Source organism: Anabrus simplex, chromosome 10 (assembly GCF_040414725.1).
Source record: "Anabrus simplex isolate iqAnaSimp1 chromosome 10, ASM4041472v1, whole genome shotgun sequence".
Lineage (NCBI taxonomy): Eukaryota > Metazoa > Arthropoda > Insecta > Orthoptera > Tettigoniidae > Anabrus > Anabrus simplex.
Window position 1 is genome coordinate 30850969 of NC_090274.1, and position 144179 is coordinate 30995147.

Here is a 144179-nt window from a genome sequence, read left to right on the forward strand (position 1 = left end):
TAAAATGGGCTGAACCAAAAATTATAGAAGATCTACAAATAATCTTTGAAGAAATTTGGGAAACAGAAAAGATCCCAGAGGATTGGAAAGTGGCGAAAGTGGCTCTAATACACCCATTACACAAGAAGGGTAACAAGCAGGATGTCAACAACTACAGAGGTATATCTCTCTTGCCAGTTGCTTACAAGATATTCTCAACAATACTACTAAATAGAGTAAAATCGACACTGGACAGTCAATTGGGTGAATATCAAGGTGGATTTAGAGAAGGAAGATCTTGCTCCGAACAGATTTTCAACCTGAAATCTATAATTCGACACAGATTAATAAACTCCAAAGACATAGTTGTAACATTTATTGACTTTAAAAAAGCCTTTGACTCTGTTGATAGGGAAACCCTAGATAAAGTAATCCGTGAATTTGGAGTTAAAACTAAATTGGCAAACCTAATTCGTGAAACACTTACAGACACTATCTCGAAAGTAAAATTTATGGGTGAAGTATCTCGACCTTTCAAAATAAATACAGGTGTCAGGCAGGGCGATGGTCTATCTCCACTCCTTTTCAATTGTGTCATGGAGAAAATTGTAAGAATTTGGAATGAAAAACTGAAAGAATCTAAAATATTGCCACTCATGCTGGGGAAGAAGAACAAAGGTGTTGCAATAAATTGCCTAGCATTTGCAGATGACTTTGCCATACTTTCAGAAAGCCTTACAGATGCAGCAATGCAAGTCAATCTCCTTGAAAAGACAGCCAACATGACAGGCTTGAGAATCTCTGCCGAGAAAACAAAATTTTTGACGAATATAAAAAGTGCCCCAAAGTTTTTAGCAACGGATATTGGTCGAATAGAAAAGGTAAAGAAATTCAAATATTTGGGTGAGACAATTCAAGAAAATGGTTTAGATAAATCTGCTATAGAGGAGAGGATACAAAAGATGGAAAGAGCATACGGTATAACTAAGAATACTTACAACAAAAAGTGCTTATCAAGGAAACTTAAAATAAAGCACTACAACACAGTAGTGAAACCAGAATGCCTTTATGCCAGCGAATGTCTAGCACTGAACTACAAGCTTGATAAATTAGAAATATTAGAAAGAAAAATTATAAGGAAAATATTAGGTCCTCCAAGAATTGCAGAGTTTTGGAAATTAAGAAGTAACAATGAAATTTACCAGAACGTAGAAAACATATCAGAAACCATAAGAAAAAGGAGATTGCTATTTCTTGGACACATTTACAGAATGGATGAAAATAGACTAACTAAACGAATCTTCAAGTACCTTCGGGAAAAGAAATCAACTACCATCTGGATTCAAGAAGTCAAGAAAGACCTGGAAAGGAACAACATACGAGAAGAAGAATTATTGGAAAGATAGATTTTTAGGAAGAAAGTCTTACAAATGGAAGGATTCCAAGGGAGGAAGGAAAAGAAAACAGGCACAAAGTGGACTGAAGATAGGAAAAAGAAACACAGTGAAACAATGAAAGAATACTGGAAGAAAAGGAAAGAACAACTAAGGAGGAACAATTGAAATTGTAACGTGGTTCTTAGAAGGCCGGAACGCAAGAATAATAATAATAATAATGGTGGATGGCCTCCAGAGAGGCCTCATGCAGGTCTTCCAAATTGACGCCTATAGCAAACCTGTGTGTGTGGGAGGATGGGGCCCTACCTATGATGAATTCTAATGTTGAAGAACACACACATACCCAGTCCCCAAGCCAGAGGAATTAACAAATTAAGGTTAAAATCCCTGTCCTGGCCAGAAGTCGAACCTGGGACCCTTTGGAATAAAGATCAGCTGCTAACCATTTAGCCATGGAGCCAGATAAGTAATTTAACCCATTTATACCCAGGTGGTTCGTTTTCGACCCATCAAATTATGCTATTTTTCTTTAATCTATCACATTCTTGACACTTGTAAGATCGATTCAGTTTAGCATTGTATATTTCGTCATACGTTAAGGTGGGAATTTGATTCATTGTTGACGTTATTCTTGATCTGGAGTCAATAGAAGAAAGATTGATTGTCAGCCCTCTGCACGCGGGTAAAGAATGTAAGTAGAATTGACAACTATTCTCAGTGGCAGGTTATTCATTGCATTATTTACTATTTCAATAATATACTGTACATACATAATTTGTTATCCGCATAAGTTGCTTAGAATTTCCGGTATTTTCAATAGAACCTAGTGTGGGTCGCTAACGACCCGCTGGGCAGTTACCCGAGAACTATCACTGACTTCCACATTCGCTCAATAACGACCACATATTTAGCTTAAACCTTACATAATTAGTCTAATTGCTCTCTGCTATATTGCAGAGTATAGCAAGTGACAGTTGCAGAAATTCAGGATGAGATCGATGCGGCCGATCCTTCAGATATCCCAAACTCAGGTGTTGATATCTTTACTGGGCTGCACGAAGACAGAGGAGAAGAAACAGATGCTGACTCCGGTGATGAAGATTGTTCAGATCCTGACAGACTAAATCGTGCTCAGCTTCAAGCTCCAGCAGAGTTAGTGATGCAGGTACCAATAAACAGTAACTTCAATTCATAACTTGCTCCCGAATTCAGTGATGAAACTGAACCGCTTCCGGAAAATGAACAAGTTGACGGTAGTGACTTAGACACAAATTGTACTAATGGGACATCTAAATCTTACTCTTTCAATTGGGAAATAGTTGATACGATGTTCCCACTCTCTTCTTTGTCCAATGTTCGTCATCCAGGTTCCCACTCTCTTCTTTGTCCAATGTTCGTCATCCAGGTAAAAACAAAAAAATTACGATCCTATCATACCCCATAGAGTTTTTGGGTGCATTTCTCGAAGCAGATACAGTTCTTCAAAAATTGAAATAGACCTTTGTTATGCCTCTTTCCTCGGCATACTTTTTCGGAGTGGATATGTACCCCTACCACGAAGAAGGTCTCACTCAATTCCACTGTCAGTTATGGAATCTGAAGTTACGTGTTTTGGGTACTAAATATGTTAATTAAACATTATGAAACTCATTTCTACAGGTACATAAACTGTAAGTCTGTAGAAATAAATTGCTGCTAAGGTTGTTGTTCAGAATGTCATCTCTCCCTGTTTCCCGAGCAAGTGCTTAGCGGGTTGTTAACGACCCATGTGTTTATATGGGTTCTAAACAAGTAAATACAGTTTTGATCATTTCTACATGAATAATGGGTCATACTAAGTGTTTATATATACAAGTTATCAATATCGCAAGAAAAAAATAATTTGGGCATAAATGGGTTAATACAAAGTTAGGAACATAAATAGGATAAAAGAATTTGTATTTGTCCCTTGTTCCTAGTCTTTTACCACTTATTATCCTCTTTCTCTTCCCTTTTCTTCTTATCACTCACTTCCCATATCAAGATACCCCCTTAGTGAGGGTTGATGCCCATCCTCTTGATGAAGCTGGGAAACAGAGATCAAGGACCGAGATGAAATGAATGAAGAAGTATTAATTGGGTTTGATTAGGAGAGAACAGCAATGTGTGAAGATGCGGAGATTGTCCTTAAATTTTTGTGTTTCTATGTTTGAACTTGTTTCCCCCTTCTACTGTTCCCCCATCTGACGCTGACCTGACGTGTTTATGCTATATAACTTTAGCTTTAATTTTCACTTTGACTCTATTCACAACCAATAGAAGATTCTAAAATAAAAGCATGGGAGAAGGCGTTGACATTTGCTTTAAAGGGAAGCATGCTATGTAAAATTCATGGGAAACTAATATAATCAAAGTGACTTTCAGGTCCAACCCTTTGTAAGGGTGTGGTGGCATCATGTTGGAAGCCTGACAACAGCTAGCCTCTCAGATCTGGTGGACTGCGTCTTGCAGGCTTGAATTAGTCTGCCTGTCATAAAGGTACATGTCCCCCTGTTCTTTGGCCATCAACTTTCACCTCAGTGACGAGTTCCTCTATTGCCTCTAGTATCCAAATAATATGATCAAAGTACTTGAGGTATTGTCGGCTGATGTAAGTTAGAATTCTCGTACCAATGCCTATCTGTCTCAGATCAACTCAATGGCATGGTATGCCATCCAAAGCTCCCGGAGCTTTCAGAGCGTTGATCATGCACTCCAAGTTTCTGCATCATATATGGGAAAGATAAGAGTGTGCACAAGTTGAATTTCTCCTTAGTGATGGGAGGTGTCTTTCCAGATGCAAATGAGCTTTGTTGTCAAGTTCTTCACATACTGCAATACAGTATACAGAAAGATTTCAGGTTCGCAGTCTGCAGTGTTGATGAATTCTAGGAATTAAAAGAGATTAACAGTCCTATTGCAGCAACTTTTGTGACACCATTCTTGTTGTCGTTGAGACACTCGTATCATAATCAGCTAATAAAACTATAAAGAAAAACTTACCTGTAATATATTTTTCTCCTTGGATGTGGAAATGAATGGAGAGGAAAATCTATATACCAGGGCAAGAATGAAAACACCCTGAAGGCAATATTATTTTTTTAAGTGCTGGATCATCTCAGATGTATTTTACTTCTTTTGAATAAACAACACAGCGGGCTGTGCTATGTGGCATCTCTTCAAAATAACCTACTTCCACGACTTACGGTGCGTTTTGGACATCATCTTAAAGTTGATGCGTACAACTGGACACAATTACATACTGCACCATCATATACTGAAGTACCTAATTATGATGCAAATACTCTCTAACATTGTAAGGAATTATTTCCTTCGTCACCAAAATATTTGTCAACACAAGCAGTGGTCATCTGATATTGAATGTGGGGTCTGATAACGATGTACACCTACCTGTCGAAAGAAATGGAACAAACTGAGGCATTTTAGATTACACGTTCCACTTATGCGTAATGGTGGTTGCATATGCAGCAAGGTGCATCTTGCCCTGTCCCCAGTTTGAAAGTCTTCACAAAACAATTTAGATAAACGTCTCTAGTATCCAGCTAGGTGTACCTACAGTTGCCGTCAGTTTCTCTACTTAGCCTACTCATTTGTGTACTTACCGCTGTATACCATGCCAGAAGGTGTATGCTTTATAATTGTTATACTGCATCAAAAGGGACCTCGGTAGAAATGAACACCCTAGTCGCTTGATGACATGTATTTATGAAATGGAGAAGACCCGTGGTTGGATATTTGCATACTCAGCACAAACAATATTTTGCTGCATCTACCTGTAGGCCTACGACATGCTGCTCGCCACACAATGTGGGGACAGCACTCTCGAGATCTCTCAAAATTTCTCATGGGAAACAGTGCCTGCGCTAGTTTAGAGAAATCTCAAGACCCCATCTCAGATTGCCCATCGCTACTGATAAGGTAAGTCGCCCTTTTCTTTGCTATACTTAGGAAGCTAGATTTGTCACTGGCTTTTAGCATATGAGATATGAAATGGGTGTAAATAGTTGGAATTTTTCCAAATATTAATTTCTCAATTCTTCTGCAAAGCATCAGTATGGTACTGTACTGTACATGTCGCAACCTTTCGATTCTTTGTTATTTTGTTAAGCACAAAGTCGGGTGGGGTTTCCCTTCAGTACATTGTAAATACTGGGTGAGTTGGCCATGCGGTTAGGGTCACGCAGCTCTGAACTTGCATCCAGAAGATAGTAGGTTCAAATTCCACTGTCAGCAGCCCTGAAGATGGTTTTCCGAGGTTTCCCATTTTCACACCAGGCAAATGCAGGAGCTGTATCTTAATTAAGGCCACGGCCGATTCCTTCTCACTCTTAGGCCTTCCCTACCCCATCGTCGCCATAAGACTTATCTGTGTCGGTGTGATATAAAGCAAATGGCAATTAAGTTTATTAACATAAAGTACAAAGTAATTTAAAAAAGAGTAGGCCTAATTAAAAAGAAAAGATCAAGCCATGTTTAAAAAAAAAAACAGGGTAATATAAAGGAATACATAATAGGTCAATGTGAGCCAAGCAAGTTCGCTTTGCAGTTTGGCCCACTTAGCGGTGAGCTTTGAGCTTTAATTTGGGAGATGATGGGTTTGAACCCCACAATTGGCATCCAGAAGATGGTTTCCCATTTAGGCTGAGACTGTACCATAATGAAGGCCATGGTTGCTTCCTTCCTATTCCTATCCCACTGTTGCCGTAAGGCCTGTCTGAGTCCGTGCAGTGTAAGACCAATAGAAAAAAGAAAAGAAAAATCAGTGTGGGAAGAGGGAGTAATATAATTATAATAATAATAATAATAATAATAATAATAATAATAATAATAATAATAATAATAATGTTTTTGGTTTGACTTCCCCATAATTACTTTTATAGTTATCAGAAACTGGTGTGCCAGAATTTTGTCCCACAGGAATTCTATTATATGCCAGTAAATCTACCGCCACGAGGCTCGCATATTCAAGCCCCTCCAAAACGGACTGAGCCGAGGTTGAACCAGGGGAGCAAGGAGACTGACAAACAAGAAAACACAAAAAGACGAAGACAATCTCCACATCTTCAGACTGCAGACTTCACATAGACCAGCACTCTCATCATCGATTTTGGTTCTTCTACATCCATTTGTTTCAGTCCTCTATGAGCTCATTCCCACTTCCCAGCTTCATCCGTAAGGCATGCATCAACCCACCAAGATCGTCCCTCAATGAATGTTTATGCAAATTTTATTTAAATGTAGAATAATATTTTGTCTGTTTTTGGAAAGTTACTAAACTGTGCTTTTGGATCAATTGTAGAGAGAGGGAGGAACTGTAAAAGGAACACACAATAAGATGAATACAATAACAGTTCAATGTGAGAAGAGGGAAAAATAGAAAGAGCAGGCAAGGACAAATATGTAAACAAAAAAAAGGATGACGACAATATCCACATCTTCAAATAGAAATGCTATCTTATCAATCCTAACTCTTCTACGCTGAACTCTTCTCAGTCCCGAATGAGCTCAATTTTGCTTTCCAGCTTCCTTTTTTTGCTAGTTGCTTTACGTCGCACTGACACAGATAGGTCTTATGGCGATGATAGGACAGAAAAGGCCTAGGAATGGGAAGGAAGAAGCCGTGGCCTTAATTAAAATACAGCCCAAGCATTTGCATGGTGTGAAAATGGGAAACCACGGAAAACCATCTTCAGGGCTGCTGACAGTGGGGTTCAAACCCACTATCTCCTGGATGCAAGCTCATAGCCTTTAAGTTTCAACAAGAATGCAGGCATAAAAACACTCACTGGGGGACCATCTTGACAGATTTTCAGTCTTGATGTAGACTGCTGGATGAATACAGATGATGATTGTTGTTTAAAGGGGCCTAAAGTCTAGGTCATTGGCCCCTAATAGTGACATATAATGACAAATTAAAAGTTCAAAATCCTCCACTGACCAGAATTCAAAACATGAGGACGAAGAATGAATGGATGGATATGAATTTAAAACAATCAGTGGATCCAACCCGCAATGGCTCACATTCACAGAAATTGACGTAAAACAATAGTATTACTGACCAAGGGACTGTTTCTATAGCATAATACTGAATCGATGATGCTTGTAGTCTAAAGGAGTCCAAAATCCAAGTCATCGGGCCTGCATAATGGCACTTATTGCTAGGAAAGTAGAAGCATGGTATTTGACATGTTGCGGTATTAATCAAAATTAGTGTACTCGCTGTATTCTACACATTATGATACTACTCACAGGTAATGAAATTCACACATGTAATACAGACCTATGGTGTTTCGCACATTGCGGCTCCATTTACAGGCAACCCAAACCTATGGTGTTCATCACATACATGCACTAAACACAGGGACTCGTACTATCCCGTGGTGTTCCTCATATAGTGGTACTAATCACAGGTGCTGTAAAAGCCGGCAATGCACACTGTTGCTACTAATCACAAACCTATTTTGTACGTTCTACACGCAAGTAAAAGCGACCCATGGTGTTCCCTGCATGGTGGTACTAATCACAAGTAGTTTCATGGTTCTAATACAATCGTCCCTTGGCCGCCCCTTACGACAGGCAAGGGATATCGTGGGTGTATTCTTCGTCTGAGTCCCTCACCCATAGGTGGTTGTGTGTTTGGTCCGCAAGAGGTATTTTATTTCCCTCCAGTCCACCGGCAAGCCGATTAGGGCGTCCCTATCCACCTCCCGAGACGCGCCACGTGGGAGTATCAACTCTCACCCTGCTACGCCAGGTTCGTGGGGATAAATACCGGAAACGCAAAGAAACATAAGATAAAGATGGATACATGTGATTAAAGATTCAAAAAAATCATGCTGCTTTCCTTGGGACCTTTTCTAGTTCACATATCAAGTAGTCCTGGTGTAGGTACCATATGCTGGAAACTTACTCTAATTGGGGTCTTACCACGGACTTATACGCTCTCCCCTTTACATCTTTACTAAAACTCCTGTCTGGCTCCATGGATAAATGGTTAGTATACTGGCCTTTGGTTCAAGGGGTCCTGGGTTCGACAATGGCGTATGCTGGTATCAAGACGTGGGCTACCACTAACTTAGGCTACCCCTTTACGATAGTTGGTTTAATGAACATCAAGCCTTAAGCATTTTGAGCTGCAGCCAACAGCGTTGCCCGCTGTGTTGTCAAGGCTGCTTCACAAGCTACTGCCGTGGCCTCTGCCACCGTCAATACTCAACACCTGATTGAGTTGGTAGCCTAAGGTTTAGCAAATTGAAGTCCAGCTTTGAGGCTAAATGGATAGAATGCTTGTCTTTGGTCCGACGGACCCTCAATGTCAGATAGTTTTTTCCCTTGCCAGTGTAGTTAAGGTTTTCCGACTCATCGGGTACTCCTTGGAAACAGATAAGTAAAAGAGCATAGTTTTCACCCTGGGACTCTCCACTATTCCCCCACCCCCCCAAACAAAGAGTATTCTCGGCTGTCTGCAGCCAGGTCATTCCAGCTCTGGAACTTTGAACTCTTAAATCGGCAGCGTAGTATTGTTCTTTACAAGTGAAAAAATGTGTGGTTTTTTGATTTGATTGAGTATTTCATATGATAGTACTTTTAATCATGACATTCCTACTGACGTCATTGTAATAACCTGTGATGACTTCAGTTGGGAAAACCACGGAGACTGTCTCTGAGGATGTAAAAAGGCAGCTAGAGAGTGAGCGTCTGCCATTATAATGAAAATTCTCTCAGTCTTCACATGCAAAAAGACGTTTGGTGACTTTCCCGTCGCGTTTCTTGGGTAATGTTAAAATCCATGCAATTTAATACAATCTTACAACATGTACACTAGCTAACCTAGAATTCTGTATACAATGTGGAATTCCGTAGCGAAGTACGGGTACATCAGGTAGTATATATATGATGAGGTCTGTTGTTTAAAGGTGCCTAACAGCTAGGTCATCGTCCGTAATGGTAAGAGGTGAACTAAACGAAAATTAAAACTTCAAAATTTATTAATTGACTAGAATCTAAAACGAATGATGAAAAAATGATAGCGAAACAAGAACAATCAGTGGATACAATTCACAAAGCCTGAATTACTGGGATGATGCACTATCATCTAAAGGGGTCCAAAATCCAGGTCACCGGCCCCTCATAATGGTACTAATTACTGGGAGGTAGAACCATGGTGTTTCTCTAATGGTGGTACTAATCACAGGTAACAGACTCATGGTGTTTCTCTAATGGTGGTACTAATCACAGGAAATGTAAACCTATTGTATGTCGCACACAATGGCATCACTCACAGGTAATACACACCCATGGTGTTTCGCACGTAAGGGTAAGGGTATTACTCACAAGCAACGTAGACCCATGGTGCTCCGGGCTTAGTGGGACTAATCATGGGTGCCGGTATTCCAGTGGTGTCCCTCACTAAGTGGAACTAATCACAGGAAACATATACTCATGGTGTTGCTCACATAGTGCTACTAATCATAGGCAACATAGATCCATGGTGTATGACACATTATGGTAACAACCACAGGAGATACAAACCCATGATGTTCATCACAGTGGTACTAATCACAGGCAACGTACATCCATGGTGTTTCTCGTAATGTGGTACTACTCATAGGTAGCGCAGATCTATTCTGAACCCAGGGGAACCGACATATTCCAGCGCAGTGTTACGGCGCATGAACATTAGTTCGTGCAGCCAAATGCCCGCTGCCCCGCTTCGGTGGAATACACACGATCGTAGGCCCTACTAACCACAGAACCGTGGTGTTCCTCACGTAAAGGCACTACTCATTGGTAAAGTAGATCCAGGGTGGTACTAATAGCAAGTAACGTCGACCCATGGTGTTCCTCACGTAATGGTACTAAGCACAAATAGTTTCATGGTTCTAATGTAGTAATCCCTTGATCGCCCCTTACGGCAGGCAGGGGATACCGTGGATGTATTCTTCGTCTGCGTCCCCCACTCACAGGGGGTAGCTAGTATATATGTATAGTTTAACCACCTAATCAATACATATAATTTTTTAAAAAAATATATGGAACAAAAGTAGGCATGTTTTGGCTCTTGGCGCCATCATCAGCACACAAACACTTAAGATTAAAAGCACATTAGCATATAGATGTATGAAATAATTTTAACACAAATACATTTGAAAAAAAGATCATGAATGCAGTATTGGTACTTGACACAATTCAAAACAAATACGATATATTTCATAGCAGTGATAATGTATTTTTATCATCTCAGACAAAGACCACATGGACCTCGCAGAGTGAAACGAAATGCTTGTTTATGCCTGCGTTACTCTTTCGATGGAAGGAATTTTAGTTCATTTCAATTTTTTTTCTTTTTCAAAATGAGCCTTCCTAAAATGAGGGTGCGGGCATTATTCTACGGCAGGGATTATTCGGGTAAATACGGTATTATAAAGAGAAAAAGATTTGTATGTTTGTATATTTGTTTGTAATGGATAAACTCAAAAACTATTGAACCAATTTTAAAAATTCTTTCACCTAAAGAAAGCTACATTACCAGTGAGTAACATGGGCTGTATTTTATTTTCAAAACCATTAAATATCCCTACGAAAACTTAAACAATGTAACCAAAGGTATAAAAAATTTGCCTATAAAAGTCATTGGCCAATATAGACAAAATATGAATTTTTGTCGCACAAGGACTAGACATGGTTCATTTTAAGCCTCACGGAGCGAAGAACAAAACTCAATAAGGCCCTGTGAGCAACAAAAATGTTTTAAGGGCCTAAAACCAACCGATATGGAGATATTGCCATCACACTACCCCGCTCTAGGAATTGGATGAAGAAATGACCAGCTGTAACCATGGCAGAATCAGCTCAAGGATTCTACAGTAGAATACAGGTCTGCGGTTCGAAGTAGTCACGTGTGAATGTAGGCTGTCAAGGAAGAGATTCTGTTACAAATACGACTGTCTGCAAAAAAAAAGCATTGTGGGAGTAAGTCACTCCTATGGGTGGACTATGGGAGAGGGTGGCATATAAAAATAATTGCAAATATTGCCGAAACCATATGTTTCGGTGGTTCGCTGAGATGAACAGTGACACTCCACATGTCGTTTAATCCAAGTTCAGCCCCCATTGGCATGGGGTGGGGTGAGAAGGGGTGAAAAATGTCCATAATAGCCCAGATCATGGATTTGTGTGTGTGCACCCCTGTGGGCAGATGTGGAAACGGGGTGAAGTGTCGGTCAACATCACGATAATGAAATCTACAAAAATTAGCTTCACACATAATTGACAGGTAATAAAATACCTAAAAGTAAATAATCAAAGAAACAGAATGGAATATGAAAATTAAAGAATTTGGTTGGATATATATGACACAATACAGTCAACTGTAACTAACGATATTCTCGAAGGATGATGTATCATTTATTACATTAATTATTATGACTGAATTCCATTTAAATTTAGTGCTTATCATCTAGTATTGAAAAGACCAATATATCCCTTAAAAAGTGTATTCTCAATATCAGATTCCTTCGTCGCAAATTTTTCCTGGCATAAAAGTTTTTGTTATAAAAATTGGAGAGCCATCTAAAAAATGGACCTGCTGTGTGAATGAATATAGTATTATTCTCCTAACATGATTAATCACAAATAGCCATTTAAAACCACAATATCTTGTATCAAACTGAGAAGGTCAGGAAGAGATACACACTTAGAACAGTATAATTCACATAGATTTTTATTTTATTTATCTGTACACAAGACAGCATTAAAATCAGACACGAGTGAACATCTGTCACAAGAAGACACACACGTCGTCTTGCGAACTTAACCAGTATCTTTACAAAGTGTGCCCTACCTACAGCTGTACTACAGTTTATGGCACCAACCATATCACACAATGCTCGGCATATAAAACAGAAATAAAACCATAACTTTCCTCGTTTGTTTAATGTTACTAAACCTGTTATGTTTTTCTTTAAAACAAAATATTCCACTAAATTTAGGTATTCCTGTAAATTTGCCCATTTTCTTGACATCAGATCTCAACCAACCCCCACATACACTAGTTTTGCCCAAAAGTCACCATTGGAAATTTTCATTGTCCACTTATACCAAGATGAGTCTCTATGGAACTAAAAATTAATGTCTGATCAATTTTTAAAATGTACAGGAGACTAGAAGTGACAATTCAATGAATAAAAAAAGAAAATCACTTGCATTTATAACAACTAACAATGAATATTTTACAATATTAAGCCTTTCAGGAAAGGAACAAATGTGAATGATGAAGCACTCCCTACTGGGATGGGTTGGTCATGCTGGATCACGAGCAAGTGTCTAATGTCGCTGAGAAATTCTTCTGTCCTTTATCGCTGAACTGGTGGTGGCATACTCATCCCTCCGGCCATTGCCGAGTTAGGGCCAAGGAGTACCTGCACAGAAGAAAGTATTACAAGATTAAGACAACTTCTGAACAGAACGTAATACACAAACATTACAGTCATTTTCCACCCTAAAATTCAGCAGTGAGAAAATTAGGTACAGATTTTATGTGCACCAATGTTGCCATAATTGGGTGCTGCTGACCTTAAAGTTAAAGACCCATAAGGTCCATCAGTGGTAGTATGCTGTTGGCCTTCAGACCTCAAGATTGCAAGTTAAAACCCTGGCAGGAGAAGTCAGATTTTTCATAGGAGAAAAAAATGTCCATTCGACACTCCATGGTGTACACTGTCTGTATGTACATTATCTCTAGCGATACATATGAATGATTAATTCATTATTTATCGTGGCAGGATAAAGGCCAGGTGGCCTTTTCTTACATCTAACCAGTTTAATGCATTTGGTGTTTACCCAACAAGAAACTCCGCCACATATCGGCCAAGGGAGATTCGCTTCTCTGCCACCTGCTCGAGTAACAACTAACAATGAATATTTTACAATATTAAGGAACAAATGTGAATGATAAAGCACTCCCTTCTAGGATGGGTTGGTCACGCTGGATCAAGAGCAAGTGTCTAATGTCGCTGAGAAATTCTTCTGTCCTTTATTGCTGAAGTGGTGTTGAAATTGACATGCAGGCAGCCTAAATCGCATCAAATTAAAATGTCTAAAAACACCACATTTTTTACAATAAGGCAGGTGGAAAAGAAGATGCTAGCAAAGATGTGCCTTATCCAATTTCATTATGCCCTCCAATCGCCCTTTGTTGCATTAGTATCACTAGAGGTGCTGTAAGAGCCTGGTAGATCTCCAAGCCTGGCTAAGACCATCTGACATATTCCCATCTTTTGCAGATAAAGTTTTTTGATCTAGTTTAATGCAATGATGCAGGATATATTATTATCTGACTATAAGAAGAAAGTACGTTAAATGGTAATTACAAAGCTTTTAAGTCATAAGACAACAGTAGCAGAGTCAAAGGAAAATACATAGGATTGTGGTGAAAAAGAAGACAGTTTAGATTACAGAGCAGAAGTGGTAGATCAGCTTAAAGTCTAAGCAAAAGCAAAAGAACTGAGTAGTAATACAGATTTTAAGGTTAATCTCGTACATGCTTTACATGTATCCTTCTAAACTTATTTCAGATATTTTAGGGGGGGAAAAACACACACACATCGCACAACTTCCAGCAAATTAGGTAGAAAATGAGACAAATATAGCTAACACAAGATATGAAAAGGCACACTATGATTGCTCAATATACACAAAGCATAGTGATGATGACATTGCAAGGATTTTCCTGTCACCAGGTCAATCGTGCACAAACTTCGGGAGGCGTTGGTTGCCTCCAGAAGAGAGATTTCATTATGTTGCCAACCGCAAAAAGTACTGACAGCATTCAGAAAGAACCAGGAAACCAGTTCATACAGTAGATGCAGAACATCATCGATGAGAACCCCAAAATGTCGATAAGGACCATCGCCACAGACCTCTAGGTGCCTTGAGGGAATAATTCACACTGTGACACAGGACATTCGATGTAAGTTTTAGGATTTAAGAGGAACAAGCAGTGAAGTATGACAAAACAGATTTTGGAACTGCAGCAGTAGTTGAGGCAGAACAAGAACAGGAGGGATGGATTTAGTGAAGAACTTTTTATTATTTTCATTTTCATTATTATTATTATTTGATTTACGTTGCACCGACACAGATGGGTCTTATGGCAACGATCGGATAGGAAAGACCTAGGAATGGGAAGGAAGCAGCCGTGGCCTTAATTAAGGTACAGCCCCAGCATTTACTTGGTGTGAAAATGGGAAACCACAGAAAACAGTCTTTAAGGCTCCCGACTATGGGGTTGGAACCCACTATCTCCTGGATGCAAGCTCACAGCTTCATGCCCCTAACGCACGGCCAACTCGCCCGGTTTAATGAAGAACAGCCTAAGAATACTCAACATAGACTGGAGTGCAGCTTTGGATCAGAAGTAGTGGAATGCCCAAGAAAAGTGGAAAGGAACCTCATCAGGCACAATCCAGAATGAACTGGATTAGGGGAAATTATTATCATTATTATATGAAGAAAGTTCCATGCATGTTAGTGTAACGCATTAGGTTGGGTATTAGTAAAGTGGTATCAAACTTTAGTGGAAATTTGGAGTCATTATTCATATTAGTGTATTTAGGTTTCTTTCTTTAAACTGGTATTATCTTCTCTCTCTTCTCTGTACTATTCTTTGTTGAGCATAGAGCTTTTTGTGTTACTGTGCGAGAAAGTTTAGAAAGGGAGGATTTCAGAAGAAAATTTGCTTCTTGCCTTCACTGCTTGGTAAGCTGATTAATCAACTATTATTGTTTATTAAGCTAGTTATCGTTCCCAAATCAAATTACAGAATATAAAGTGACGTCCTTGTGTGTTGGATGAGGGTTAGGGTGTGTGTTTACATTTCCCCCTATGAAATATTGGGAAACAGGTAACTGGAAACAGAAATTGAGGGAAAATGTAACATGCAAAATAATGAATAATATATTATTATATTACTGCAGGTGTTGGAAAATGCCAATGTCCGGTTTGTCAGTCCTAGTACAATTTACGAACTTTATCATATAGATCCATATTGATACAGTTTAAAGTATAAACAAAGTTAGGTTCAATGGTCCACCCAAAGAATACACCTCACTTTACAAGTGAAAACTATTTAATATAAACACATATTAAACATACCCTGGAACATGTTTCGTCTCATTTAAGACTTCATCAGCCACAACGTCTCGCAGCAGAATACGAAGTTCGTTGTTGCTGTCTAGTATTTGAAAAAAAATTTGAAGAACCCATGTCCTTTAAAAGCTATTTGGGTATACATTACAGATAAAATATATACATTTACACAAAATTGTCCTCATTTCTTGCAAAAACATTTATCTTCAAAGTTAATATTTGAAACATTTCTTGAAACATGATATGCCAGCCATAACGTCTCGTATCAGAATACTAAGCTCATTGTTGCTGTCTAGTAATTTAAAAACGGAAGAACTTATGTCCTTTATGTACTGTTGAGAATAACGAAAGACAAAATATACACATTATTTACAGTAAAATAGTTCGACACTTCTTGCACAAGAAAAAAAATCATTCTTCAGTGTTAATTCTGAATGACCTTTCTTGAAATGATTACATGCAGTGTTGGTAGCTGGTAGTTTCAGTGTGCTGACTGAGGGAGATTGAAATTCTGGCCTCAAAATAGGAATGGGACCAAATCCACATCGGATTATTTAAAAGCTTTCCGTATGAGTTAAAGCCACATCAGAGCTTTTAAATATTCTGATGTGGATTTGGTCCCATTCCTATTCCAAAATTTCAATTCCCTCCATCAGCACACCGAAACTACCAGCTACCAACACTGCACGTAATAGTTCCAAGAAAGGTCATTCAAAATTTAACATTGAAGAAAGATTTTTTTTTGAAGAAGTGTTGAACTATTTTACTGTAAATAATGTGTATATTTTGTCTTTAGTTATTCCATTTTTTTCGATTACTAGATAGCAACAATGAACTTGGTATTCTACTACGAGACATTATGGCTGATGAAGTCTTAAAAGAGACGAAACATGTTCCAGGGTTTGTTTAATGTGTGTTTATATTAAACAGTTTTCACTTGTAATGTGAGGTGTATTGATTGGGAGGACCATCGAACCTAACATTGTTTCTATTTTAGTCAGTCCTAGGCAATATACTGGTTCCTTCCACACTAATGTCGCTAACCTCAGAACGAACAACATATTCCATTCTGAATTCATCCTATTGCTTTTGGATTTGCACCACTCTCGAATTCTTCTCTAAAATTCAGCGTGACTAGTCTGTTATGAGAGACTTGTGAGATGACTACTTCATCCACTGACATATCTGCTGTCACCTACCAACTACACAAGTGCAATTGTAATTTGAATATGTAATGCTAGCACTATTTACCTTCAGGAAGATTATGATTCCTCTTGAAGAATTAAAATATATCCAGCACAAAGCTGAACATCAAGCATAAAATACCTGTTTCTGTTGACTTCGTTGCATGTCTTCCATCTGAGCACGTTCTATTTCGAATATGAGTGGAGCAAAGAGTAGGACTGAGGAACTGAAGAAGAGCCAAGTAGCAACACGGGCAAAGCTGTACAAACCTACAAAAACCAAGAAATATAGTCACTGTTAATTCATTCTTCATCAGCAGCATCTGCACAAACAAATAGCAAGGAGTGATAACAAAAATGTTAGTAATCAAATGAATCACTTTATAAAATAATAAACAAGTCAACCAGGCCCACAGCATTTTTCCCCATTACAGAACCAAAATTAGTACATTACTTCTTTACTGTATAATTTAACACTTGCCTTACTCTCATTGTCAATACAAGTGTTTTATTTCTAGGCACCTGGTTGGGTTCCGTGTATCTAATACCATGTACCTAGATTATTTTAATTATCACATTTACTGATTCAGACAGCAATGGCTCCCAATAAATTAAAATTAATGATGTTATGCTGTATTTGAGGTGGGGTCCCCTCACACCCAACCTAACGGGATCACTATATTGATATCGCTCAAATTTACTGAGCAAGTGGCTGAGCAGTTTGGGTCACAAAGCTATCAGCTTGCATTCAGGAGATAGTGGGTTTGAACCCCACAGCTCTGAAGATGGTTTTCCATATTTCCAATTTACATACTAAGCAAATGCTGGGGCCGTACCTTATGGCCATGGTCGCTTCCTTCCCACCCCTAGCCCTTTCCTATCCCATAATAGTCGTAGGACCTATCTGTGTCGGTGCAACGTAAAGCAGACTGTAAACAAAATGAACACGTGTGGAGAGATGCTGATCCTGTTGTCTGGATAGCTACTCATAGCCCTGTGCGGATAAAAAAAAATATTATCCGCATCCGCGAATCATTATCCATGGATATTCCATATATTTAACTACAATATATTACATCTAACGTATTGAAATGGATATGTTAACATAAAACAGGCCTGATACCTGGTACCAGAACCCCCCCCCACAACAAACAGAAGTTTAGGAGGGATTTTCTCTTGCTACAACTACCGACGTATTGACCTTTGTTCCTTCCTTCCATTCATTGCGGGCAGGAGCCAGTTAGGCTACGTTCAGAATTACAGCTTTATGGACTCCAGGTTCTTTATACATCATTCTTTCATACCACTGTCAAGGGGTGCCTAACCACAAGCAAAATTAAGAGTATACCTGAGTGAAAATTAATAAACTTAAGTATTTAGAAATTATTAGCAAATTATCTGAACTGCCACTCAGTTTGTATCTGCCAAGACCCTAACTTCGCTGATGTCCTGCTAGTATACCTCATCGTTGTGGAGTTTTGTGAAGTCCACGAAGGGTTGTAAGTTTGATGTAGTGGTCGCCAGCCAACAACCTGTTCAGGTGGACCAGTGAAACCAGCTTATGCCACATGAACACACTACACCATTACAGAGCTACCAACCAGCCTGTACAGTACCTCTTTGACAACCAGGGTCCGTGGCTTCACGAGGCCCGACTTCGTTTTGTTCCATCTTGTAAAGTTCTTTTTTTTTTTTTTTGGCTAGTTGCTTTTACGTTGCACCGACACAGACAGGTCTTATGGCGACGATGGGACAGGAAAGGGCTAGGAGTGGGAAGGAAGCAGCCGTGGCCTTTATTAAGGTACAGCCCCAGCATTTGCCTGGTGAGAAAATGGGAAACCATGGAAAACCATCTTCAGGGCTGCCGACAGTGGGGTTTGAACCTACTATCTCCCGAATACTGGATACTGGTCGCACTTAAGCGACTGCAGCTATCGAGCTCGGTTTGTAAAGTTTTAATGCAGTCAGGACGGGAATGGTATCTCTTTAAAGCCGAAGAACTATTCTTCCTTTCTGTGCACAGATCACTGGAAATAAGAGTTTATTTTTAAATAGATTGGGTACAGTAAGTCTATGCGAGAGTATGTGCCGTAACGAACACTGAAATGAGTTAGTTTGCCTGTGTTCAAAATACATAAATCCAGCTGTTACTAATGCTTCCAACTCCCTTCCCCTGAAGCAAGGTGCATGGGCGTTAAAATCGCCCAACAAGAGGAAGGGACGAGGAAGTTTATAAGATCAATGACATCATTTATGCTAAGGGGCTACAGCCTCCAGCGGCATTCTTAGTGGGATCTCTTCGCTGTAGGTATCAGAACGGACAAAACTGCCAACGCCACTGGAAGCCCGGTGAGCATGATGTGTTCTGTCAAGTATAGTTGAAAATTTCTCACGACCGTATGATGACCTGGTCTGAAATTTGCTTCCCGAATACAGACTATACTCATCGAATACCCGCTAATGAGCTGGCGCAGCTCAGCAAGATGCCTATCATAACCGTTACAGTTCCATTGTAACAGTGCCATAGTGTGGGTGTGGACTTCTGGTGATTAGGTTAAAAGCAGCGTAACGCTACCTAAACTACACTCACACTCCCATCCAAAGATGGAGATAAATGCTTCATGTGCATCACCTCACCGGGTGACAAGGTGAAGCATGCTTTGAATTTCTTCGACGTAGTCCGGGGGCGGGGTTTCTTCCTACGAGGGAAGCGCGCAGGTTTTCCAGGAGGAAATCCCGCTGGTACAGAGTCAGACCCTCCGGGTGGAGGGCGTGGGGCCCCATCTGTAGGAGATGTGGAAGAACGCCTGGTAAGAGCGCTCTTCTTCTCCGCCGTCGTTTCTTGTTTAGACGGGCTGGGAGGTGATTTCCCAGCCCTAGTTGACGATGCCGCCTCCGCCAGCTTAAGCGCAGCTTTCGCCGAATTTGTGGGGGAAGGAGACGTTGTCTTCTTCCCCTTCTGTGCCGGCGTAGGTTTCTTAGCCGGCACAGGCTTTTTGGTGGTCGAAGGCCGGGGTTGACCTGCTTCCGAGCTCGTTCCCTTTGCGGTGTTGCTCACAAGAGCAACTGCCACCTTGGGTGCAGCGATCTTCATGGAAGGTGTTTCAAGGAAAAATGACAAACCTGGGAGAGACTGTGCTATCATGCTGAAGTCTAATGTCTTGGTCGGGGCATTCAGATAATTAAACTTATGGCGCGCTTCCTGGTAGGAAAGACCATCCAGGGTCTTGATCTCCTGGATCTTCTTCTCACTCAGGTAGGTTGGACAGTTCCGATCTCGAGGACCAGAGCAGTTAGTGCAGTTGTACGGAGTTGTGCACTCCTCCGCGCCGTGAGCTACTCTTCCACATGTACCACACACAGACCGATTCGAACAACGATATACCACGAGTCCGAATCTCTGGCATTGATAGCATCGCATAGGAGGCGGGATGTATGGCCTCACATCGCAACGATAGGTTGTTACCTTGACTTTCTCTGGCAACACTGACAATTTGAAGGAGACTATGAACGCACCCATGGCAAAGTCTTCACCATTGACTTTGCGTGCGATATGCCGGACGTGGGTCATGCCACGGTGCTTCATGTCTTCCATCAATTCATCGCCAGTGTTCAGAACGAGATCACGGTGGAAAATAACTCCACGAACCGGATTCCAGGTTTTTGTGCTCTTCCACTTTGACGGGGATGTCGCCAAAGTGGTTACACTTAAGGAACCGATCTGCTGGGAGCGCAGTGCTCGTCTTCAAAAGCAAACCACCATTGCGCATTTTCTTCAGATCCTCAAGTTCACCGTATACACCTTCGATGTGTTGACTGAAAAGAATCGATTTAACCAGCTTGAAATCGTGCCCATTGGTTCAGGAAGCAACCAGGAACCTATGGAAGCTGGAACTCAAACTAATACGCTGCGCTTGTTCCCAAGGGGTTGTTCCCCTTAGGGAATCAAAAGTTAAAGACTTGAGTAGCGAACTACCCGAGGAGGCAGGCGGAAGTTGTTTCGACGCCAGGCCCGAAATCATCCTCCACGAATGCCACCCACTCCGATCAGGGGTCTCTGTAGCCGAACGAAGCAGCCAAGCAATACCCACCTGGTCATAGCCGGTACTGCTCGGGGTCCGTTGTTGGACGATGCCTAATACAGAATGACTGAGGCAATGAGTACTAGGACTCCCTTCCTCCAGTCACCCGCAATAGCATGTACCCCATAGCGTGTACAGAGCACTAAATATAGGTAAAAATAAATAAAAAATAACAAATAAGAATATGAGGAGCATCATTTCAAATCGTATTCAGTGCACAGATTATAATCTTACAGGAAGTTAAAAAAACGTTTTACTTTCTAACCAAATAAGACATGTCAAAATTCTAAACAGCAAAATCTAGGTATTGAGGTTATGTTCCAGAATCAGTCATGATTCAAATCATTTCCCAATATATGAAGGCGTCATTCTAATTATAAAATTTCACTCAATACGTTTAGAACCAATTCACTGAACAAAATACGTTTTGACACAACCTTTTATTCACATAATACAATTTGAAACATTCATTTGATTCCAAAGATTTTTATTGACTTTATTGTTAGCTACAGCGCATCATGTACAGCAAATTAAGTTGTTATTAACACATTGTTAATGTTAATATGGATGTTTACAGTCTTGCAAGTAATCCTTCTTCCTCGTGCAAACAGTCACAGTCGTCATCGTCAGTCGGCCTACCAGTATCTCTTTAGTACTGAAACATAAAATTGAAAACTGTCGAACGCCTTCCAGTTGTCTCCAAATCAGGTTCTCGACATCCAGTTTTTAGCGTCAGATAAATGCTCTCGGTTTGTCGATTATGGGAGGTTCATGTACTTGGCTCAGCTCTATGCCACTGTAACGTGGTTCTGACCACTTTTCTCGCTTTACTTCAGAATCACCCTCTTCATTTCTTTTATACCGTCCAATTTCTTAAAATGCTTGGCGAGGATCTTGTAGTCCGTTATAACCCATTTTTTTCCCTAGATGTTTTACAGTCCCCACAGACTGATAGATCTCTCGGTATTCCTTGGGAGTAACGATGTCAGAGCACTTACGAAGAAACTTTTCTACAACACCAAAAACCCTGTCTGCGGGTAAAAAGGAATGTCCCGACAGGAAGGATGACAACAATCATGGAAATGTTAGCGGGTGCTTTGGTTTGTAGCAAGTAAACTAGAGCTAGAACATGCATGTTCTTGTTTTGGCCTCCACATCCGTCTGCGAACAGCCTGATACAGGTGATCGATTTATCGAAATGTACCTCATCTGAAAACGAAGTCACTCCGGATGACAACTCGTTTGGCCCTCTTCCAGAAAAAGTCTCATCCCATACATAAAATTTTGGATTCTGAATACAGACATCGGTAACACACAGAGCGTAAAATGATATTTGGGGCAAATAGAACGCTTCGCCAATTGACAATTTAGGTAATGGTTCTACCCGTTGCAAATCAAAGCAGTAGGACATTGCGTCAGGAGGTAGTTCCCTCGTAAGTTTGTGAAAAGCCAGTGAGCGAATTTTATGTGCTCCCAAATCAGCTAGTAAACGGTTCTTTTTAGCACTACCTTTTCCAGATTTAATCTGAAAGAACACTCGAGCGTAGTAACTACAAGGATCTGTGGAAGGTGTCCCAAACCCAATGTTGAACTGTGTACGTAAAATATCCTGGAAGAACCACCTTTTCACTTTCAGGTCCGCGGAAACATTCGCATTATACATTTTGTGGAGTTTGTTTATGTTTAACTCTGCTGGTAGATAAGTCCTCTGACTTTTATTCCTGTTGTAATGTCATTCCATTCCTAATAACTGAGAATTAAACGCAATCACCTTTTCTTTCTTTGCAGCGAACAGAACACACTTCCTACTCCCGCCTCTCTTCACTCGAAAACCTTCACCATTCTTAACAGCTTTGGATATATTATTAATCCTGGTTTGGCTTATCCCAAACAATTTCTGAAAGAATTTTGAGAAGACCACTTTTGCTTGATCACAAGTATTCATATAGAAAAGAAGAATAAACGACTAGTATAGCTACACCCATAAGCTGTATTACATTCTTGTAATTATATCAACTTTTTCCTTGCAACAGAACTGCAACCCTTATTTGCTTTCTACCTCCTTTCAAACTCTCTCCTACGGGTTAGTACCCCTCCATGGTAATCGAAAGTGAACGGGCATGCAAGCAACACCGCACTGTCAAGTAAGATATAAAAATAGCGGGAACAGCCAACAAAAGAGCGGGTTAAATGCAGGATGGGAAATATTATTGTGAACATAATACGTTTTGAACCGTTCTCCGTGGTGCACTTATTACGATTTGTTCCGCCATGTTTTTCAGCACTGAATTTCTATGGGAAAGAATACTAAATGACCCGATCTAACTCAACAGCGCTAAAGAGCATATCCTAATTAGGGGGAAACCACATCAAAAACTATTCTGACCTCGACTGCATTTAACAGGTTTTGAAATGATGTCCCTCATATGTCCTTCTGGCATTCGGCTGTGTGGGGACCTGTGTTGTCAGGCGGATACTACTGCCCGGGTATATGACACTCCCACTGCTGTTTCCTGAGTGGTTGTTGACACGGGCTTTCGAGCATAGTCGCACACGTAGGAGGTTCATCTCCGAGCAGCACGCACATCAAAAATTTGGAATAGGTCTACAATTAACCCTCAAAAAAATAAAAAATAAATAGGGGACCATGGCCACATGACCCTTTTAGTCACCTTCTACGACAGGCAGGGATTATCTGTGAATGTATTCAGCCCCTCCCACCCACAGGAGGTCCAACACATCGTACCAAACCGCAATCCATGTCCGCGCCTAGGTCGCCCCTTTTAGTCGCCTCTTACGACAGGCAGGGGGTACAGCGGGCGTATTCTACATGTGCATTCCCTACCCGCAGGGGGTAAAAAGGTGAGAGTATTTAGACGATGCCACAGAAGATGACTACCGCAGCAGTAGTCTAAATGTCTGACAGGAACAAGAGGTGTGGACCACAGCAGAATAGCCCGGAAGATTTTGATTATATTGACTCCGGCTGTGAAAGTCTTCATACTTTGACGAGTAAAACTATCATTATACAAATATATCAAAGTATTTCAGAAGCTCCTCTTCTACTTGCAAAAACTTGCCAGTTCTCTAGCTGTGCAATGCTTTGCGACATTAAATGGTAGTTTCGAGTGTATTTTTCCGTTTCTGCAAGAATGGCACATAGTAAACTGAAAATTAATGGTGCGCTGACCTATTCCTGTGAATCTTGGCATGACTGATTACCATACCATAGATTTATATAATGCGGAATTGCTTGCGTACTTGATCATTGTGAATTAACACATTGCTGACCAGATGCTCCTTGTACTGTTCATCCCCCGTCCCAGTCCATTTCCCGAGCAACTTAGTGCAAAAGGGCAAGCATAGAATCAAATGAGCCTGGCTTCACTGTGATAATTAGGGCAGGGATTCTAAGGTGGAAATTATGGTCAGAAAGGGGGGGTCTGAAAATGCATACAGAAAGGTGCAAAAAAAAAAAGTGTAGATGAAATCACATATATAGGTAACTTATACTGAGTTACGTAAAATTTCTTTATCCCATTTATTGGGTTCTAAAAGTTAATAAACTTATTACATTGGATTACATACAACATTTCAATGTTTCTTACATTCAATTGTAATATTTACTTCACAGACGACATACAGAAATAGCACCATCAGTTTCAATAAACTGCATCTTGAATTCTTCTGAAAGTGCATACAACTTCTCCTTCTTACCCTTTGGCATGATTTTGTGTTGTGAAAAACTAATTGTCGTTCGGACTGGTAAACACTAACATGGCCAACAAGAGTACACAGTCTATAGGTGGATCCGTTAAATTCATGCCAGTACTATCTGAACTTAGTTTAATTTATTGCAGCATTATTGTTTAAATATGAATTTGATTTCTCAGCTGCAGGTTGGTCATTCTTGCTGGGATATGAATTGCTGGTGGTTTCCAAGTATTGTATTTCAATATTTGTCTACTGCTGACTTCTGATTACACAAAATTTTTAAAATCTGTTCAAGAAGAGACAAAATATGCTGTGTAATATTTCAAAATATCAGAAAAATATGTGGGAAGGGAAGGTGCTGAAGCATGAAATAGAAGGGGAAAGGTGGAAAAATGTATTAATCTCACAAAAAGGTGCCAAAGCTACAAACAATTCAGTTTACTTAGCTTCATTTCACGTCCTCGTGTGTATATATAAATATAATGAGCTATCTGTATGAAAATAACTATATTTTGAAAAGGCGCTGCACTTTAAAATCCTTTCACCAGTGATAATATTTCCTGGAAACCTTCTGAAGTAGCCGTAACAATATTTCCTCGTGTGATAAGTTGTGTAGCAAAGACCTTGATGAAGGGGCATACAGCAACTTATACAGATTTCACGTTGTTTTGAAGAGTGTATACTTCATCATCACTACTCACACTTTCATCAGAAGAGCTTACATCAAACTCACGTTACTTGGACATTTCAAATAATTACCTGCATGCAGTTTGTTAAAGATTTTGTCCTAATTTAAACATGCGGTCAGTCTGGAAAGCGCCATCTTACCCACCACAACGGCTCTTTGAATGACTAAAACTAAGAAAGTGAAGCATAAAACAGAACAAAAATTAAAGGTAGCATGGAATAAACAAAACGTTCAACAAAAAGATTCTATCAACCAAAACCATTAGCAAGTTTCAGAAGTTCCTACAGATATCACCGAATGTAAAAGTCTTGTGAATACAAGTTAACTCGAGACCGGTCAGCAACGTTTGGCCAGCCAAACACAAGAAGACGCGGGTCTCATCCACAATGTGTTAAATAACAAACAGACTACAAAGAGTGTTAGGTCAGTGCTGACTCGCACTTAACTATTTAGCACTGCAATTTGGAAGTAATAAATTTTAAAATAGAAAGGGTACTAGTTGCCATCAACATTTTGCAACCTCCACAGTATAGCACAGTAAATGCTTGAGAAAACAAATGCATCAAATATGTAAAAAAAAAGGGTGCATAATACATGTGATGGCAAGAATAATATGAGTAAACATGGTATGAACCTGTTAAGACATGCACACACAGGTGTCTGAATGTTGGTGGACAGCTTTCCTGGCATTTATTATGAAGGTAAGTACAAGAAAACTCAAAACTTCAAGCTCCAAAAAATGAAGTTCCTATGCACCATGATACAGAAAACCAGGAAGGACATGAAGTTCCTATGCACCATGATACAGAAAACCAGGAAGGACAAGTTCAGGAATGAAAAATTCTGAGAGGGGGTGGGAATAGGAGACTCCGTACTACAGACGATCCAGAAAACAAGACTGAAGTGGTTTGGCCATGTAAGAAAGATGAGAGATGAGTGCAAGCAGGACTGGAAGAAGAGAATCTGAAAGAGAAGTAAAAGGAAAAAAGACCAGTTAGCAGACCCAGAGGAAACTGGACCGATCTGGTGAAGAAAGATGTCGAGGACAAGATTGGAATAAGATTACGAGAGAACAGTGGTTCATGGACAAAGATGGAGGGGGCTTGTACACCACACCTGGGCAACTGGAAATGGTCAACAATGATGATAATGATGGTAAGTACAGACACTTTCATTCCACTCATCACATTACTTTTGGAGAAGGTTTTATTTCAAATCAAGTTATTTGTGTCCAACCCTGTACCTTTAGCTTTGACTAACACTTAAAATAACATGCAAGTGCAAAAGACCTCCCATAGTATAATTCTCAAATGGATACGATATTCAAATATCAAATAACACAATTTACATTTTGCATAATGATTTTCATTATTCAGAATAATTTTTGGGTACTGACTGAGTTTTAAGCTTGTAAATGAAGTGCAATTTAGAAATAAAATGTAATTCAATTATTACTGTTATTATATTACGGCATTTCACCTCAATTCACTTTATTTTGTTTGGATCAGCAGTTTCCATCCTCTTAAGTCTCTCGGGATAGAAGTTCTGATGTTTAGGGACCAGTAAAAGCACAGAAAAGTGACTTGAAATAATACCTGAAGCAGCAATGAGGAAAGGCCTTCCCTTTGTTCTTGCCAGGAATCAATCAATTCACCCCTAGAAGAATTAAAACAGAGACATGCAAAATGAGACTATTCTGTGTGTTGCTATTGGGCAGATGTGGAGAAGGCAAATTCATCTAATCTCTGCAAGTGTTCTGCACAGGCAAAAAGTTAATTCAAGTTTTGTCCACTCTTGAACATAGAACGCACTGCTCTGTTGCACAGGTTAATGCACTGGCAAGCCCTGTTTATTGTATTCTGAGTTCGTCCCAGCCGTGCCAAGATGGATCTCTAACCTATCTTCAGCAACCCATGCAGTGGGCTCTTTACATCTCACGGCCCCTTTGAAATCCTATTGTTTTGACAGATCCCCAAAAATATTTACATAATTTAGGCTATTAAATTTGTCCAACACAACATGTTTGCAATATTACGTTAATGTTTTATAATGCACCCCTAGAAAACAAACTTGCAACAAGATGCTGAGTTTCTAAATATATAACTGAAGTTTATCAGTCTGTCTTAACTCCATAATTATAGATTTAATTCAAAACTAAAAAGAAATGGCTTCAACTATAGCAAAGTGATTTCAAATGTCGTCTCAATTTCTAAGGTTTCATTACTTCATTTGATGACACCTCACCACAAATAATGCACCGTGTACTGGAGTACCATGAATCCCAAGACTAAATAACTTTCATGTTATTTTTGAACTTTGTGCATTTTTTCTCTCCACCATACGTTGAAGTTTTAAGCTCTTCACTATTCTATCTCTTTAGCAAACCCAATTTTTATCATCAACCCAAATTTACACTAACTTGGAAAATCACAAACACAAAAGCATACAAGAATTTAATAGCAGTACACGGCAAAACAAGTTATTATGACACAAGGAATATGAAATCAAATACACCAAATATCTTTCTTTTATTGTTAAAATCGAAAGTGGGATATAGTTGGGCTTGAAATGAAAGCATATTTGTCGTTTGAAAAGGATTCAAAGCATCACTGTTTTATACCTGTGACCAACTAACAATAATTCATTCCTGGTACAATCCAAGATAAAATTTATGAACATCTTTGAGAAACACAGAATATAAGTTAAGAATATACGTTAACTAAGCATTGATCGTGGACCGCTTTCATCATTCCCACAGACCGCTGTTGAGAATTGCTGGTTTAGATTAACAGGATGTTGAAAATTTTAATGTGTGTCCTTGTCCCAAGGTGGTGGCAGCATTTTTCAGGAACACCCCCAACAGAGGTGAGCAAGAGTAAATTAATTTTCTTACTGTCTTTGCTACCTCACAAAGATTTCAATATCAACCAGAAAATTCACTTACAAATGCATGCTAGTAAAAAAATTAAATTCTTAATCTACATTTATAAATGCAGGCCCCTGGAACTAAAGAGTACAGCTTTTCATTTTTGTTATCGTTGTGAAAAATGCCTGCTACAAAATAAATTAAATGAAAATTCAAGGCAAACACCTCTAGATTTTATAACAGTTCGCCAGGATGATGCACTCACCCTTAATTCCTTGGCAAGTTCCTGTGACAGCCGTGTGAGTCGCATTCCGTACACCTTCTGGGAACATCTCGGTCAGCCCCCACAGTCGCTCGGAAAGAGTCTCGTCCAGATCCTACAATACAAACACCACATCCAGCACAATTACAAGACTGCGGAGTATAAGGAAACACATACAGCCGAGGACTGCAAGCTATAAAAAAGACACTGTACAGGCAACAGTTGATTTGCATAATAGCTACAGATTACATCTGACTTACTTAGTTGTCTTAATTCCTGTTTTCTCTCATGGAACCAATAGCATCAATAAAGCCTCACCATATCGTCCTATTCATAGCCAATCTCTAATTCATTTCTTTCCCTCATCCAGTGCCTCAACATGGAGAAGATTTTCCTTACTGCATGAATGGCATTCGGCTTCGTAAGACCATGCAGCCAGTATTCACAAAATGACAAGAGCGTATAATTATATTCATAGTTGAAATAGATTCATACTGTAATACTACAGACTTACAAATAATGACATTATAGCACATAATTGTGTAGTTACACCTGATATGAGTATGACAACTAAGGTTGGCAGTGAGGTATTTAACTTCACTAGAGAAGAGTACAGATGGTTTTGCTGTTGAGAGTACCTTTTACATGACAGTAGGATGTAGTTCAAGTCAGCTATTTCTCCAGGGTATTCTGGGCAATGAGGGTGTCCAATACCTTGATCCTGTGGAGACAACTCAGATAGCACCCATGACCAAGACTTATTCAAGATTTAAGGTGTCTTTGTGTTAATTCTTGAACCAGATTTGCTTTGGGATGGTGGGTTGGATTCTAGCGTTTTCCTCTCGTAAGCTGAGTCGTGTTCCAGTAATCAGACAATTCCCTATTCTCTCATCATTATACCAGTGTGGCCCTTAAACCATAGGAGATTAACTTCCCGAGCTGCTTTCTGGGCGTAATACATTAAATTCAGAATGTCTGAAGACAAACCGATATGTTGATTGGTCGCAACATGTATGCTGTAGCTTCTGAAGAGGGCATTGCGAGTCAGTCAGAATCTTACAGAAATGACGAATTCCATAGCGAATGGATGAAAGGAAACCTAACATTTCTAGACTTCTCTTGAGGTAAGGAGTATTTTCTTGATACCTGAGTTTCAGGACAGAAGAATGCATAACCTACGCCTGTTGAGGTCCTGGATCCGTCAGTATAGGTATGAACAAAATTGGACTAACTGGTATTGAAAAAGGCTGGTAAACTTTCATTGATGGAAGCACTGTTTGTAATGAAGCATGGTAAAAAGAATATGGGAAGTTCGTACTTCTGTTGAAATACAGTTAGACTGAAGTGTTGGAATTTCTTGAAGCTTTCATACAGTAATGAAGTCCGGTGTGTTTGACTAGTGTTACTTCTGTCGATTGCCATTTAAAGTTTTATTGATTTGCTTATCAGTTTATTGTTCCAGAGTGCTGACCGGCGAATAAAGAAGGTATTCACCAGATATCTTGTTGGTAGAACCCTGCACGGATGCAGGTATCCGCGAAGTTAGTGTCTTGGCAGATACGAACTGTATGGCAGTGCGGATAATTTTGCTCATTTCTAAACAATGACGTTTATTGATTTTAACTCAGGTATACACTTACTTTGTTATGGTTAGGCGCCCCTTGACATTGGTATGGGAGAAGAGTGATACATAAAAAGCCTCGAGACCAAAAAGCCGTAAATCTGACAAACATAACTGGCTCTTGCCCGCAATTAATGGAAGCAAGGAACAAAGGCCAACATGTCAGTAGTTGTCGCAAGAGAAAATCCCTCAAACTTGTGACTGTAGGGTTTCTGTTGCCAGGTATCAGAGCTACTGTGTTATGTTAACAGATCTATCCGTTTCAATACCTTGGGTGTAATATACTGTAGTTAAATATTTAAACTATCTGCGGATAACTATTTCACGAATGCGGATATTATTCCGCGCAGGGCTCTACTTATTGGGAGAGGCAATTTCTTGGTTTCCGAGGCATTTCCTTGGCTTCCACTAAAAGTGCGTTTGTAGGAGTAGAATTCATTGACTCTAGACATCTTCAGATAGCACGATAATGCACTATATCACCGGGCGTAGTGGCTCAAGAGGCGCTAGCCTTCTGTCCCCAACTTGGCAGGTTTGATCCTAGCTCAATGATGATGCTTGTTGTTTAAAGGGGCCTACAACTAGGTCATCGGCCCCTAATGGTACAAATGCGACGAAATGGAATGACAAATTATAAGTCCGAAGTCCTCCACTGACCAGAATTCAAAATGTGAGGACGAAGAATGAATGGATATGAATTTAAAACAATCAGTGGATCCAACCCGCAATGCCTCACATTCACAGAAACTGACATAAAACAGTAGTATTACTGACCAAGGGACTGCATCTATAGCATAATACTGAATCGACGATACTTTTAGTCTAAAGGAGTCCAAAATCCAAGTCATCAGCTAAATGGGACTTATCGCTACGAAAGTAGAACCATGGTATTTGTCAGGTTGCGGTACTAATCAAAAGTAGCGTAGACTCGCAGCATTCCACACAGTATGGTACTACTCACAGGTAATGAAATTTGCACATGGAATACAGACCTATGGGGTTTCGCACATTGCAGCGCCATTTACAGGCAACGCAAACCTATGGTGTTCATCACATACATGCACTAACCACAGGGACCTGCACTATCCCGTGGTGTCCCTCATATAGTGGGTACTAATTACAGGCAAGCCAGAACCATGGTGTCGCTCTTATGGCCAGTTTCTGGAATGACAGTTATCTGTAGATGCGTAGTTATCAGTGACTTAACAGGGTGGTACGTTTAAAATGAGTTTCCTAAACAACAGTTATCGGCTTCTTCACAGTTATCTCCGCGACAACTCGCAACTGCAGCTAGTGCTGTAGTTACCTCTATGTTAGAACTGATTCCAACAAATACCGCTACAAGGCACCACTGCATACCGTTTTGTACAAGGTCTTATATTAGTTTCGTAAACATTAGAAAGTGTTAATGAACTGGTTATAGTATATTTACAGCCATTCATTGTAGTTTTAACGCGCTTGAGTGTGCTGGACTCTACAACATTTTGGTTAGTACATTTACTTTCATGTTACCACTGGCTTTAGTCACTAATTCCACTTGTATGATGTCATCTGTCCCAGCTGTTTAGGTTATAATCTCCTCGGAGCACGATGCCTCTACTGTAGATGTATCTTCCAATACGGGAAACGAATCATCAAATAAAACAGAACTTGAATCAAACACATTTTAATCAGGCTCTAATTGATCTTTCAGTGTAGCTATAATGTTCTCTTTCGTCAGGCTTTCAATCATGAGTCCCACCAACGGTTAGTGAAAACAGTCTGAAATTATGGAGTATTTACCATTAATATTTACATTTGTACTAAATAATAAGGGCCGATTGCAGAAACGATGACTAGTTTTAAGCCTTAGACATCGTCTACCTAATCAACGTCTAAATCATTCACGATCTTCCATTGCATAAACAATGTTCAGTCGATGTTTAACTAGATATCCCTTAAACTTTCTATTTTGGTTTGAAAGTGGAGACAGAAGTATCTTTGATGTAACTCTTTGCTTGTCGCAACCAATGAAATTCGTCGGTGCGCGCGCCGAACGCCAGTCAGCTGTTTGTCTTCCTACACATTACTCAAATATGGCTGAGCATGACTTGCCCACAGATAAGAGTATCGCTTTCGGTGGAAATTAAATCTCATAATATTATCGACAATAAAGTGACAAGCCACCGTATGGGGAAGTGTAGCTTTGCTTATAGCGTTGTTACAGTGAGTGTAATCTACTCATAAATTACGGTAGCTTCAACGAAGGGAAGATGAAGCAATAGTAATATGTAACCGAAAATGTGTTGTACGGGCCGTATAGATGTAGCTTGCATTCTGGAGATCGTAGGTTCGAAACGCATCATCGGCAGCCGTGAAGACTGTTTTCCGTAGTTTCCCTATTTTTACACCAGGCAAATACTAGGGCTGTTATTATGGCCACGGCTTTTCTTCCCCAGTCCTCTTTAAACGAAAATCACCACCACTTGTCTTTTCCTATCTGATAGTTGCCGAAAACTTATACGATTATGTATATATAAGTCCCATACAATCTACTTTTTAGTTTTCACTACTATGTGTGTTTACTTGGCCGTAAATATAAGGGAATCCCTCCCGGTTGATGTATGTGACAGCCCTCAGACGATCGGGACACATAATTCTGATATGTCTGTAGTCGAAGTGACCTATAATTCCATGGAAATTACCCCATGTATATAATAAAATATATCGGTTGCCAAGAATTGTATTCAAGTCGACAGTTACCGGACTGTCACTTTGTCAGTCTCAAGAAACAAGTCTCTCGTAAAGTGAAACCTTATTTTATGATTATCTCCCCGTGCATGTCAAACGAATTGCTGCGATTTAGCAGCGGGCGACCCACAGAGAGGCCGTCGGACTAACCTTTCTTCCCGGAATCGTCTCAACATGATAATACAAATTACATATTTCATGGTACATAACCTCCGATTGTGATTCACTCCTCTCATTTGAGGTTAAACAGTGCTCTCGGCAGTGTTTAAACATGACCGGTTGAACATCGGTTTTAGACAGTATCTAAGTGATAAATAACGTCTCTGCAATGCGGCAGCCATACTTAGGCATTGTTTAGCCGTAGACATCGTCTAAATACCGTTTTTGCAATCGGCCCTAAATATCTTATGTACCAGTATGCATTTAATATAAACCTGCTGAATAATAAATATTGATCCTTTAACCGGTGACGTGAGGTCTCACAGACTCCCATTAAACATAAAACATCTAGACTTCTTTCATTAAAAATCTTTCAGGGAGCTGTTTATGTTACCTTCTTATCTGTTTCAACACACTTCACACCCTGAATCAGGGTTAGCTCGCTACATTCGATTGAAATTCTCAAGTGGACTTCACGTCAGCAGTTACGAGAGTATTTTTGTCAATGCATGTTGTGTGGTCATTGTAAAAAAAATCTGCAACAGTTGCAGCGAGAACAGATGGATATCGCACCATCAGTGCAGAACTTCAGTGCCGGAATGATAGGTTCCAAAGTGTGCGGTACGTTTTCATTTGTGATTATTTTCGTTTACGCTTGTTGTGTTCTGGATTAGTGAAAAGTGATCTGTTTGGTAATTGCGGTGTATTTTAATAATTTTACTGACAACAACGATAAAAGTGAAATTTAAGACTATTTCTGCATACTGCGAATAAGATAGAAGGGGAAATTATGTATACCTAATTTTTGCATCATTAGATCATATAAATTTTCATATTATGAGAGATTATTACATGCTGAATCAGATTGTTTGAGATGACTGTGTACATATTTGCCAATCATTTTTCAATGTAGAAAACTTCTGCTAGTAAAAGTAACTAGATATTACCAAAATAACCCTAAAAACATTTGCGCAGAGACGTCTATTGGAGGATGAGAGATAATAAACACGACGATAACTGTACTGTTTATTACCAGAGCTTATAAATCTGGATTTAAGTTTCCGGAAACCCACTGAAGTTAACAGCACTGTTAAAGTAACAAGCAGTTTTAGGTAACGGACAGGTAACTGTGGTGTACCAGAAACTGGCCACTAAAGTGGTACTAATCACAGGTAGTGTAGAAGCTGGCAAAGCACTCTGTTGCTACTGATCACAAACCTATTTGGTACCTAACATAGTGGTACCACGCGCAAGTAAAAGCGACCCATGGTGTTCCCCGCGTGGTGGTACTAATCACAAGTAGTTTCATGGTTCTAATACAATAATCCCTTGGTCTCCCCTTACGACAGGCAGGAGATACTGTGGGTGTATTCTTCGTCTGCGTTCCCCACCCACGGGGGGGGGGGGGGTGTTTGGTCTGCGAGAGGTATTTTATTTCCCTCAAGTCCACCGGCAAGCTGGTTAGGACGCCCCTATCCGCCACGTGGGAGTACCACCTCTCCCCCTGCTAAACCAGCGTACTAGGTTCGTGGCCTGGCTCAGTCAGGTGGTATTTGAAGGTGCTCAAATACGTCAGGCTCGTGTTGGTAGATTCAATGGCACTCTAAAGAACTCCTGAAGGACTAAATTCTGGCATCTCAGCTTCTCTGAAAACCTAAAAGTAGTTAATGGGATATAAAAAAAGGATTAACATTAATGTACTACATTAATTTTCCAGAAAATGTAATGATTCTAGAAACACGCAAGACATTCAAAACTATCAACTCTTGTTATTAGGGGTTCGTCACTAGTGCCTGTGTCCCCCTCGCATTGCATTGCATTGTTGCTTTCCAGTACTACTGTAGGTATTACTACAGTTTTTCTACAGAGCTCATCAGGTTTAATCAGTACTACATCTAGAATATTCTTAGACATAATACAGACTTTTGGGCTTATCCTGTGTCACGAAAATAAGGTGAAATTCTTTACGTTTCGCAGAGAACTTTGCTCTGCGTCTTCAGAAGAAAATTTTGACTGTTCACGAGGAAGAATTCTCCAAGAATGAGGTTTGAATTTAGATGTTAATAATAGAAGTGGAAGTGGTACCTTCATTCTTCACCAGATGGCTCACCGTACGCGGTACAGAGCTAGCATTCAAAGCTGAAGCTGACGGAACCATCAGAATTACTCTGACAGGGAGTCACATAACATAACAGGTGTCCACACATTATGAAAGTACGACACTCAAGCCTGGAATGAAACATCTGGTGATGAGGAACGTACAAATTTGGAAAACACTGCTACAAAATAACATTAGTGAAGGAACAGGGAAGAGAACTATCTACATAAATCCTTAATAGCTGGCAACCATATATTAACTGATAGCCAGTGTCTGTTGAAATTGTTAGGATTTCTATGTACTTCCACAGCTTCCCGTATAATCCTGGACCTGTAGTGTGTAGTGTGCGTAAGAGCTTGAGCATCTTGGAACACAACATCATGACCCGACGATAAGGTGTGCTCAGCCATCGCTGATTTGTGACAAATATTTTATTCATGTTCCTTGATACGAGTATCAATTCACGGCATGTTTGGCTAATGTATACCTTGCCGCAAGGACAGGGAATTCTGTATACCCCAGGATGTAAAAGTGGGGAAAATCTGTCCTTTGTTTTACCTAGACTGTAAGCAATTTTAGTGACAGTGCCAAGCACAGTTTTTATATTGTGTTTGCGGACGACCTTGGCAATTTGATCTGTGCTGTTGTCAATGTAAGGCAGGTAAAATATTCTTCCCTCTACAATCTGTCTCACTATGTTTGGAAGTCTGAGTATGCAATCTATGCGAGGTTTGGTTTTAGGTACACACTCCCTACATGAACGTCTACACAAAAATCAACGTTTCTTAACTTAACATAGTTTGGAAGAAATGTAACAAGCCTAACATACGATGCTTTTGCTCATTATTAGCAAATATAATTTGAGTACTCTATTTTACTCATATGTACATACAAATAAGTTACATCTCCCAGACACAGGGAGGCAAGTCACTTGACGGAAGAGTTTGCGGGAAACGAAGATCCATTTCACATTGTTCTTTGAGCCCAGTAGCTCAATGTTGTGTGTGTGTGTGAGAGAGAGAGAGAGAGAGAGAGAAACATGATGTAATTGTAGCCCTAAATCATCTGTGAACCAGACCAGCATGTGATTAAACATAAAAAAGGAAAACCACTAACAAGTGGCGAGAAGACTTGTGTTAAATGTGTTTTCCAAATTTCGACAAGAAAATCCTGGAAGTACTCTGGATGATGTAACACGTGCAGTGGCCAAAGTAACAGGTGTTTCTAAGACAAGCATTTACCGCGCTAGGAAAGAACTTAAGGTTCATAGGAAACCGATTACTCCTAAGAAAATATGTGAAGCGACGAAGCTAAGTGAAAAATATGACAGTTTTTCAAAAGACGTTATCCGTATATAAAGAATTTTTTAAAAAAACTTCGTAAGAAATGAAATACCAACTCTTAATAAAATTATAGCTTCAGTTAATAGTGACGATATATTGCCTACATTTTGCCGTGCAACTCTTCAGACTTTTGAAAATTATGAACTTCACTTGCGTCTCGAAACTGCTAGTGGGCGCTTATTGAAAAGAATGAAATAGAGTTGTTGGGAAGAAGGAGAGTAGATCTATTTATCTGCTTGATGAAATGTGGGTAGGGCACACTATTACAAAAATTTGGAAATATAAAACTATAAAATCTAGTAAAGATGGATTTCTTAGGGGATTATCGAGTGGATTGAAATCTCCCTCTGGCAAGGGAAAACACCTCATTGTTCTCCATATAGAAAATGAAAACAGTTTGCTTAGGCAACACAGTTTAATGAACGAAAGAGAAATGTTTTGGAACAAGTAGTACTTCAGAATACACGTGCTCGCGATTGCTTTCTTCGACTCTAAAACTGCTGAGATAGCCTCTGTTCTCTTTAGAAAGATGTTCGGGTGGAGATTTTCTGAATGACTGTTGATACCGACTATAAGATTCTGTGGCACAGTGGCTGTCAACAGTTGGTCCAGGTGGCCCGAATGATAGCACTTTTTAAGGACCCGTTACCTGGATTATGGTGAAGTTCTTCAATGGCAGAGAAGGAGATCATATCGATAAACATACATCATAACAAAACAACTGTGTGTTTTATTTCATTCTTTGAATTAGCTTAGGTTTGTCTCCTCAATCGTAATATAATTTAAGGTAATTTATGCAGCAAAGATTCAAAGAATTTTAGTAATCCTGACATAATAATAATATGGCCTCAGCTACCATATACAGACATTTCAATTTGACGCCATCTGGCCGTTTCCTCGTCAATTTCGACATTCCATTTTACTCTAGGTTCACTAGATGGCAGACAGAGTAAACTGAAACTCTCTTGGGCGTCTATAGCTGCGATTTAATGAATTTTGTCAGGTAAACATTAAATGTGTCACCAGACATTGTACAACATGGAGTTTAGAATGGACATTTTTTCCAACCTTCAAAAATCTGACTACCGCTGCCAGGTTTGAACCCCTATCTTGGGATCTGGAGGCCGACACACTACCACTGATCCACGGAGGCTGACAATCCTGAAATGTAAATTTTTAGTTTACCTCTTTCATGATAAAAAGATTACTTCTTTAAAATAACTGATTATTCTGTTCTGCGATCTCCACATATGATTTCCGATAGTTTGCCATATCAGTCAACAGATGCCGCTAATTATCTTTAACTGTCAAACTGAACTGTTATGAAATTGAAACTACTGCAAATATTTTAAAGTTAAAATGGGTTAAAGGAAACAAAATTGTTACTTTTGAAAAAAAAAAAAAAAAGAACTAAGCAAGAAAAGATATTTTTGGTGCATTCTGAGAGTCTAAAAAACAAGACAAAATAAGTGGTTGGATGCAAATCAAGATTATGATGGAACTAGTGGGGAGAAAGATTCTGAGAAAGATATCAGGACCTCAGACTGGAAAGGATGGATTAAACAGAAAGAAAAGCAACCATCAATTGGACGTAGTTATGCATTCGTAGACTAAGTGACAATTTGCTCATTTCAGGCTTTTCCTGCATTCTGGTGGCCAAGACTTCTAACTTCAATATAAAAATAAGAAATGCCAAATTTCTTCAGTAAAATTTCCTGTAAAATGAACCAACCTAAGAGCCACACGATTTAAATCCATTACTATGTTTTGCATTTGAAGACCATGTATCATTTTATAAGGCAATAGTACACCAACTGACCAAACATTCTGCAATTGTAGACCAAAGCTGTCACTTGGTCTATAAATGCTTTAGTTGTTAATGTTGATGCTTAGTTCTGTCCGGATTTTGGTTTAAGAATGAAGTTTCTTTTACTTAATACTGCATTTGTTACTAGCTGCAGTATATTTTGGCAGGTTTGTGAGTCTCAGAATGTGTATTTGCAGATCTTCTAGTAAGCTATAAACATGCATCCTTCAAGAGAAAAGAAGATGTTTAGAAGCATTAGGAATAACTGTTATGAAACCAGTAAGATAGATTTTTCGTAATCCTATTATAACGGATGGAATGATAAGGATATCCAACATCTTTCAATATCTTTCTTGAGCATCTCTACAAGATCTGCCTTCTGACAAAGAGCATGTTGAATACTCATTCAAGAATTAACTATTCCCGCACATCACTTGCAAACCAATTTTCTTATACCTACTGAACGCGGTAGAGGTGTTTCTGATAAACATTATCAATTTGATTTCCCTAAAACGGACATGATTCCCTGTGAATGACATTTTTCACCTTCAGTCAACCAGCCTTGTGATATTTCACCTCCAGTTGGAAAACAATGTGAAATGGTTCACCTGTAGTCACATTTGATGATTTAATATAAAATTTGAGTGCTGGTAATAGTTCCAACAGAACAGCTCAGGAATCTGTTGACATCGAAGTGTCCAACCCTAAGTTGCGTGAATTAATAGAAACAAAGTTAGGGAATGTCGGAAAAATAAGCCACTCTGGCAAAGACGTACATGTTTTAAAAGAAGTGTTTTCTACTGAAAAGCCTCAGAAAGACTGTGGTGATATTCCACACTTGTACCACAAATGATCAGATAATAGTATTCTGTCAAACAACATTTCTATCATAAATTAAATATTTCCTAGCACATCAGGAAATATTTTATGCCAAAATTGTCACGAAATGCTGGAAACTGGCACCTGCAATAATTTCGCCTCACAAGGAGACACTGGGAAATCAGATGTGGAGATTGAATTGGACACTAGCGGTGATATTTCAGATTGCCAACCAAGAAAAGGAAGAAAGCGAAAATTTGATCAAACGCTAAAAATTAAGAAAAGGAAGGTGAATATCATCCAAGACTACATTAATACTAGGGGGATAGTCACATTCATAAAGAATTTCGGGATTACAAATGTAACTACAGGCTCAAATGTCATGAATTGGTTACAGTGGTGGAGAGATGAGCGATATTTACTGCCAAATAACAGCAGGAATCAATATTAAGCGGAAGAGAGTAGTAGGATCTGAGAAGCGGAATGCGTCTAGAGAGTATTTTCTATGCAATAGGAAAGTGTGTAAAGCAATACTTTTACAAACATTACGAGTGTTGAATTGTGTTGTTGAAAACGCTTTAAGAAATGAAGCGATATGAAATCGTGGATGGGAAAGGGAGTGCTGGAGGACATAATAAACTACCCAAAGCTAGAGTCTGAAGTGTGTGAACACATTTCAAAATTGCTGAAGTATAAATCACATTATGTCGTTCGCAGGTCCAGGTACTACTCTCAATGTAATGTACAGTCTCTACTGTGAGAACTATGCGAATCCCATTTCTTTAGAATTATATAAAAAATATTTCTAACCAAGTTGAACCTCAAATGTAAAACGCTAATGAAAGACACTTGAAATGCATGCGATAATCTTACCATGACGATAAGAAAATTCATCAGGACTGTATTCTTCAGTAGCAAAAGAACACTAGTCATTCAGTGTAAGTAAACATTTCAGGGAATCTCTTGAAGCAGAATTTCATGCAGGGTAAAAACGACACGTTGAGAGAAACTGAATGCATTTCATTCAATTTGGAAAAGTCACTGCCACTCCCAAGAATACGAGCAAATATAGTGTTTTCTACACGCCTGCTTTGGTTGTACAACTGCGGTATTCATGTTTCTAAGGACAAAGCGTTTTGTTACGTATGGGTGGAAGGAGACGCTGGAAGAGGTGCCCAAGAAAGTATATTGTGTTTAAGAAAACAAGTACTGGCTCATATAGGCCTATAACCAGACACAACTCATTTGATTCTCTGGTAGATCTATTCCAGAAGATCATCTTAGCCTACCGACTATCACACAAGGCTTTTTAGTTCCTGGACACAGTTTCCAGAGAGACCGACTGACTTTGATGATATTGGGCCGATTGCAGAAATGATGACTAATTTTAAGCCTTAGACAACGTCTACCTAAACAACATCTAAATCGAGCACGATCTTCCATTGCATAAACAATGTTCAGCCGATGTTTAACTAGACATCGCTTAAAGTTTCAATATTGGTTTGAAAATGGAGATAGAAGTATCTTTCAAGCAACTCTTTGCCTGTCGCAACCAATGAAATTTGTCGGTGCGCGCGCCGAACGCCACTCAGCTGTTTGTCTTCCTACACATTACTCAAATATGGCTATGCATGAGCATGACTTCCCCACAGATAACAGTATCGCTTTCGGTGGAAATTAAATCTCATAATATTATAGACACTAAAGCGCCACCGTACGGGAAAGTGTAGCTGTGATTATAGTGTTGTTACAGTGAGTGTAATCTACTCATAAATACAGTAGCTTCGGCAAAGGGAAGATGAAGTAATAGTAATGTGTGACCGAGTGTGTTGTACGGGCCATATAGATGTAGCTTGCATTCTGGAGATAATAATAATAATTTCGTGTGGCTATTTCTAGCCGAGTGCAGCCCTTGTAAGGCAGACCCTGCGATGAGGGTGGGCGGCATCTGCCATTTGTAGTTAACTGCATGTTATTGTGGTGGAGGATAGTGTTTTGTGTGGTGTGCGAGTTGCAGGGATGTTGGGGACAGCACAAACACCCAGCCCCCTGGCCATTGGAATAAACCAAGTAAGATTAAAATCCCCGACCCGGCCGGGAATCGAACCCGGGACCCTCTGAACCGAAGGCCAGTACGCTGACCATTCAGCCAACGAGTCGGACATTCTGGAGATCATAGGTTTGAAACGCATCATTGGCAGCCCCAAGATTGTTTTCCGTAGTTTCCCTATTTTTTTACACCAGGCAAGTACTAGGGCTGTTATTATTGCCACGGGTCTTCTTCCCCAGTCCTCGTCTTCACACAATAATCACCATCTGCCTTTCCTATCTGACAGTTGGCGAAAACTTATATGATTATATATAAGCCTATATAAAAACCACATACAACCTACTTTTTAGTTTTCACTATTATGTGTGTTTACTTGGCAGTAAATGTAAGTGAACCCCTCCCGGTTAATGAATGCAACAGCCCTCTGGTGATTGGGACACGTAGTTGTAATATGTACGTAGTCGAAGTTACCTATAATTCCATGGAGATTATCCCATATATATAATGAAATATATCGGTTGGCAAGAATTGTATTCAAGCTGACAGTTACCGGACTGTCCCTTTGTCAGTCTAAAGGAACAAGTCTCTTGAAAAGCAAAACTTTAAGACCTAGCCTATCTCACCGCACATGTCAAATGAATTGCTGCGATTTAGCAGCCGGAGACCCACAGAGAGGCCGTCGGACTTCTTTGAGAAATTGTCTCAACATAATACAATTTACATGTTTCACGTACCTACATAACCTCTGATTGTGATTCACTCCTCTCATTTGAGATTAAACAGTGCTCTCGGCAGTGTTTAAACATGACCAGTTGAACATCGGTTTTAGACAGTGTCTAAGTGATAAATAATGTCTCTGCAATGCGGCAGCCATACTTAGGCATTGTTTTACCGTAGACGTCGTCTAAACACCGTTTCTGCAACCGGCCCATTGAGTCTGCATTAAAGTTCCAGCATCTCTATGTGCCAGAAGATCACATTAAAATAATGAAGTCTTGCAGAAAGAAAAATCCTTTGCAAGTCTTCCAAATGGTAAAGGAAGATTTTTGTAAGTACATCAGCAATAGAAGGCGCAATCACCAATAGGAAGAAAATTGGCGGGGGTGAAAAAGTAAATTGGTTACTGCTCAAGGAAATCCAGCACAGAGGCTCTGTGAAGAGTGATCTGAAGCAGGAAACCTACACAGAAATAAACACTGGAAAAAGGACTGGTCAAAAATATGTCAGTGACAGCCTACATTTCTGAAGAAAACTGCTTAAACTGTGGACTGAAGGAAAACCAATAAGCTCAGAAAAATTACATGATCTGATGTCCATGTTTCACTTGATCCCTAAAGACTGTTTGGAGTTTTATCAAAAGCAAGCAAGTTCTCCTACCATAGCTGATTACATCAAAGGTTTTCAGTGAAGCGTGATTTCAAAATAACTTGTGAAGTCGTTTGAGAAGGTGAACTTCACTCTTTCTCACGTTGATTTTATTATTATAATTTGCATCATTTAGTTGTTAAATTCATACACTATAATGAACATGGGAATGGGTGTTAATAACAGAATTATTATTAACCATAGAATGTAAAATATTAACAGTGTTGTACTGTGATATTGTGCTTGACAGTTCTTTCCTGTAGAAATGTTGTGCTAGTTTTGTATTAATCTGTTTCACATTTGTAGACTAAATGCCACCTGGTGCTTGGACTTCGATTGCATTATAGAAATTCTCAAATCACTTGTAGACTAGGACGCTTTTATCAAAATAAGATAATATAAGCAAAAACCTTATTCGAGTATTTTAGATAAACAAAATATGGTGCTACATAAATATAATAAAGTTTGATTTACAGAAAAATGCATGAGGTAGATAGTTTTTCTTTAAGCATTCGCAAAGACCCTCTTTTCTTGAAACAAAAATTTTAGTCTCTTGGTCTATCATTTCATAACACCATCCAATTGTATCTCAAGATAGGAAAGATATCCAACACCAACACCCTGTGGGTGGGGGTGGTAGAATAACACCCACAGCATCCCCTGCCTGTTGTAAGAGGCAACTAAAAGGGGCCCAAGGGGCTCTGAACTTGGGAGCGTGGGTTGGCGACTACGGGGCCCTTAGCTGAGACCTGGTATTGCTTCCACTTGTGCCAGGCTCCTCACTTTTGCCTATCCTATCCAACCTCCCTTGGTCAACTCTTGTTCCTTTCCGACTCTGACGGTGTTAGGTGTCAAGGCCTAATGAGTCTTTCAATTTCACAACATTCATGGCCCTTGTCTTTCTTTGGGAAATATCTTCATTTTTCCCTCTGATTAGTGTTATTATTATTATTATTATTAATAAGAAAAGCGCACAAACGTGCAGAGAGTTAAGGTTCATTGTTCTTTGCTATATTCTATTAGTGATTTAGTGCGCTTGTGGCACTCGCTGAAGTGGTAGCGTTTACAGGCCTTCCCGCAGAGGCTGCATACACACTGGTGAGGGTTCGTGGAAACTGTTTCTTGTGCATAGCTTGTGGTGGAAATCGTGCACCGCAAGCCTAGTTATGGCGCTTCGTAAATTCTTATTTGGTCCCGTCCAGTTCCGATCCAGCATCGCATCTGTTGCGTATAATTCGGGCCAGATGTCTGCTCTCTTGTTTTGTCTGTCCCGAAGTAGGTCCGATTTTTGTTTCGTCGCTGGCAGCTGTTGTCTGAACCTCAAGTCTTCTATGAGGAAGCACGTTTTTGCAAGTTCGTAGGCCAGTCTTGAAGGGGCGTATTTTGATATTCCCAAAGTTCTCTTTAGATATCTTGCTTTCATACACTCAAAGGTCGAGAGGTCTCTAGTTGTCAGGTTGTTCCATATGAGCTCAATGCCATAGGTCAGAATAGGCATTATCTTTGCATAGAAAAGTTTCAACGCAGTGTCTAGTGCTTGTCTTGTCAGATCTTTAATGTCGTAAATGGCTTTTATTGCGGCGGCTGCCCTCTCCCGTATGTAAATTTTGTAGGATAATACCGATGGTTGTAGGGTGATGCCTAGGTACTTGAAGGAGTTTATGATCTTTAACTCTTCCGCTCCGTAGTATATTTTGTCTTGTGCAGAGGTTCTTCCTCCTCTCCTGAAGATCATTTGCACTGTCTTGTTGGTATTCAGCTCGAGTTGGTTGTTTTGGACCCATTCCTGGAGCCGGTTTACAGAGTCTTGCAGGGCCTCCCTGTCGTGCGAGCCTAATACGATGTCATCTGCGTAGAGGTACATTTTCACAGAGTCCTTTTGTAAGATGTCTGTGACGTCTGACATGACGATGTTGAATAGGGTTGGGCTAATCGGGTCTCCTTGTAAAACGCTGTTGGTCTGTACTATGTTTTCTGAGGTCGTCACGCCATCTTTGATTATGATTTTGTTGTAGGTGAACAGGGTTTTGATAGCAGCTGTTGTTGGGTTATCCTTTCCTGTCATACTTTCAAGTTTCTTCATGAGTATTTGTCTGTTCAGCAGGTCAAAGGCTTTTGTGAAATCTACGAAGACTGTGTAGAATTTCCTCGACGGGTGTCTTAGAGCGTCGTGTATATCTTCTAGGAGGTTATTAACTGCGTGAAGGGTTCCTCTTCCCTGCCTGAATCCGAACTGTGTTTCCAGCATTAAGGCGTCTGTTAGTGAGTAGAGTCTGTTCGTCAGGATTTTGGAGAACATCTTTAAGATGTTGTTCTCAAGTGCAATTCCTCTGTATGCGTTGAGGTCCTCTATGTCGCCTTTGCCCTTGTATAACAAGATGATGTTCGACTTCCTCCAGTCCTCTGGTATTTTTCCTGATGTGAGGCATTTGTTAAACAGCATTGTCCACAGCTGGGCGAGTTGTTCAAGAGTTTCTATGAGGTTTTCATTGACCACCTCATCTGGTCCTGCTGCTTTTCCTTTTTTAGATTTTAGGATGGCTTGTCTTACTTCGTCCTCGGTTATTGATTCAGAGTCTATGGTGCACGTCTCTTCGGTTTCGTATGCTTGTTCCAAGTTGTTCTTGTTGAAAAGCTGAATGAAGTACTGTTCCCAAACATTCATCGGGATTCCTGACACTCCTGCTCTGCTTTTCTTCTTGATCGCTATAAAGAGGCCCTTTAGGGCTTCTTCTGCTTGCCTTTATGCATCTGCTTCCGTGTGATTTGCTATTTTGAGCAGGTTTAGCTTCTTGTATTCTTTCCTCTTTTGTGCATATGCTTTGAGGTTGTCTGGTGTATTTGTGTGTTTCGCTCTGTGGAGGAGGTGTAGAGGCTCGCTCCCACCTAATGGAATCGAATCGAACCGAACAGCCGAAATTTCCACTCGACCGCTCACATCTAGCGGAACAGAATCGAACAGGATTCTACGGGAAACTTCAGGCTTGCAATGGACGGTCTGATAGAAGGAGTGAGGAGGCAGAGATCGGAGAAGTTTCTGGGTGCATGAAATTAACAAGAGAGCTGAAAGAAGACTATTCAAACTTATTTGAATGTTTATTGCGCGATGAAGCTGTCTCGACGGTACCTCAGAGTTATTGTATTGCAATTTCAATAACTATTTCAGATAGCAGAATTTAACAGAAAAGTTCAATTTTACAGGAGGGAAGGGCTAGGACCGTGGCCTTAATTAAGGTACGGGCCGAGCATTTGCCTGGTGTGAAAAATGGGAAAACCACGGAAAACCATTTTCAGGGCTGCCGACAGTGGTTTTCGAACTCACTATCTCCCGAATGAAAACACATCTACGCCACCCTAACCGCACGGCAAACTCTCTGTAACATTAATTAAAGACAGTGAAGTGTAGTTATTGTCTACAACAGAGCAATTTAGTATACAGTAGCCTACTATTTGTTAGGAACACATATACGACAGTTTGAAACCTAGGGAATGCGACTTAGAAGTCGTTCACTGTAAATATAATAAACACTTAAATATAGATCCCATATGGGATGTGGTGTCAATTATCGTACTGATATACCGTATGTGGACTCCAACATAACATGATTTTGTTAGGAAGTCAACAAAAATTATGAAATAAATTGTATATAGACTACAGTAACCTACCGCAAAATTTATATTCTAGTAAGTTTGGTTTTTCATAGCATTGCTTCTTTCCTCCCAGGCATTTTTACGTTGTAGTAATGCTCGTGGGTCTTGTAGTAGAGGAAATTATATTTTTGAATTAAAATGATAAGTTTTCCGTGTCTTGTATTAATAAATTAAATTAACTAACACAAAGGAGAACGTTCCCGACCGTATCCAAGAAACAGCTGACTTTCCAGCTGAAGGTGATACACATTTTCCGCCAAATGTTCGTCCGAAAGATCACGACCCGACCGTCTACGAAGTTGCACGAATCTTGATAATTCTGTTCGATTCCACTCCGCTACAAGTAACTCCGCTAGTTGAAAAATATTCTTGGCAGAGAATCCTGTTCCGTTCGGTTCGATTCGACTCATGGCGATCGCCAGCTCTGTCTCCCATTTAAACACAAGAGGAAGAACCGGTGTACAGTTGCACGCGTAAAATAAGATCACACGACAAGACTAAGGCACTAAATTTGGACATTGTTCTTTGGAATGTGGAAGGTTTAAAATCTCTTTGTTCTTCCCTTCCTGATAATTTCTGGCAACAGTTTGATATAGCCATACTTACTGAGACTTTTCTACTGGAAGACATAAGTTTTCCACAGCTTTACAGCAGACACGCTCTTGCCACACCAAAGGAGCGAGGAAGGCCCGAAGGAGGAGTTAGTATACTGTATGGAGAAGGCATCGGCTCACCAAGGGAAGTTCATAAAGACGAAAATATGCTAATAATTGAGACGGACAAAATAACCATAATTGGTATCTACATTAGCCCAGCTAGAACAGCAGACGATGCAATGGAACATATAGTTAAGGCAATAACAGCGGTAAAAGATAACAGAAATGTGATTCTGGGGGGCGACATTAACTGTCGTTTAGACAAACCTGATCATAAAACTAATATTATTCTTGATTACTTACAATATGAAGGCTATAAACTGATAAATAAAGCAGAAGAAGTAACCTATATGGCTCCAAATGGTAAAAGTACTGTTGATCTTTTTTTTGTCAAAGGACGTTGCCTAACAATTCTTGATCGAGAGGTCATGGCCTCACATCCGACAGCAGTTCTTAGGAAGCATATACCTGTCGCCATTAAAGTTGAGCTAGGAAATCAAAATCCAGTAACCAAGAAGAGTCCTAATCTATGCATTACAAGGAAAGTGTGTATGCCTGTCATAGAGGGTGGAAAAGAAGACTTGAAAAGAGTACCACAGATGATAAATGAAGGAATGATTGACGCTGCACTGGATAGTGTTCTGAACCTCATAAAGAAAGCACAAATCAGGAAGACTCCGAGGATCGCCAAACCATGGTTCGACAAGGAGTGCTACACGGCCAGACAAGATACTCTGAACCTTTTACACAAGGCACGGAAAACAGGTGGGGAATCCACATATGCTGAGTATGCAGTGAAAAGGAAAACATATAAGGAACTACTCAAACAAAAGAAGGCGCACTACCTAGAAGAAAAGGCTAAATTGCAAGCTCAAGATGCTATGAAAGACCCTTACATTGCTCTCAAACAACGAGCTACGTGCCCTTCTCCAGAATTTCCAATAGCTACATGGGAGAAACATTTCTCGGAGATCCTTAATCAGCAAAATCTCGACATAGCCCTCCCACTTCGAGAAAATCTACATTGTACAACAAGACCTATTGATCAGGAGGAAGTCAAAACTGCTATCCAGTCCATGAAAAATAAGAAGGCAGTTGGCCCAGATGGAGTTTTCAATGAAAATCTGAAAGATACCTGTGACATTCTGCTTCATACATGGACCACTCTGTTCAACGCGTGTTTGACGACAGGGAAAATACCTGAAGGTTGGAGACAGTCGCATATCAAAATGCTCTTCAAAGGCAAAGGAGACAGGGATGACCCTGATTCGTATAGAGGCATTGCCCTCGAAAACAACATTTATAAGACCTATGTCAAGATCCTAGAGAACAGACTAATTGCAGAAACAGGAGCTATGATCCCCGAACTCCAATTTGGTTTCATGAAAGGAAGAGGGTCATTACATGCAGTCAAGAATCTCTTGGACAATATACGTGAATCAATGAGGTGGTCAAAGGGGAAATTTTATGTAATCTTTGTAGACTTTAAAAAGGCTTTTGACCTCTTAAACAGAGAAATACTCCTTAGAAAACTAGCGAATATGATTGGAGCAGACAACCCACTAACCATAGCCATAAACAACATCCTTGCTTACAACAGGGTCACGATACAAGATGGCAAAGCGTCCTCAGCAGCCATTATACAAAGCAACGGGGTACTTCAAGGGGACCCCCTTAGTCCGATACTATTTAACATAGCCTTAGCAGATATCTCAAATATCATCCACAAAACATCGGTTGTGATGTACCAGTATGCAGATGACATAGCAATAGGATCGAACAACAGAGATGACCTACAAGCTGTAATGGATAAACTCGATAAGTATGCCGACATGAATAGTCTCATAATCAACAGAAATAAAACAGTGCAAATGGTTTTCCGGAAAGGAGGGAGAATAGCAGCAAATGACAAGATAACAAGCAGTGAAACAGCCCTGGAAGTTGTGAATTCATTCAAATACTTGGGAATTACGCTCCAGCCCTCTTCTACTTCTTTCAGAATTCATATAAGAGAAAGGTCATTGGCAGCCATAAGAAATATGTATGATTTGAAGGAACCCACTAAACTGTCTCTAAATACAGCCATGACGCTGTTCTATGCAAAGGTTCTACCTGCCCTGACATACGGTTTGGAGCTAATTTGGGAACATCTAACTCTATCTGACCTTAGAGTTATTGAGAATGTCAAGGCTAGATTCTTGAAAAGAATTTTGGGTATTTCCAAAATGTCACAGTCAAGACTTGCTTATGAGCTAGCCAGAGAAACCTTCCTTATGGAAGACATAAGAATGAGACTACAATTACCCTCCACACGACAAGAACAGGAACTACTTCATATTAGACTAAGAAAACGAGCGGAAATTGACTTGGAATTCTATGGGACGGACGCAATGATTAATCAAAGCTGGACTGGGCCGAACAACGAACTGAGGAGTGCTCTGAATAGACTGGCCATACATGGTTTCCATCACAAACTGTGCGTACGACCGGGTTTTCATGACCCATCTGTGCAGTGCGTGTGCGTGTTATGTAACAAACGATGTGAACGATACCATTTTAGTGTATGCAGCAAAAGAACAGCTTCCTTATTGGATTACTCTAAAATGTAATGCACATTTGTGCGCTATTTCTTCTTATTATTTAAACACATGCTAAAAACAAATTCTGTTCGGTTCGATTCGATTCCATTCCACTAGGTGGGAGCGGGCCTTAGGGCTTCTTTTCTGATGCGGTAGCATTCTGCATCAAACCAGGGCTGTGCTATTTTTGTTTTCTTCAGCAATTGTGCACTATGTATATACAACAGAATGGAGTCCAGTGCAGATTGCAGCAGTCCTCCTTCTATTAGGCTTGGAACGTTTCCTAGGAGTTCCTTTCTCTTTTCTAATGCATCATTGTTCAGTTTCCGCTCGAAACTTACAAACGGAGAATTCGACATAATGAAGAGATCCAAATGTAAACTCACTTGGCTCTGCGACTCATGCAAACCTAAAATTTTAAAGCCAAAAGAAAGAAATGACCTGAAGGAACTAAAGGAGAAAGTGGAAAATATCATCAACTTTCTGGCAAACTACATGACTACCATGATCACAAAAACAGTCGAGAAGGTGCTCCAACTCGAAGAAAGACCATCAGTGATCAAGAAATCCAATAAGAGGCAGGCTCACCCAGCGCCCCAACAGACGCAAACCTCTGAAACATCACAACAGGAAGAATCACAAGAAATAGATGACAACGAAATACCAGCATCTCGCAAAGAGCAAGAACCCGAGCCGGAAAGCAGAAACGGGACATACGTAGGTGCAGCCAGAAGCCCACGAAAACCTAGAGAACCCCAGAAAACAGTAGGAATACAGGAACCAATAGAAGGAGAACTTCAAGCAGGTCCTCGATACGCATGGCTGTACATTGGGAAACTACACCGTGAAGCCACGAAAGAAAAAAATTTAAAGGCATTTACAAAAACAAGGCGTTACCGAAATGTAAGAGTGCGTGGAGCTGTCAACAGCTGGCCATCTTAAGGCCTTTCGCGTAGGAATACCAATAGAAGATCTAGAGAAAGCGACCGACGCAAACTTCTGGCCAAGAGGAGTTACGGTCAGAGATTTTCGTTTTCGTCGGTCCACAGGAGGTGAGACTTGACTAGAAAGACCTCAACCCAAACGAACCAACAAGACAAAAGTACACTAAAACTTCTGATTAGTGTTAACAGATGGTTGGTTCATGGTGTGGGTTACTGTAGTCACGTCCTAATTCATGAACTTTGGGCAACGGCTCAGTGGCCTAATAAGTGGTCCTGAGAGTAGGGATACCAGTTGCTATGGAATGGGAGCGAGATTGATTCAAGGTGCAGTACAGCTAATGCAGTGAGCTCACAGTTGTGATCAACAGTATTCTGTAAGGAAGAAGTCAACTCCCGGATAAACACCGGTCTGTTTACAGACCAACTTTGCATTATGGGAGTGAAAGCTGTGTGGACTCAGTACATCTTATTCATAGGCTAGAAGTGATAGACATGAAAGTAGCAAGAATGATTGCTGGTACAAAAAACTTTAAAAGTAATAAGTTCTCAAGGAATTTTTTGAATGTTATGCAGAATCAGAATGGGCCACAATATGATGTGCATGAACTAATACTAAAACGTACTTTGCTAGATTTAGGCACTGATTAGATAAGTTTCCCTAGCAGCCTACAGCAAAAATAATGCCGCTAATTTAAACATAAAACGGCGACAAAATCAATATATTATTTCATGCTCGGTTATGCCTCCATTTTGAAATACATGCAGCAAGTAACTTACGTATATACATGAAAAGGCATTATTCACACCGGATTTCAATAAATAAACAATGGCAATCGGCAAGTTCTTAGAAACTTTAGTCCACCCAAACCACCCATTTATGCTGTACAACTGATCGTCTATCACGTCCATAGCACCGGCGACTCATAATTGAATGATTTACTCTAGAATGAAACTAAACCAAGACGAAAAAGCGTGAGATTCAAACATGATGGCAAAATAGAAATTACTACAATGTGCAGAATCAAGATATGTGCATCATCATTGAAAAATTCTTCGCACTCCGTAAAGTCGCATTTCAAGTCACACTTCGCACAACTCCAGACACAATAGTTTTTTAAACATATATATTCCCTCATTAAGTCAATTCTAAAGAAATTGCTAAAACATATCTGGAAATATTTCAAATTCAAGCTTACCTCATCGTCAATATCATCTTCATCTGACTTAACTGGCGTCTGATCTTTACTGCTTGCATTCAAAGACTCCATTCCACTATCTGTATCTTCACTACCTGGAGCCATAAGAAATTTCAATGTAAATTAACAGCAAAGGAAAGGCTCCAGTAGACTCGCTGGAGAAATCCTATCCTCGTGTAAAATCCTTTCGGCGTGAAAGGAAGGACGTTGCAGTGCGCAAGTCACTACAAAATTGCGCGAATTCAACGTAGTACAAATGAAATAAATGATTTAATTTATTTCGTAACGGTATGAATATTTACTTACCTCAGTATATTAAAACAACGATTAAACTTTCCATTCAGTGAAACACAACTTAACCTAAATTTACAAGACAATACTACTTTTCACTGCCTTCTGAAACCTTACAGAAACCGGCATACATTTAATTTAATAAATACGAATTGAACGAATGAAACAACTGGCAAATTCATGGAAGATATTATTCAGAAGGCGATTGCACCAGAAAACCAAGAACTTACAAATAAATAACAATAATAATGTTTAATGTGGCAAATGGCCAAAAGTAATTACAGGGTATATACAAATGAATTATTCCTTACTTAATCAGTCAGGACGTATTTTAATTTCTGACAATTAGAGACATGATATCTATCACATCGCTCGCTACACCACAAGCTCACACATTGCAGATCTGGTAAATGATACGTCTTACGTTGGCAGTACTTATGATGAAAACCAAAGAGGATGAAACCCCTGAATAGCATAGCGGGTCACTTCTGCAAGCTTTCCTCCAGAACTCAGCTGATCGTTGTGGAAAAGTTACGGGTAATGGATTTCAGTTCTTGTGATATTTAATGGCATGCCATTATAAGTTCATGGGCAGCTGTATAGGATTTTGTCGATAGTTTCTATAACTTTCATTAAGTGATCAAAGTAGGATTAGCACATAGCGTTATCAGCCGGTCGTGTGGCGTGTGTTCTTCTGTCAGGACAGTCTTAAAATAGGTTGGGATGGTGGACTACTACCAGATCCTGGAGGTATCCCGAACTGCTTCTACCACAGATATCAAGAAAGCATACCGAACGCTAGCATTGAGATGGCATCCCGATAAAAATCCACAGAATCTTGATGAAGCTACTAAGAAGTTCAAAGAAATTTCAGAAGCCTACGAGGTTCTTTCTGATGATAAGAAAAGGAGAGTCTATGATCAGTATGGCAAAGATGGTTTGGGAGAAGCAGCTCGATCTCGTTATCGTCACGACGTTGACGACTATGATTTGAACTTTTTCCCATTCACTTTCCGAGATCCTGTAGACGTTTTCCAAGAGTTCTTTGGATCATCACCATTCCAAGACTTGTTTCCAGGTATGGGAGGACCACAGAATCAGCGGCATGGAAATCCCAATTCACACAATACTGTCAGTTCACGGTTCTTCAGCCCCTTCGGTAACTTTGGATTTGGAATGGATTTTGATGATTCACTTGGAAATCAGAATGCGGGGCTTGGAGGCTTCACGTCCTTCTCTACTATCAATAGCGGCGGTGGTGGTCCAAGCAGGGGCACAGTGAGGAGCACATCCACTTCAACGAAGTATATTGATGGTAAGAAGATCACTACCAAGAAAGTGTATGAAAATGGCAAGGAGACTGTAATAATTTTCGAGAACGATAAGTTAATTTCAAAGACTGTGAATGGTGTTGCTCAATCGATCACCTATAGTTAAGTTGTGCCAAAAAAAAAAAAACATTTTTTTCCGTGAAAATTTGTCATCTTCGCCGTCACTTTCAAATAAGTTCTTCATTACAGTATCAAGAAAGATTCTATCAGAAATTTCATCCGGATATTTAGATTTCATCAATTGCTGCGTACGATATTTTGCCAATTATATGAAATATGACAGCATCGAGTATGAGGATATTTATTTCAGAATTAATGGTGGTAAAGTATTTTTTGCGTTCTGCTGTTGGTCAAGTGACAAAAGAAGTGCGTCCAAAGGTGGCGCAAGGCGAATTCCGCGCCGGTTGTGTCCTTCCTATCTCGTCTTTGTTCGTCTGTCGCTTGGCTTGGTTTGCCGGTGCGTTAACGTGTGTGCATTATTGTAAAGTAGGAAATTTCTATAATCATGCCTCTGCCATCTCTTCAGAAGCCAGCCCCAGTGTTTGAGGGAACTGCTGTTGTTAATGGCCAGTTCAAGGATATATCTCTTTCTCAGTTTAAAGGAAAATACGTGGTATTGTTCTTTTATCCTTTAGACTTCACTTTTGTATGTCCTACGGAGATAATTGGATTTTCTGACCGAGCTGCAGAATTCCGTAACATCAACTGTGAAGTAATTGCCGCTTCTTGTGACAGTCAATTTTCCCATCTTGCATGGGTTAACACTCCTCGTAAGCAGGGTGGTTTAGGTGAAATGGACATTCCTCTCCTCGCTGACAAGTCTGGCAAAATCGCTAGATCTTATGGTGTCTTGGATGAAGAAACTGGTATACCGTTCAGAGGCCTATTCATTATTGATGGAAATCAAGTATTGCGTCAGATCACCGTCAACGATCTTCCCGTGGGACGTTCCGTGGACGAGACACTACGTTTGGTGCAGGCATTTCAGTACACCGATACTCACGGCGAAGTGTGCCCAGCTGGCTGGAAGCCTGGAGCTAAGACCATGATACCTAATCCTTCTGCTAGTAAGGAATACTTCAGTACCCTTGATGGATAATTTAAAATGATTACTCGTGTGTGTAATGTGTGCGTCACATTTATTTGTAGCAGTGGTTGATAACTCCATTGCATTTGAACTTTTCTTTTCTTTTTGATGTCCTGTTTGTGTGGACCTCTTCAATCCTAATAAGATACAGTATTATCATAACATGACATTGATAATTTTAAACATTTTGTCATTAATGTGTAACACTTCTTAATTTCTTTTCATTATTTATTTGTAATAGTTATTGCCATGATGCTCTACTCACTTTGGAAAGTTTTTGTTGCCAGTGAACTCTGCGAAAGAACAGTTTCAATAAGCAATTTCAACAAGAATCGGTTATATTGCAAGTGCTTAAAAATTCATACACTGATATGTACCTAAACCAGAAATATCTGTAAGTAAATTCATTTAAATACATTTTCCGAAACTGTACAGTATTGCTCATTGACCTTCATAATTCATCCAGTCTAATTTCTCCTTTTCCATTTAGTTCCAAATGCTGTAAATGTTTTCTAAGAAAATAAATTACCATTTCCATGTCTAACCAGATCCTGCAAGTTGGTCTTAAGTCGAAACACTGATTTAAGATATTTAAAGAAGAATGTGGTATTAAACTGTATTGACTAATCAAATTTAAACAAAGTTAACAGCTGATCTACTAGCCAATACTTTTTAGTTTTGTTACAATATTATACATCTGTTCATTGATTTCCTCCATTACATTTTACTGGTGGGAGTACATGTTAAGAAATGAGAAAAGTGTGCAAAAATGATGTGAAACAATACCAAAGTAGCCAAGATGAGAGGAGAATCTTTCCTGTCTGCTTGCTAGGAATCTAGAAGTATTTTACTAAAATAAGCAAAATTTAAACCCAGACTAAGGTAAGTCTATCTGGGAAATGTGACCATTGTCTGTGTTCCTATTGGCCAGAGTAGTTTGCTACTATCTCTGATGCAGGTTGCATCATGTGGCAGTAGGGTTGCCATATTCTGCAAAAGCAATGAAACCAAAAAGTTTGCATGGCTTGTGCCGAATGTATCCATGACGTGAATGGGAGTGAAATTCACAGGGTGGTGTTATTTTTTTTAGCTAGACCAATGATCTTCCCGCTAGCCAATACGGTCGCAGGGAGTAGGGGCCCGTGTGTGGGCTTACACCCCCGGAATAGTGATTTGACTAGTGTAATACTTCGTCGCCAGGCTGAGTGGCTAATACGATTAAGGTGCTGGCCTTCTGACCCCAGCTTTGCAGGTTTAATCCCAGTGGTATTTGAAGGTGCTCAAATACATCAGCCTTGTGTCGGTTGATTTACTGGCGCGTAAAATTACTGCAGGACTAAATTCATACACCTCGGCGTCTCAAACCGTAAAAGTAGTTAGTGAGATGTAAAGCCAATAACATAATTATTATAAATACTTTGTCAGCTCATATTCGGAAACTATCAACTCGAGTTGGAAGTTGACCACGCAGGAGAGTGATACCATCTTGTGAAAGAGGTGAGCGAGAGAAATCAAAATGTTTTTTGTATTCACACAGTTTATTTCTTTTACTCAAACCAATATGACTGGATATACAGGCTGCTCGTTTGAGGTATGAGTTAAATAGGCCCCTTTAAACAAGCATCACAATCATTTGAGGCATAAAAATGAAAGCAAATTTTATTCATAATAGGTACTCAAATAGTAATAATGTATTTCTTCCAGAAATTACATAAATGTTGGATTAACACTGGCTGGCAGTTGAAGGAAAAATGTGAAAAGAAATAAGAAAACAAACATTCTTCATTTTTCTCAAAATATACACAAACCAAGTAATAGTTTCAACCTTTTGTAAAGAAACCTATTTTGATAAAATTTATACTAAGATTAAAGGAAAAATCTCAATTAGAAAGTAACTGTTTTCATGTTTAGATTAAGAATCAATCAATAAATAGAAAGCACTCGACCGCACTCCAGGCTACTCCGGACATTTCATACGTTTCTTTACTAAGAGTTGATTTGAGTAGAAATATTCATTCATCTCATAACCGCCCCAGACCAATGGTCTTGTCACTAGCTACAACTAAGTAGGTAGACTTGTGTGGCATGTTCTTACACCGTGCAAGTTGTGCCATGTTAGCATGGATATGTTTTGGGCTGGGAATCTATCTGGAATTAGCACGGACACTGTGGTAATCGGTGTTCGGCATCATCTTCCTCACGTTGTTACCTTGTGCCAGAACAATGCCTTTTATATACAATAGGTACAAATGGTGCCTTGTTTTAAGAGTGTTTCCACAGGCTTTGACTGGCACTTCATGTAGGTCGCAGCAAAGCATCGTACACACAGTTACGTTGCCAAAGGCAGCAGAATTTTTCTCATAATACTTATCTTGTGAATATTTTTGGTCATGAAATTTCTGTGCGCTATATCGGCAACCGTTTTGTTGGGCGATGATCTTGACATGGCACGGGAATGTTGTGTACTGGATCAACTGTCATATTGGTGGATGCAGATCATGATGCTACGCATTTCTTTGGATTTGCAGAACTCTTCTATCTCCTCTATCGTAAGAGGCTACTAAGAGGGGAACAACCAGAAAATATATACTCGTTCTCTCGTCTTCTAAGCCCAAAACATATCCATAATTCTATCCTTTTCCATTTTTTTGATTCCTAATCTCTCTTTAACCCCTGTTTGTAAAGTTTCACCATTTCCTCAATACAACTGTCTTGCTACCAATGGGAGTACAAAGTTCTCCCCAGAAATTTTCGTCAGCTGGGTGGCAGAAATGAATAGCCGGGCAGGGAATACTTCGTTAAAAATGAATATGCTAAAATTTCAATTTATTCCCCTCAGGGTGTTAACAGTAATATCAGACAGGTAAACATTATCTGCAAAATATAACTATTTTAGTGTTATCATCACAAACAAGACATAACAGAGTAATGTGAACTTCTAGTGTTCTACTGCTCGTTACTTTCTTTTTTTTTTCTTTCAAGTTCCTTTATGTTACATCGACACAGATAGGTCTTATGGCGAGGATGAGATAAGAAGGGGCTAGGAGTGGGAAGAAAGTGGCCGTGGCTTTAATTAAGGTACAGCCTCAGCATTTGCCTGGTGTGAAAATGAGAAACCACAGAAAACCATCTTCAGGGCCGACGGTAGGGTTCGACTACTGTTCGTTGATAATCATGTAAGACCGGAGCTTACCATTTGGTTGCTGCGGAGTGCCATATGGGTTTGTGAAGTCATGCGGAATCGGATGCTGGCAAGATGTGGTGTTTACAGTGCACTATGTCTTCTGGTATGGGCTACAGCAATTTTGTTACTTTCATTGATCTGTCTCAGCTTTATCCTTGGCTTTGACAAAATGAAAGTGACTGAGGTATGAGTGATGCTAGTAATGCCATTCCTTCTACAGCCAGTCCCTGCTATGAATGGTGTGAAAATATTGCTCGCAGGGTCGGTTGGTGCATGCATTTCAGTGGGCTTGGCAGACTGATATGTAATAGCAACTTCTGGCTGGATGAGGAAAGCAACGGGAAACTACCTCACTCCTCATTTCCCTAGTACGCCTCTCCAGTGATGCCCAGGCCATCTATGACAGCTGATGGCGGAGCTGTTGAGGACCCAACCAGCCTTCGGGCTGAGGACTAAACATACATACACATCATGTAAATAAACAGTTTTACAGTATGTACATTTTAATTTGGAGCACCCAGTGATTCAATATGTATGAATATTATATAATTATCAATTTCTAGGTTATGTTAGCCGGGCGGCCTGTATAAAGTATAAAAGGAGCAGGGTGTTGCGCCCATGAAAAGGGTCCTAGGGAGAACACTGGAGTAACACGCATATTGACTTGATAGCCTTTGAACCAGCAAGCAAGCAAGGACTGATCCTAGATCTCACAGTACACTTCAAGTTGCTCATTGGCCAGCCTGAAGAGGTGGACGCTGAAAAGAAGAAGATTTAACAGCCAAACATTAACTATTATACTGTAAAAGCAAATGTCACCTAGACAACATCTCCTTCCATGGACTCGACGATCAATGCTCGAGGCACAATTCCTAAATTTCTTATACAGCTGTGAGATTCTCTTGGTCTCAACCAGGTACGACATCTCTTGTCACAATACGAGGTTCAATAACCCTCCGCAATCTTCACATAAAATTTGACAAACTGTACATCATATTATATTTCCTCATTTATTCCTGGGCCTTGTGTTCTTTGCTATCGTTTCTATCCAACACATTCTAGCAAATTCACCAATGACTTTGAAGACATAATACTGCATTTTGTAATCAATATACTTTTGTCCTTGTGGCAGCCTCCTCATGGGGGAAGTTGTATTAACTAAGTAATTAATAAATTATTGCCATCACCACTGATCTGGATTTAGGGCAGTCGCCCAGGTGGTTGACTCCCTATCAAATGTTTACCTAGACTTTTCTTAAATGATTTCAAAGAAGTTGGAAATTTATGAAACATCTCCCTTGGTAAATTATTCCTATCCAAATTCCTCATCCTATAAACAAATATTTGACCAAATTTGTCCTCCTGAATTCCAATTCCAACTTTATCTTCATATTATAATCTTTCCTAATTTTAAAAACTCCATTCATGCTCATTTATCTACTAATGGCATACCAGCCATCTCTTTGCTGGCAGCTGGGAATGTACCATGCAGTCGGGCAGCCCATCTCCTTACTCCCAAGTTTTCCAAGCCCAAGGTTTGCAGCATTTTCATAACTAATCTTTTGTCAGAAAGCACCCTCAACAAATCATGCTGCTTTCCTTAGGATCTTTTTCAGTTCTTGAATCAACTAATCCTGGTGAGTGTCCCATACTCTAATTGGGGTTTTACCTGTGACTTGTACAACCTCTCCTTCACATCGCTACAACTCTTAAATACCCTCATAACCATTGAAAGAGATCTATAACTTTTTTTTTTACAAGCCCATTAATGTTATTATATTACCCTAATGAAGATCTTTCCTTATATTGACACCTAGATACTTAAATTGATCCCCATGATATCCATCAACATTGTAATTAAAAATGAGAGGATTTTACCTCGTGGTGAAACTGACAACCTCAGTTGCACCCTGTTATCCATCATGCCATTCAATATCCGATGCCCATCTCTCAACATTGTTGAAGTCTTTCTGTAGTCTCTCATAAACTGACTCCAGTTCGTTACTTATATCATTTATATACATACATACATTATCATTATAGACTGTTATGCCTTTCAGCGTTCCTCTGCAAGCCTCTGTGAATTTACTAAACATTGCCACAATCCCCTATTTGCAACTAGTGCTGTGGCCTCATTTAGTTCTATACCTCTTATCTTTAAATCGTTAGAAACTGAGTCTAACCATCGTCGTCTTGGTCTCCCTCTACTTCTCTTACCCTCCATAGCAGAGTCCATTATTCTCCTAGGTAACCTATCCTCTTCCATTCGCCTCACATGACCCCACCACCGAAGCCGGTTTATGCGTACAGCTTCATCCATCGAGTTCATTCCTAAATTAGTCTTTATCTCCTCATTCCGAGTACCCTCCTGTCATTGTTCCCACCTGTTTGTACCAGCAATAATTCTTGCTACTTTCATGTCTGCTACTTCTGACTTATGAATAAGATATCCTGAGTCCACCCAGCTTTCGCTCCCGTAAAGCAAAGTTAGTCTGAAAACAGACCGATGTAAAGATAGTTTCGTCTGGGAGGTGACTTCCTTCTTATAGAATACTGTTGATCGCAACTGCGAGCTCACTGCATTAGCTTTACTACACATTGATTCAATCTCACTTACTATATTACCATCCTGGGAAGACACACACCCTAAATACTTGAAATTATCGACCTGTTCTAGCTTTGTATCACCATCTGACATTCAATTCTGTTGAATTTCTTACCTATTGACATCAATTTAGTCTTCAAAAGGCTAATTATCACACCATACTCATTGCACCTATTTTCAAGTTCCAAGATATTAGACTGCAGGCTTTCGGCACAATCTGCCATTAAGACCAAGTTGTCAGCATAGGCCAGACTGCTTACTACATTTCCACCGAACTGAATCCCTCCCTATTATTTTATACCTTTCAGCAGATGATCCATGTAAACTACGAACAACAGAGGTGAGAGATTACTGCCTTGTCTAACCTCTGTAAGTACCCTGAACCAAGAACTCATTCTACCATCAATTCTCACCGAAGCCCAATTGTCAACATACTGTAAACGCCTTTGATTGATTTTAATAATCTACCTTTAATTCCATAGTCCCCCCAGTATGGCTAACATCTTTTCCCTCGGCACCCTGTGATATGCTTTCTCTAGATCTACAAAACATAAACACAACTGCCTATTACTCCTGTAGTATTTTTCAATTACCTGGCGCATACTGGAAGAAGAAGAAGAAGATTAGCTTTAAGAAACACATTATAATTTTCACATACTGTTTGTTAGACAACCCACTGATTAGAGTTTGCTTGCCTTCCCCTATTTTCTTTTTCACCCATTCTCACCCCCTAAGCCGAACTACCTATCAGACTTCATTGAAAACCCTTCCTAAACTCTCGCAGTAGTAATCAGAACAAATTGTGAAATTATCAGCAAAATTGGTCGATTAGTTTTTGAGTCTATAAAGGACAACACAAAGAAACATTAATTTATATATAGAGAGAAAATTAATCAAGCCGGCCCTGCAGTGTAGTGGTAGAGTGCCTGCCTCTTACCCAGGGGCTCCGGGTTCGATTCCTGGCCAGGTCAGGAATTTTTACCTGCATCTGAGGGCTGGTTCAAGATCCACTCAGCCTACGTGATTACAATTGAGGAGCTATCTGACGGTGAGATGGCGACCCCGGTCAAGGAAGCCAAGAATAACGGCCAAGAGGATCCGTCGTGCTGTAATAACTGCAATAGCAAGAAACCCCTAGCACCCCTAAGGAAAGGGGGTGAAATGAAAAAATCTGAAAATGACAGATATTAGTGGCAAATCCATGGTCTTTGGGATAGCTAGATGAACTGTGAGACTTTCAATGCGTTTAAGTCAAAGTTCATTCCTAATCAATATGGGGGTTAGAAAGGATGAAAAGGAATGTCCAAAATCACCAAGAGTATGGTTGTATGCGTGTATGTTCCAGCATAGCTCTCAAACAAACATGGTACACATATAACTTACTGTTTGGTAAAACACCCCTACGGGCGGAGGTGAAATATTAAAATAATAGGAAATTACCAATATTATGTATGAAAACAATGTTAATAGTTATGTGTTTTCTTTTGATTTTAAATAAACGGTTCAGAAACATCTAATGTGGTTGAATTAATAAACATGGGGGAAGCCATGGGCAACTGCTAATATGGAATAAAGATGTACTAATAAAGGCCAAAGAAGTAATATACAACGGATATTACTTACCTGTAATGGTATACGCAGCAGAAACCTGGACAATGACTAGGAGAGATGAGAGCACAGTATAGGCAGTTGAAATGAAATTCCTGAGGAGTATGGTACAGAAGACAAGGAGGGACAGAGTGAGAAAGGAGCTAAATGTGCAAAAACTAAATGACAAAGTGGAGCAGAACAGACTGAGCTGGTTTGGACAGGTCAAGTGGATGAAAGAAGAAAAACTTCCAAGACAAGCACTGGAAAGACAGATGACAAGGAAGAGAGAATGAGGGAAAGCAAGATTATGATGGATGGACTCTGTGAAAAACAGCATAGGACAACCTGGACTGGAACACAGTATTGGATGAGGAATGGTGGAGAGAAACCATACTTGCCCCCACCTGGTGTCAAATGGAAACTCATGATGATGATGATTATTAATTCCTCTGGCTTGGAGATTGGGTGTTTGTATTGGTCTTGATACACATCTCTTAATCTGCAAACAACATGCCAAACCAACCACCAAAGAAACAAACTGCAGTGAATACAACCCTTCATCTAGGGTTAGTGTAAGTAGAGGCATCTGGCTATAAAACTCGGTTTAATCCATATCAAAAGTCATCCCTTATGAACTAGGAAAAAGGTCAGGAAGAATAGGAACTTGGCACTAACAATACAAATTTGTGAATATCTCTTTTATCATAACCTGTGCGGTAAAAATATACGAAACGTGATGTTTCTACAACATTTCTCATCACAGGCGAACTTTCTGGAGATATTTAGAAGTAAGAGAAAACAGTAACAATCATGAAGATCTCTGTTTTTACTATTCGCAAGGTAGAAGTTGATGAGAAAATTACACACTGCCAGTAAATAAATAAAATAAAAAAAACATAACACTTGGATGTTTTCAAATAATATGACTTTAATGAACCCTAAATCTATATATATAAAATAAGAGTTTTCTGTACATTGGTCAGAATTTGAAAATAATGGTATTTCTGTATCGGTCATGTCCATAGTAACAAGAAAATATACTTTTTACTTTTCCGTAATTTCTGTCTGTTTGTATGTATGTACACGCATCACGAGAAAACGGCTGAAGAGAATTTAATGAAAATCGGTATGTAAAGTCGGGGGATGAGCCGCTACAATCTAGGCTATAAATCATTTTATTCACGCTGAGTAAAATGGTAGTTTAGGGGAAGGCCTTAAATTTAATTATCGAATATTTATATTATTAGCAGTCCTATCGATAAATACTATATAACTAAAGTTATATAGAATTCAATTTCCAATAATTTATGTCTTATACATTTTTACCATACCGGCTCTGATAACACAGATATTAATGAATTTGTATTTTTGTTGCTAAGTCCATATCAACGCCGAGCCACAAGAAAATGGGTTAACAGAATTTGATGAAAACCGCTATATAGAGTTGGGGAATAAGAAACTACAGTCTAAGCTGTAAATAATTTTATTTTCCAGAGATGAAATAGTAGTTTAGGGGAAGGCGCTTGAAATTTAATTTTTAAATACCGGTACCTATGTTATTGGTGCCATTGAAAAGTATGGTACTACATAACAAAAGTTATAGACAATACACTTTCTGATCATTTATGTTTCATTCAGTTTTACTGTACCGACTATGATAAGAGTGGTATTTGAGAAGGCCTACAATATCCAAAGCGCATAACACTGATCAACAATAACTTTACATTGACCATTGTTTGTTGTGATGTTCTTCGTGCCGCTCAACTCCGACAGATGGGATTACTACTGTGTACCGAGTATAACAGCCTGACTGAACATTGGCGGAAATAGCTAGGGAGTTGGAAAACTTTCTTCTTTAGCATGCCACTCCTCTGGTTCATACATTTTCTGATACTGCAGGTACGTAACACACTGGTTCATCATAGCATTCAAGCTATTCAATCACTACTCTGAGGCACTGATTGGAATGAGTAGTGTGCATAATTAATGGAATAATGACAGCGGAGTGATCATGGCAGTCTGCGACCTGGTTGTTCCAGGTCTGGAACTTTGGACTGTTCGTTGAAAGTGAGGAAGTGTGCGGTTTTTCATTTGATCGAGTATTTTGTATGATAACATTGCTCTCAATCTCTACATTCCTACTGACGTTTATGTAATGACCTATGTTGAATTCAGTTAGGAAAACCACCAAGTCAGTCTTTCTGAGAATCCCGTAGCAAAGCACGGGTACATCAGCTAGTGAAATTATAAAATACAATAAATCTTTTTATTCTCCTTACCACTTACCCCACACCCTAATAGGGTCACAAGTGCAAACTGTACTGTACAAATGCTCTTGGCTTTGTTTTACAGCCAGGTGTCATTTCTGACATCAACCCTATTAAGTGGAGGGATGTAATCAGTATTACTTGTTTCTGTGATGTGGTGTGTATAGGGACAAACAAACACTCAGAGGAGTTAGCCAAGAGTGGTTAAAATGCCCTGCCTGGCCAGGAATCAAAACTGGGACCCTCTGAACCAAAGGGAACAATATTGACCAATTCAGCCAAGGAGCCGGACATAAATTGGATGGTGTTATGAATCAACTGACCAAGTGCTAAAATTGATTTGTTTAGATTACTGTTCTATCTGGTAGCTAAAGGTGTACACTTTATATAGTTTATTGTTCGGACTTTTGCTCTCAACATGGTTTCGCAGGAAATTAATTTTGACCAAATGTCAACCTCTCAATCATTCAATTAAAGGTTTGCATCGAGTGGCTACAGGTATTTATGAAAGAGATCTGTAGACAAATATGATCACTATAACACAAGAGTGGCATTTGACAGAACATTATCCCGTATTTACCCCTTAAAATCAATCAATCAAATCAATCACTACTGATCTGCATTTAGGGCAGTCGCCCAGGTGGCAGATTCCTAGCCTTTTCTTAAATTACTGCAAAGAAACTGGAAATTTATTGAACATCCACTTGGTAAGTTATTTCAATCCCTAACTCCCCTTCCTATAAACAAATATTTGCCCCAATTTGTCCTCTTGAATTCCAGCTTTATCTTCATATTGTGATCTTTCCTACTTTTAAAGACACCATCCAAACTTATTTGTCTACTGATGTTCTCCCAAGTCTTCCCAGCCCAAACTTTGCAACATTTTTGGAACGCTACTCTTTTGTCGGAAATCGCCCAGAACAAATCGAGCTGCTTTTCTTTGGATTTTTTCCAGTTCCTGAATCAAGTAATCCTGGTAAGGGTCCCATACACTGGAACCATGCTCAAGTTGAAGTCTCACCAGAGATAAATATGCTCTCTCCTTTACATCCTTAGTACAACCCCTAAATACCCTCATAACCATGTGCAGAGATCTGTACCCTTTATTTATAATCATATTTATGTGATTACCCCAACAAAGATCTTTCCTTGTATTAAATGCACAATTTTATTATTTCTTTTAAATATGATGTTTTTTCATTCCAAAAGTAGTACATTATTATCAGAAAAATATTTGTCAAAATAAATATAATTTTTTTATTTAGTTGGATCAGTCAAAATGTTAGGAGTTTTGAATGCTTTACGAACTGGTATGTGCAAAGCTGTATGATTACTTTAGCTATTGCTGGACTTACGTCTTGCTCCTTGATCGGCATTTAAAAAAATGTTAAAGTTTGATGACAGGAACTTCAAGAATAACTTCTGATAAACACTCCTTTCAATGTTGTATTTTTAGTGTTAATGCACATGCTTGTTTATTAACTTTATACTTCGCTTTTTTTTTTTTTTTAAAGGCTGAAAGGACCGAAAAATGTACCTTTTATGTCTTAATCCTTAAAGTTTCGAACAGACATATTAATGTACATTTTCTTGTACTCTTAAGTCAATACGGAAAAACCAAGCAAGAGATTCTTATATTGCTGGCAGAGAGTTACGGCAGAAAAGATTAAAAATGATGTAAAGACCGGCATGCCAACATTGTACGACATGGAATGATGAAATAACTTTCTCCTGCCCTTCAAAAATCAGTAACCAGCAAGCCTGAGCATCCATCATTATGATTCACTCTTGTGCAGTGGTCCATCAAAATGTTTATATATTCGTCATGGTTTTTCTTTTTAACACCATTAAGAAAGTATTTTCTTACAACCATACATACAGTAACCAGACATCCCTCTTTTTGTACATGTCCCACTGTCCTACAAAATGGCTTTAGCGTCCTGCTTTCATAGAATTCAATTTAAATTTTCAGCTTTCCAAAAATTTATTTAGGAGGAATCAGTGGACGTTGGCATCCATTCACCCCAGTTTCACAAGAAATTGGAATGTCGGGAAACACAGCAAGATTTTTTTGCTATTTGCTTTACGTCGCACCGACACAGATACGTCCTACGGCGACGATGGGATAGGAAAGGTCAAGGAGTGGAAAGGAAACAGCGATGGCCCTAATTAAGGCACAGCTCCAGCATTTGCCTGGTGCGAAAATGGGAAACCACGGAAAACCATCTTCAGGGCTGCCGACAGTGGGATTCGAACCCACTATCTCCCGGATGCAAGCTCACAGCTGCGCGACCCTAACCGGATGGCCAAGTCGCCTGGTACACACACACAGCGAGACTAGCAATCATGTTCTACTTTTATTTTATACAAATAATCGTGAAGTCTATGTGGTCTGACACACTGGTTAGCCAGTTCGAGTCCTGTTGATCGAAAAAATTTCACCTTTAGAATGTTGGCCGAGTAGGTTGGAGAGGTGGTGGTATATAATTTTTAATCACTAGATTGCATACCCAAAGCTTGGATTAACTTCCAAACCTCTCTGCATTGCTCATTTGGAGTGAAGGCATATGACACTGTTGATGGTGATTTGTCCGTTGGATGGGGACGTAAATCCTTGAGCAGGTTGCTATGTGGTATTTGACAGGAGTAGGCTATGTGCCAGCATCAGGTTTCAACCTCTCCTCTCCTACTATCCTATAATACATAATTAAATTAATCTCGTTAACTCCTCCGATGAGGTTAACTTCAGGAAGGGCATCTGGTCGTTGTTGGGAATCTTTGAACATGTCCATAAAATGTCAATCTTCGTTTTCAAATGTCTGCTGCCAGGTTGGGCAGTTTCTTTGTTGCTTTATGAGATTCCAGTCTGTGTCCATCTTCAGTTCTTTCTGGACCAAGAATTTTCCTCATGATCTTTTGTTCTTCCTTCAGAATGTTCTCTCCCTTTTTCTATAGAGTACCATTGTTTCACTCGGGTATAAAACTTCAGGTCTGATCACAGCATTGAAGTGCCTGATCTTTGTGTGTGTGTGGACATGTATATTTTGTTGTAAATGTCGCATGTGCTCCAGTACGTTCTCTTGAGTTTCTGTAGGCAGAATTTCTGTGCTTCCTTTTCTAACCCTGTTGGTTCTACAATTCCACCAAGGTAACTGAAGTGTGGAAACACTGGATAAATCATGGTTTACAAGCAGTTTTGATTCGTAAGAGCAAAGACAACACTACCCCAGGTGGTAGCCAATCCACCCGTCAATGGACGGCAACCGGACAATCCGATTCTGGGGTCCTGGGCTATCACAAGTACACAGAAAGTCAAAGATTTCTGGCACACTACCACTGAAGACAGATTCTGTTTAAATATTTTAAACTCTTAAACAGCATTAATCTTCTGAGATACTTATGGTTAATGGATCTTCATTTCCATACCCTTATTATCATAATGATTGTAAATAGCACAAAAGTGTTGCTTTCCCTATTTACAAGGCTGAGAAATAAAAGGAATTAATTTGTCATACACATTAATGTATGAATAGGCATTTTATTCTGTGTTGTCGCAGTTCATTGTTTTGATCTTCTCCCTGTAGATCATTCCTATTTTAATTATTTCTATATGACCCTATGACATATTTTGAAATCTGTACAATCTAATTTGACAACATATGTGCTATGTTATAAGGCAAGGCACTTCACTGCTGCTTACTTCTCTGAAAATATTGATACGATGCTTTGCCAGCAACGCTAACCGATCGAGAAAAGAACCAATCGTTTCTTCATGTGATGATGCACTGAAAAAATATCTATTCTAAATATCTTCCTTTTGATTACAGCACAATGTGGCTACCCTGAACTTGCCAAGAGGACAGTCAAATTGTTGATGACCATTTCAATTACATATTATTATGGGATCAAGGGATTTCAAGACTTCTATGTATCAAACACCTTAACAGACTGTGTAGAGGGCGACGTAAAGCAAAATTCAGCCTGGTATAAATAAACTGGTCTGAGTGATGCTACCTCATTAATATTAATCTTTGTTCCATTTATTCTACTCCCTTTTTGAAATTACAATACAATATATATTGCTAATTCCTTACCTCATGAAAATCAGTGCTTCAAAAATTAAATATAATTGTCCAGTAATCTGCATCTTAAGGTCAATGAAACAGATACTCATCAAGTAAAAACATTTACTTACCAACTGGAGATTCTACTACAACTAAATCTTGCTCCCAAAAAACATGTTTCTTGTCTGTGTATATCTGTAAATATTGTGTACTTGTATATATGTACAGTATCTAACTTGATATCATACACCAAGAATAATAATACTTACCAAGGCAAAAATAAATCACAGAAGATGGTAGATGCTCAACTGAAATCAGCTGCCAGATAGCTCAAGCCAAAAAAATGCATACTGTGCACTTCCCCCACGAGACTTTTGCTACGTCCGAGGATCTTAAGAGCATTCATCTGGACTATATTATTATATGCATCAGAAACATTAAATAAAAGCAATCCCAGCAGATGGCAGCAAAAATAACTAATTCCCAAGTCTTACAAATGATGAGATAGAAGAAATCACTGCTCAAAACAATTAATAATATTTAATATTAAACACAATGTGTACATATGATTTTAAAAAAATTGAAATTCACTGTCAGTACAAGGTTTCATTTTTTGCATAATGAGAAAGAAGTAGTGTTCTTTGTGTGCAGTCAAACAGGTGGTATAGTGAACAATGTGAGCCACATATTTCACAAAAACAGTCACTGGATACCTGGTGAAAACCTTTCTTGTTACAATACGGTGATGAAAGTAATGAATCGCTCCTCTCGTGTACAGGTGAAGTACCTAAAAATTGGCTGCATTCCATTCATCATTGTTCACTGTGCGAGTATTAAAGAATTCTGGGTCTACTTCTGCAGTTTTCTGGAGTTGTTCATCTAGGAACCTTTTGGTAGCTAGAATTTGTGTCAGATTATAAGTTGTCATCAGGTCTTCTATGAAAATGTTCCTGCTAGCTGGTATACAATTTGATTTAGTAAAAACTTTGAGATGCAGAGTGCTCTTTTTATGTACCTGACTTTAGTTCAGTCTAAAGTTTTCAGATTTCTGTATGAAAGCTATGACCACGTTATCTCAATTGTATATGATGCTACTGGTGCAACTTTCAGATTGAATTGCTGTTCTTACTGAAAGGGAATTGAGATTGTGAATCTCCATTGCAGCCTTTATCCCAGCCACTGCTCTATCTTCAAAGTGCCTTGTGAAAGTGAATCCACAGACTTGTAGAGTCACCCCTAAAAATATGAAAGATTTTACTACCGGTATTTCAACTGTTTGGTTTCCGCAGGTAAATGTACCCGTTGATGACAGTTTCCCTCCTTTCCAGAACTTCATGATCTTCATCTACTCTGGTTTATATGCATTCCACTAGCCTATTAAGCGCTTCCTGTAATGAGCTCTTGCTGTTGCTCAGTGTAACCATATCATCTGCATATAAGTACATATTCATATCTCCAGTTACTTGTAGCACAGTTATCACAGCTGCCACCAAAACCCTCTCTCTCATCTTTCCAAGATCCTCTTTACACTCCTTTCCTTTGGTTGTTTTCTTCTTCATTCTCTACTGCCACCTTCCAATCATGACCCGATATTACTCTACTCCGATCATCTTACTCGTCACTCAGCTCGTCCACTCCCGTTGTTTGCTCAGGCTAAAAAGTGATCTCCAGTTACTACCTTTTGTACTACATCATGTGTGAACATATTAACACGTTGACGACGGCGTATTGTTTTCCGAGTTTATTCATTAGGAACGAAGTGAAAAATCAGAAATACGTGAACTCTAATGGATATATTACATACTATTACATATCTTAAGTACAGCCTATAGGCATTAGGGTCCACTGAGCGCCCGGCGGGTCTCCCTTCCACAAGTAACGCACGGGGTTCACGCGCACTCTGTGACCCGCCGGTGACCTCATGGGAATGCGCTCATTTTACATAATGAAGTAATGGGGAAGAATTTGCAAATTGGAAAATTTAGAGAGGCGTTGGTCGTTGGAATTTTGGGGAACAGTGTGAAAACAGCAGCTACTCTCTCCAATTCTCCCAAACGCCATCATATTTTGAAGGAAACAGAAGAAAAGGATGGCCGAAATAGAAAAGTGCGTAAACGTTGCGTCAGATGTTATGCAGAACTAGTGAGCATCCATGACAGAACTTATGCTCAGAAGCACTGCAAGAAAGTGTCCACGTACTGTGAGGACTGTCCCAAGAAGCCATCTTTGTGCCTGCTTTGTTTCCATAAGCAACACTGAAGTGGTACCTCACACTGTTACATTCATTCCCTTTTTTTTTTTAACCATCAGTGTATTACTTAAACAAAATATTAACTGTTTTAATAATCCATGTGTACGATATAATTTCTTTATATTATGATGCTGTTAAATATTCAATTCCAATACAACCAACAGTTATGATTTTCTGAACAGTGTTAACCTGAATGTCTCTATTCTTATATTTGTAGATATTTTCTTCATAGAAAATGATTTAAGTAATGGAACAAGCATATTGAATAATTTCTTAATTATCCTAGCTCCTATGTACTCCCTGCATGTCCCACTGTACATGAAGTTAGTTTGCCTTATGTAGAGATGAACCAGAAAGGACAAAAGCAAAATCTGTGAATGGCGCGCGATACGGGCTCCAGTATATATATTGTGTCACGAGACCGCCGGCGGGTCTCATAGTCGCCAACGTGTTAAACATCATGGGGCTCAGGGGGTCACTTTGTAGTACGTCCTTCGTTTGTATGACGTTTCTTGACTGAAGATCATCAAAACAATTAAAATCCTACCAAGAAAGTTGGTGGCACGGTTAGGGTCGTGTTATTGTGAGCGTACATTCAGGAGATGGTGGATTTGAATCCCACTGTCGGCAGCCCTGATGATGGTTTGTGGTTTCCCATTTTGACATCAGCCAAATGCTGGGGCTGTACTTTAACTAAGACCATGGCTGTTACCTTCCCAATCCTAGGCCTTTACCGTCCTTACATCGCCGAAAACCTTTGATGTGTTAGTGCGACATTAAACCACTAGCAATTAAAAGCCGACGCCTGTCATATGAAAGGGCCATACCCTACAACACTCGCTGATAAAAATTATAGCAGAGGGCTAAATTACTGAAAAGAAACTAAGAAGAAGGTCAAGGAATAAATTTATAAAATAGATCACGGAGGACACAGGCACAAATAATCACGTTACAATGAAGAAAGCTGCCATTTGAAGAAATTTCATGGCAACGGACCAGTCTTAAGACTGAATACAAGAAAGAAGAATTCCTTACCTAGCCATCAACAAAGAATGTACTAGTTTTCAGAACATGATTAAGGTTTTTTTTCTTCGTAATTTTCCTTATTGTCTTTCGAATTTCAACAGAAGGCACTTAAGGAGGTGGTGTCTCAGAAAAAAGTTTGTGAAAACAATGACACTGATTGATGTTGAAAGTTTTTTATACTGATGAGAAAATGGATACATATCTGAGAAATATATATATATATGTGTATATGTAAACATCTCACAAGGCAGTCAAACATGTCTTTAAAACTTTAATACCAAGCATCTCAAATCAAATGAGACTAATCCTACTGTAATGCTTTTTAAACGTCGTTTGGATAATAAAACACCACACTCGCTTGCTTATAATAAAATACACATCCCTGTATTTCATCAACGATTATTCACTTATGCTGTATATTCTGGATTCCAGAAATAAGGTCGAGTTTTTTATTTATTAATAACTGGCCTGATCTAAAATAAAAAGGCCAATTATGTCGTTTCATCCTAATGTCCAATGTGTCAGGTAACACAGATGGCAGCACAACACCACAATTATTAGCAAGTTTCACTTCATCAGAAGTAAATACTGAAAGAAAAGAAAACACTGTATTAGAAATTTGGATTTAAGTAAGTAAGTAAGTAAGTAAGTAAGTAAGTAAGTAAGTAAGTAATTCGTCTTTATTCGTGGCGAAGTTAGGGCTCAAGGCCCTCTCTTACACTTAACCACAATATTTAAAATGATTAACGTACATATAATATTTAAATGCAACAGATCTTTTAAAATAATATGGTACTAATAGAAAATTTGGAGATTGTAATAAAAGACTATTATAGAATGTACAACACTACAATCTAAGTGTACATGATAATAAATATAAAACTAACACTAGTGATAATAAGAGACGGAAACACAGAAAAAAAACCTATAACTGGCAAATATATTTCTAATTTTTATGAATATATGCTCATTCACGCACTCATTCACACTACACACATCGAAAAGTCAGCTAGAGGTATTCAGAAAGTGATTTCGGCAATCCATCTTAAATCTCCTACGAGAACGCAAATCCCTAATGGTAGCAGGTAGGGTATTCCACAGCCTCGCGGCAGTGACTACAAAGGAGCGGTTGTAGGTCCTGGAGTGACTGAGAGATATTGTTAAACAGGAGCCAGATCGTGTATCGTGGTTATGATAGGAGGAGAGGTAATTAAATTTTGAAGAGAGATAATTCGGTACACCTGTGTTTAGGACTCCATGCAGAAGAGACAACATGTGGAGACTGCGACGCTCATGAACACGAAGCCATGACAACTCCCTGTAATAAGGTGAAATGTGAGAACCATATCGCAGCTTAAATATGAATTGAATACAGGTGTTCAAACTCCGTTCAAGCATCTTGTTACTGTCTTGAGATATGTCCGTAAGTACAGTGTCGCAGTAGTCTAGAATTGGTAAGATTAGGGATTTTACCAGTTGTATTTTAAGATTTTTTGGAAATATAGTAGAGTAGCGTTTGAGAGGAAAAAGGGATTTCTGCACTTTACGGCATGTATTTGTCACTTGTTCAGTCCAGTTGAGGGTCTCAGTCATTATAACGCCTAAGTTTCTTACTGACGTACAATAGGGCACGACGATGTTATTTAAAATAATTGGGGGTACATGTCTACTTTTTAACAAGTTGAGGTTTATTTTGGTACCAAATATAATAGCCTGAGTTTTGTTAGGATTTATTAACAAGCTGTTATTTTTTGCATAGTCATTCAGTCGTCGTAAGTCAAAATTTACTCTGTCAATGGCTACATCTATGTCTTGTGGATATGAGTGATAATAAATCTGAAGATCATCTGCATAGATATGGTACTTGCTATATTTCAATGCGTCCCCTATGTCGTTCACACTAACAAAAAATAAAAGTGGGCCCAAAACCGACCCCTGCGGGACACCTATGGATTTGTTGTGCCATCCTGAGTACATTGTTCCTACTGATACTCGTTGCCGACGGTCAGTGAGGTAGGAGCTAAAAAATTTAAGAGATGTCATATTAAAGTTGAGACTATGGAGTTTCAGCAATAGTAACCCAGGGCTAACTGTGTCAAAGGCGCTGCTTAGGTCTAGTAGTGTTGCTACAGTCACATATCGTTGGTCTATCGCTTGTCTGATGTCGTCCGTAACTAGCAGTAATGCTGTCGCGGTACTATGTCCTTTTTTAAAGCCGGATTGAAAAGGGTCAAGGAGGGAATTTTGGGTCAGGTATACAGTGATTTGTGCATGAATCAGACGTTCGAGTGCTTTTGCGAGGGGTGGCAGGATGGACACAGGGCGGTAATCTGATGGAGAATCCAAGGTATTGTTTTTCGGGATAGGCCTTATTAGTGCGTCTTTCCAAACGTTAGGGAATACTCCATTGCTCAGGCAGTAGTTGAATATGTGAGTCAGTATTGGTAGTACAGCCCCGATGATGTTTTTAATTAATTTTATAGAGATACCGTCATTACCTGTCGCATCGGAAGTGATAGAGTACAGCACACGTTTAACATCATTTGCGCTAACGGTGTGGAAAGAGAACTGGTCGCACTCGGAAGAGCGTGCTAAGTTTGTGGGATTAGCTGGTAATGGAACTGGTCCGACTTTAGGCTGAGAAAAGTAATCATTTAAGGTATCTAGAGATATGGTGAGAATGTGCTCTTCTACGGCTTTGCCTATGCCCAGAGATCGTAACTTCTTCCAGGTTTGGTTTAAATTATTATTTCTCGCTAACTGTTGAAAGTAGCGGCATTTACTGTTTCTAATTAGCTGTTTAACTTTGTTTCTTAACTTTGTTTCTAAGTATCCTGTATTGCTCAAAGTCATCTTTGTCACGTGTTCATCTGAATTGTCTGTACCAACGGTCACGCCTGGCCATAACAGATCTTATCTCGGTCGTCAGCCAGGGAGAAGGGGGGCGGGTAAATCTTACCTGCCTCTCCGGAGCATGTTTGTCATACAAGTTCAGCACTAATGAGTTGAATCTGACTTTTGAGTCAATGTCATGAAAATTACGTATGTCATCCCACGGTAAGTTATATGCGTCATTACGTAGGTCATCTAATTCAATATGTTTTATGTCTCTTAATATAACGTAGCGTGCTTTATACTTCGGTCCTCTGATAGAGTAACATAAGTACAATAAGTCGTGAGTTGAAATCCCAGGAGCTGGGATCCGTCCGTGCTTAACGACTTTCTGGGGTTGATTTGAAATTATAAGGTCAATTAAAGTGTGAGTCGAGTGGTCAGGGTAGTAGACATGATTCGTAGCGTTAAGTGGTAGGATTTCCATGTTCAGAGCATGGAATATGTGACAAAACTTATCCGATTCACTAGTTTGTTTTAACAAGTCAGTATTAAAATCCCCCATGACTATGACATCTTCGTAGACCGAGATAAGATCAGTTAAAGCTGCTTCGAATTCCCCCATTTGTCTAATATTAGGTGGCTTATATACAATTCCTATTAATATTTTCTTATTACAGTCGAGTTCAACAAACATATACTCAGGTCGCAGGGGAAGGCTTGGGTCTGAGGTGCAGATAATCTTGCATTTTAAATCATTCCTGTAGTAAAAGGCTACTCCACCACCTCGTCTGTCAGTACGGTCATGTTGTAAGAGCGAGTATCCGTCGAGATTTACAGCACATGACGGCAAATCTCCACGTAACCAGCTTTCTGATATGCCAATACAATGCACCTTATTATTTTCGAAAATTGCCTGTAGTTCTTCTAGGTGAGCTGCAATGGATAGTGAATTTAGGTGACAACACGAGAGAGCTCTCGGGTGATGCATCAGCCGTCGCCTCAGAATGGATCCCGTTGCTTCAGAGTATGGGAGGGGTGAGGGTTGAGTTAAGAGGGGAGGCGAGGAATGCGGGTCATTGACACAAGGGATAGATTCGTCTACCAACATAACAGGAAAACTAATAGTAGGTACATGAAATAAGATGAGCTTACCTGAGAACAGCACTGAATACATCCACTGACTATTACATACACACACTCACTCACACACAAACGTAAACTACTGAAAACACACATAATAAAATTTAACAGTCCACTCGTTCATCCTACACAGCTAAGGCATTTAGTTGCGCAATCGTGCATATTTGAAACTTTGTGTTATCTTTCAAAACACATATTCTCCCGTCCTGAGTCCAACAGTTTCTTGGTCCCCAAAATTCCCTAGCACGATTTAATATACTTTTCCTCATACTTGTGAGGGACTCTGTGATAAGAAGTCCACTCCCCTTCAGTGCACGCTTGGCTCGCCACACACGATCATGATAGCGCAGGAATTTAATTATAATCGGGCGATTTCCTTGCGCAACCACTTGTGCAGATGTCTGGCTTCGGCGCCCCAGCCGGTGACAGCGGTCAACGTCACTCATTGAGAGCTCAATCGAAAATTTAGTTTTTATTATATCCAAAGACTTATTATATACATCTTCAGACGGTTCTTCCGGGACGCCGTGTAGCAGTAGGCAATTTCGGCGACTATATTGCTCTGCCTCATCCTGTTTCTGAATTTTATCCTCTATCGCGCTTAGTTGTTTCTTCAGGTCACCAATTGCAGTTGTTACTTGCGACTTGAATGCCTGGAATTCGCCGTCCAGCGTTTGAAGTACAGTCGGAGGGTTGGCAGCACTTACAGCGGAGTCCAAGCGAGCTTGAAAGTCCTTCATCACTTTTTCAAATTCAGTTATTTTCCTAGTTGCTTCTTTCAAAGCCATGACGGGAGTGTAGAACTGACGCTTGTCAATTTATGTTCCACAACTATGCACAGATTAAACACTTTCTGCAACCTATTATGCGAATCGAGTAGGATGTTTACGGAGCGAAAATTACTCACTCATCACACTAGTCGCCATCTTGACTTGTGTGGAAGGTAAATTCTTAAATCAAAGGATCATATAAGCCAACTTTTACATGTTTACTTATGCTATATAGCAAAACAACTTAATAGTGGAATACATACAGGGATTTACAAAATGAATTATTATTAGGACGCGTCCGCTATTTGGAAAATAGTAAGAGATTTGGGAAACATTTTTCCATACAAACACTCACAGCTGTAGTCTATGAATAAACAATGCTCCATCAATCAAATTGAGTTTGATAGCAGGCCTGATATAGTAATACAAAACAAATAATATTGGATATAATAATAGAAAGAACTAGGAGATTACCAGAGAGGATTCACACCCTAGTGGAGCTGTCATAACCAGATCATGAGTCTCAAGCTAATAATGGAGATTACAAAGGGAGAAGAAACAGATACTGGGGCAACATTTATAGGCACCAAAAAAATCATACAACTACATCCATAGAGGATCTCTACTGGAAATTCTAAGACATCTCGGACTTCACCCCAAGTACTAAATGGTGAGTTGGCCATGCGGTTAGGGGCATGCAGCTGTGAGCTTGCACCCGGGAGATAGTGGGTTCGAATCCTACTGTCGGCAGCCCTGAAGATGGTTTTCCATAGTTTCCCATTTTCACACCAGGCAAATGCTGGGGCTGTACCTTAATTAAGGTCAAGGCTGCTTCCTTCCAACTCCTAGGCCTTTCCTATTCCATCGTCGCCATAAGACCTATCTGTGTCGGTGCGGCGTAAAGCCACTAGCAAAAAAAAAAAAAAAAAAAAAAAAAAGTACTAAATATGATAAAATGAACCTCACAATTACCAATACAAAAGTGAAGTTCAGGGGGCAAATTATCAAAACCATTTGAGATCAAAACAGGACTATGCCAGGGTGATGGACTCTTACTCCTACTGTTCAACTGCGCTCTAGACAAGGTAATGAGGTAATGGTTCAAGAAATGACCTCCAAAATTAAAAATAGGCAGAAAAATTTAAAAACTACCTTAGTTTTGCCAACGACTTGGTACTATTAGCAAATGACTTAGACAAAGCTAAAATACAGATATCAGAACTTCACAATGCAACTAAAATGGCCTCAAAATATAGGCTAATTCGAGAAGAGAAATTATGTCCCAAAAACCGATATCATTAAAGGAAATAAGCATAAATGGTAATAAAGTCAAAATTGTCACCAAATTCAAGTACCTCGGAGAAGTAATAACCAACAACCTAAACAACAACAAAGACTTGATGTAAATACAGCAAGAACAAACAAGCTAGCTAAAGCGCAAAGAACAACCTGAGACATCTACAAAAAACTGTCTATCCATAAACGCAAAACTAAAATACAACAGCACGGTTATAAAACTGGAAGTCACATATGCAGCAGAAACACTCTTCCACCTGAACAAAACAATCAAAGACTGACAGACTACAGAAGATCGAAAGAAGAATTGGAAGAACCTGCATCAATAAAAAATACCAGAAAGACGGACAGTGCCCAACAAAGTCGTGTACAAAGATATGGAACCTACTGCTAATACTCTGCCTAAGAGAAGACTGGGATTCTTTGGACAATAATGAGAATTCAGGATTTGAGACTTTTGAAACAACTGGTACAGTACAATCTTGACTCAAAAAATAAGAGAGGATCTGAAGGAAATTAGCCTTAAACAGAAGACACCAAAGATAAGATAAAATTAAACAAAAAAATCCAGGACACAAACATCTGCTTCACACTCACAAAAAAAGAAACTTACAACTAAGATATTTTCAACACCAGAAGGGCACAAAGATCGGAATATATGAAAAAGTACTGGGAGGACTGCAAGCTCAAACAATCCCTTCAAAGAGACTTGGATAATGGACTGACTAAAGTGATCCTATGCATTCATCAAAGTGAAAGAGAACAGAGTGCAGTTAGAATTCTCCTAGACCAAATGAAAAGACATGATTAAGAGATTCTAAAGGAATCTGATGTGAAAGGAATTTATTTTATTTTCTAGATGCATTTCTACTTCTGAAATAATGTTAAGCTTCTCTGCATGAAGTAATTTTTTCACTTGTCTCGCCTCTTTAACGGCATCTTTACATAAATCACCTTCCACCTCGTCCGTGCCCGTGTTTGATGCAGTAGTATCAGCAGTCATATACTGAATGAGACACTCAAACATCCATGATGGATCCTCTGTGTACACAGTTTTATCAATAGACTTAAAGTCCACTGCACCATTACCAAATTTTTTAAAAGTTCATGAGGTTCAAGCTTAGCACTTACATTTTCACATTCATTACTTCTGGAACTGTGCCCATGTTCACAGCACAAAATTTTTTACCAATAATTCTTATTTTGTAGTGATGATATGCATTATTGAGAAAGACTGCAGTTCAGAATTTTTTTTCTATATATGCCAATGTATTTCTGCTGGGAATTTAAAAAATAAATGTCTATTATCTAGAAGAGTCCATTTCCCAAAATTAGGAGAAGTTTCAATGTACATGATGTATGAATGTAAATCTAAAGACAGAGAAGAATGAGGATAGAATATACACAAAAGGTAAATACAATGAACCTGCATTATACATTTATATAATAACTGTTAGGTTACTTTTCTCCTTTTTTGTTCTTATCTTCCACTACTGTGTAACGCTTCTTAGGGTGCTACCAACAGATACTCCACGATCCCCTGCCCTTTAATTTGTATTCAACAGCCTAAGTAATACTGCTTTGCAATATGGTTGAAAGCACCCATATAAGCAGTTAGATTTCCAGTTCAGCAATACGCTGCGGATCATTTCTCGGATTATCCGATCTACTCCAGTGTACCGTAAAATGAAAATGTTAAAGGTCCACCTTTTCAATACCATGAATGTTTATTGATGTGAATATATATCACAGAACGTCTAGAGAAGGTTGGTACTAGTTTCGACGCTCATTGCGCGTCATCATCAGCCAACAAATCAATTGAGCAAAATGCAACTTATCGAATAGCAATATATAACATATGATAGCACCTATAAGACAAATGTTAAACTATGACTAGTTGAAATATAAAACACATGACAGCAAATACAAGGATTAATGTCGAAAGCTAAACTTAAAACAATGAAAACTCCAGGGTATCGATTACTATTTCTTTATCATATCACCCCACCAGACTCGCATTGTTCAAGTGCATTACTTCAAGAGAACAATAAAATCTCATCCAACAAATATACAGGGATATCAAGGACTTTACCATCAGTGAACTAAAATCCTGCCACCCACCAATGAGAACATCCAAGTAGTTGACAGAGTCAGGCTTCAGTTTGTCTCAGGAATGAAAACAGCGGGAGTCACATGTTCCTGGGACTGTTCACGTTCCACGAGGCCCTGCTCTCCCTCACAGAACTTTATCATCAATGAACAAAACATGACTGATGTGCATATTTGCACCATAAGTGGGGCTTCCGGAGCTCACCCGACTGTTACTGTGAAGCACAATCCTTCTGAATGTCCACTGTACTCATAGCAGGGATCACACACAACCTTGTGGAGGTTACATCATCCTTAATCCAATGGCTGCATGGAATTTGTATGCAGTTCTGATGTGACTTTTCGTACTTTCTTTCGGCAAGAAGCTCGAAATCCTGTTGATGTATGTACGAGGGCTATTTTTTTTTCAAGGTCCGATCGGTCGCGACAGTCAAACGCCCGTGAATATATGATGAACCGCTGCGCAGATGTGTTGCGCAACATCTCTGAAATGACCGTTATGCGCCTCACCTCAGTCCCGTCAGTAGTGAAGGTGCAGCGCGCTCGTAAACATGGCTACAACGATTGCTTCGCCCGCCAAGTGTGAAGTGCACGGTGTAATTCGATTTCTTCAGGCTGAGGGGTGCAATGTAGCCGAAATTCATCGCCGAATAAGTCGTGTGTATGGTGAAACGTGCATGAGCGACAGCAAAGTGCGACAATGGTGCAGGAACTTTACAGCAGAGCGTACAGACGTCCGTGATGCAGGCGGCCAGGGAAGGAAGCGTGTCAACCGATGATCTTGTTCAGCGTGTGGATCAGGCAATTCGAGAAAATCGACGGTTCGCAATTTCTGTGTTGAGTGCTTCGTTTCCTGAAATTTCCAGGTCAGCTCTCTACGCAATTGTGAGTGAGACACTTCAGTACCGCAAACTTTGTGCGAGATGGGTTCCGAAGATGCTGTCTGACCGTCACAAAACACAGCGAATGGGCGCCGCTTTAGCGTTTCTCCAGCGCTACCATGATGAAGGACCGGATTTTTTGAACAAAATTGTCACAGGGGACGAGACATGGGTTCATTTTGAAACGGAAGAAACAAAAGAGCAATCCAAACAGTGGATGCATTCGCAATCCCCGAGTAAGCCAAAGAAATTCAAGCGAACATTCTCCAACAGAAAGTGTATGGCTACTGTGTTCTGGGACCGGAAAGGAGTTCTGTTGGTGGAATTCATGGAACGTGGTTCCACCATCACTGCAGCCGCATACTGTGCGACTATTCAATGTCTACGACGGGCAATTCAGAATAAGCGGAGAGGGATGTTGACATCAGGCATTGTCCTCCTCCATGACAATGCTCGGCCGCACACTGCAGCTGCCACCACAAACCTCCTGCAGCGTTTCCAGTGGGAAGTTTTCGATCACCCAACATACAGTCCGGACCTGGCTCCATCAGATTTTCACCTCTTTGCTCACATGAAACGCTGGCTAGGAGGACAGCGTTTTGACACCGACGAGGCGCTGCAGACCGGCGTACAAAGATGGTTACAGGCGCAGGCGGCGACGTTCTATCAAGAGGGCATTGACAAGTTGGTACCACGCTAGGACAAATGTCTCAATCTGCGAGGCGACTATGTTGAAAAATAGCTGTGATGTATCAGTAAGTGTTACTAATAGAAAAGTGTCAAATTTGTACTGCTGTTTCATTTTGTGACCAATCGGACCTTGAAAAAAAAAATAGCCCTCGTATTATACACTCATCAAAAAAAAAAATCATACCAAGGAGGAGGAGCCAGATCATATAGGTGTTTGTAACGTTGATGTACTGTAAGTAACTGATTACAATATCACAGTAACAGCATAGTTCATTGCAGAAAACCGAATATTTGAAGGGAGAATCTAGTACCCTGTGAATCCATCTCTAGCTTGGATACAAAATGTGATACCAACATAAAGGGTCTGTTATTGGACATTATAAATTTTCTTGTTGCCAGCATTTCACCCTAGTGAGCTAATTTGGGCTCGTCAGTTGGTAAATACCACACCTAACAAGACGCGTGGCTAGTGCATACCGTGGAGGCCACTGCATACGCTATTTCAAGCTACCAGCAGTGCCAATGCACTATGAGAGACTTTGTCTCTTTTGAAAAGTTGAAGATTGCCAGGCTATCAGATGATATGGTTTTAGATTCCCTTAGGGAGCCTACTGTATATCCATTATCGTACAAAATATGATATGAGTGGGCAAGGAGGCATACAGGTTTTGTATGGTTTCCTGCAGCACATTTGCTGGAACTGGTGCTCTATATCATGTTAACTCCTAGGCTGTATCCTGGCAACTTACATCTGGACAGGAGTTGACTTTGGTCTACACAGTGAGTTTCTTGTAAGAGTACTACATCCACTTGGTTGTCATTCAGCACTCCTGTAGGTATATCGCTCACTGCCTTGCTTATGCCTTCAACAATTAGTTGTAGTAATGTCAGTGAATGTCCTAGGTCCTTTGTTGTTGTTTGGTTCTGAGAAGAACCATTTGTACTCATGATCATGTATCCTCTATTTGCTGGGATATCCTCAAGAAAATTTCTTTTGGTCCAGCAGCCACTGAAGCCATTCTCACACAAGATTTCCTAAAAATGGATAGATACTTCAACACCTGGCGACTGAAACCCAATGTAAACAAAACGAGATTAGTACCTTCCATCTAGACAACAGGAGAGCCCATTACAGACCACAAGTTCAATTCAGAGGCCAACAGTTAAAATACTGTGCTCATCCAAAATACTTGGGTATTGTGCTGGATCGCTCTTTGACGTATAAAGAACACCTCTGCAGAACAGCAGCAAAGGTTAAAACACGTAACAACATCCTTTACAAACTCAGTGGCACTAGTTGGGGAACAAATGCTAATGTCCTCTGAACAACAGCTCTTGCCCTAGTATACCCAGTTGCAGAATATTGCAGCCCTGTATGGATCAACAGCGCACATACAGGAAAAGTTGACGTCCAGCTGAATGATACCATGAGGACAGTGTCTAGCACACTCAAATCCACACCACTTAAATGGCTGCCAGTATTAACTAACATCCATCCTCCTCACCTTCAAAGCCTAACTGCTCTGAAGAAGGAATGGTTAAAGTGTACTGCAAATACACTCTTGCCGATTCATCAGGACTGCAACCCTCAGAAGCATGGAAGATTAAAATCTCGACATCCATCATGGCAACTAGGAAAGAGGCTGGTTGAATCACAGTACAACATGAATAATGTCTGGAGGGAAGAGTGGGCTGCTTCACACCCTGACCAGCTAGGATTGATATCTGACCCTTGTAGGAAATTTGCTGGGTTCAACTTGCCAAGAAGAATCTGGGCTTCGTTGAACAGGGTGTGGACCGGTCTTGGAAGATGCAACTTCTGGCTCCACAAGTGGGGAAACATTACCAGCCCTCATTGTGACTGCGGTGACGTGGTTCAGACAGTCCACCATGTTGTAATGATGTGCCCACTTCGGAGTTTCCAGGGAGATACCATGAACTTCATGGGGCAAATGAAAAGGCAGTGAATTGGCTAAATTCTCTGGGCATTAAATTATAAGTTAATTACCATCCATTGATCCTTTGTCCGATTGTTGTTCTATATACTTTAAGTGTATATTATATATATATATAGTTTCTCTGTACCCTCTATACGTCATACGAAATAAAATGAATAAATAAATAAATAAATAAATTCCTAGGCTGCTGAAGTTGGCACACGTAGATGGTCCCAGACATTGGCACTGGGCGATAAACTGGGCAAGTTATGGAAGTGTGCCAATACTGCAGACACATTTCTGTGATAACCTTGCTGTGTGTGGCCAAGCATTATCTTGTTGGAAAATGCTTCTTGGAAGACCTTATAAAACATGTATGTATGCATGTTCAGTCTTCAGCTCTAAGGCTGGTTGGATCCTCAACAGCTCTGCCATCAGCTGTCATAGATGGCCTAGGCATCACTGAAGAGGCGTACTAGGGAAATGAGGAGTGAGGTAGTTTCCCGTTGCTTTCCTCACCGAGCCAGAAGTTGCTATTACATATCAGTCTGCCAAGCCCACTGAAATGCATGCACCAACCGACCCTATGAGCAACATTTTCACACCATTCATAGCAGGGACTGGCTGCAGAAGGAATGGCATTACTAGCATCGCTCATACCTCACAGAATACCCTGCACATATCACTGAGCTGTCGATGTTCCTCATTTCTGTATATAATGGCCCAAAATGGCCCCGAAGACCTTACAAAACGTGTGGCCACAGAATATCCTGCACATATCACTGTGCCGTCAATGTTCCTCATTTCTTATATAATGGCCCCCACCCCCATCTCAACAAGCAATATTTGGAGTTTTACTTTAATTTACTACCTTTATCAGAAATCTTTTAATGTATGACAAATTTTCATAAACCCATTCAGATTAAGGGTAACTTTATATTTGTCACACTAAAAGCAATATTTCTTACAGATTCATGCCTGAAACAGACTTAGAATTTCCCCGATGGAGCCAATTTATGAACAGTACCAGCAATTTTCTGAGGGAAACATCCCCAGTGCCTTCCCTACAGCCTCAGCAGTGCAGTTCAGTGAGATGGTCATCCTCTTGTGGTGTATTCAAAAATAAAATAGAAGAAATTACCTCTGGATATTCATGGACTATAAAACTCACAACTACTATCTGTGAACCTTATACTAAACTAGAATATCCCTGACAAAATAAATCGCTAGTCAGACACACGCATTTATGATGTTTACAACTCATGTACACTAATGAAGGCTGTAACTGTCACTGTATGTCAATGAACATACCCATAATGATGGGTATATCCGCCATTGTACAAGGATGAGTTTTTGAACCAAATTTGTATTACACTTGTATCTTACAAAACTGACTGATTTTTAAAATATTTATATCCAGAGCGATGGTAAACCTCATGGAGTCAAGTAATATTTTATGCAGTAGTATCAAAGGCCAGAATGCTTTTGGAATATAAATGGACTAAGACAGGGAAGTGCACTGTGGCCATAGATCATTGACCCCTATCCACTTTTCACACCTCCCTGGAGACATAAGAGATGTGTATTGATTTTTGGATACTCCTTAGCTCTTTGTCCTGACCCAGTATTATTATGGTGGGCTCGCCACACCCATAGGCATTTTTATACCAAACCACCAGGTTTCAACGAGGCCGTCCCAAACCTGGAGAATAGTTGCTGCCTGCTGGATTTCAGTGGTATTTCCTTCACTGGGAGACCAGCATTCAACTAAAGGAGTATCCACTTGAAGCATTTGGGTCGTTTACAGTCGGATTATTTACCGCTGTCCAACACTCGGATATGAGTCGCTATCTGTACAGTCTGCTCCATCCCATAGCAGGTAATATTACTGATTATGGAATTAAAATAACTATGCAGAAAAGCAAGACAATGGAGCTGACTACAGAATAAAGAGCAGGGAAAGGTACTGTAAAAATTGGGGGACAAGTCTTTGGAATTTTGGAAAGCTTCAAGTATTTTGGAAGCAAACTGATGACAGATGCAGGATTGGAAATAGAGAGGATAAGAAAAGGGAAATACATTTTACCAGAATGGTGTGGAACTTGATCTGGAAGAAGAAAAGTACCAAGGAAGTGCAAAAAGGTGTATTATTGACACATCCGACAGCCTGCAGACACCTGGACACTGAGAAAAGACAGGACAGTAAAATCCAGGTCAGTTGAGAGGAAATTTTTAAGAAGTATGGTAGTAAAGACAAGAAAGAACAAGGGTAAGAAATGTGGATGTCAAAAGCTTTCTGACAGAATGAAAGAAATAAACTTAGGTCATCTGGCCTTTTTAAGAGGATGAAAGAAGGAAGGATACTAAAGCAGATGATCTAGGCTAAGAGTAGAGGAAGAAGAACAGGAGGCAAATCCCAGCTAAGATGGTATCACCCTAGCACGAACAGTATAATAAGAAATAATGTGAATTAAGAAACATCTGGGTAGAAATGGTGATTGGATAAAGGAGGAAGGAAAGGTTGCATTCAAGCCCCAATCTGGCTGGAACATGAAAAAAGGAGTACCAAAACCACAAGGTCCAAATATAAGACTCTTCATTTTACGTTAAAATGTACAAATAAAAACCATAGTAGTCTTATACGGGCAGCTTAATATTTAACGAGAGTCATTTTTGTGAAGGTCTCTTTGTATCATTCCCCTAATTGTACTGGCTTCCGTGGCAGGACTCACCATTGCAGCTGAACGAATAAACTGAAATTTTTCAAGTTCTGACTTTTCTTCCCTCCCTTCCGTTTTGCAGCTTGTGAGCTATTGTTGCTTGGCACTACTGTGTAAATGCATTCAGTTTTGGTCACTATTCCAGTCATGGTGGATCATGCAGAAAAGAGCCCGGCTAAATGGTTAGCGTGCTGGCCTTTGGTCACAGGGGTCCCAGGTTCGATTCCCGGGAGGTCCAGGAATTTTAACCATCACTGGTTAATTTTGCTGGCACAGGGGCTGGGTGTATGTGTCATCTTCATCATCATTTCATCCTCATTATGACATGCACGTCGCCTCTGGGGGTCAAGTCAAAAGACCTGCACCAGGCGAGCCAACATGTCCTCTGACATTTCTGGCACTAAAAGCCATACGCAATTCATTTCATGCAGGAAAGAGTGTATTTGTCACATCAGTTAAATGAAGGAGAGAGAAGTTATAATATAAACTTCAAATTATGGGTTTTACACAAGGCAAAACATACTAATAATGTACAGGCTGTGAAAAATTTGGTAAGTTATTTCTAAGTTTAACACATGATGTTAGCAGAAAGATGAATAAAAGTGGAAGAATGCCAGCACATGAAGACAAACTTACAGACAATCAAAAACAAGAAAATTAAATGAAAATGATAGGCCTGATACTGCATTCATGCAGGAGATGTGAAGGCGGTGAAGGTTCCACTAACTGAATTTAAGGCAAGCCTGATGTGGTGTAAGCAAATTATGCCATGTTCGGGACTGCACTTATGACGTCACACTACGACTGCAAAATGCCTACCAGCAAATTATGCCCCTAAATTTGGCCACTTATCAGCGTTACAAAATGTTATTAGATTTACTTTAGGACTTACTACGGCTTTCAGGGCTGTATTTACATCGCACTACTACTGTGCAATGCCTACCAGCAGATTACACCATGTAAGCCCCTACATTTTGCATTAAAATAACATTTTTTCTTAGATTTACGTAAGGACAATTATCTTAAGTTTTAGGAGATTACATTCACTCTTTAATTTTCCGATTCGCTGGCTGAATGGTCAGCATACTGCTCTTTGGCTCAGAGGGTCCCGGGTTTGATTCCCGGCCGGGTCGGGGATTTTAATCATATTCAGACAACACACACCACACTACCAACCACCACAGCAACACGCAATAGTGATTACATTCCTCCATATAGGGTTGCATCAGGAAGGGCATCCGGTCGTATAACAGGGCCAAATCCCCATGTGCGATGCAGTTCGCACCCACAAAGCCACAGGTGTGGGAAAAAGGAGTACAAAAAAAAAGATGATGATTCACTCTTTAATTCTTCTTGTAAATATCTTCTAAAAATCCAAGGTCATCTTTTATTCATACAAATACAGAAGTTCATCACGATACCTGCCAGTGGACTGTAGAGCTGCCATCTCCTCGCATTGTCATATATCTATCTCCACATCGCTGGTGTCATCCCCCGAGCTCTCTGTAGAGGGCAAGTTGTTATCGTCCCCTACAAGTAACGTAGCAGGTAGGGAGGCAGGCAATGCAGTGGGCGATACAGGATGAATCTGAGTGTACACACCCAGGACCTCAAGGCTAGCTAGCGCCGTTTCCGTATTGGCACTGTCCGTATTGGGAGCTAGATGAAGTTGTAGATGTTCCAACTCAGGTATCAGTGGACGAACCTGCAAGAATGTTAGGAAAAATTCATATTTTAAAGCATACAGACCAGGGGTACATATAACACCTAACTGCCAATTTTGAATGGTCAGCGAACGTAAAGCAACAGATGTACTCGGCCAAACATTTAATATCAGACCAGTCTTGCCCCTAAGTATACTGTGGCTTACAAAACACTACCACGTAGCTAAGAGAACACAGCCAAACGTGGCAGTTAAATATCGTGTAACTAACACAGATAAATACAGGGTCATTGAAAAAAGAATACCCATATTTTAAAAAAAATTGCTGCTTCAAGTTGGATGGATATGTTGACACAATTGCAGTCTCAAACTGAAGAGGAAAGAAGGGAATTTTTTTGAAACCACTGCTAGTAGTCATTGCCTGATCTTGACTGGGTGATATAATCCTCGCTATGAACAGCGCTACTGCAAGTGTGCTGTGTAGCCAGGCCAGTACGATTTGGTCTGCCCGGCAGAAAGCCCAGTGCATACTATGCTTTCCCTCAGATACAACAAACTGAACAAAAAACAGGAGTCAGGATTATTTTCATGCAAGATGGGGCACTGCTGCATTTCAAAGCAAATGTATACAATGCAGTGAAGGCTTAGTTTCTAGGTGGTTGGATTTGTAAGGTTGCCCTATTCCCTGGCAGACTAGAAGCCCCAATCTCACTCTAATGGGCTTCTTTTTCCTCTTCTTCTTCTGAGGATACATTAAGAATATTGTTTATGGTGAGAATAAAAGTGACTTAATGCACCTAAGAGAAAGAATCACTGCTGCCATTGCAACGTTCACTCCGGACATGCTCCAGCCTACGAGGCAAGAAATAATATGAGCATTAAAGAAAGTCAAGGCCCTGATCATAAAAGCAAATTAGGACCTTTTTACCATTGATTTGCCTTCATTTTAGGGCAAAAGGAACCAGCCACACATAGGGAGAACCAAGTCAAAAACAAAAAGTAAAAGTTTGTTGCCCAGTGTAATTTAAAATCAAAACATGTAGACCTAGGCATCACACTGTATCTGTACTATTGTGCTGCCTGGTTTTCTGCTGAGCAGACAACATCGTACTGGCCTGGCTACACAGCACACTTGCAGACATGTTGTTCATAGTGAGGGATACACCCAGTCATGGTCAGTCAACGACAACTAGCAGTGGTTGCCTGGAGCTGAAACATGGACATTAAGAAGGAAGGAAACAAAGTATTTGGAAAGTTTTCAAATACGGTTGTGGAGAAGAATGGAACAAAGTGAAGTGGACAGATAAAGTGAGAAATGAAGAAGTGCTCAGAAAAGTAGAAGAGAAAAGACACCTGATGAAAACAATAAGGAAGAGGAAAATATCCTCATTGGGTCACATACTACGTAGAAATTGTTTTCAACGTAGGATGATGGAGGAAAAGGAAGAGGAAGGTTTGGAATGTTGACAGATGTCAAACAAGGGAAAAGCTATGAACAACTGAAGTAAGATGCTCAGGACAGAGAATCATGGAAGATGTCCAGCTGATACCTGTCTCAAGACAGATTCACAGAAGAAGGTTTTCACAACTGGAGCCCAGGTCAGAAAAAAGAAAAATTCTGAGCCCTGATTATAGATTTTACTTATAAATTTGCTATAGAGTTGACCTGAATAATATCCACCGAGAGAAAGTTTTTCATTTTGTTTGTGTATCGGGTTAATCTTGGAAACCAGCGAACCAGTTTTAGTAATTCCTTCTTCAAGATCGTCACAGGCTACATACTGAGTACTGTGACTAAAAATCTTAAATTTCATATCGATTTCGGTGTTATTGCAATTTTTTTTAAACTGGTGTTATTTTGCATAAAAACAAAAAGAAATCTCTCTTTACAATAGGCAAAAAACTGAAATGGGGCTGTGTCAAGACCATGGCCAGGAAGTTCTGATGTAAAATACGGTATAAACTTCATCAAGATCCGCATTGACATTCACATTAATAAGAAATTAAAATACAATTTAATATGTCATATAATGAGGTTGAAATCGGTACCAATGAATAAGTGAACCTTCATTTTAATTTCTTATTAATGTAAAATACGGAGCGTGTGGTAAGGTAGGTACTGTTGAAATAAATTACCTAGTCGGTATGAGTTTCAAATTCTATTGTAGACATTTTATTTCTTAATTTTAAACTAATTTATGCATCTTCAAGACCATGAGTTCCAAATCATTTTCCACTACTGTGACAGCATATGTGCTCAGCTGAGGCTCCAATAACACGGAACTCACCTCACGTCATTCGGCCACCTTAACATGCAGACGGTCTCAATAAGCCTGTTGATGCTCAACAACGGTGATTTTGGATGTTTTGGAATTCTGACAAGCTGCTTCTTTTTCTTTCTCTCTCTAGACATTGAACATCACACTAAAACATGAAGGTTTTCAGCAACATAAGGATGGGAAAGAGCTAAGATATGGAAGGTAGTAGCCCTGGCCTTAATTAGGGTAGAGCCCAAACATTTGCCTGGTGTGAAAATGGGGAAACCACAGAAAATCATCTTCAAGGCTGCCAATGGTAGGATTCGAACTCACTATCTCCCGAATATAAGCTAACGGTTGCGCGACCCTAATCGCATGGCCAACTTGCTCCATCTGCTCTATTCTCCATAATGCATTTTTCGTCATTCTGAAACCATTTGTTATCCATATGTCGCAATATTTTATAAAATAAATACATTTCTTGCACTTCATTGCACCGCAATTTCCTCAAATGTTCGCTCTTTTAATTTACCATACCAACTTGAAAAGATAAAACATGCTTTTCATGGGGAAACCACAGAAAATCATCTTCAAGGCTGCCAATGGTAGGATTCGAACCCACTATCTCCCGAATATAAGCTAACGGTTGCGCGACCCTAATCGTATGGCCAACTTGCTCCATCTGCTCTATTCTCCATAATGCATTTTTCGTCATTCTGAAACCATTTGTTATCCATATGTCGCAATATTTTATAAAATAAATACATTTCTTGCACTTCATTGCACCGCAATTTCCTCAAATGTTCGCTCTTTTAATTTACCATACCAACTTGAAAAGATTAAACATGCTCTTCATGTCATGCGGTAAAGTGGGAGTGATACAATTACATGCTATGGTGTCCAGCTAACCTGACGAGTCAGGAGCCAGGTCGGCTTCAATTCACAGTACTAAACTTAATGATTTGAGTATTTTTCATTAAATGTTACTAAAAAATTTGAAACTTCCCGAGAAAAACAAAACTTCTGTCAAAATATGCAAAAATCACATTAAAAAGTAAATTTCGTGCAAGATACCAAATTTTGCATTATTTCGCAAGCTTGAAATGATAAAAGTTTTGACCTAGGAATGCTTGAAACAGACGTATTTGTTTTATGTACAATATAACCATATTTTGCGCATCCCTCACTTGCAAAAACTAGGTAACCCACGCTATATATCACAATGCTAACTTATCAGGGGAGCAGGTAGCCTGAAAAATAAAAGAACAAGTTTGAAAAATTGTGGATCTGGGACCTTAAAGATGAACACATCTGAACTCTTTTAAGTCATCATCATCTTGAACAGTTTCCTGCATTCGGCTGGATCTGTTGGGGACATAAGCCTCAGAACCGTCTTTTCTCTACCCACATTCTATTCTCTCCTATCTTTCTGCACTCGAGTCACCTGGCCTCTGCACCCTCCGTAACTCCTTGCAGCCATCTGTCACTTGCCCTCCCTATAGGTTTCCTTCGTTCCACTTTCAAATCAAACTTCTTTCTTGATAATGTTCCCTCATTCAATCTCTGCATGCACCCACACCATTGATCTTTCCATTCCAGCTGTTATGAGTTCCTCTTTCACCACCCCCACTCTTTCATTCACCCATATGTCCAATCTTGTCACTCTAATCCTATTCCTATGGAATTTAATCTCAAAGGCCTGTGTCATCCTTTAACCTCTTCCCTTCATTACTCATAATTTCACAGTATAGTTTCTAGTCATCATATAAAGAAGGAAACAAAGTCTGGGAACTTTCTTTTTCTTTTTAATTAAAAAAAAAAAAAGATTAAACAATCTTCAAAACCTCTCATATTTTGCCGAAAACAGGTATTGCTGTGATATCTGCTTACAGCATTAGCATGCAATAATGGAATTGGCTTTAAACGGTTGCAATTATGACTAGATGTAAAACAATTTTTTAAAGTTATTTAATTCTTTTTCCGGGTTGAGCTGTGTTTTTGTTTTCTGTACACTACATACAGTTTGCTGATGTTTCGAAAACATTGCAGTATTCTTTGTCAAGGCGACTGAAATACCCCTACTCGATCCAAGGTAACCAGTCTCCCAGGCAGCCTACACACCGTGGAAGCTTCACTTCTAAGAATTTTTTTAAAGATGGAAAAATTATGGTTTCTACTTTTGTTGTGGTTGCAATATTTTCATGCCTTTAACAATTAGTTCCAGTAAGTGGAGTTACTGGATGTGGATCTCCTTCTTTCATGGACGATCTTCTGCACCAATCTGGGCAGGTTCATTCATGCTTTCTTGAATGTTCGCAGCATTCCAACCAACATCCTCCATCCTATATTCTTAGTCCCTTCCTTCAACGTGGCCTTAACATTTGAGCCCGGTATTCAATTTTTTGGACATTTCCTTCACGTTCAGCCTTCCTCTCACTATCTTGTCTCTTACTTGTATGTCGAATTGCAAATCTTTCTCATTTCTATCATATTTAATTTATCAGTCCATTCTCTTGTCATAAGGCAAGTTTCCACTCTGTAAGCTATACCTGTGAAATCTCAAGCATAATTCAGTTTAGCTGGAGTGCTTCGAGAGAAGGTTCCTGCACAAGCCTGCCTCATGGCTATTTTTGCTAAGGCGTCATCTCTCCAAGGTCTGACTTCATGGCTAGCCGATTCAAGTACCCTCGGTGGAAAAAAACATTGAATGGGTTTGTCATGGGGTCATGGCTGCAACTTTTGACATAGAATATGTACTGTGTGATGAGTATTATAGAAATACAATATCTAGTCAGTCATCATTATCATCATCTTGCACAACATGTAGTAAGCAAACTCGTGTCCTCATACTGAGGTGGTGCAGCTTTCTTCAGGTACATCCCCAATGGAGGTGAACTACATGTACCATTTTAACCACATAGCAGCACTCCTGCCATTCTTCTGACAGTACCGGGAATCGAACCTGGGCCCCCAAAGATGGAAGCTAATAACACTAATAACCATTATGCTACAAAGGCAAACACAGCTTCCAATCATTGCCTGAATCTGTTCAAAACATAAGCATGTCCGTCGTCTTTTGTCTTTCCATCATTCCTCTGTTGTCACTTTGGTCCAGTCCTCCCTTATTTATTCCACCAGCTCTTCCATTCTTTCAGCCATATATCCCTTGGTCTTCCTCTTAGTATCCTGCCTTCATCGCCATCTCACACATCTTCTTGTGTATCCTTTTCTTCTCCACTCTCTGCACGTGTCCATACCATCTAAGCCTTGATTCCTCTATCCTAGCCTGTAATAGTTCTATGTACTTGAACTAGTTCTCTAACTTTCTCATGTCTTACCTTATCCATTTTTGTTACTCCTATTTTACTTCTCAAAATTTCAGGAAATGGAGACTCAGACCCAGTACAGCCAAAACGGAGGTTTCTTGCTTCTATTTGAGCAACCAGCTCGCTAACTTAAAACTAAATATTACCTTCTCCAATAGAGTACTTAATCACAATAGGTATCCAAAATATCTCGGTGTTACCTTGGACCAGACTTTATCATTCAAACAACATCTTTTGAACTTGTTGAAAAAATTGAAAAGCCGAAACAATATTACTCAGAAGTTAACTGGTACTACTTGGGGATCTACTGCAGACATCCTATGCTCTTCAGCCTTAGCACTGGTTTTCTCTGCTGCTGACTACTGTGCTCCAGTGTGGATTAATAGTCTGTATACAAAGTATATTGACCCACAATTGAATACCAGCATGCGTCTTATATCTGGCACCATCACATGAACTCCAGTTCACTGGCTCCCACTGTTGTCAGGAATAATGCCACCTGACTACAAAGATCCAGAGCTCTTGTTCAAGAGTACAAGATCTGCAAGAATCCTCTGCTACCTGTTCTAAATGACATACCAGCTCTTAGTCTCAAAAGACTGAAATCACGACATCCACCCCTTTGTGATGCTGCTCTGAAGATGTCCACTTCAATGCTTTGGAGGAGTGGAAAGGTTGCTGGAATAACTCTCCCGACGAGCCCCTGCATAACATCTTCAGAGGGGAAAATAATGCAAATGGATCCCAACTGCCACGTGCAACTTGGTCCAGACTGAACAGGATCAGGACAGGTCATGGAAGGTGCAGGGATTCCCTCTACAAGTGGAACTTTGTACCATCTCCAGATTGTGACTGTGGAGCCCCTCGCCAGACTATTCCCAACATTGTAAGCGAGTGTCAACTACGGGCTTATCCAGGTAGTTTGGAAGACTTCCTATCTCCAACAGCGGAAGCACTACAGTGGATTGAAAAGTTGGACATACAGGTATAAGAGATAACACTAATGCCTGAAGTAAATCAATGTTTTTGTTATTGTGTATATATTGTATATTATGTATATAATTTCCTTGCCATATGCTAATAATAATAATACAGTACTTCTCAAAAAATGTAATTTCACTAGCCTGGATCCTGCTTCTCTTTCTTACCCTCATGACCCAAGAAAATTAAGATACAGGAGTCTCATTCACTGTACCACTGATAGTACCCCAAACAAAAGCTTGCCCAAACCCTCCATTATCAGAGATGGTCCCCTTCTTGAAAAATTACCAGTTTCTTGACCTGCACAATATGCTAAATGTTGTTGGTGTTATTATTAAGAATCACCCTTTATTCCATTACTTGATCTGTCTCTTGGTTTCTTTTCCTTCCCACTACTTTTTAAAGTAAGTTTGAGTTGTGGGTCAATGGATAGAAATACTAGTTCTCAAGTCAGCAAATGTGATTTGTGAAATGCAGCTCAGCAGTTGTACATATATGTCACATTCCTTCTAACGAATTGTGCACTACGATCACATTATTACCTTATGTCCTCCAGGGCGATGGGGATTCCTGCAACCTCTGCATCGACATTCAACGCACGCCTTGCTCTCCACGTAGCATGGGCACCGCTGTCCGCAGCAGGTTAACTTGCCAGGCGTGGGAGTAGCGTTCCCACAACGACAGCCCTTTCGTTTTGTGCCGCCGCCTGCACCAGATTTTGTCCCCGTGGTGCCGCTCCCAGCGCTTTTAACAGAGCTCCTCTGCTGGGGTTTCTTGAAGTTTCCAGAATGTACCTGCTATAAATATGAAACAAACATTGAGTACAGAATATTACACAGATTTCTAAGTAGAAATACAAGGTAGAAACCAAGTATCACAGCAGAAAACCGCACACTGAGAATCATTTATTTTTCCAATATACCGTATGGACCTGAATGTAAGACCACATTTCTTACATTAAAATTTACTAATAAAAACCATAAACATCTTAAATGTGGAGCCTAACATTTAAAGATTCATCTTTATGAAGGTCTATTTGAATCATCCCCCAACTGTACTGGCTTACGTGGCACAACTCGCCATATGCATCGCAGCTGAGGTCAAGGTCATAAATAAACCAAAATTTCTCGAGCTTTGGTTAATTTTTCCAATTTCTGGCTTGTGATACTCGGGTTGGCATCATTCAATTTTGGTCACTATTCAAGTCATGAGGATCATGTGGAAAGTACAATGTATTTGTCCCTTCAGTTAAATAAAGAAGAACACCAATTGTGGCAAACAACGACGATGACATTAAGAAACAGCTAAAACACAAGCACCGTGGTCCATAGATGGCCCTAACGAAATAAATAAGAAAAAAAAAAAAAAAGAAAGAGGTTACAATATAGATATAAACTTCAAACTGTGAGATTTGTGCAGGGCAAAAACGTTCTGATAATGTATCGGATGCGAAAACATCTGGTGTTTTTGAGCATAACGTATGAGTTTGACAGAAAGACAAAGAAGAGTTCAAGAATGCCAGCACCTAAAGAGAAGCATTTAGAAGATCAAAGACAGGAAAATATAATGAAACTGATAGGCTTGTTACATAGATTCATGCAGAAGGAAAGAAGTTAGGGTTATCTAATAAGTTGCTAAGTTAGGTATTGGAGATGGCATGAGAGTTAAAAGTTCTGGTAATTGAAGAATAGGCTCAGATGGTGTCAACAAATCATGCTCCGTCAGGACTGTATTCATGACGTTGCACTACTATTGCACCTATCAGCGTTACATAAAGGCCACAATATTTTAAAAATTAATTTTTGTTTTCAGATTCCCTATACAGTCATTATTAAATTATCTTAATTATAGGAGATCTTGAATATATTGTAAAGACAAACATTAATTTTTCTTGAAAATACCTTCCAAATATTCAGGGTCATCTTATATTCAGGCCATTACATTAAGTATATTACTGAGTCAATCAAGAGACCTACACCAGGCCTCTCCACAGGCTACACATTATTATTATTATTATTATTACATACATACATTATCATTATAGACTGTTATGACTTTCAGCGTTCAGTCTGCAAGCCTCTGTGAATTTACTAAACGTCGCCACAATCCTCGATTTGCAACTAGTGTTGTGGCCTCATTTAGTTCCATACCTCTTATCTTTAAATCATTAGAAACCGAGTCTAACCATCGTCGTCTTGGTCTACTTCTACTTCTCTTACCCTCCATAGCAGAGTCCATTATTATCCTAGGTAACCTATCCTCTTCCATTCGCCTCACATGACCCCACCACCGAAGCCGGTTTATGCGTACAGCTTCATCCATCGAGTTCATTCCTAAATTAGCCTTTATCTCCTCATTCCGAGTACCCTCCTGCCATTGTTCCCACCTGTTTGTACCAGCAATCATTCTTGCTACTTTCATGTCTGTTACTTCTAACTTATGAATAAGATATCCTGAGTCCACCCAGCTTTCACTCCCGTAAAGCAATGTTGGTCTGAAAACAGACCGATGTAAAGATAGTTTCGTCTGGGAGCTGACTTCCTTCTTACAGAATACTGCTGATCGCAACTGCGAGCTCACTGCATTAGCTTTACTACACCTTGATTCAATCTCACTTACTATATTACCATCCTGGGAGAACACACAACCTAAATACTTGAAATTATCGACCTGTTCTAGCTTTGTATCACCAATCTGACATTCAATTCTGTTGAATTTCTTACTTTATTAAGTACATTAAAAGCAGGGAGGTAGCAAAATGGTCAGAATACATAACGGATAAACACAATAACAGGCCAATGTCAGTAGAAGGAGCAACAGAAAGGAAAGTTACGGCAAATATGAAAATACACTCCGCGAAAATGAAAAAAGAACACCTTGATGCACATGAATAAGGCCTGCCATACTTGCTCAGGGTATTACGATAGGGGAATGATGCGATGATCAGACGTGCAGTGCTGCGCACACACAGGAACGGCGTTATCAACCGAGGAATGTTGCACGCTGCGCAACAGAGCCAGTGGCAGCCAGTTTGCCGTGGCTTGCGGAGCTCCATCCGTATCTGCAATATTGTTGGCATGCCACAACAGCATGTACATGAACCGTTTGCGCAACTGATGGATTTTGAGCAAGGATGTATAGTGGGCCTGTGAAAGGCCGGGTGGTCATACTGCACAACTGCGCCATGTGTGGGGCGAAAGGTCTCCACAGTGCATTGATGTTGTCGCGAGTGGTCAGCAGAAGGTGTTCATGCCCATCAGCCTGGGTCCAGACAGTAGTGACACACAGATGCACGCCAAGACCGTCGCATCTTACAAAGTGCCGTATCAGACTGCACCATGACTACACAACAAATTTGGAACACTGCTACTCCAGGGGTATCAGCGAGGACTATTTACAACACTCTCTGTGAAGCAGAGTTACGATCCTGTGTGCCGTTCAGGCATCTTCTGCTCACGCTCCAACAATGCGCAGCCCGTCTTCAGTGGTGTCGCGATAGGCGCTTATGAAAGGACGAATGGATGAGAGTTACTTCTGCCTTGGTGCCAATAATGGTCGTATGCATGTGTGGCTGTGATACCTGCAATGCATGTGTGGCGTCGTGCAGATGAGCGCCAACTTCTGGAGTGTATACGACAAAGGCACACAAGTCCAACACCCAGCATTATGGTGTGGAGAGCCATCTCCTAGACCGGCCATTGTCCTCTAGTGATCGTCCAGGAAACAATGAACAGTGCATGGTACATCCAAACTATCGTTCAACTCGTCGTGCTACTTTTCATGCACCGAGCTCAATAGCTGCAGTCGCTTAAGTGAGACCAGCATCCAGTATTTGGGAGATAGTGGGTTTGAACCACTTCCCATGCTTCCTTCCCACTCCTAGACCTTTCCTGTCCCATCATCGCTAAACATCTATCTGTGTCGGTGCGACATAAAGCAACTTGTAAAAAATAAAAAAAAATTCAGGCATCAACAAGAGCATTGTGCTTTTCCAACAGGACAATACATATCCATATGTATCGCGTGCCACTCCAACATGCTCTCCAAGGTGTATGTCAACTACCCTGGCCAGCAGAATCCCCAGATCTGACCCCATTGGGCATGTTTTGGACTGGATGAAACGTCATCTCGCGCGGTATGCACAATCGGCAGGACATCTGGCCCAACTGAAGCACTAGATGGAAATTGCATGGCAGGCCATTCCGCAAGACTACATTCGTTAGCTCTACGATGATCCATGGGAGAACTGCAGCCTGCATTGCTGAAAAAGGAGGGTAGACACAGTACACACCCTGTTGGTGCATATGGCTCAGTTGATGTGATCGTGTGTTTACGTCCTCAAGAGTGTGTCAATAAAATTTCCCTGTGCGAGGTCGACAAATTCATGGTGTTCTTTTTTTAATTTTCCCAGAGTGTAGAAAAGGTCAACAGATCTACATCTTCACATCAAGCAATCACCATTTGTGTCAGACCTTTGATGTGTTAACTTTTGTTATTTCCAATTTAATACTTTGTGTCATTGTCTGCTGATCTTGATCTCTGAAGCTAGGATGCCAGGTAGTGCAGAAAAGATCGTGCCACAAAACACTGTTGATAAACTTAACCATAATAGGTTGATATGAGTGTTTGATCCTGTATTGATTTGTCTGAATCTATTACAGAACTATTTTAAAACAGTTTTACTTGAGTCTGCCTTGTCAATACACCTTATAATGATAGAAAACTATTTATTTTACCATACATGTTTCGGGAAATCATCCATTCCTTTCATCAGTGATGTCAAGGCGGACTCAAGTAAAACTATTTTAAAATAGTTCCGTAATAGACCCACAAAACACTGTCAAAGTAGTAGTGTAAGGAAAACAAGTATAACATAGTGTAGGAATAATATTGTACGTATGAGGTTGAGTCAATAAATGAGTTGCAAAATTGAATTGAGGCAAAAATAATCAAAGTAACTGTCTGACATTTATTTCACTTTTCCACATATTCACCCTGTACATTCAGGCACTTATCCCATCTCTTTACAAGTTCTTGAAAGCCAGCAGCAAAGAAGTCCTTTGGTTGCTGTCGCAGCCAACGTATAACCTCATAGATTACGGCATCATCTGTATCTTTTTTTGTTGCTATGGGCTTTACGTCGCACCGACACAGATAGGTCTTATGGCGACGATGGGATGGGAAAGGCCTAGGAGTTGGAAGGAAGCGGCCGTGGCCTTAATTAAGGTACAGCCCCAGCATTTGCCTGGTGTGAAAATGGGAAACCACGGAAAACCATCTTCAGGGCTGCCGATAGTGGGATTCGAACCTACTATCTCCCGGATGCAAGCTCACAGCCGCGCCTCTACGCGCACGGCCAACTCGCCCGGTATCATCTGTATCAAAATGACGGCCACCCAAAGGATTTTTTTTTTTTTAGGGGCTCAAACAGATGTCAGGACTGTACGGTGGATGTTCCAAGCGCTCCCCATCACTGATACTTTTCCTTCCATGGTTAAACTTCTGGATCCAATTGCACACAGCTTTCCGTGAGAAACAGTTTTCACCATAGACGGGATGCATTTCGTGATGCACTTCTTCTGTGGACAGTCCTTTGGCCCACAAAAAACGCACATCTGCGCACTGTTCTTCTCGTGTACAGTCATGCAACACATGTGCCATCATGCACGTACAGCCTTTCACTGACTGAGTGCCTGCGAGATGTCGTACGACAAGCATACATATGCTGCCATCTGCTGGGAAAACTTGCGCGCGTAATTTCAAATGGTATAAGGCACACACATGTTTGCGACTTATTTATTGACTCACCCTCATATTATGAATGAGGTGCACGTTATTATACTGTAATTAAATAATTTAGGTATGTTCTTAACACATTTAATGCATATTAAATTCATGCTGACTCCATAAACAACATTGAAAAGGTAAATCAATGAACTACTGTATTTGTATGTGCATGAAAAAAAAACTTGAGGGTACAGGCGGTTGAATAATACCTATGGTATCCCCTGCCTGTTGTAAGAGGTGACTAAAAGGGCCTCAGGGGCTCTTAACTTGGGAGCGTGGGTTGGCGACCATGGGGCCCTTAGCTGAATCCTGGCATTGCTTCCACTTACTTGTGTCAGGCTCCTCACTTTCATCTATCCTATCTGACCTCCCTTAGTCAAGTCTTGTTCATTTCCGACCCCGACGGTGTTACGTATGGAGGCCTAGAGAGTCTTTTATTTCCACGGCCTTCGTGGTCCTTGTCTTTCCTTCATTTTTTGAAGTGTCGGATCGAGTTCCATTTTCTTCTCTCTAATTAGTGTTATATAGATAATGGTTGCCTAGTTGTACTTCCGCTTAAGACAATAATCACTACCACTGCAAATGAAAATATTACAACTTCCTTGAAAATAATAAAATATAATTATTTAAGTTACACTGATGCATAACTTTGAATGGTCCTATCACCTGTTTGGCGGAACTTTTGGATTTGTTTTGTCACATGTAATCTCTTGATACTCCGTATTTGGGCTATGAGACCTAGTCACAAATTACTTAACTGTCAACTGAGACACTGATATGACATTTTGTTTCTGTGACACAGTTTTGCAATTTTTATTAGGAAAGTTGCTTGCATACGTACATGGAGCCACACATGCATAACATTCAAGCGGTCAGTTGATATAGTCTTGGAAACCTTGGTCAAGGATGGTTTTATTAGAAGTCACTTGGGTCAGGCCAATCTAGCTCAGTGTTGGAAGGTTAGCGAGCCCTGACACTTCCCTGTGTCCGCCCAGAGCTGGCCCTAATTACTCTCTGTCGCTGCGGCTGAAGTGATGTGAGACGCGTGTGCTGAACACAATTTTATGACACCATTTTTTAGGAAAATTAACAAGAGCCTTGATTAGTGTGAGAGGAGATAAAGGCCGTATACGATCCATGCATTGAAGATCTCAGAATGAAGTACGAGAATACAAAATGGGAAATCATTGGCCTTATGATGGGCACTAGAAGGACAATTCCCAAGTAGACATTGAACTTCCTAAGATTAAACAAAATCCTGGACACCGCCATCAAGACCATAGCGGACTCCGTGTTGAAAAATTCATTGGCGATTGTTAGACACCTTTTGTACTCCCTGACTTGAAATATCATGTATTGGATATCTTTTTTTTTTCCAAAAAAATCTGAAAGAGAAAATCCACCTAATGGTTAGCAATTTTAATCTTGAGTTTTAACTCAAGCCCTGCTTACATCCAAAAATCAGATAAAAGAAATGCTGTAAATGTGAACTGATTAGGAGGCCGATCTTTCGATTCCCTAATAGGGGCGGCTATCAAGTGGATTATCTCTCTCTTGTGCAGGGTCCAGTCAAGTAACAGAGAAATTATGACGCTTCAATGTAACACAATTTTGAAAGATGGATATTAGAGTATTTCAGGCGCTCTCCTTGAGTTTCATAAGAACCTGGATCAAAAAGAATTTCTGCATGTCCATGCATTGGCATGCAAATTAGTTACTACATTACTACTAGCTCTATATACGTTTGTGAATGTGTATTCTCAGTCGTGAACGTGAATAAAACTAGATCGTGTTTGTCCGATGTTATGTTGGAAGCAATGTTATGCAATCATTCTGCTCAAACCCACCCAGTGGCCGTGACTGTTAAGGCGTCATATCTATGTGGTCCGACACTATGATTAGCTGCTTCAAGTCCCGTTGGCAGAAAAAAATTTCACGATCAGAACGTTGGCCGGCAGGATAGGAGAAGTGATGGTACCCAATTTCCAATCATTACATTTCCTGCTAAAAGTTTGGATTCAATTGGAAACCTCTCCGCGTGTTCATATAGAGTTAACGCACACAACACTGTTTATGATGATGACTACTCCTTAGTGTTTGTGTTTTTAACAATTTGAGAACTCATTGTGTATGCAAAAACATGGCTGATGTTCAGTGTGCTAATTTAGATGCTGTGTAAATTACTACTACCTGTCTTGTTTTTATGATCAGTCCAGCTCCATGGCTAAATAGTTAGCGTGCTGGTCTTTGGTCACAGGGGCCTCGGGTTCGATTCCTGACAGGGTCGGGAATTTTAACCACAATTGGTTATTTTCGCTGGCACCGGGGCTGGGTGTATGTGTCGTCTTCATCATAATTTCATCCTCATCACGATGCGAAAGGTCGTCTACGGGTCTCAAATCAAAAGACCTGCACCTGGCGAGCCAAACATGTCCTCGGACATTCCCGGCACTAAAAGCCATACACCATTTCATTTTATGATTAGAACCACCCTGGTTCATGTAGCAATTCATAGTCGCAACACAAGTCTTACAACAATGCATACCGCACTATAAATGTCAGAAAATATATCAACAAAATAGTGTGGAAAGCATTTTATGAATGCTTTGGTAACAATACTTTAACCCAAACATATAACAAAACCACCTGAAATGGTTCGTATTCCATTGTTACACCGAACTCACAATTATCAATTATAACTAACTCTACCTACCGTACTTAGTTCTTGAAACAATCGGTGTTTAACAATAAGGAACTCATATTTTCAATACAAACTATCACATTTCTCACAGAGAAGCTCATGACAGTATGCACATTAGTCAACCAAAATTGTTAAATATATATTACTGCACATATCTTTAATGTGCTTGTGATGCAAAACACTCCAGACGTGAGATTCGATTTGTGGATCCCGGGCTTGTGAAATGGTGAGCTTGCTCGCTGCGATTCCGTGTTCTATGCTAGTCTTGTGAAGCACTCTTAGAATATTCAATTCTCTTTCCTCAGAACTAGGTCGGAGTTGGACCTTGCAATGTGAACCACTGGAAGTTCTTGCCATGACCTGCATGTTTGCTGAAAACTAATCAAATCGGTCGTGGTTACATTGGTAAGATCTCCTTGCACGAGACACCTCATCAACAGCTGATATAATGATTGATAATTGTGCAAGCAACAAATCCGCTAGCATAAAAAGAACATCAAACTGTCTCGCTTCAGGTGCGTATCATATAGCCTGCTTTTCCTTACACACCAGACCAATCAGTTTTGTCACTAGCCAAGACGTATGCAGATCATAGAATTAAACACAACAGCTGGTAGCGTTGTGTGACCAAGTTAGTAAGGCACTAGCAACAATGGAACATTGTCCTCCATGCCGTATGCCTGCCATTGCAGCGCACCCTAGCGGTGCAGGTTGAGGGACTATTCCTTAGTTTTACCTACTTTCCTTATGTACCAGCACAATTCTGTGGTCATTAATCAAAAATCTATAGGAAGAAAATTGATTCCTCCTCCTTAATTGTCCTATTGTACATGCATACAGTACCAGTACTGAAACACAACAGACCACAAGTAGCAGTTCAGTACAACTAGGGAATAGGTCCTCTACATAAACTTCATACTTATAGAACTCTTACTTAGTCTTAAGTTAGGAAACAGGTGTTCACCTCCAATGCCATGGACCTACCAACCTACCCCTAGAAATATCTTTACTTTCATCCGAAAATACACTCATGTTCATAAAAACCAGAACACCTTGAAAGATTAGAGATAGGAAGTTCATATTCAGAGGACATGTGCATTAGTATGTTCTGAAGAAATTATTAGCATATGAACCATGTCAGCCCCCAGGTTCAAGGTCCACATCAATATCTAGGCGCACCACCACAGACTGGTAAAATGTTCCTGCGACTCTCATTGTTGCCATAAACCGAAGGTAATCGATCAGTATGACTTGAGCAGACGTGCAGGATGCCTCGCAGACGTACGCGAGAACCGTACCGTCAAATGAGTGAGGCTGAAAGAGGGTGCATTATTGGCATGAGAGAATGCGATGCATCCATCCGGGAAATTGCTGTTCATGCGGAACGAAGTGTGTCGGCAGTGCAACGAGATAGGTCCGGTTGTACCACACAGACAACTCGCCGAGAGGCTCGACACCTCATTCGAATGGCATTGCAGGAAAGATCTGCATCCTCCTCAGCTCTGGCGCAACTGTGGAACAGTGTAACACAATGTACACTATCAGGAGTGACAGTCCGTCGCCGTTTATTACGGTCTGGGTTACTGGCGTGTCATCCACTTCTCCGCCTACCTTTGAGTAATGAGCATAAACATACTAGACTGCAATGGAGTATGGAACAACGTCACTGGGAACAGGAATGGCAGCAGATAGTGTTTTTGGACGAATCCAGCTTCTGTTTATTTGAAAATGATGGCAGCATTTTGGTTCGCCGCAGACAGGGGGAGAGGCATCACATTGACTGCATTCGCACAAGACATTCAGCGCCAACTCAAGGCCTTATGGTGTGGGGTGTTATTGGGTATAACCATAAATCACAGTTGGTGCGTGTCCAGGGCACTGTGACCAGTTTGACCTACGTGAATGACATCCTGCGACCCATAGCCATACCCTTGCTGCACAACACCCCAGACACCATATTTCAGCAGGACAAAGCGCGACCACATGTTGCTACATGGACATGTGCCTTCTTGTTGTCACAGGATGTCAGACTGTTGCCCTGGCCCACCCGATCACCGGACTTGTCGCCAATCGAAAATGTGTGGGATATGGTGAAACGACGGGTGCGGCGGTGTGACCCAATGCCAACCACCAAAGATGAACTGTGGAACCAGGTGAATGCAGCATGGATGGCTATACCCCAGGACACCATTTACGCCTTATACGCATCAATGCCATCACGCATGAAACAAGTTATCAGTGTCCATGGAGGACCTAGTGCTTACTAGGCAGTAGGACACAAGGTGATCCTAGGAGACTGAAATGCTAATCGTTTCTGCAGAACATACTAATGAACATGCCCTGTGAATATGAACTTCCTATCTCTAGTCTTTCAAGGTGTTCTGTCCTTTTATGAACATGAGTGTATCATAAATCGTCCAACATTTTCCATACCACCTGCATCAAAGCCACTACCATTGGATGAAATTTATTAAATCACTTCTAGAATTCAACAGACAGATTTCAAAACCAAATAACTTACAATAAAAACTCCAAATGGAAACATTATCTTTGCTGTTAGAACAGTTCGTAGCATTGTGTGATTAAGTTAGAAGTCTGCCTCCATAGCGTATCAGTTAGTGCTATTAGCTGCCGTCCTCGGAGGCCCGGGTTCAATTTCCAATATTGCCAGAAAGGTAAGAATGGCAGGAGGGCTGGTACGTGGCTAAAATGGTACATGCAACACACCTCCATCAGGGGTATGCCTGAAAAGAGCAGCACTACTTCTGGATGTGGACACAAGTTTACCTTTACCAAGTTACAAAAGCGTAAACAATAACAAAGCATTAAGGTCGATTTACACATCTCCAGATCGTGAAGGCACCTTCCGTGACGTGACGGCATATTCTGACAATATAAAATATTGTTGCTTTGTAAATGAAGTGATGAATTCCAACACTTCCGATGATGGTATTCACCATGACGTTTAGTGCTTCTTGAGATCCATGATGGCAAAACGTTCTTGTTTCCACGGACGTAATTTCTCTCTTCCCGTCTTCACACTTTTCTCTTTTCTTCCAGTGCTGTGGTTATCTGTGTGCGAATAGCAGAATTTGGGTAGAATTCCATTCAGTAACATGACAACTAATTCAATACCCCCAAGAATTCATGATTTCAATTAAATTTTTCCCTATTGTTGCAAATACATATTTTTTTACAAGTTTTCTCGTAAATTTTACGTTTGTGTTTTTTTACAAAATATTGGACATGAGCATGAATCTTATTCATTTCAGTGATGTACCTACTTAATTTTATTATAATTTAAATAGATCTAGTATAGGTATACTGCCAGTCTTTCTTTTAGTACAATTGAAGGTCTCTAGAATGTGTCAGTCATCTTCAACTAAACGTTCCATTTTCTTCAACACCACACTGAATGTATATCTGCTCATTTCATTTCATCATCCATCAAGTTCTTAAAATTCTCCTTTTAATCTTGTGTTTTTTCAAATAGGTTGAACCCACTGTTTCTCATTTCTTCCTCCTCTCCATCCAAAATTATAGCTATCCTTGACAGTTTGTCATGGAACACTTAACTACCGCATTTCCTGCATGGAACTAAAGTGTGAGAACAGGCATAAAAAATTCTTGTTGGAAAGGCAGATACGGAAACAGAGATGTGTGAACCGGCCTTTATCCTCCATATCATGTGCCTGCTGTTGCAGCATGCCCAAGCAATATAGTTTGAGGAACTATTCGCTAGTTCAACTTACTTTTCCTTGTAACACTTGTGATTAAGTGTAAGAATTTCATATTAACTATTAAAAACTAGTAAGGATGTTTGTGAAAATCTTGCGATTAATTTTAATGAGCCAATACTGTATATTGCCGACCCCGCGGTGTAGGGGTAGCGTGCCTGCCTCTTACCCGAAGGTGCCGGGTTCGATCCCGGCCAGGTCAGTAATTTTTACCTGGATCTTTGGGCTGCTTGAGTCCACTCAGCCTACATGATTACAATTGAGGAACTACCTGCTGGTAAGATGGCGGCTCTGGTCTAGAAAGTCAAGAATAGCAGCTGTGAGGATTCGTCTTTCTGACCACACTACACCTTGTAATCTGCAGGCCTTCAGGCTTAGCAATGATTGCTTGGTAGGCCAAGGCCTTTCGGGGCTGTTGCACCATGGGGTTTGGTTTTTAATACTGAATATTAATCCTATACCAAAATTCAGTGAGTAATAAAAGTTATTTACCTCAATTTTTTTAGTCAAAAATGCAATTAAATGAATAAAAGCTGATCAGTAATAAAAATTTTACAATACCTACTTTGGAGAATACATGAAAGGAATTTTAGAAATATATATGAGGCTTTGTTAAGTTAGTGTGCCTGTCGAAATGTGCTCACGCATGAGCGCTGTCTACCGGCATACCTTGGGCATGAGATAACACCAGTTGCAGTCGTAACATCATTGTGTATACTTCAGTGTGGGCAGTTGAAATGTTTCAGATAACTGAGCGTACCGCTGAGTGTGAAATAAGGTCTGTGACTCGATTTTTTACAGCAAGGAATATGTCGGCTGCAGACAATCATTAGTATGCTGTACAGAATAAGCGATGTGGTCTATTGTCATCTGGAGTTTTGTTACTGCACGACCTCATTCCGCTGCTCAAACTCGAGAATTAATTCATTCTGTTGGATGGGAGCAAAAGGACCACCCACCGCATAGCCCTGACCTTGCACCGAGCGGGGGGGTGAGACCTAGCTCAACACGGGGAAAATAGGCCAATATTCATTCGATTGTTATATACGGTACAAACATTGTTGACAAATGCTGCACATACCCCAGGATTAGCATGCTCAAGAGCAATCAGAAGCAACTTCAATAATGTCAAAATTCTAATTATAACATTTTAAAATAAAATGTTCAAAAATTCCCGCCTTTTTAACAATATATCACGGTTTTCTTCATAACTCTCTTACTGATTCACGGATAATTATGATTTTTTCAGAGTTTCCTCCCATAATGTTGTTCTACATCCTGTACCTCATTCAGATCAATAGGATTTAAATTCGATTTTATATAACATTTTTATTTAAAAAGCGATTAATATTTTCTGGAGCTCGGAATAAAAACGCGACAAAAAATCCAAATCACAGTCTATGTTAATGATTGAGGTTCATTTTGTAGCTGGAGTTTTGATTCACACTTTAAAAAAGGAAAAGTACGAAAATTCTTATAAACTTGGAATTTATAAGGGAAACAGTGATATACTGTTAAAAAGGCGGGAAATTTTGAATATTTTATTTTAAATTATAAAAATTCTGACATTGTTGAAGTTGCTTCTGGTTGCCAGGAAGCATGCCAATACTGGGATATGTGCAGCAATTGTCAACAACAATGGTAGCATATTTAACAATCAAATGAATATTAACCTATTTTTTTCCTTTGTTAAGCTGGGTCTCCCCCCTTAATGTATAAAGAGGAGATAATAACAAGGTTTTGACAATATCATTATTAGTTTTGTTTCTATTGACAAACGGGACTTAATTTTAAAAATAGCCTTCGTATATTCACAAGAGCCTCTGTGGCTCAGGCAGCAGCATGCCGGCCTCTCACTACCGGGTTCTGTGGTTCAAATCTCGGTCACTCCATGTGAGATTTGTGCTGGACAAAGCGGAGGCAGAACAGGTTTTTCTCCGGGTACTCTGGTTTTACAAACCATTACTCTCATCCTTGTTCGCCCTTCTTTTATTGGGCATCATCGGCCTTGTTTAATCTTAAAACAAGCTTTGGTTTGAGGACATTATCACTTATAAAAATTGAACTGTTGATTTCTTAAAAGTATTGACACTGTGGAATAGTTATTATACAAAATAAAAATATTGAGACATAACATGTACAACACATGCTAAAATTTCTTTAAACAATTTAAAATGTTTGTCTAAAAAGAAAAGAATTATGTCATATTAATTCTAAAAATAACACATGTCGACACTGAAATGGATCCTCTTCGTAAAATGTTTGAAAATACGCATCGAACCCAAGACTTCAGTACAAAACGCAAAAGCTGAGGATGAATTATGTTTGTTTATGAACAACACAGGAGCTAAAAATACATGGCCAAAAAGAAGGCGAATGGGTTAAAATTATCATGTTGAGTAAACAAAAATCATCGTATATGACACAAAATCCTTTTCTTTTTAGATGAACATTTTTAAATTGTTTAAAGTAATTTTAGCATGTGTTGTACATGTTATGTCTCAACATTTTTATTTTGTATAATAACTATTTCACAGTGTCAACACTTTGAAGAAATCAACAGTTCCAATTTTTATAAGTGTTAATGTCCTCAAACCAAAGCTTGGTTTAAGATTAAATAAGGCTGCTGATGCCCAATAAAAGAAGGGCAAAACATGTCCCTTTAAATCTAATCATTTCTATGTTCATTTAACCACATAAACGTTGGATTAATTGTATTGAATAGGTGGGGTAATGAAATACTCCTTTTGTATACTTAGTGAGATACTCTGGTTTTCCCTGTCATCTTCCATTCCAGCAACACTCTTCAATACCATTTCATCAGTCAACCATTAATCATTGCTCCAGAGGAGTGCAACAGGCTTCAGCAACCGGCACAATTCCTATCCTCACCGCTAGAAGGAGGCTTCATTCATTCCATTGTTGACTTAGTCGAATGACTGGAAACAGGCTGTGATTTTCATTTTCATATATATTCACAAAATATTATGACATACAGAAGTCCCTTTTATTTTGGATCACCAAACTCTAGGAGACAATATAGGTAACAGTACTGTCTTCTTTCATTCACCTTCTCCTATCGGACAGTATTACGTTGAATTTTGAGAAAAATCTCCAACACTCTGCATTGGAAACGGATAACCACAAGCCTTTACAGTGCAAAATCAATCAATTAAAAACTTAAATTAGAAAAAGGTATTTGTATTCAATGTGGATATTTAGCTTTGTCATAGAAGTATCTTAATTTTGTGAAAATTTGTGACTTTAATCAAGTTCCTAATGATATGAATCGTGTATATAATTATTCCTGCCACTTGCAGAAATAATTTGAGTTTATAGCTAATACCAAAAAAAACTGTCCCTGAGTAGTGGTTATTAACCAGAAATCAAAATGGAAGACAATGTATTCCTCATTCTTATTTATCCAGGTGAATGTAACCGTTGCTGATGCACACAGTACAGAAACACGAGCACAGCAGACGACTAGCAGCAGTAGTTACAAAGACCGCTATAAGCTTCTGAATGGCACTGAATTTTGCAGTGTTCACTTCAGGTGGAACAGACATGCAAATGTCGGTATGCTACTGTCCCACTGTTATTGGAGAATGAGACAAATGAATGCATCCTATTGGTACAGTGAGGAGAAACAGGTTCTATTACTGTGTTTATATTGCCACTAGCTGTCAATAAAGTCCCGCCGGTCGTCGACGAAAGTACGCGGTACAACTTCAGTAACGATCACGAGCTACAACCACGAGAGTACATGAATTACTCATTTCCTTAGGGAGGGAGGACAAATCTACCAACTGTTGGAAAAAATCACTGTAAAAGGTGCACGAAAAGATTGCACACTTTATTGGTCTCCACGTCCTGGATAGCTACAAAGGTAAAACTTCCATGCCTGGTGGCAAAAGTTAGCTTAGCGATCCAACATGCTCGGCTCAAATGTCACATGACATTCAGCAGGATCACCAACGTCAATGCGAGGTTAGGCTGTGAAATGGCATACAGGTGTCTAACATCCCATGTCAAAACCATTCATCTGGAATTGTGTCCTTAGGGAAGACTATGGGGTTGGAGGTGAATGACGCAGACATTCGAGAGCTGGTGGAAGAACATAGCCTGAACTGTCCACCAACAAACTGATGGACCTGTATCGCGAACAACAGGAGGAGGTTATGGAGGAGATCTCCGCGCGGGGAAGAGGAGGAGGAAAAGTCAATGGAATCTCTCACTTCAACTGAGATTCGGGAGAAGTGCCAAATGTGGGGAAACGATGCAAAATTTTGTAGAAAAATACCACCCAAATAAGGCTGCAGCACTACGAGCGATGAATCAGTTCAATGACAATGTCACATTTTCATGAAATCCCCAAAAAGAGGCAAAAGCAACAGTCACTGGACATGTACGTCGTTAAAGTTGCACGAAGATGAAACAATTCCAGTGAGCCAACAGATAGCAGTGATTCTGTTAGTGAAATTCGTGCTAAACAGTAACTCTTCTCATGCCATCTCTCGTCTCCCGCACACCAACAATAATCCTATTGTAAGGTAAAGTGCAGTTTAATTTGTTTTAAGTTGTATTTTGTTTCAGAAATGGTATGCGAATAAATATTTTTGTGTTGTGGACGAACCATCCGCGTTGCAATTGTTTCTTATGGGAAAACTTGCTTTGATATACGAGCACTTTGGATTACAAGCATGTTGCCGGAACGAATTATGCTCACAATTCAAGGTTCCACTGTACTTGTAGGATGATAATTAATTTATTATTTACCGGGCGAGTTACGGGAGCGCGGCTGTGAGCTTGCATCCGCCAGATAGTGGGTTCGAATCCCACTGTCGGCAGCCCTGAAGATGGTTTTTCATGGTTTCCTATTTTCACACCTTAATTAAGGCCACAGCCACTTCCAACTCCTAAGCCTTTCCTATCCCATCGTCGCCATAAGACCTATATGTGTTGGTGAAACGTAAAGCCACTAGCAAAAATAAATAAATAAATAAATAAATAAATTTAACCATCTATTCAATACATTATAGTCGTATACAATTAGGATTTGATCCTTATTACCTTATAAATGTACCCTCGACACAACTATTTATCAACAGATAACGGCTGTTATTGTTGTTATTCACAATAGTAGCAAAAATTGTTTATTAAATCTTGCTTTTCGACTGCTCCTATTTTATGTTTGTAACAAGTTAAGATACTGCAATCAAGTTGTCAGTTTACGCTAAATGTTAAATCAACAATTACTTATTGCAAGCCAAAAATCTCGAACCTAAGACTTCAACCAGATAGTTTTTCAATTTTTACGACTTTACTTCTGAATAAGGTCTCAATTAACATTCTCATATTGCTGGATTGTTTTTCCTAACATTCCAAAACATTGTAATATTTAAAGATTCAAAACATACCACTGCTACTAAGCACTGTATTATGCACCTTTGTCACAACTATTAACCGACAGCCAACGGCTGATATTGTTGTTATTTACAATAATACCAAAAATTGTTATTCAATTTTCCTTTAGACTGCTCCTATTTTAAGTATATAATTATATTTTAATTATAAATCAGGTGCGTGATTTAACCTTGAGGAGGTACAATGACTGAAGATGCCTTTAATGAAAGGCAAAACATGTCTCATATTTCATAAGGTAATAAGGATCAAATCCTAATTGTATAAGACTATAATGTATTCACCAATGGCCGTAGACGTGTTGAAACACTGGATCCCATGAGATATCCGAAGTTAAGCAACATTGGGCGTGGTCAAGATTTGGATGGGGTGCCACGCGATGTTGGTGGGGGTTAAGGGAATGGAGGAGCGGAAAGGAATTGGCCACCCTACTGTATGTAAATTCCAGCTCAGGCACACCTCTGAGGAGGTTCGAACCTGCCTTCGGGCAGAACAGGCTACACCCTTACCCTTATAATGTATTCAATAGGTGGTTAAATAATAAATTAATTAGCATCTTACAAGGAAAAAGGTACAGCGATGTAAGCGCTCCAGGTGCAGCAACTAAGAATAATCAAAAGGCAATCATGCTACGGTTAGATTTGTGCACTTCAGATGGAACATGCATATTAACTTTGCGGCTCCTATAGTGAATTAATGCTGCTCTCATCAATTTGTGACAGGCCATTGGTTTAACTAATAATATTATTTATTTATTATTATTACCGGTATTTAATAATAACAGAACAGAACAGGCAAAATTTTCCCAAGCAGCCCGCTGAAAGAACATTGCAACTAGTTGAAATTAGGTCAATATAACATTATTGCCGCAATTCAACAAATACAGATTTCATTACCAACTGAGGAACAAAAAATGTGTTAACAATTAGGTGAATGGCCTGTCACAAAACAGTTGCCCTGCCTCCCTTAAAAAGATTCTATGCTAAGCACCCTGACATGTTGGATCAATGAGTTTTGTTACTAGCCAAGACAAGTGCAAATCAGCTTCTGCAATATTTACATCAACAGCTGATAGCACTCTCTGAGCAAGTACGGAGCTAACAACATAGCACTGCAGTGTGCTCTTACGGAGCTAGCCTAGGGAATATATATTAACTTGAAACTAAAAATCAACACCACAATTTGTTCAATATCAATTCTTCTATAAGCTCCTATGGCTACTAAATACTTTCACCAAGAATTACTGAAGCATGTAGGCTAGTAGTTTATGCTCACAAATTTTTATTTTATTTTATGTAGGGCTCAGAACAACATATATGCTAATTATATTTGTGAAGTTCATTTACCACAGAGTTATTAATTCTGTGGCAGTTTCAACAGCACAGTAAATCTTAAATTTTAAGAATTACCAATTAGATTAGACATGATCCAGATACCTGATGGAAGGGGACAGTAAGAATAACAGTCAAACTTTGTATTCAACGGATAGTAAATGTCAGAAATCATGTCTCACCTAACTAGTAATATTATTTACTATACCAGAGGCAGAGTTCCATCAGCACTGCAGCTGCTACCATCAGCAATCTCTGCCTCAAGATCTGTAGCCTTCCTCTTGATAGTTATCTTATTACCATTCCCAGCACACATCACAGAATATAACGAAGAGCCATTTGAGACAGTACGAATGGCCTGGGCTTCCATCGCAGAATTTGAATCCACTACAGATGTCAACGCTGCTGAAGCAAGAGCAGTCTGAGTTTGTGTTGATGTGCTGGTGTAAACACATGGCAAGATACTATATGCAGACTTCGATAAGCCTGTGGTACACTTGTATTCATCTTTAAACCCTGCTCCTTCTTGAATGAGATCCATAAGACTAGACGTTCCACCCCCATTTCCACCGTTGCTTCCCGAAGTTGCTGCATTCACTAACAAACTACGATATATTGCTGTACTAGAAACATATTCACATAATTTCTTATAGCACTGAAGAAGTATTCGCAACTGAACATTTTCAACATATTTGTCATAATTTTTACACCAACTACACGAAGGTTTTAACTTTTTCCGACCTCCTTTGCACGACCGGCATACATGATGTTGACAGTTCGTTTCTGTCGGAGTGTACGGTTCGATCAACAAATTGCCACACACGGTGCACGATAATGATTGTCTTAAGTACGGCACAAGCCGGTAGAGATCTGTCCATGACGAAGAGTCCTCGACATCAGCCTGAAGGACAAGTCTACATGTTGACACATACAAACTAGTAGCATTCATTGTTCCTATCGGACACGGTTATTAATGTGGATGTCTAATAATCCTTGGACCCATGGATGCTTCTTTATTGCGTCCTTGAAGCTTCATTATAAAGAACGTGGTTCTGGCAACCACTGTTGTAAATAAACATTATTGTTTACACCAAAATGAACATAAATCGGAGTACTTCACAACATAGCAGAAGTAAACCAATAAACCATTAAAACCCGGCCACTGTCACCAACATGCGAAAATCATTCTGGCGCTGATTTCAAAGCATCCTCAAATTATTTAAAAAATACTACCCTATTTAAACAATTGGAAAACGAGATCAATAGTTCACTGTACTTATTCTGATAGTATAAGTATAAAGTATACAGTACGGTATAACAAATGAAATTTAAGATCATGTTAAAATACATGCGAATGTGCGAATCTGTTTTTTGTGCTCTTTGGGAGTGGACGAGCAAGGAGTACCGTACGAGGAATAAAAGAGTAGCGCTTACCGCGAGATCTAAGGTGTTGCTGTTGGTTTGCTAAGGTTAGGTTATGTGAAGTATGTAACCACCATCCTTTGCATGTTTTTTGAATTGATTGCGATACCAAGTGGACATAATATTTAAGAGTATGGCTGTTTTATTGCTGAGTGAGGCAGAAAAGACGTTTATACTACACGGTGTTGAAGATGACTTCAGAACTGATGGAAGGACACGGCGTGATTATAGGCCTATGGAACTCGAGACAGATATCGTCAGCCACGCCAGTGGTTCAGCTCGTTTGAGACTGGCTAATACGGATATCTTGGTTGGAGTTAAGACAGAGATCGATGTCCCTTATCCCGGTAGACCGTATGAAGGTAAAATAGAATTTTTCGTAGACTGTTCGGCAAATGCGACACCTGCCTTTGAAGGTCGCGGTGGTGAGGAGCTTGGAACCGAAATAAGTTGCGGCTTAGCCAGGGCGTATGAATCTCCTCAAGCATTTGATCTGCGACCATTATGTATATTGCCTGGACAACAGTGCTGGAAACTGTATGTGGATATATTGATTCTTGAATGTGGGGGCAATTTATTTGACGCAGTATCGCTTGCAGTGAAGGCTGGTCTACACAATACGCGTGTTCCTCTGGTCTCAGCAGCTGCTATGGATGGTGGTCAAGTGGAACTTCAGTTATCAGATGACCCATTTCAGTCTCAGCGCTTGAATGTTGAAAATGCTCCCTGCCTTGTAACACTCTGCAAGATTGGCGATCACTGTGTTGTAGATCCCACTGCAGAAGAAGAGACTTGTAGTGCTGCCAGTATTGTGATATCTGTTTCAAAGAACTCCTTAATACTCTCTGTTTTCAAGACTGGTGTAGGTAGCATTCACCCTCAGACTCTGTTGGAAACGCTTACGGTTGGTCAGCCAATTGGTGTAGATCTTAACAAAGCTTTGATGAATGCTCTAGAGAGGGAAGAAAAACAGCGAGGTGTAAGCAAGCAGGCTGCCAGGAAGAGATACGGTTTTCTCCAGTGATACATTAAATGAATAAACATTGTGATTGCTGAGCTGCTGATTTTATGTTTTCAATTTTGGAGATGTCAAATCTACTTTGCCTGTGAACAGTGTTTGTTTCCTTAATATTCCTTAAATTTAAAACATTCTACAATGATGAAAAATACTGAAGTCTGGGAATTTTCCAAAAGAAAATTCTGTATGAAACGGTTGGTTGTTTTCTTTAAAAATATGGTAAAGGTATACAATTTTCCCTCTGCGTGAATTACACAATTTAGGAATGTGAATCTTTGAAATCCTAACATGTGCGAGAGAGAGAGAGAGAAAGATATGTATATTGCAAATGGTAGTGTAAGAGAGGACCAAGAGAACTTCACCACTGTATGGAGAAATAAGTAAATAGGCCCTATCATACCCTGGAAATATATTTCATTTTATAGCAAAATATCAGAAATAGTGCAGCATTTGTCTTATATCTCAAGTGGAAATCCACTGCCGTTGGTTGAAATTTATTAAATGTGGTGTTGCTGTCAAAATTCAACACACAAAGATATCCTTACCAACTATAAAACTGTAAAAACTCCTTTGCTGTAGGCTAATGGTGTGACGTGAAACATTGTCCCCGCTACATGAGGAAACACTACCTTCGAGAGACTGTACAATATAGGCTACACAGTTACGTGAACGAATTGGATCCACGAATTGTCACTGTAATATTTATCCCAAATAGAAGATAATAATTGCTTTTACTGAGCTCGATAGTTGCAGTCGCTTAAGTGCAGCCAGTATCCAGTAATCAGGAGATAGCGGGTTCAGGCCCCACTGTCGGCAGCCCTGAAGATGGTTTTCCGTGGTTTCCCATTTTCACACCAGGCAAATGCTGGGGCTGTACCTTAATTAAGGCCACTCCCATTCCTAGGCCTTTCCTATCCCATCATCGCCATAAGACCTATCTGTGTTGGTGCGACGTAAAGCAAAAAAAAAAAAAAAATTGCTTTTACTCAAAGTGTAAAATCTGCAGTAAATTAAGAAATACTACAAAATATTTTACTTCTAGAGAATAATGTGGATACTTACTTTACTACCTTACAACTATTTTTTCTGCTACGTCGCAGCCCTTTCTGTATGTGCTTTGTTTGTCTAACACTTTCGTGTGTGATGTCTTTGCTCGCTGAAGTTGTTTGAATTAGGCGTTTTCTTCTTGTTGCTCATTCGTTTTTTGCCCTAACTCGTTCATTAAGTGATATATTTATTGGTTCAAGGATCGTGCTATTTTCCTTTCAACAAAAAGTTATATATTTATTGGTCCAGGGATCCTGCTGTTTTTCTGTTTGAACTGTCCGCGCTAGTCATATGGACAAAGATAATGAGAATTCACAGACATAGCACTCCCATTTGTCGAATCTAGCCCTGGACCTCAAGAAAGAAACAAAAGACAGCACGAGCAGCGGAATGCAACATAAGGGAGTCCTGTCTACAGCCCGTAAGTATGTGTACATATTTCTTTAGATATTTCTCTAGTAATGACTCTATTTCTTCATTTACCGCAGATTTTTCACTTTATTTGAGTAAAAGCAATTACTGTTTTCCATTTGGGACAAATATTACAGTGACATTTCGTGGATCCAATTCGTTCACGTAACCAGGCTACACACCTTGAAGAAGTGTTTAGGCAGCAGTTTGTTATCAGGTGTGGAAGTAACGTAAATGGCTCGAGAGAAGACATCATCATCATGCGTGGCACACTTTGCTCGTCTTGGCTGAGGAGGATTTGTGTACCTTTGCCAAAAAAAAAAAAAAAAAAAAAAAAATTATATATAACCTAAATCTAAGCTAGCTCCTCTTTTACAGTTGTTGGATAGGTCAACAGCAGGAACAATAATTATTTGTAGAACTTGCTTGTACGTACTGCAGGGGGGTTGATAGTGGATCCACTGCAGTCTCTGAAAGATTCTATTTTGTTGCTAGCGGCTAAGGTGGAAGCTTTCGTGGCTGTCAGTCACGCTACCAATTGTTGCTAGGAGAGCGAAGAAAGCAGCCGTGGCCTTATTAATTAAGGTACAGACCCAGCATTTGCTTTGTGTGAAAATTGGGAACCATGGTAAACTCATCTTCAGGACTGGCGACGATGGGGTTCAAACCCTCTTATATCCTGGATGCAAGCTAACAGCTGTGCGGTCCTAACCGCAAGGCCAACTTGTCCGGGGAAATGATGTAGTTAATGTTGCGGTGCATATAAGTAAGAATATTGTTATTGTCAAAATATGCAAGTGAATACTGGAAAAATCCAGCAGTTCTTTGTGAAATTAGCTAATCAATAAAATGAAACAACATTTACAAGGGAAACAATAGTTTTGTTGATCAGTAGTATCGCAGAGCTGAAAAAATAGACGTCCTAAAAATCAAACTCACTAATTTCACATGGACTGGCCTTGTTTCAAAACTTAAACCACCTTGATGAGCAGCCAGTGACAAAAGAAACTCGGCTCAGGGAACATTATATCTTTGCAAAATCTTATGCTGCAAATTATCTTTAAATCGCTCCCTTTATCTCGTTTCATTTAAGATTTAGTGAATTATTAATCCAGTGAGAGTAGTTTTATTTACTACAGCTTAATGTAAACAAGCAATAGAATCACTCTGCTAGGAGAACCTCGTGACTTAACATTTCATTTTCACAACTGCATTGTACAGTACCTACAGTAAAATAGATTTTAAGATTAGGCCCTGTTAAGTACACATTGTATATGGTAAGTATAGAACATAAATGGATGACTGGACTTCAGTGGAAAGTGAATCTACAGACTTCGGATTTAGCCTTCTATGCTCTACCGTGAATTACGGTGGCTTTGCCATTTCTGTTCTGTTGGCTGGATCTGAGCTACATAATCGGACACTTCTGCCAGAGTGCTAGTTGCTTGTTTTGGCTATTTTAATTTAATATTGCCGGGCTGAGTGGCTCAGACGGTTGAGGCGCTGGCTTTCTGACCCCAACTTGGCAGGTTTGATCCTGGCTCAGTCCGGTGGTATTTGGAGGTGCTCAAATACGTCAGCCTCATGTCGGTAGATTTACTGGCACGTAAAAGAACTCCTGCGGGACTAAATTCTGGCACCTCGGCGTCTCCGAAAACCGTAAAAGTAGTTAGTGGGACCTAAAGCTAATAACATTAATTATTAATTTAATATTATTTGGTGGAATGTAATAGTTTAGAATTAAACTGGACTAAGACAGCGGAGTGTGCTGTTACTTCTTTTGTTTCTAATGGTTATGGATAAATTTGTAAAGGAGACAAAAGACGTATATGGGAATAGTGAGATGAAGTTATTACTATATGCAGACAATGCTGTGGTCTGGGGAACGAATAGAGAAGAATTACTGAACGACAAAATTGAAAAGTATAGTATGAAAATTAGTGCAGAGAAAAGCAAGACCATGGTGACATCAAGAGGAGGAAGACATGGGTAAAGTAATGTGAAAATTGGTGTTCAAAGCCTTGAAATTGTTGACAGTTTCAAATACATTGGGAGTGAATTAATGCAGAATACAAGACTGGACATGGGGGGATTGTCAAAAGTAGAACACAAGGGGAAAAGTAATTGTGGAATTAAATACTATGGCAAGAGGGTGCAACAGCGCAGTGCATTCTACCAGAGTGTAAGAAACCTTGTCTAGAATAAGGAAATACCAAGAAAGTGTAAAGAGATAATGTACAAAATGTATTATGCACTCTATTGATCTTTGCGACTGAGATCTGGACAGGTAGGAAGGAGAGTAGAATTCAGGCTAGCAAAATGAAATCCTAAGAAGTATGATAGGAAAGACAAAGGAACACAGATTGTTGATAAGGTTATATTGTTTTTACGTACCACTAAACTGCTTTTAATGATTTTGGAGACACCGAGGTGCCAGAATTTTGTCCTCCAGGAGTTCTTTTATATGCCAGCAAATGACATATTTAAGACATGATATAGGCTTTTGGGCTTATGCCGTGTCAAGAAAATAAGGTGAAATTCTTTAGGCCCGTGGACAGTGGAGATTTTCATCTGATGACGCAGAGCACAGTTTTCTGCGAAACGTAAAGAATTTCACCTTATTTTCTTCACACGGCTTCAGCCCTAAAGCCTATACCATGTCTATAAGCACGGGTCGTGAAAGCATCAATGGCAATATTTAAGACAGATTGAGAAACGAAGATGTGAGAAAGGTCAGAATGGAAAACCTAAATTAGAGAATTGATAGTAGTTTCACCCTCTCCTTGTCCTGATCCGCTTTGACGGTTCATATAGGCTATTATTACGATGGGCTTTCCACACCCAAAACCATTTTATACTTAACTGCCTGGTTTCAGTGAGGCTGCCCCTAACCAGAACAGACACTGCATACTGGATTTCAGTGGGATTTCCTTCACTCGGGAACCACTACCCATGTAAAGGAGCTTTCAGGTATATTCTGTTAATAATAAAATATTTTCTTTTGGGGGTATTTTATAAACAAATATGAATATTTGCTCCAATTTGTCCTCTAAAATTCCAACTTTATCTTCATATTATGACCTTTCCTACTTTTAGAAACTACACTCAGGTTCATTTGTCTACCTTTACTATGTAGAAATTTTAAAAAGTGTATATATGAAGAGTTAGATGTCATATTTCTACAGTGGTTCAACTGAAAAGGGAACGGAAGAAGGAAAGGAAACGAGGAAATCATCTTCTTATTTTTGGATTTGGAAAAAGCTTATGATACAGTTAATAGAAAACATGTATGGGAATGCCTACTGAAAAGGAATGTACCAAAATCATTAATTAACAAGATAAAAATGTTGTATCATGAGAATAAAAGCAGTGTACAAGTGGGGAGTGGTGACTCTGAAACATTTTATACAAAAAAAGGTCTCAAGCAAGGGAGTGCACTGTCGCCATTGTTGCTTATTATATTGATGGATGAAATCATAAAACGTGTAAAACAGAGTATTAGTAGTGATGAAGTGAATGCTTTGGTATTTGCAGATGATGTGGTGATTTGGGGAATGGGAGAAAAGGAAGTACAAAGAACACTGGATGTTCGGAATGAAAATCTGAAGTAGTCTGGAATGGTAATTAGTAAAAAGAAAAGTGTAGTCATGCACTGTGGAAAAAGAGAAAAAGAGAAGCCAAGTGAACATAGACGGAGAACGGTTAAGAGAATGTAGAACAGTTTACATATCTGGGTAGTATTATTAATGGAAGTAATGAAATTAATAACAGACTAGGTAAAGGTACAACACTTTATCATCAAGTCAGAGAGCTTTTATGGGATGACAAAGTACCCAAGAGAACAAAATTAACATTATATAAACAGTATTTCATACCAATTGTAACATATGGACTAGAAACGCTGGTAACTAATAAGAGACAAGATTGTAAGATCCAAGCAGTAGAAATGAAATTTTTAAGAACATCAGTTGAAAAGACAAGAAGAGATAGAATTCAAAATATTAAAATCAGAGAAGAGCTAAATATAGATCCGTTAGTACAGAAAGCAAGACTGAGATGGTTCGGACATGGGAAAGGAACGGGTAACAAGGAGGGAATTGAAAAGAGAAGTTAAGGGAAAGAGACCAGTTGGAAGACCAAGAAGAAGGTGGATGGATCAGATTTGGAAGGACATTAGAGAAGCTGGATTGGATGTGGCGGAAGTAATGGAGCAGGAAAAGTGGAAGGACAGAAAGGAGTGGAGGAGGCTTGGTAACCAAACCCGGGCGACTGGATTGGGACATGGATGATGATGAAGAAGTTACCATTGCTGTTGCAATATATATACAAAGAAAGCCGAGTTATTCCATAAATTTTCATTGAATTGGATTATCCATGTTTTTTGATGTTTTGTGTATGACCTTCCCCTCATTAGCCTGAATAACTGACAGTGTGCAGCTTGCACCAGATAACTTGACACATGGTCCAAGAAGGCGAGTGACATAGCAAAGCTATGCAAATGTTCCAGCACATACTACACAAGGTGGGAACATTTGGTTAAAACATAGATCAGTCCTGAATAAGTGTAAACAAGATGTTCAAGAAGGAATACTTAAATGCGGAAGAGTAATGTGTTTCATAGTGGGCAAAGGGTTATTATCGCATGAAATAAAATAATAAATAAATAAACCTGGTGCAAGGGGCCATTGGGTAGCCAAGTGGCCATTGTTCAGCCTGAAAGCCTACAGATTAAGAGGTAACGTACAATCAGCACAACGAATCCTTCAGGGCTGGTGTGCCTTGGAGTTCAGTTTTGAAATAGCATCAGATATCCTCTCAACACATGAAGTTTTATTTGGTTTCCTCCTCTCCTTCTGGATGCTTCGATTTTTTTTGTCTGGCCGTGTATTATTATTAGTAGTAGAAGGATACAACTGGGGAGTGCCTTTTACCACTAGGTACGGAGATTAATATGGAACAAAGATGTACCAATGAACGCTAAAGAAGTAGTGTAAAAGGAATATTACTTACCTATAATGACATATGCAGCAAAAACCTGGACAATGACTCAGAGAGATGAGAGTAGAGTACAGGCAGCTGAAATGAAATTCCTGAGGAATATTGTACAGAAGAAAAGGAGGGATAGAGTGAGAAATGAAGTCATACATAAAGAGCTAAATGTGCAAAAACTAAATGACAAATTGGAACAGAACAGAGTGAGGTGGTTTGGACATGTCAAGTGGATGAAAGAAGATGCTTGTTGTTGTAAGGGGCCTAACATCGAAGGTCATCGGCCCAATGAAAGAAGAAAGACTGCCAAGACAAACACTGGAATAGCAGATGACAGGGAAGAGAGGATGAGGAAGACCAAGATTATGATGGATGGACTCTGTGAAGTACAATATATGACAATAGAACCTGGACTGGAACACAGTGTTGGATGAGGAATGGTGGAGAGACAGGGCAGAGTTGAGAGGAACTATATTTATGCCCACAGAGTGTCAACAGGAAAAGGGAAAGAATTGTTGTTGTTGTTATTATTAATATACACAAAAATATGATATGTTTCAGTTCAAGAGTCCATTTGAGCATTTTCGTGGCATATGGCTTTTAGTGCCGGGGGTGTCCGAGGACAAGTTCGGCTTGCCAGATCCAGGTCTTTTCATTTGACGCCCGTAGGCGACCTGCCCGTCGTGATGATGAAGATGACACATACACCCAGCCCCTGTGCCAGCGAAATTAACCAATTATGGTTAAAATTCCCGACCATGCTGGGAATTAAACCCGGGACCCATGTGAACAAAGGCCAGCACGCAAACCATTTAGCCATGGAGCCGGACAAGACTCGAGTGACTTAGGTCCACTTGAGCCATGCTGCTGTGACAGTCATTCGTGCATTATTGTCTGAGGTGACCAGTGAACCAAAATGTTTAAACTATCAATGGTGATGGCACAGATGGTTTAGGAGCTACATTAAAGGTACTCAGTTTAGTATGTTGAGCCACATTCCATTCTTTGTGTCTAGTGCTGAAGTGCAAAGCAGTTTCCTCATATAATTGTTTCTTTCTCCTGCCATCTACCATTTCATTTACCATGCAAAATTTCACAGGCAGTTGCCTCTAACATTTTGGTGACAATATGTAGAGGATGATCTATTGGTAAGATTTTAAAAATGAGTTTTGTTGGGTAAATATTTAATGTGTAGCCATAAACATTTTACTTGCTGACATCTTGTAACATGGATTTCTATCTGTTCTTCAGAAATCTAACTTTTGACAGAGGTTGTTTCATGAGTCATGCAGTGGCAGCACATGAATAAAATGTCTGGGGGTTCATTGCTTTGGAAAATAACATGTTCAAATTTATTGTTGATAAACTTAACCATAATAGGTACTTTATTGGATATTGTATTGACTTGTATAAATCTATTAAGAAAGCTATTTAAAATAGTTAATGTTAGGTCCACATTGTCAATACACTTTTAATGATTGAAAATTATTTATTCATTCATACATACATGTTTCAGGAGGAATATGCATTAGTGATGAAGGGAATGCATATATTCCTGAATCATACATGACACAATAAATCATTTTCAATCATTAAAGGTTTATTAACAAGGTGGACCTAACAAAAACTATTTTGAATAGTTTCGTTAGTAGATTCAAATTTATTGTTACTTGATGTTTACATAGATCTTAAATAGTGACATCACTTGATTAGCAACGTGACTTTCCTTTTAAGGCGCACAGCCCCAGCTCAAAGAATTTACCAAAACAATGCCTAATGAAAGAGGGAGAGAATATGAGGTGCAATTACTTTAAGCTGATCCAGACTCCTCTGATTTTGAAGACTTTGTTTGTCTAGGAATAATTACTTCAAGAATGTGTTAGGCAGACTACTGTTATTTATGTCTATATATATTTGCTGTTTACTTTTTATAAAACATGTATTAAGTTGCTAAATAAAAGGTTCATTAATCACATAAACTTAGGCTACATACGCTTATTGACGCTATCCAAACTGTAGTTACAAAAATATTCTGTGAAATTAAAATCCCTTCAAAACCTACCGCAAACGACAAATTTTAACAGCGCATTCTGAGACAGAGCTTTGGCTAATTTCTATTTTTCATTTTTTTTGCTATTGGCTTTACGTCGCACTGACACCGTCTTATGGCGACGATGGGACAGGAAAGGAAAGGAAGGAAGGAAGGGGCCATGGCCTTAATTAAGGTACAGCCCCAGCATTTGCCTGGTGTGAAAATGGGAAACCAGAGAAAACCATCTTCAGGGCTGCCGACAGTGGGGTTCGAACTCACTATCTCCCGAATACAGGATACTGGCCACACTTAAGCGACTGCAGCTATTGAGCTCGGTTGGCTAATTTCAGGGCTGCTCTTGTCTACCGCTGATCCACTCGCCAGCGATACCTGCGCTATGTTAAAGTCAAAATTATCGCTACATGCATCAACATCCAGTGCTAATTAAAGAAATAGGTTCTTAATTAGGGTGACCAGACATCCTCTTTTATCTGGAAATGTTCTCCTTTTTAGACCATTTTCTGGGTTTTCTTTCTTTTTTTTAAAATCCATTTACCGTCCAGGTTTGGATTTCCCCTTGGACTCAGCGAAGGATTCCACCTCTACCGCCTCAATAGCAGTGTCCTGGAGCGTGAGACTAGGGGTCGATATATAAAACTGAGGAGGAGGACCAGTACCTCGCCCAGACGACCTCACCAGCTATGCTGAACAGGAGCCTTGTGAGGGGAATGGGAAGATTGGAAGGGATAGACAAGGAAAAGGGAAGTTACAACATATCAAGTAAATAATATTACAACTGGGCGAGTTGGCTGTGTGGTTAGGAGCGCGCAGCTGTGAGCTTGCATCTGGGAGATAGTGGGTTCGAATCCCACTGTCGGCAGCCCTGAAAACGGTTTTCGGTGGTTTCCCATTTTCACACCAGGCAAATGCTGGGGCTGTACCTTAATTAAGGCCACGGCTTCTTTCTTCCCACTCCTAGGACTTTCCTGTCCCATCGTCGCCATAAGACCTATCTGTGTCGGAGCGATGCAAAGCAAATTGAAAAAAAAAGACAAGATCACAACCATAACTTTTGTTGTTATATGTATTTTAATGTTTTAATTATTCCTGTAGCTTGTCTTTATCTTATATACATATGTTTTAGTTATCACATGACCTGTTTAATTTAATTTTAGTTGAAGGTGGCCATTATGTGGCTGAAATTAGTCCCAAGATTTACATAATATTATTTACTTGATATATTGTATCGAGAGCCTCCGTGGCTCAGACGGTAGCGCGTCGGCCTCTCACCACTGGATACCGTGGTTCAAATCCCGGTCACTCCATGTGAGATTTGTGCTGGACAAAGCGGAGGCGGGACAGGTTTTTCTCCGGGTACTCCGGTTTTCCCTGTCATCTTTCATTCCAGCAACACTCTCCATTCTCATTTCATAGCATCTATCAGTCATTAATTAATCACTTTGGGAGTGGCGACCCCATCATACTAATAGCCTATATCTGCTTCATTTATTCCATCCCTGACCCGGTCAATGACTGGAAAACAGGTTGTAGGTTTTCATTTTCATATTGTATCGAAAAGGTGGACCCTCTTGTCAATTTATTTCTTACCATTGTCCGGGGTCCGGGTGGATTTTAATAATAGTATTGCAACCAAATGGTCATGATATATACACTTAAATACACTTAGATGTATATCACTAATAGTGATAATATGCAGTCAATGCTTGCAAAAGATGATCAGTTATTTACACAATTGTGTCAAGCTTCCTTTTCTATGGACACATTCGATGGCATGGTACATATCGCATCGTTGGTCACAGAAGACACGTACGCAACCCGGTCCTGGCTTGTGAAATTCCATGATTCTGCACACCTTATGGTGGAACCCGTGTATGGCAAACCTGGTCACTGTATGCCTCAGGTCATATCCACCACGCGTCCAGTCCCTGTTTAACATCGCATCAGTTGAGTAAAACTCGTCCCATATCATAGCCCTCTTTGCTTGCAGTTCTTGTAGCAGCTCTCTGTAACTCCTTGTCGCTGAGAGTAACAATCTAAGTTTTATGTCTTCAATGAAGTACGTCTCCTTTGCCAGAACGTATACTAGCCTTGATAATGTATATTTAGAAACGGGTGGATTTTCAAAACCCGAAATGTCCTCCTCTTTTTAGTGAATGTGGTTATTTTGGGGTAAACTGTTTACTACCGGTACTTCATTTTTTCAAGTGTTCTTTATTACTGGATGGCATCATCGATATCGTATCAATATATAGAAATGTGATTATGGGTATACAGTATATGCAATTATTCTATGCATGCCTTGTATTGTGATAATAGATGCTATTTACCAGTCTGTACACTGCATGCTTCTCTCTCGGCAATACTCCATCAGAACACTGCTATGTTAATGTATGACAGCTGACAGCATGGAAAGCGACAGGAGATAACTGGAATTTGAAAGACGTTTCTTTTAAAAGGATGGCACTGAAGCGTGATATCGATTATTGTATTGTTGAATAACCTATTCTGTAATTGCAAGCTAAGTCTAAATCCTTTCAAACTGATGATGTAAAATCTTTTGATCACTTCTGCAATTTCAAACAATTCCTGCTTGCGAGTAGTAATTAAATTATCCTGAATTCAGCAAGTTACCAGGTGTATGCATAAGTTTTTTGCCAGTTTGCGAGTGCGTGCCCCATTGATGAGAAGAGGTGATAGTCAGATTGCGCCAGGTTGCGGCAGTGCGGCGGGTGCGGAAGGATGTCCCATCTGACCGATTTCAAGGTGTCTTTCACTGGTTTTGCTGTGTGAGGTGGCACGTTGTCGTGTAACAAAATCACTTTCTGGCCCATTCCAGTCATCTTTCGATCAATGCGTGATTTAAATTAATAATTTGTTGGCGATAGCATTGTGCATTAAGGTTTCGCTGGGCTTCAAGTGTTCATAACGTACAATACCTCTCTGGTCCCACCAGACACAAAGCAGGGTCTTCTTGCCGAAGCAAAATTGTGAAACCATGTCTCACATGTTCTAATCGATGGAGCATGTTCACCATATGTTTCTACCAGCAATTGGAGACTATCAACAGCCTTTTTCTTTTGATTAAATAAGAAAAACAATGAGTGCCGCAAATGTTCTTTTTCAGGCACAAACATTGACATTCACTGAACGATACAACACAGACGCTAGTGTTTGGCGGACTCAACTTGCATGTTAATGTCAGACGAACAAACTGATGTATGTGTCAAATTTATACGCTGTGTACTGTTCGCTAGCGCCATCTCTTAGTGAAACCGGAAAAGACTTACACATACACCTTGTACCTTGTAGTCAGAAATGGGCAAAGAATTTCAATTCACGTTTGACTGTAGTTGACAGTTATTAAAACTTGCAGAATACTTTTGTTTCTTTACTAGGGCACAATACAAACCTAGAAAGACTATTTTCATTGATCTCAGCACAATGGACTGGTAATAGGAATCGTTTCAAAGTAGAATCTGTGAAAATCTTATTGGTTCAATATAATCTAAAGAAATTTACATGTGTACCTTTTTATATATAAACTTTATTGCACACAAATTGTGCAAAATTAGGATACCTTAATTAATACAGAGATCTATGATTGATTTCACACAATTTTTACACGTCAGTACATGATATCGGTCACAATGTTTTCCACAGAGTTCACATATGCACATCGAGTCCGGGTCATGGTATGTCTTCGACCTGCAGATTATGTGATGGTAGCCATGGACTGACATGGAATTTACAAAGTGTCTCAGCTCCTGGTTTGTGCCTGTACATGCCCTGTACATCATGGCCTCTGAAGAGTAGAACTCTGGCCATATCTCCCTCTCTAACTGCAGTTTCTTCCAGTTGTCTGTGCAGGGCAGGTTGAATTTTCATCTCAGGTCTTCTATTAGAAATGTGTATCTTTTTATAAGTATATGTTAGACACACCAAAACACCTGAAGGCAACTGAATTTTCAGATAAGTACCAGCAAGGTGTGAAAATTAGTTCCATTGTTTAAATTTTGTAAGAATTTACTGAATAATATGGAAATGGATACATTTTTTTATGTATGTGAAAATTAGAATATATAAGTCTAAATTCAGACTCTCAGTGGAGGATTTTTGTGTTCCCTTTTTTCGGGCATTGTCATCCTTTTTATTTACTTGCATCTTGTCACCCTACTCTTGATAAACCATTTTACTAAGACACAATCTATTTCTAGGAGATTCACTGAACCACCGAACAATTTCTTTTCTTTGCTAGTTGCTTTATGTCGCACCAGCACAGATAGGTCTTATTGCGACGATGGGACATGGAAGGGCTAGGAGTGGGAAGGAAGCGGCCGTGGCCTTAATTAAGGTACAGCCCCAGCATTTTCTTGGTGTGAAAATGGGAAACCACGGAAAACCATCTTCAGGGCTGCCGACAGTGGGGCTCGAACATACTATCTCCCGAATACTGGATACTGGCCGCACTTAAGCGACTGCAGCTATCAAGCTCTGTGACTGAACAGCAACCATGCTATATATTCTGAACATGGGGCAGCACAGTAAGTCCAGTATATACATTTAAAAATCTATGCCATCTTCAGAATGTAATCCACTAATGGTATGTCTGGACTGGTGGCTGGTTAACAGATGGTGGTGGTGGTGATTATTGCTTTAAGGGGCAGTACAACTAGGCAACCATCCTCTATATAACACTAATCACAGAGAAAAGATGAGGGATCCAACACTTAAAAAAAAAAAAAAAAAAGGTATCGTCCAAAGAAAGACAAAGGCCATGAAGGGTGTGAAAAAGAAAGGCTCAGTGTGCCATCCTCCATGCTCAAAGATGGATGTAAGTACAGTTGAACAGCAGTCATACGTGAAAAAATGGAGCTCTCCATGACAGAAATGCACATAAATTTTATGCAAAGTGAAGAGAATCGACAAAGACAGGCATTAATTAGACTGCAGAGGAATTATCTACATGTCTCGATATTTTTGTGTTGACAATATTCCAAATTTTACAACAGGCCTCACAATGTGTAAGATATGGGTTCGTTTTGTCCACAATAAAACAATGTTTCAATTCCAAAAAGTGAATTAAACAAATCTTTGATCAGAAGCCTAAATTAAGGCTGAAATGGTTCAAAGTGACAAAGAAGCATATACAATTGTGTGCCCAACCCTTCTCCCACTTCTATATGGGTCAGGTATGAAGTGAGATGAACCTTCGTAGCAAGTTTTTTACGACCAGGTACCCTTAATGGCATCAACCTCATCCGAGAAATTAATGACATGATATATGGTATTAAGAAGAGACAGGGTGAAACCTGGTGTTGGCACATATCCTGCTGTCAAATAGCACCAGGTGATCTACTCAAGGCTTAACATCCCTATCCAATGGACGAATCACCATCAACATCATCACATGCCCTTACTCCGTATGAACACTGCAGAGAGGTTTGTAATTGAATCCATGCTTTTGGCATGCATCTAGTGATTTGATATTATATACCACTACTTCTCCAACCCAGCCAGCCAGTATTCTGATGGTAAACAATTTTCCCACCAGTGGACTCAAACTGGCTAGTCACGGTGTCAGACCGTTTAGACTTCAGCACCTTAACGATCACAGCCACAGACAGGATAAGAAGGATATACCAAGTAATGAACATCAATCAAGTCTCAATAATAGCAGGAATTTATTTAGGGAATAAGTTGTGAACTTCAGAGGATTCCAGGAAAGTGTTAGCAACAATTAGAACTAGTCAGATGAAAGGAGGGAGGCTTCCAGACAGAGACTGCTTGAATAGTGGTGAAGAAGTCAGGTTATTAAGTTACTTTGTGTGTGTTTTTAAATGGCCCTGGATATTGCCCAAGTGAAACTGAAACTTTAGTTTGAGAAGAAAGAGAACACCGAGCAACTCGCCATGCAGTTAGGAGCGCGCAACTGTGAGCTTGGATTCAGGAGATAGTGGGTTTGAACCCTACTGTCGGCAGCCCTGAACATTAAAATTATAAATTTATTTTATTTATAACCCCTATTCAATACATTACATTACACTCATTGAATTATAATATAATCATGAAGTGTCTAATATTGGGACATGTTTCATTCGACATAACAACATTATCAGCCATTAACGCAACAAAAACTAAGCTTAAAATATAGTGAATGTTATCATCATATTAAAAATGAACCATGTTGTAATAAAAAGTGATAATCAACAATCAATACAATAAAACCATTAGAATTGAAGTTGTAACAATATATGCAAGTTAAAACCGAAATTCATCATGGAGTACATTAATGGTGGCAATCTGTGGAATTAAAAACAATTATGAGGCCGCTGGAACATGACAATGGATATTGTAACATTCACAGGAACTTCATTCTCACAATATTAATCCACACTTCACACATTGATGTAGGAAAAGTAGGAAAACTAGATTAGAAGAAAAACTAGAAAAGTAGGAAAACTAGAATACCAGAAAAGTAGAAAAGTAGGAAAACTACAATACCAGAAAAACTAGAACAGTAGGAAAACTAGATTTCCAGAAGAACTAGAAAAGTAGGAAAACTAGAATACCAGAAAAAACTAGAAAAGTAGGAAAACTAGATCTCCAGAAAAACTAGAAAAGTAGGAAAATTAGGTTCCCAGAAAACTAGAAAAGTAGGAAAACTAAATTTCCAGAAAAACTAGAATACCAGAAAAACTAGAAAAGTAGAACTAAATTTCCAGAAAAAGTAGAAAAGTAGGAAAACCAGATTTCCAAAAAACTAGCAAATTAGGAAAACTAGAATTCCAGAAAAGTAGGAAAACTAGATTTCCAGAAAAACTAGAAAAGCAAGAAAACTAGATTTCCAGAAAAACGAGAAAAGTAGGAAAACTAGAACACCAGAAAACTAGAAAAGTCGGAAAACTAGAATACCAGAAAAACTAGAAAATTGGAAAACTAGATTTCCAGAAAAACTAGATGAGTAGGAAAACTAGAATACCAGAAATACTAGAAAAGTAGGAAAACTAGATTTCCAGAAAACTAGAAAAGTAGGAAAACTAGATTACCAGAAAACTAGAAACGTAGGAACTAGATTTCCATAAAAACTAGTAAACTGTATTTCCAAAAAAACTAGAAAAGTAGGAAAACTAGAACACCAGAAAAACTAGAAAAGTAGGAAAACGAGATTTCCAGAAAAACTAGTAAAGTAGGAAAATTAGAACACCAGAAAAACTAGAAATGTAGGAAAGCTAATTTCCAGAACTCGAAAAGTAGGAAAACTAGATTTCCAGAAAAAACTACAAAAGTATGAAAAGTAGATTTCCAGATAAACTAGAAAAGTAGGAAAACTAGATTTCCAGAAAAAAATTAGTGAAGTAGGAAAACTAGATTCCCAGAAAAACTAGAAATGTAGGAAAACTAGATTTCAAGAATAACTTGAAAAGTAGGAAAGCTACATTTCCAAAAAAAACGAGAAAAGTAGATTTCCAGAAAAACTAGAAAAATAGGAAAGGTAGATTTCCAGAAAACTAGAAAAGTGGAAAATTAGATTTCCAGAAAAACTAGAAAAGTAGGAAAATTAGATTTCCAGAAAAGTAGGAAAGCTAGAATTCCAGAAAAACTAGAAAAGTAGATTTCCAGAAAAACTAGAAAAGTAGGAAAGCTAGATTTCCAGAAAAAGCTAGAAAAGTAGGAAAGCTACATTTCCAGAAAAGTAGGAAAGCTAGATTTCCAGTAAACTAGAAAGGTAGGAAAACTAGATTTCCAAAAAATAGAAAAGTAGGAAGGCGAGATTTCCAGAAAAGCTAGAAAAGTAGGAACACTATATTTCCAGAAAAATAGAAAAGTAGATTTCCAGAAAAACTAGAAAAGTAAGAAAGCTATATTTCTAGAAAAACTAGAAAAGTACATTTCCAGAAAAACTAGAAAAGTACGAAAGCTAGATTTCCATAAAAACTAGAAAAGTAGATTTCCAGAAAAACTAGAAAAGTAGGAAAGCTACATTTACAGAAAAACTAGAAAAGTAGATTTCCAGAAAACTAGAAAAATAGGAAAGCTAGATTTCCAGAAAAACTAGAAAAGTAGATTTCCAGAAATCTAGAAAAGTAGGAAAACTAAATTTACAGAAGAACTAGAAAAGTAGGAAAAGTAGAATACCAGAAAAACTAGAAAAGTAGGAAAACCATAGTTCCAGTAAAACTAGAAAAGTAGGAAAATTATGTTTCCAGAAAACATCTTTCTAATTCCGATATCAATGTTTGAAGTGAGCAAATTTCTTTTCTTAAGAAAGCTCTTCCTTGATTGTGCTAGTCTGCATTTTATGTCCCCCTTACTTCTGCCATCGTTAGTTATTTTACTACCCAAGTAACAATATTCATCTACTTCCTTTAAGACTTCATTTCCTAATCTAATATTTCCTACATCACCTGCCTTCGTTCGACTGCACTCCATTACTTTTGTTTTGGACTTATTTATTTTCATCTTGTACTCCTTACCCAAGACTTCATCCATACCATTCAGCAACTTCTCGAGATTTTCTGCAGTCTCAGATAAAATAACAATATCATCGGCAAATCTCAAGGTTTTGATTTCCTCGCCTTGGACTGTGATTCCCTTTCCAAATTTTTCTTTGATTTCCTTTACTGCCTGTTCTATGTAAACATTGAAAAGGAGAGGGGACAAAGTGCCGCGCACTTTATATAGATACATATTGTGTACCGCGCACTTTATATAGTGAGATGTCTTGTGCCGCGCACGTTATATAGATAGATGCCATGTGCCGCGCACTTTATTTAGATAGATATCATGTGCCGCGCACTTTATATAGATAGATGTATTGATCCGCGCACTTTATTTAGATAGGTGTATTGTGCCGCGCACTTTATATAGATAGATGTATTGTGCCGCGCACATTATATAGATAGATGCCATGTGCCGCGCACTTTATATAGATAGACGCCATGTGCCGCAAACTATATCTAGGTAGGTGTCTTGTGCCGCGCACTTTATCTAGATAGGTGTATTGTGCCGCGCACTTTATATAGATACATATCATGTACCGCGCACTTTATATAGATAGATGTATTGTGCCGCGCACTTTAGATCGATAGATGCCATGTGCCGCGCACTTTATCTAGATAGGTGTATTGTGCCGCGCACTTTATACAGATACATACCATGTACCGCGCACTTTATATAGATAGATGTATTGTGCCGCGCACTTTATATCGATAGATTCCATGTGCCGCGAACTTTATCTAGATAGGTGTATTGTGCCGCGCACTTTATCTAGATACATATCATGTACCGCGCACTTTATATAGATAAATGTATTGTTCCGCGCACTTTATATAGACAGATGCCATGTGCCGCGCACTTCATCTAGATAGGTGTATTGTGCCGCGAAATTTATATAGATAGATGTCATGTACCGCGCACTTTACATAGATAGATGCCATGTGCCGCGCACTTTATCTAGATAGGTGTATTCTGCCTCGCACTTTATATAGATAGATGTCATGTTTCGCGCACTTTATATAGATAGATATATTATGCCGCGCACTTTATTTAGATAGTTGTATTGTGCAGCGCAATTTATATCGATAGATGCCATGTGCCGCGCACTTTATCTAGATAGGTGTATTGTGCCGCGCACCTTATTTGGATAGGTGTATTGTGCCGCGCACTTGAAATAGATACATATCATGTACCGCGCACTTTATATAGATCGATGTATTGTGCCGCGCACTTTATATAGATAGATGCCATGTGCCGCGCACTTTATCTCGATAGGTGTATTGTGCCGCGCACCTTATCTAGATAGGTATATTGTGCCGCGCACTTTATATAGATAGATGCCATGTGCCGCGCACTTTATCTAGATAGGTGTATTCTACCGCGCACTTTATATAAATAGATGCCATATGCCGCGCACTTTATAAAGGTAGATGTATTGTGCCGCGCACATTATATAGATAGATGCCATGTGCCGCGCACTTTATATAGATAGATGCCATGTGCAGCGCACTTTATCTAGATAGGTGTATTGTGCCGCGCACCTTATCTAGATAGGTATATTGTGCCGCGCACTTTATATAGATACATATCATGTACCGCGCACTTTATATAGATAGATGCCATGCGCCGCGCACTTTATCTAGATAGGTGTATTGTGCCGCGAAATTTATATAGATAGATGTCATGTACCGCGCACTCTATATAGATAGATGCCATGTGCCGCGCACTTTATCTAGACAGGTGTATTGTGCCGCGCACTTTATCTAGATAGGTGTATTGTGCCTCGCACTTTATCTAGATAGCTGTATTGTGCCGCGCACTTTATATAGATAGGTGTATTGTGCCGCGCACTTCATATATTTACATATAAATTACCGTGCACTTTATATAGATAGATGTACTGTGCCGCGCACTTTATCTAGATAGGTGTATTGTGCCGCGCACCTTATCTAGATAGGTGTATTGTGCCGCGCACTTTATATAGATACATATCGTGTACCGCGCACTTTATATAGATAGATGCATTGTGCCGCGCACTTTATATAGATAGATGCCATGCGCCGCGCACTTTATCTAGATAGGTGTATTGTGCCGCGCACCTTGTCTAGATAGGTGTATTGTGCCGCGCACTTTATATAGATACATATCATGTACCGCGCACTTTATATAGATAGATGCTATGTGCCGCGCACTTTATCTAGATAGGTGTATTGTGCCGCGCACCTTATCTAGATAGGTGTATTGTGCCGCGGACTTGAAATAGATACATATCATGTACCGCGCACTTTATATAGATAGATGCCATGTGTCGCGCACTTTATCTCGATAGGTGTATTGTGCCGCGCACCTTATCTAGATAGGTGTATTGTGCCGCGCACTTTATATAGATACATATCATGTACCGTGCACTTTATATAGATAGAGGTTTTGGCCGCGCACTTTAGATAGATAGATGCCATGTGCCGCGCACTTTATCTAGATAGATGTATTCTGCCGCGCACTTTATATAGATAGATGCCATGTGCCACGCACTTTATCTAGATAGGTGTACTGTGCCGCGCACATTTTCTAGATAGGTGTATTGTGCTGCGAACTTGAAAAAGATAGGTGTATTGTGCGCGCACCTTATCTAGGTAGGTGTATTGTGCCGCGCACTTTATCTAGATACATATCATGTACCGCGCACATTATATAGATAGATGTATTTTGCCGCGCACTTTAGATAGATAGATGCCATGTGCCGCGCACTTTATCTAGACAGATGTATTCTGCCGCGCACTTTATATAGATAGATGCCATGTGCCGCGCACTTTATCTAGATAGGTGTATTGTGCCGCGCACCTTATCTAGTTAGGTGTATTGTGCCGCGCACTTTATATAGATACATATCATGTCCCGTGCACTTTATATAGATAGATGTATTTTGCCGCGCACTTTAGATAGATAGATGCCATGTGCCGCGCACTTTATCTAGATAGATGTATTCTGCAGCGTACTTTAAGTAGATAGATGCCATGTGCCGCGCACTTTATCTAGATAGGTGTATTGTGCCGCGCACATTTTCTAGATAGGTGTATTGTGCTGCGCACTTGAAAAAGATAGATGTATTGTGCCGCGCACTTTATATAGATAGATGGCATGTGCCGCGCACTTTATCTAGATAGGTGTATTGTGCCTGCACCTTATCTAGATAGGTGTATTGTGCCACGCACTTTATCTAGATACATATCATGTACCGCGCACTTTATATAGATAGATGTACTGTGCCGCGCACTTTATATAGATAGAAGCCATGTGCCGCGAACTTTATCTAGATAGGTGTATTGTGCCGCGAAATTTATATAGATAGATGTCATGTACCGCGCATTTTATATAGATAGATGCCATGTGCCGCGCACTTTATCTACATAGGTGTATTGTGCTGCGCACTTTGTATAGATAGATGCCATGTGCCGCGAACTTTATCTAGATAGGTGTATTGTGCCGCGAAATTTATATAGATAGATGTCATGTACCGCTCACTTTATATAGATAGATGCCATGTGGCGCGCACTTTATCTACATAGGTGTATTTTGCCGCGCACTTTATCCAGATAGCTGTATTGTGCCGCGCACTTTATATAGATACATATCATGCACCGCGCACTTGATATAGATAGATGTATTGTGCCGCGCACTTTAGATCGATAGATGCCATGTGCCGCGCACTTTATCTAGATAGGTGTATTGTGCCGCCCACTTTATATAGATACATACCATGTACCGCGCATCCTATATAGATAGATGTGTTGTGCCGCGAACTGTATATAGATAGATAGATGCCATGTGCCGCGCACTATATCTAGATAGGTGTATTGTGCCGCGAAATTTATATAGATAGATGTCATGTACCGCGCACTTTATATACATAGATGCCATGTGCCGCGCACTTTACCTACATAGGTGTATTGTTTTGCGCAAGTTATCTAGATAGGTGTATTGTGCCGCGCACTTTATCTAGATAGCTGTATTGTGGCGCGCACTTTATATAGATACATATCATGTACCGCGCACTTTATACAGAGAGATGTATTGTGCCGCGCACTTTATATAGATAGATGCCATGTGCCGCGCACTTTATCTACATAGGTGTATTGTGCCGCGCACTTTATCTAGACAGCTGTATTGTGCCGCGCACTTTATATAGATATATATCATGTACCGCGCAATTTATATAGAGAGATGTATTGTGCCGCGCACTTTATATAGATAGATGCCATGTGCCGCGCACTTTATCTAGATAGGTGTATTGTGCCGCGCACTTTATATAGATACATATCATGTACCGCGCACTTTATATAGATAGATGTATTGTGCCGCGCACTTTATATCGATAGATGCCATGTGCCGCGCACTTCATCTAGATAGGTGTATTGTGCCGCGCACTTTATCTAGATAGGTGTATTGTGCAGCGCACGTTATATAGATACATATCATGTGCTGCGCACTTTATATAGATAGATGTATTGTGCCGCGCACTTATATAGATAGATGTATTGTACCGCGCACTTTATATAGATAGATGCCATGTGCCGCGCACTTTATCTAGATAGGTGTATTCTGCCGCGCACTTTATATAAATAGATGCCAAATGCCGCGCACCTTATAAAGGTAGATGTATTGTGCCGCGCCCATTATATAGATAGATGCCATGTGCCGCGCACTTTATATAAATAGATGCCATATGCCGCGCACTTTATAAAGGTAGATGTATTCTGCCGCGCACTTTATATAAATAGAAGTAATATGCCGCGCACTTTATAAAGGTAGATATATTGTGCCGCGCACATTATACAGATAGATGCCATGTGCCGCGCACTTTATATAGATAGATGCCATGTGCCGCGCACTTTATCTAGATAGGTGTATTCTGCCGCGCACTTTATCTAGATAGGTGTATTGTGCCGCGCACTTTATCTAGATAGATGTATTGTACCGCGCACTTTATATAGATAGATGCCATGTGCCGCGCACTTTATCTAGATAGGTGTATTCTGCCGCGCACTTTATATAAATAGATGCCAAATGCCGCGCACCTTATAAAGGTAGATATATTGTGCCGCGCACATTATACAGATAGATGCCATGTGCCGCGCACTTTATAAAAATAGATACCATGCGCCGCGCACATTATCTAGATAGGTGTATTGTGCCGCGCACTTTATCTAGATAGGTGTATTGTGCCTCGCACTTTATCTAGATAGCTGTATTGTGCCGCGCACTTTATATAGATAGGTGTATTGTGCCGCGCACATTTATATATTTACATATCATGTACCGTGCACTTTATATAGATAGATGTATTGTGCCGCGCACCTTATCTAGATAGGTGTATTGTGCCGCGCACTTTATATAGATACATATCATGTACCGCGCACTTTAGATAGATAGATGCATTGTGCCGCGCACTTGATATAGACAGATGCGATGCGCCGCGCACTTTATCTAGATAGGTGTATTGTGCCGCGCACCTTATCTAGATAGGTGTATTGTGCCGCGCACTTTATATAGATACATATCATGTACCGCGCACTTTATATAGATAGATGCTATGTGCCGCGCACTTTATCTACATAGGTGTATTGTGCCGCGCACCTTATCTAGATAGGTGTATTGTGCCGCGCACTTGAAATAGATACATATCTTGTACCGCGCACTTTATATAGATAGATGTATTGTGCCGCGCACTTTATATAGATAGATGCCATGTGCCGCGCACTTTATCTAGATAGGTGTATTGTGCCGCGCACCTTATCTAGATAGGTATATTGTGCCGCGCACTTTATATAGATACATATCATGTACAGCGCACTTTATATAGATAGATGCATTGTGCCGCGCACTTTATATAGATAGATGCCATGCGCCGCGCACTTTATCTAGATAGGTGTATTGTGCCTCGAAATTTATATAGATAGATGTCATGTACCGCGCACTCTATATAGATAGATGCCATGTGCCGCGCACTTTATCTAGATAGGTGTATTGTGCCGCGCACTTTATCTAGATAGCTGTATTGTGCCGCGCACTTTAGATAGATGGGTGTATTGCGCCGCGCACCTTATCTAGATTGGTGTATTGTGCCGTGCACTTTATATACTTACATATCATGTACCGTGCACTTTATATATAGATGTATTTTGCCGCGCACTTTAGATAGATAGATGCCATGTGCGCGCACTTTATCTAGATAGATGTATTCTGCCGCGCACTTTATCTAGATAGATGCCATGTGCCACGCACTTTATCTAGATAGGTGTATTGTGCCGCGCACATATCCTAGATAGGTGTATTGTGCTGCGCACTTGAAAAAGATAGGTGTATTGTGCCGCGCACTTTATCTAGGTAGGTGTATTGTGCCGCGCACTTTATCTAGATACATATCATGTACCGTGCACTTTATATAGATAGATGTATTTTACCGCGCACTTTACATAGATAGATGCCATGTGCGCGCACTTGATCTTGATAGATGTATTCTGCCGCGAAATTTATATAGATAGATGTCATGTACCGCGCACTTTATATAGATACCATGTGCCGTGCACTTTATCTAGATAGGTGTCTTGTGCCGCGCACTTTATCTAGATAGGTGTATTGTGCCGCGCAATTTATCCAGATAGCTGTATTGTGCCGCGCACTTTATATAGATAGATGCAATGTGCCGCGCACGTTATCTAGGTAGGTGTAATCTACCGCGCACTTTATATCGATAGATTCCATGTGCCGCGCACTTTATCTAGACAGGTGTATTGTGCCGCGCACTTTATATAGATAAATGTATTGTGCCGCGCACTTTATATAAATAGATGCCATATGCCGCGCACTTTATATACGTAGATGTATTGTGCCGCGCTCATGATATAGATAGATGCCATGTGCCGCGCACTTTATCTAGGTAGGTGTCTTGTGCCGCGCACTTTATCTAGATAGGTGTATTGTGCCGCGCACTTTATCTAGATACATATCATGTGCCGCGCACTTTATATAGATAGATGTATTGTGCCGCGCGCCTATATAGATAGATGCCATGCGCCGCGCAATCTATATAGATAGACGTCATGTGCCGCGCGCTTTATATAGATAGGTTTATTGTGCCGCGCACTTTATATAGATACATATCATGTATGACGCACTTTTTATAGATAGATGTATTGTGCCGCGCACTTTAGATGAATAGATGCCATGTGCCGCGCACTTTATCTAGATAGGTATATTGTGCCGCGCACATTTTCTAGATAGGTGTGTTGTGCCGCGCACTTGAAATAGATAGGTGTATTGTGCCGCGCACTTTATCTAGATAGGTGTATTGTGCCGCGCAATTTATCTAGATACATATCATGTACCGCGCACTTGATATAGATAAATGTATTGTGCCCCGCACTTTATATAGATAGATGCCTTGTGCCGCGCACTTTATCTAGATAGGTGTATTGTGCCGCGAAATTTATATAGATAGATATCATGTACCGCGCACTTTATATAGATAGATGCCATGTGCCGCGCACTTTACCACCATAGGTGTATTGTGCCGCGCACGTTATCTAGATAGGTGTAATGTGGCGCGCACTTTATCTAGATAGCTCTATTGTGCCGCGCACTTTATCCAGATACATTTCATGTACCGCGCACTTTATATAGATAGATGCATTGTGCCGCGCACTTTATATAGATAGATGCCATGTGCCGCGCACTTTATCTAGATAGGTGTATTGTGCCTGCACCTTATCTAGATAGGTGTATTGTGCCACGCACTTTATCTAGATACATATCATGTACCTCGCACTTTATATAGATAGATGTACCGGGCCGCGCACTTTGTATAGATAGATGCCATGTGCCGCGAACTTTATCTAGATAGGTGTATTGTGCCGCGCACCTTATCTAGATAGGTATATTGTGCCGCGCACTTTATATAGATACATATCATGTACCGTGCGCTATATATAGATAGATGTATTGTGCCGCGCACTTTATCTAGATAGATGTATTGTGCCGCGAACCTTATCTAGATAGGTGTATTGTGCCGCGCACTTTATATAGATAGATGCATTGTGCCGCGCACTTTATATAGATAGATGCCATGCGCCGCGCACTTTATCTGGATAGGTGTATTGTGCCGCGCACCTTATTTAGATAGGTGTATTGTGCCGCGCACTTTATATATATACATATCATGTACCGCGCACTTTATATAGATAGATGCTATGTGCCGCGCACTTTATCTAGATAGGTGTATTGTGCCGCGCACCTTATCTAGATAGGTGTATTGTGCCGCGCACTTGAAATAGATACATATCACGTACCGCGCACTTTATATAGATAGACGTATTTAGCCGCGCACTTTATATATATAGATGCCATGTGCCGCGCACTTTATCTAGATAGGTATACTGTGCCGCGCACTTTATATAGATACATATCATGTACCGCGCACTTTATATAGATAGATGCATTGTGCCGCGCACTTTATATAGATAGATGCCATGCGCCGCGCACTTTATCTAGATAGGTGTATTGTGCCGCGAAATTTATATAGATAGATGTCATGTACCGCGCACTCTATATAGATAGATGCCATGTGCCGCGCACTTTATCTAGATAGGTGTATTTTGCCGCGCACTTTATCTAGATAGGTGTATTGTGCCGCGCACTTTATCTAGATACCTGTATTGTGCCGCGCACGTTATATATATAGGTGTATTGTGCCGCGCACTTTATATATTTAGATATCATGTATCGTGCACTTTATATAGATAGATGTGTTGTGCCGCGCACCTTATCTAGATAGGTGTATTGTGCCGCGCACTTTATATATATTTACATATCGTGTACCGTGCACTTTATATATATATATGTATTTTGCCGCGCACTTTAGATAGATAGATGCCATGTGCGCGCACTTTATCTAGATAGATGTATTCTGCCGAACACTTTATATAGATAGATGCCATGTGCCACGCACATTATCTAGATAGGTGTATTGTGCCGCGCACATTTTCTAGATAGGCGTATTGTGCTGCGCACTTGAAAAAGATAGGTGTATTGTGCCGCGCACTTTATCTAGGTAGGTGTATTATGCCGCGCACTTTATCTAGATACATATCATGTACCGTGCACTTTATATAGATAGATGTATTTTACCGCGCACTTTAGATAGATAGATGCCATGTGCGCGCACTTTATCTAGATAGATGTATTCTGAGGCGAAATTTATATAGATAGATGTCATGTACCGCGCACTTTATATAGATAGATGCCATGTGCCGCGCACTTTATCAAGATAGGTGTCTTGTGCCGCGCACTTTATCTAGATAGGTGTATTGTGCCGCGCAATTTATCTAGATAGCTGTATTGTGCCGCGCACTTTATATAGATAGATGCCATGTGCCGCGCACGTTATCTAGGTAGGTGTAATATGCCGCGCACTTTATATCGATAGATTCCATGTGCCGCGCACTTTATCTTGACAGGTGTATTGTGCCGCGCACTTTATCTAGATACATATCATGTACTGCGCACTTTATATAGATAAATGTATTGTGCCGCGCACTTTATATAAATAGATGCCATATGCCGCGCACTTTATATAGGTAGATGTATTGTGCCGCGCACATTATATAGATACATGCCATGTGCCGCGCACTTTACCTAGGTAGGTGTCTTGTGCCGCGCACTTTAACTAGATAGGTGTATTGTGCCGCGCACTTTATCTAGATACATATCATGTGCCGTGCACTTTATATAGATAGATGTATTGTGCCGCGCACCTATATAGATAGATGCCATGCGCCGCGCACTTTATATAGATAGACGTCATGTGCCGCGCGCTTTATATAGATAGGTTTATTGTGCCGCGCACTTTATATAGATACATATCATGTATGACGCACTTTTTATAGATAGATGTATTGTGCCGCGCACTTTAGATGGATAGATGCCATGTGCCGCGCACATGTTCTAGATAGGTATGTTGTGCCGCGCACTTGAAATAGATAGGTGTATTGTGCCGCGCACTTTATTTAGATAGGTGTATTGTGCCGCGCAATTTATCTAGATACATATCATGTACCGCGCACATTATATAGATAAATGTATTGTGCCCCGCACTTTATATAGATAGATGCCATGTGCCGCGCACTTTATCAAGATAGGTGTATTGTGCCGCGAAATTTATATAGATAGATGTCATGTACCGCGCACTTTATATAGATAGATGCCATGTTGCGCGCACTTTACCACCATAGGTGTATTGTGCCGCACACGTTATCTAGATAGGTGTATTGTGGCGCGCACTTTGTCTAGATAGCTCTATTGTGCCGCGCACTTTATCTAGATACATATCATGTACCGCGCACTTTATATAGATAGATGCTTTGTGCCGCGCACTTTATATAGATAGATGCCATGCGCCGCGCACTTTATCTAGATAGGTGTATTGTGCCGCGCACCTTATCTAGATAGGTTTATTGTGCCGCGCACTTGATATAGATACATACCATGTACCGCGCACCTTATATAGATAGATGTGTTGTGCCGCGAACTTTATATAGAGAGATGTATTGTGCCGCGCATTTATTTAGATAGATATCATGTGCCGCGCACTTTGTATAGATAGATGTATTGATCCGCGCACTTTATTTAGATTGGTGTGTTGTGCCGCGCACTTTTTATAGATAGATGTATTGTGCCGCGCACATTATACAGATAGACGCCATGTGCCGCGCACTTTATATGGATAGATGCCATGTGCCGCGCACTTTATCTAGGTAGGTGTCTTGTGCCGCGCACTTTATCTAGATAGGTGTATTGTGCTGCGCAATTTATCTAGATAGCTGTATTGTGCCGCGCACTTTATATAGATAGATGCCATGTGCCGCGCACGTTATCTAGGTAGGTGTATTCTGCCGCGCACTTAATATCGATAGATTCCATGTGCCGCGCACTTTATCTAGACAGGTGTATTGTGCCGCGCACTTTATCAGGATACATATCATGTACCGCGCACTTTACATAGATAAATCTATTGTGCCGCGCACTTTATATAGATAGATGCCATGTGCCGCGCACTTTATCTACATAGGTGTATTGTGCCGCGCACTTTATATAGATACATATCATGTGCCGCGCACTTTATATAGATTGATGTATTGTGCCGCGCACTTATATAGATAGCTGTATTGTGCCGCGCACTTTATATAGACAGATGCCAATGGCCGCGCCCTTTATCTAGATGGGTGTATTCTGCCGCGCACTTTATATAGTTAGATGTCATGTTTCGCGCACTTTATCTAGATAGATATATTGTGCCGCGCACTTTATTTAGATAGTTGTATTGTGCAGCGCACTTTATGTCGATAGATGCCATGTGCCGCGCACTTTATCTAGATAGGTGTATTGTGCCGCGCACTTTATATAGATACATATCATGTACCGAGCACTTTATATAGATAGATGTATTGTGCCGCGCACTTTATATCGATAGATGCCATGTGGCGCGCACTTTATCTAGATAGGTGTATTGTGCCGCGAAATTTATATAGATATATGTCATGTACCGCGCACTCTATATAGATAGATGCCATGTGCCGCGCACTTTATCTAGATAGGTGTATTGTGCCGCGCACTTTATCTAGATAGGTGTATTGTGCCGCGCACTTTATCTAGATAGCTGTATTGTGCCGCGCACTTTATATAGATAGGTGTATTGTGCCGCGCACTTTATATATTTAGATATCATGTACCGTGCACTTTATATAGATAGATGTATTGTGCCGCGCATCTTATCTAGATAGGTGTATTGTGCCGCGCACTTTATATATATTTACATATCATGTACCGTGCACTTTATATATATAGATGTATTTTGCCGCGCACTTTAGATAGATAGATGCCATGTGCGCGCACTTTATCTAGATAGATGTATTCTGCCGAACACTTTATATAGATAGATGCCATGTGCCACGCACTTTATCTAGATAGGTTATTGTGCCGCGCACATTTTCTAGATAGGTGTATTGTGCTGCGCACTTGAAAAAGATAGATGTA

The 144179-nt window shown here is 39.8% G+C and overlaps 5 protein-coding genes across 6 annotated transcripts; 3 read left to right on the forward strand and 2 right to left on the reverse strand.

Annotated features, from left to right (window-relative positions):
- Positions 1-12122: 12122 nt before the first annotated feature.
- Positions 12123-51832, reverse strand: mge (translocase of outer mitochondrial membrane 22 homolog mge). 2 transcript variants are annotated; one of them, XM_067154999.2, is made up of 5 exons: positions 51684-51832; positions 51378-51472; positions 28363-28474; positions 16890-17017; positions 12123-12835 (listed from the first exon to the last, which is right to left on the reverse strand). In XM_067154999.2, the coding sequence occupies exons 2-5, from the start codon at positions 51447-51449 to the stop codon at positions 12770-12772; spliced, it is 378 nt and encodes a 125-aa protein (XP_067011100.1). In that variant the 5' UTR covers positions 51450-51472; positions 51684-51832; the 3' UTR covers positions 12123-12769. The 2 variants fall into 2 exon arrangements, with proteins under 2 accessions (XP_067011100.1, XP_067011099.1); XM_067154998.2 differs by lacking the exon at positions 51684-51832 and having other exon boundaries at positions 51378-51583.
- A 329-nt stretch (positions 51833-52161) lies between these two features.
- Positions 52162-53144, forward strand: LOC136881901 (dnaJ homolog subfamily B member 6). The gene has a single exon (XM_067154344.2). It carries the CDS (start codon positions 52392-52394, stop codon positions 53103-53105), a length of 714 nt encoding a protein of 237 aa, XP_067010445.2. The 5' UTR covers positions 52162-52391; the 3' UTR covers positions 53106-53144.
- A 212-nt stretch (positions 53145-53356) lies between these two features.
- LOC136881902 (peroxiredoxin 2) lies at positions 53357-54518 on the forward strand. The gene has a single exon (XM_067154346.2). The coding sequence runs from the start codon at positions 53505-53507 to the stop codon at positions 54096-54098; it is 594 nt and encodes a 197-aa protein (XP_067010447.1). The 5' UTR covers positions 53357-53504; the 3' UTR covers positions 54099-54518.
- A 16727-nt stretch (positions 54519-71245) lies between these two features.
- Positions 71246-113805, reverse strand: msl-2 (male-specific lethal 2). The gene is made up of 4 exons (XM_067154343.2): positions 112865-113805; positions 94222-94476; positions 86873-87156; positions 71246-71661 (listed from the first exon to the last, which is right to left on the reverse strand). The coding sequence occupies exons 1-3, from the start codon at positions 113603-113605 to the stop codon at positions 86911-86913; spliced, it is 1242 nt and encodes a 413-aa protein (XP_067010444.2). The 5' UTR covers positions 113606-113805; the 3' UTR covers positions 71246-71661; positions 86873-86910.
- Positions 113806-114097: 292 nt separating this feature from the next.
- On the forward strand, positions 114098-116045 carry Rrp42 (exosome complex component Rrp42). Its single transcript, XM_067154184.2, has one exon. It carries the CDS (start codon positions 114212-114214, stop codon positions 115100-115102), a length of 891 nt encoding a protein of 296 aa, XP_067010285.2. The 5' UTR covers positions 114098-114211; the 3' UTR covers positions 115103-116045.
- Positions 116046-144179: the final 28134 nt, after the last annotated feature.

Coding starts and splice junctions, on each gene's coding strand:
- LOC136881902 (XM_067154346.2), top strand. CDS start 53,505: ATGCCTCTGCCATCTCTTCAGAAGCCAGCCCCAGTGTTTGAGGGAACT.
- mge (XM_067154998.2), bottom strand. CDS start 51,482: ATGGCTCCAGGTAGTGAAGATACAGATAGTGGAATGGAGTCTTTGAAT. Junction 17,018..28,362: donor AACTTGCCAAGGAATTAAGG/GTGAGTGCATCA, acceptor TGGTTTTTGTAG/GTTTGTACAGCTTTGCCCGT. Junction 12,836..16,889: donor AACGAAGTCAACAGAAACAG/GTATTTTATGCT, acceptor TCTTCTGTGCAG/GTACTCCTTGGCCCTAACTC.
- Rrp42 (XM_067154184.2), top strand. CDS start 114,212: ATGGCTGTTTTATTGCTGAGTGAGGCAGAAAAGACGTTTATACTACAC.
- LOC136881901 (XM_067154344.2), top strand. CDS start 52,392: ATGGTGGACTACTACCAGATCCTGGAGGTATCCCGAACTGCTTCTACC.
- msl-2 (XM_067154343.2), bottom strand. CDS start 113,605: ATGAATGCTACTAGTTTGTATGTGTCAACATGTAGACTTGTCCTTCAG. Junction 94,477..112,864: donor CTGATGGAACTCTGCCTCTG/GTATAGTAAATA, acceptor TCATATTTATAG/CAGGTACATTCTGGAAACTT. Junction 87,157..94,221: donor ATCGCCCTGGAGGACATAAG/GTAATAATGTGA, acceptor ACATTCTTGCAG/GTTCGTCCACTGATACCTGA.